At 40.7% G+C, this 106,534-nt stretch overlaps 1 protein-coding gene and 72 non-coding genes across 73 annotated transcripts; 72 read left to right on the top strand and 1 right to left on the bottom strand.

The window, feature by feature from the left end:
- Window positions 1-26,557: 26,557 nt before the first annotated feature.
- Window positions 26,558-100,574, bottom strand: LOC114136738 (solute carrier family 23 member 2). The gene is made up of 12 exons (XM_028004966.1): window positions 100,092-100,574; window positions 90,189-90,335; window positions 82,006-82,163; window positions 78,434-78,617; window positions 75,575-75,756; window positions 71,941-72,058; window positions 70,329-70,485; window positions 42,933-43,186; window positions 40,732-40,896; window positions 37,885-37,993; window positions 26,953-27,048; window positions 26,558-26,871 (listed from the first exon to the last, which is right to left on the bottom strand). Exons 1-12 carry the CDS (start codon window positions 100,143-100,145, stop codon window positions 26,696-26,698), a joined length of 1,800 nt encoding a protein of 599 aa, XP_027860767.1. The 5' UTR covers window positions 100,146-100,574; the 3' UTR covers window positions 26,558-26,695.
- On the top strand, window positions 43,568-43,650 carry trnal-cag (transfer RNA leucine (anticodon CAG)). Its single transcript has one exon. It is a non-coding gene; the product is annotated as a tRNA-Leu (tRNA).
- Window positions 43,944-44,027, top strand: trnal-aag (transfer RNA leucine (anticodon AAG)). The gene has a single exon. It is a non-coding gene; the product is annotated as a tRNA-Leu (tRNA).
- Window positions 44,202-44,285, top strand: trnal-aag (transfer RNA leucine (anticodon AAG)). The gene has a single exon. It is a non-coding gene; the product is annotated as a tRNA-Leu (tRNA).
- Window positions 44,460-44,543, top strand: trnal-aag (transfer RNA leucine (anticodon AAG)). The gene has a single exon. It is a non-coding gene; the product is annotated as a tRNA-Leu (tRNA).
- On the top strand, window positions 44,718-44,800 carry trnal-cag (transfer RNA leucine (anticodon CAG)). The gene has a single exon. It is a non-coding gene; the product is annotated as a tRNA-Leu (tRNA).
- On the top strand, window positions 45,094-45,176 carry trnal-uag (transfer RNA leucine (anticodon UAG)). Its single transcript has one exon. It is a non-coding gene; the product is annotated as a tRNA-Leu (tRNA).
- trnal-cag (transfer RNA leucine (anticodon CAG)) lies at window positions 45,351-45,433 on the top strand. Its single transcript has one exon. It is a non-coding gene; the product is annotated as a tRNA-Leu (tRNA).
- Window positions 45,608-45,690, top strand: trnal-aag (transfer RNA leucine (anticodon AAG)). Its single transcript has one exon. It is a non-coding gene; the product is annotated as a tRNA-Leu (tRNA).
- On the top strand, window positions 46,241-46,323 carry trnal-aag (transfer RNA leucine (anticodon AAG)). Its single transcript has one exon. It is a non-coding gene; the product is annotated as a tRNA-Leu (tRNA).
- Window positions 46,497-46,579, top strand: trnal-cag (transfer RNA leucine (anticodon CAG)). Its single transcript has one exon. It is a non-coding gene; the product is annotated as a tRNA-Leu (tRNA).
- trnal-aag (transfer RNA leucine (anticodon AAG)) lies at window positions 46,754-46,837 on the top strand. The gene has a single exon. It is a non-coding gene; the product is annotated as a tRNA-Leu (tRNA).
- trnal-cag (transfer RNA leucine (anticodon CAG)) lies at window positions 47,012-47,094 on the top strand. The gene has a single exon. It is a non-coding gene; the product is annotated as a tRNA-Leu (tRNA).
- On the top strand, window positions 47,388-47,470 carry trnal-uag (transfer RNA leucine (anticodon UAG)). Its single transcript has one exon. It is a non-coding gene; the product is annotated as a tRNA-Leu (tRNA).
- On the top strand, window positions 47,645-47,727 carry trnal-cag (transfer RNA leucine (anticodon CAG)). Its single transcript has one exon. It is a non-coding gene; the product is annotated as a tRNA-Leu (tRNA).
- trnal-aag (transfer RNA leucine (anticodon AAG)) lies at window positions 47,902-47,985 on the top strand. The gene has a single exon. It is a non-coding gene; the product is annotated as a tRNA-Leu (tRNA).
- Window positions 48,160-48,242, top strand: trnal-cag (transfer RNA leucine (anticodon CAG)). Its single transcript has one exon. It is a non-coding gene; the product is annotated as a tRNA-Leu (tRNA).
- trnal-cag (transfer RNA leucine (anticodon CAG)) lies at window positions 48,536-48,618 on the top strand. Its single transcript has one exon. It is a non-coding gene; the product is annotated as a tRNA-Leu (tRNA).
- Window positions 48,912-48,994, top strand: trnal-uag (transfer RNA leucine (anticodon UAG)). The gene has a single exon. It is a non-coding gene; the product is annotated as a tRNA-Leu (tRNA).
- trnal-aag (transfer RNA leucine (anticodon AAG)) lies at window positions 49,169-49,252 on the top strand. The gene has a single exon. It is a non-coding gene; the product is annotated as a tRNA-Leu (tRNA).
- On the top strand, window positions 49,427-49,509 carry trnal-cag (transfer RNA leucine (anticodon CAG)). The gene has a single exon. It is a non-coding gene; the product is annotated as a tRNA-Leu (tRNA).
- On the top strand, window positions 49,803-49,885 carry trnal-cag (transfer RNA leucine (anticodon CAG)). Its single transcript has one exon. It is a non-coding gene; the product is annotated as a tRNA-Leu (tRNA).
- On the top strand, window positions 50,179-50,261 carry trnal-uag (transfer RNA leucine (anticodon UAG)). Its single transcript has one exon. It is a non-coding gene; the product is annotated as a tRNA-Leu (tRNA).
- On the top strand, window positions 50,436-50,518 carry trnal-aag (transfer RNA leucine (anticodon AAG)). The gene has a single exon. It is a non-coding gene; the product is annotated as a tRNA-Leu (tRNA).
- On the top strand, window positions 50,693-50,775 carry trnal-cag (transfer RNA leucine (anticodon CAG)). Its single transcript has one exon. It is a non-coding gene; the product is annotated as a tRNA-Leu (tRNA).
- On the top strand, window positions 50,950-51,032 carry trnal-aag (transfer RNA leucine (anticodon AAG)). The gene has a single exon. It is a non-coding gene; the product is annotated as a tRNA-Leu (tRNA).
- trnal-cag (transfer RNA leucine (anticodon CAG)) lies at window positions 51,207-51,289 on the top strand. The gene has a single exon. It is a non-coding gene; the product is annotated as a tRNA-Leu (tRNA).
- Window positions 51,464-51,547, top strand: trnal-aag (transfer RNA leucine (anticodon AAG)). Its single transcript has one exon. It is a non-coding gene; the product is annotated as a tRNA-Leu (tRNA).
- trnal-cag (transfer RNA leucine (anticodon CAG)) lies at window positions 51,722-51,804 on the top strand. The gene has a single exon. It is a non-coding gene; the product is annotated as a tRNA-Leu (tRNA).
- trnal-cag (transfer RNA leucine (anticodon CAG)) lies at window positions 52,098-52,180 on the top strand. The gene has a single exon. It is a non-coding gene; the product is annotated as a tRNA-Leu (tRNA).
- trnal-uag (transfer RNA leucine (anticodon UAG)) lies at window positions 52,474-52,556 on the top strand. The gene has a single exon. It is a non-coding gene; the product is annotated as a tRNA-Leu (tRNA).
- trnal-cag (transfer RNA leucine (anticodon CAG)) lies at window positions 52,731-52,813 on the top strand. The gene has a single exon. It is a non-coding gene; the product is annotated as a tRNA-Leu (tRNA).
- trnal-aag (transfer RNA leucine (anticodon AAG)) lies at window positions 52,988-53,071 on the top strand. The gene has a single exon. It is a non-coding gene; the product is annotated as a tRNA-Leu (tRNA).
- On the top strand, window positions 53,246-53,328 carry trnal-cag (transfer RNA leucine (anticodon CAG)). Its single transcript has one exon. It is a non-coding gene; the product is annotated as a tRNA-Leu (tRNA).
- trnal-cag (transfer RNA leucine (anticodon CAG)) lies at window positions 53,622-53,704 on the top strand. The gene has a single exon. It is a non-coding gene; the product is annotated as a tRNA-Leu (tRNA).
- trnal-cag (transfer RNA leucine (anticodon CAG)) lies at window positions 53,998-54,080 on the top strand. Its single transcript has one exon. It is a non-coding gene; the product is annotated as a tRNA-Leu (tRNA).
- On the top strand, window positions 54,374-54,456 carry trnal-uag (transfer RNA leucine (anticodon UAG)). Its single transcript has one exon. It is a non-coding gene; the product is annotated as a tRNA-Leu (tRNA).
- trnal-cag (transfer RNA leucine (anticodon CAG)) lies at window positions 54,631-54,713 on the top strand. Its single transcript has one exon. It is a non-coding gene; the product is annotated as a tRNA-Leu (tRNA).
- Window positions 54,888-54,971, top strand: trnal-aag (transfer RNA leucine (anticodon AAG)). Its single transcript has one exon. It is a non-coding gene; the product is annotated as a tRNA-Leu (tRNA).
- Window positions 55,146-55,228, top strand: trnal-cag (transfer RNA leucine (anticodon CAG)). The gene has a single exon. It is a non-coding gene; the product is annotated as a tRNA-Leu (tRNA).
- trnal-cag (transfer RNA leucine (anticodon CAG)) lies at window positions 55,522-55,604 on the top strand. The gene has a single exon. It is a non-coding gene; the product is annotated as a tRNA-Leu (tRNA).
- Window positions 55,898-55,980, top strand: trnal-uag (transfer RNA leucine (anticodon UAG)). The gene has a single exon. It is a non-coding gene; the product is annotated as a tRNA-Leu (tRNA).
- Window positions 56,155-56,237, top strand: trnal-cag (transfer RNA leucine (anticodon CAG)). Its single transcript has one exon. It is a non-coding gene; the product is annotated as a tRNA-Leu (tRNA).
- Window positions 56,412-56,495, top strand: trnal-aag (transfer RNA leucine (anticodon AAG)). The gene has a single exon. It is a non-coding gene; the product is annotated as a tRNA-Leu (tRNA).
- trnal-aag (transfer RNA leucine (anticodon AAG)) lies at window positions 56,670-56,752 on the top strand. Its single transcript has one exon. It is a non-coding gene; the product is annotated as a tRNA-Leu (tRNA).
- On the top strand, window positions 56,927-57,009 carry trnal-cag (transfer RNA leucine (anticodon CAG)). The gene has a single exon. It is a non-coding gene; the product is annotated as a tRNA-Leu (tRNA).
- Window positions 57,184-57,267, top strand: trnal-aag (transfer RNA leucine (anticodon AAG)). Its single transcript has one exon. It is a non-coding gene; the product is annotated as a tRNA-Leu (tRNA).
- On the top strand, window positions 57,442-57,525 carry trnal-aag (transfer RNA leucine (anticodon AAG)). The gene has a single exon. It is a non-coding gene; the product is annotated as a tRNA-Leu (tRNA).
- trnal-cag (transfer RNA leucine (anticodon CAG)) lies at window positions 57,700-57,782 on the top strand. The gene has a single exon. It is a non-coding gene; the product is annotated as a tRNA-Leu (tRNA).
- On the top strand, window positions 58,076-58,158 carry trnal-cag (transfer RNA leucine (anticodon CAG)). Its single transcript has one exon. It is a non-coding gene; the product is annotated as a tRNA-Leu (tRNA).
- trnal-uag (transfer RNA leucine (anticodon UAG)) lies at window positions 58,452-58,534 on the top strand. The gene has a single exon. It is a non-coding gene; the product is annotated as a tRNA-Leu (tRNA).
- Window positions 58,709-58,791, top strand: trnal-aag (transfer RNA leucine (anticodon AAG)). Its single transcript has one exon. It is a non-coding gene; the product is annotated as a tRNA-Leu (tRNA).
- On the top strand, window positions 58,966-59,048 carry trnal-cag (transfer RNA leucine (anticodon CAG)). Its single transcript has one exon. It is a non-coding gene; the product is annotated as a tRNA-Leu (tRNA).
- Window positions 59,342-59,424, top strand: trnal-cag (transfer RNA leucine (anticodon CAG)). Its single transcript has one exon. It is a non-coding gene; the product is annotated as a tRNA-Leu (tRNA).
- trnal-aag (transfer RNA leucine (anticodon AAG)) lies at window positions 59,718-59,800 on the top strand. Its single transcript has one exon. It is a non-coding gene; the product is annotated as a tRNA-Leu (tRNA).
- trnal-aag (transfer RNA leucine (anticodon AAG)) lies at window positions 59,975-60,057 on the top strand. Its single transcript has one exon. It is a non-coding gene; the product is annotated as a tRNA-Leu (tRNA).
- On the top strand, window positions 60,232-60,314 carry trnal-cag (transfer RNA leucine (anticodon CAG)). Its single transcript has one exon. It is a non-coding gene; the product is annotated as a tRNA-Leu (tRNA).
- On the top strand, window positions 60,489-60,571 carry trnal-cag (transfer RNA leucine (anticodon CAG)). Its single transcript has one exon. It is a non-coding gene; the product is annotated as a tRNA-Leu (tRNA).
- trnal-uag (transfer RNA leucine (anticodon UAG)) lies at window positions 60,865-60,947 on the top strand. The gene has a single exon. It is a non-coding gene; the product is annotated as a tRNA-Leu (tRNA).
- On the top strand, window positions 61,122-61,204 carry trnal-aag (transfer RNA leucine (anticodon AAG)). Its single transcript has one exon. It is a non-coding gene; the product is annotated as a tRNA-Leu (tRNA).
- On the top strand, window positions 61,379-61,461 carry trnal-cag (transfer RNA leucine (anticodon CAG)). Its single transcript has one exon. It is a non-coding gene; the product is annotated as a tRNA-Leu (tRNA).
- Window positions 61,636-61,718, top strand: trnal-aag (transfer RNA leucine (anticodon AAG)). Its single transcript has one exon. It is a non-coding gene; the product is annotated as a tRNA-Leu (tRNA).
- Window positions 61,893-61,975, top strand: trnal-cag (transfer RNA leucine (anticodon CAG)). Its single transcript has one exon. It is a non-coding gene; the product is annotated as a tRNA-Leu (tRNA).
- trnal-cag (transfer RNA leucine (anticodon CAG)) lies at window positions 62,150-62,232 on the top strand. Its single transcript has one exon. It is a non-coding gene; the product is annotated as a tRNA-Leu (tRNA).
- On the top strand, window positions 62,526-62,608 carry trnal-aag (transfer RNA leucine (anticodon AAG)). Its single transcript has one exon. It is a non-coding gene; the product is annotated as a tRNA-Leu (tRNA).
- trnal-aag (transfer RNA leucine (anticodon AAG)) lies at window positions 62,783-62,865 on the top strand. The gene has a single exon. It is a non-coding gene; the product is annotated as a tRNA-Leu (tRNA).
- On the top strand, window positions 63,040-63,122 carry trnal-cag (transfer RNA leucine (anticodon CAG)). Its single transcript has one exon. It is a non-coding gene; the product is annotated as a tRNA-Leu (tRNA).
- Window positions 63,297-63,379, top strand: trnal-aag (transfer RNA leucine (anticodon AAG)). Its single transcript has one exon. It is a non-coding gene; the product is annotated as a tRNA-Leu (tRNA).
- Window positions 63,554-63,636, top strand: trnal-cag (transfer RNA leucine (anticodon CAG)). The gene has a single exon. It is a non-coding gene; the product is annotated as a tRNA-Leu (tRNA).
- Window positions 63,811-63,894, top strand: trnal-aag (transfer RNA leucine (anticodon AAG)). The gene has a single exon. It is a non-coding gene; the product is annotated as a tRNA-Leu (tRNA).
- Window positions 64,069-64,151, top strand: trnal-cag (transfer RNA leucine (anticodon CAG)). The gene has a single exon. It is a non-coding gene; the product is annotated as a tRNA-Leu (tRNA).
- trnal-cag (transfer RNA leucine (anticodon CAG)) lies at window positions 64,693-64,775 on the top strand. The gene has a single exon. It is a non-coding gene; the product is annotated as a tRNA-Leu (tRNA).
- trnal-cag (transfer RNA leucine (anticodon CAG)) lies at window positions 64,950-65,032 on the top strand. Its single transcript has one exon. It is a non-coding gene; the product is annotated as a tRNA-Leu (tRNA).
- Window positions 100,575-106,534: the final 5,960 nt, after the last annotated feature.

The following is a 106,534-nucleotide window of genomic DNA, read 5'->3' as shown; positions in this document are numbered from 1 at the left end:
CATGCTGGTAACAGTTACCTTTAAGTTCAAAGAGTTTCCCCACAAACACAAGGAACAGCTCAGTATGTGAAACCTCGTTGCTACACACGGATTTATGCACTTCAAAGTTTTTAGTTCTACAAAACCTCGAGGTATTGAGAGCGCAGCATTGACTTTCTACGTTTGGGCTGATAAAAAAAATAAAAAAATGTTATTGTCAAATTTATTTACAAAGCAATTTTAAAAACAGGTTTAAAAACTGCCCCAAAAGAGATGGTGGAAAGAGAAAAATAATAATAATACATTATATATATATATATAGTCTCCAGGATCAGTCCACCAACCAAACTGATGTTGAACTGACTTCTTCCATACCTCCAGTCACTTTTATTTTTTATTAACTTTTTTTTTGTAAATGATGTGCAACATTTTCTATTACGCCCTGCTCTTTTTGGAGTAGTGCTAGATATTTTAGAGGTTTTAATTTTTTTGTAATACTCTGAATCCCAATATTCATGCCACATATGACAAGAGTAATAATAATAATAATAATAAGTGGATAAAATAAACATAAGAACATCACAACAAAAGAGTTACGGTGTCAGGCCTCGATTAAATGCCAAAGAATAAAAAGCACAGCTGTTTAAAATAAAAATGTTTTTGAGAGCATATTTACGGCCTGAGGAAAACTGCAGACCTGAAAGTTGTCCAGGTGAGTCATTAATAACTTTTACAGGCAGATTAAGTCACAAGTGGCCATTACTAAGGAAGCTGTCTGTTTAGAAGAGCGCTGTCCCCTAAGCAAAGCATTTTATTAAAGAAGAGTTGAGAGGAAGGAAAAAATGTTGCACAGAATGGCGCAGAAGAAACAATAGCTGTGCTTCCATCATGAAACTGTGTCGACACCATTTCGCAATTATGGTGTTTATATTCAAGAATAAATGCAATTAAAGTCACACATGTATTAGTTTATTTATGCAATAAGTCATTAAAAAATATTACGTGACCATGTGAGACAACAAGCATGTTTCTGTTGCCGCTTTCTGAAATAAACCAAGTTTGATATCCTGGCGCCAAAACCTCTTAGTTTTGTCACGTCTGTACGTCACACACACACACCCACGCACGCACACACACACACACAAACACACCCACACACACACACGTTCCTGGACATGAGCTGCAACTGTCACATTCTTCACCCCTGAACCAGAGATGTCAAAAGCATCTTGAGCCGAGGAGGGCTAAGAAAAGAACTCGATGTCGTCTGCTCAGATTGGAGCAAATTTTGCGTTTCATTGGGAAAGCAAAATAGTAGAGTATAAAAGAATCGTGGAGAGGCACAGAATCCAAATTGTTTGAGGTTCAGCGTGAAGTTTCCACAGTCAGTGATGCATCAGGCTTTATCTACACAAGACTGTTCTTGTTCTAGTCTTAGTGTCTGGAAACTGGCGATACTTTTGGATGTTGATTGAGGAAAAGTCCTACATTTAGATGGCACTGTGTGATTGTTTAGATGGGATTGCCAAGATGCCTTCAACTTGCTGCAGTTGCCATGCCATGGCACTAGATGGTGCTGTGATTTATGGACATCGTCGAAACGCACATGACTACATCTGACCACTCAGGTGTCCTAGCAGCAAAGTTGCAGGCAAAGTTGAATTTTGTTTCAAGCTAGACTTACTTTCTTTTACTATGTAGCGGTTGCTAACAGATATTTGTTTAATACTGCAGTAAGTATGGCAAGTCCCAGCTTTTACTGGAACTGGCCAGTGACGACTGGTCAGTGTACACATACTCGCCTAAATCTTTGAAAAAGTGGTTCAAAAGTTCAAGATTTTCTCTTAACCAGGGTAAATTCATTGAACGTCACATTAACACTAGGAGTACTAGGTTTTCGACTTCTCCCCAGACTTATTGAAACAGAGTCAAAAGACCCTGAGTCCAAACTGACGACTCTGATGGCTCAAATTAGCATTCTTCTTCAATTGTAAATGTGGCCGTTGACCGTCAGGCCAGAAGGTAGGAGTGTGAATAGTCCATGTTGGGGGTGGGTATCTATGATACCTACAGTTTAGTTTTGAAGCATACATGAAGTGTTTTTGGAGAGATGTGACCTTTTGCAGCTGATCCATGATGTTGTGCTGCATTATCCAGGTCATTTTGCCAAATGTACATAGAGTTTGCAAAACATACAATCTGTTTCAAAAAATATGCAAAGGTTTTTCTAAAAGAAATTAGTAATGTTTCTCTTTGAAATAAAGCTAAGAGGGTATAAAATGACAGTTTAGAAATAAACTAACCAAATTAATTGTGTTGATCCACCTCAAAAAAATCATGCAAAAAGTGTAAGCAAAAGAAATCTGGGAGACTTAGCACATGCAAATTTGCATGCAGCCTTTTGTGCTGTGGAGGATAAATAGGTGACTGCTTCACCTATTTAGTTCACAAGAACTAATGGCATTTATTTCAGTCATAATCTTGCGGGGGGTGACTAAGGTTCCATCACTATGTGACAGCTGGTCAGCAAACCTGGCAAACATGATTGACATGGCAGCACTGAATGCACATGTGCTTTATCAGGCATGCATTGGGGTGCAGGAGAGACGGGTGGACTTCCTGGTTGAGCTTGCAAAAGAGTTCGGTAACTCTCATGTGAGTGAGAAGAAGGCACACAAGGAGAAACTGCTTCGGCAACAACCTTCCACACCCAGCTCAGGCAAAAGGGCGAAGTGTCAGGTCAACCATCGATGCAGGATGCGTGTCCTGAGGCCGAAACATCGTCAGTGACCCCTCACACCCCCACCATGGACTGTTCTCCCTGCTGCCCTCTGGAAAGAGGTTCCGCAGCATCCGGTGCAGGTCCACCAGGTTCCGAAACAGCTTTTTCCCACTTGCCATCAGACTGCTGAACTCTTAACTGGACTGCACTCAAAAACTGGTCTCCACTTTATACCTTGCACATGTACAGAGCTAAATAACTTCTATTTTACTGTCAGTCCTGCACTTTATATTTTATATTTAGATTTATATTCATATTTTATACTGTATTTTATTTTACTCACAACATTGGAACCTCAAACATTGTCCTGAGCCGTATGCAACGAAATTTCGTTCTGTATACACCCTGTGCATTGAAAATGACAACAAAGTCAGTCTAAGTCGAAGTTTAAGTCTAAGGAACAATTGTGCAACTGTGAGATGCGTTACCAGGGTACTGATAAGGTAATGGCCTTATTTACAGAACAAAAGCACCTGCTAGATAAAATCCTTCAGGCCAGTTGGCCCATCTCTAGACTGCATAGGTAGAAAGGCCATTCTGCTGCTACTCCGCCATTGGCCACAAGAGCGGTTACTGTAAACTTCCTGTTGACAAGAGAAAGTAGGTTACAATCTGCACAATTATAGGCATTTAATTGCGAGGCATCTGTCTGTATGTTGTTTAACCTTACTGCCAGTCATAATTTCAACAAAGACATAAGATATGTCAGCGACGGCATCTTTCCCTCATCCATTTCTGAGGATACATATTCAGATCCTTTGAACTTTGTCACTTTTCGTCACATTACAGCCGCAAAACTTAAAATTAGGAAAACTAGAGAACGGTGGTGGGGATCAGTGCAGTCGGAGAAGGACAGCCGAAGGATCCAGGGGTCAGAGGCAGTGGTGGAGAAAGTACTCAAAAAATGTACTTAAGTAAAAGTACAAATACACAGGCAAAAATGTACTCAAGTAAAAGTCAAAGTACCATATTAACATTTTACTTAAGTAAAAGTAAAAAAAGTACTGGCTTTTAAAAATACTTAAGTATTAAAAGTAAAAGTACTTGCTGAATACATAACCTAATCGCTAATATCATTAAGTGTGCCGATAGTATTTAATTTGAATACATCATAAATGTGCCATTTTAATAAACAATGTCACAGATTAAATATATTCTTATTGTGTTTATTCTCTGTAAGTGTTTAGACTTAGATATGTGATTCTATGCATCATAATTTCAGGGATGGAAACATCTTATTTCCTGTCCTAACGTAGCATGAACTTCATTAGTGACATTTATTTAGAAAGAAATCCAACTGAAAGGGGATGGAACGAAGGTGTGGGGGGGAAGACATGCAATCGAGGAGCCACGTAGCAGAGTTGTAGTCAAGACCACTGAACACGAGACCAAGACCAGCGCCCTGCGCTACATGACACAATAAAATGAAGTGCACCTATCAAAATTGGTTCTCAGATTGATCTGAAAGATCCACATTTCCATAAAAACACCTAGATATAAATACTTAGAGCTGAAATATATTTAACCAGTATCAATTACAACTCATTTCATTCTGTTTTGCTTTCATCGCTGTGCTACAATCCGCAGAGGTCGCCTGCCATCCCTATAAAAATAACGCCCTGGGCGGTTGCCCATAGTGCCCATGTCAGAAACCACAACTGTCTACACCATTAAACCATGAAACATAGCAATTAACTGTAATTGCTATGTTACAATTACAGTTGTAATTGTAACATTACAACAACACTATGAACACTGTCCAACGGCGCAACAAGCAGAAGGAGCACCATGACTGTTCTCATCCTCCCTCCCACTGCATGTTTGCCACCATGACAGGAGACAAAATCAATCAATGAGCATGCTCTGTGTTCATACGTTCAACTTTTACTTATTCGGCAATTAAATAAATGTGTGTGTGTGTGTATATATATATATAGCTATATATAGCTATATATAGCTATTGCAGTGTATACAAGAACAAAGAACGGCTCTCAGTGAGGCTTCAGTCCCATCAACCTTAGTAAAGATCCGTCCAGAAGAATCGGATCGTTCCTGAATCCACACAATAATTCAGCGCATGAGTGACAACTTTTTTTCATCGCAGATGCAACATGTGTCTCAGTACAGCTAGCTTTGCTAGCATCACGTCCACAGATCTTACCTTTCTTTAAGCTTTCCTTCCAAGTGACGCTAAAAGTTGGACAAAGTCCCACCGTCTGTGAAAGCGAAGCGCTGCTGGTTTTACATGTCGTCATATCTTATGATTTATGCAGCTATTATCGATTAGTTAGACATCTTCTCCCGCTCAGAGGAAACCACTGCGCATGTCTGGAGCTCCGCGTGCTAGTAAAGGGGGAGGCGATGGGTGACAACAGACACTAAGTCACGTTATTGCTTGGATTTTACGGCGCCACCTTAAAGTCCCTGAACTTCATATTTTAACGGACAAAAAGAGAGCAGTGCGACTTGGATGTAACGAGTAACGCGACACTTTTGTAGAAATGTAGTGAAGTAGAAAGTACAGATACTTACTGTAAAATGTAGTGGAGTAAAAGTAGAAAGTACCCATTATTAAATCTACTTAAGTAAAGTACAGATACATGAAAATTGTACTTAAGTACAGTAACGAAGTACTTGTTACTGTACTTCGTACAGTACTGTTCGTACTGTACTGTACTGTACGAAGTACAAGTACTTCGTTACTTCCCACCACTGGTCAGAGGTGACCATCTGTAGTCTTCAGCGGCATGTTGTGCAAATGTTTCCACTCCAGCACAGGTGATTTCACAGCCTCGTCTTGTCACTTCACTACATTTTATGGACTGCAATTTAAAATCCCAGGAAAAGTCATTAAAACTTGTAAATAAAACATCATAAAATGTAGGAAAAGTTCAAGGAGAACAAATCTTTCTGCTCACCCCAGTACGAATAATACAAAGTTCCTTAAAAAATGCTCAGAGTGTCCCAGCCAACTATTTCATCAGTTGTTCTTGTCTCTCTTCATTCTTTGTGTATTATACTCCTTTTGACAGCTACTCTGGCTTCATGCTGTCAGTTGCCAATAAACAATTTCCGTCACAGCAGTGACCGTTGTTGCTTCAACATGAACCTTTTTTACACCAGGCAGGCCAGATCAGGTTGAATTTGGGGAGCTGACGTTCTCCAAGAGTTCCTAGATCTCAGAAACACAGACGGCGAGTTGAACCTCCTGCCATTCTGAGCGCTGCGTGGTTTATTTTTGTTAAGTTAATCTGGCATTTCTCTAGTACTTCCAGTTGAAAGATTTCCTCAAAGAAAGTTGCAGAGGCCAGACATACTTGTAGGACCTGTACAAATCCATAACTAGATAATAATCAAAATGACAGTAATAAATTTCATTTTCATTTGCATAGTGCTTTTCAAAAAACTCTACATTAATCCGACAAAATTGTCTAAATCAGAATATTAAACAGGATTTTAAAAGTAGAACACTTACATATATGACACTTTAAAAAAACGCAGGATAAGAATAAACCAGGACATTAATCACACATTAGCTGCATTTTTGTCAGTTTTCTGTTAATGTCAAAATTGCTGTGCTTCCATTAAATAAGAAATTAAGTCAAAATCACGTGAATAAGCTTATTGAAGCGATGAGTCCTTAAAAATGATAGCAGGGATGGATGTAAACAGTTACATTCATAATTCAGCCATGGCGCTAGCGCTCATCGTCTGTCAGCCAATCAGAGGAGACGTAGGCATCTTATTCAGGCATCAGAGTAGCAAGCCCCGTCTATTTGGGAGTGGCTACGTTTTCCGTTTTGCAGAAATTGTACTTTGGTGATTTTACAGACGAGCTGTGGATTCGACACGTTGGAATGAAACGCAGCTTTTTCTGAACTCGGTCTCGCTGTGAGAGTCCTGGTGGAGCCAGCTGGTCATTGTCTAAAAAATGAAAAACCCATCATCCTCCTACCACTTCCTATCGTCTTCTGTGTGGTTTTCACCAGTAGTAAGATCCAACTGTTGATCACGTGACTCATGTTATGCGAAAAAAAAGTGTTTCTATTGCAGCTTTGAGAAATACAGTTATTTTGATACAGCTGAAAAACCACCTTGTCCCAGGATAAAAACTTATCAAAAACGTGCATCTTTTTGAAAATGGTGTGCTTCCATTAAGCAAATTTAATTTTCTAATTTCAATTTGTGCAATTTTATGGTTAGTTGAAATGACGCTATTGAAGGAAGTTGCAAGAAGGCGTGTTTTGAGATGTGATTTGAATAGGTATGTACACTCAAGGATGTATTTGGGGAGAGAGTTCCAGAAGGCGGGAGTAGGAATGGAGAAGGCTCCATACTTAGGTCCGGTGAATGGTTCTGAGTGGTGGAGACAAGAGGCTGGCATCAGATTAGTGAGGCAGAAAAAGGCCTGGTTATGGAAGGTTTTGTGGGACAGTGAGCCAATGGAGCATCTAGCGAATTGTCATGGGATTTGGTGTGGGTGAGCAGGCGAGCTTCAGAGTTTATTGAGAACTTTGGATGATGAACAATAAAGAATGTGGCTACAGTTATCAAGTTTTGTGGGGATTTAGGCAGGAAAGAACATTTTAGCGAGTGTGAAAGGGAGTGAAGTGTGGAGATAAGCAACACCTTAAAAAAAACGTTTTATTGGCTCTAGTGGCCATTACTTAAAAGTAGTTTGACAGGAAATAGGATAATGAGAGAGGGGGAAGACATGCGGCAAATGTCGCCAGGCTGGGAATCAAACCTGCAATTACTGCCACAAGGACTAAGACCTCCATAAGTGTGTTGTGCTTTGCCCCTGCACCACCACAGCACCCCAAGTAACACGTTTTAATGTGGAAGAAGGCAGTTCTTGCGATGTGGTTGCCGAGGTTTTTGAAGGAAAGGGTGCTGTCAAAGATAACTCTGAGGTTGTGGATGTGTGTTGTCAAAGGTGAGACTGAAGTCCCATGTGGTACTGGTGAGAGATTTGGGATCAATGAAAATAATGTCTGATCTGTTACAGTTGAGTTTGAAGAAGTTTGAGTTTATTGATCATTTTATAGAGTGAGTTTCAGTGGTGATGGGTTTTGGTGAAAATGTAGAGCTGGACATCATCAGCATAGCAGTGGAGGATGAAGGGTAGAGGACCAAGCACCAAACCCCGGGGGACGCCTTCAGGTTGTTTGAGGATGGGGATGACAGAAGCCAGTTTGAGAATTTAAGGGACTGAGCCAGAGCTGAAAGAGCTGGTAGCATCAATGATGAGTGGGAAAATGGCTGGGAGAGAGTACTTTACATAGTTGGATAGGATCCAGAGAACAGGTGATACCCACCCCCAACATGGACTATTCACACTTTTACTTTTTCCTTTGTGAAAAGACGAGTCTGATGACTAAAGCCAATCCTTGGCCTCCATCCCCCAGAATGCCATGCGGTTCTGGATCAAAGTTCAGTTAATCAGTGGATCGACATTCCATCAATTCGCTGATGGAATGTCGATCCACTACATATATAGTAGTGTATATAGAATATATAGCTAAGAGGTTTGTTGTGCAAACCCTAAAATGCTAATCATAAACAGTCATGCTAACGCTAAAGCACAACACCAGCATCGTGATGAAGTTCAAGCCAATTTCAAGTTAAGTTATATCCACCCTTGAAAGAATCCAACACTTGAGCACCACTTTAATTTTGAGATGATAATTTACATATTCTGCTATCACCTTAAATATGGTGTTTGTATCTTGTTCTCCATTGTCTGCGTTTCATTTAGTTCCTGAGAGAGAGAACGTGAGGAGAGGAAACAAAACTGCTTTGTAAACAATCTTCACCCTCTTCAAAATAAAAGCATGAAAGCAAATGTTTAACTACCTGATGAATTTTTAACCGTCAAAAACCAAAACTTCAACACGGATATCAAACTTTGTTCAACTAAAACTTTACAAGTGGAGTGGAAATGGTATTCACTTGATCAATGCTTTTCAGAATTGATCTAATTGATCCAGCTTACAATGGTCCAAACAATTATTAATAGTCTGTGTCCGATTTTGTATAGAAATCTGATTCAGAAGTGTATTTTCCTTCACTGGCTTTAAGCCCAAGCGTCTATCTGAGGTCAACACAGGGTGACAGTTAGGAAAAACTGGCTTAAAGGGGCAGTTTTTGGAGCTTTACATCACATTACAATGTTACTCCCTCATCAAAATCACACCTGGAGTGTTGCTTTGATTCGATCATGCATGTTTGAGAAATCTTTTAGTCTCCAGTGGTAATTGAGCTGTGAAAAAATGCCTGGGTGGACCTAGCTCCGCCTTCGAGGCGCAGCTCCTCCTCAAGACTGCAGCTTCCAAGATTCCAAGCTTTTAAATTTCCACCCTACAGAGAAGCCCTCCCTGGTTATTCCCCCACTCAGCTCCTTCAGACTAGCCAGCAGCAATTAGCAAACACCTGGTGGGACTGTATATTTGCTGAGCTCCTCATATGAGCTAGTTCTCAGTGAAATACTGGTGAAAACATTAAAAGGTTAATAGAGGAGCCATGTTGTAATGACTTACTGGATGAGGAGTTGCAGAAACAAGTTATTAACATACATAGAAAAACCTTACAAAAATCTTATATAACAGCCGAGAGTACGATGGCCACAATAAGAAAGGCTTAAAGTATTCAAACCTATTGCGACTGTACGCAATACGTTTGCGAGGTAACGAAAAAGAAAAAAAAAAGTCCTCCATGTCCCCTAGGGGGGCTTTGTAATATTTAAATTCCTTTTAATGACATGTCTGGTTTTTATAACACAGGTGTGGCGTTTGCCATCTTTTGGTGTGTGTGTGTGATTTACTGAAGCTGCCATTAGTGAAGAGGCAGACGCCGGGATTAGATCACTTTCTATTTTCCATGAGTAACGAACTCAGTGCACTAGAGCTGGGCAGGTTCCAGAAGGGGATCATCTGTTCCAAGCTGCCTATCTCAGTACTTGATCCTTGACCGGTTGGTGATCAGACGGATCACCGAGTGGGAGAAACACACATCACTGGCTATTCTCGCTGTTTATTCAGTTGTTGGGATCTTAACCATTTTAAGCCTGTCATCTTGGATTTGTCTTGTTTATAGCAATATGGTAATCTGACATATTTGCTAAATTAAATAAATAAATAAAAAGTGTAACTGAGTTCTGATGAATCAGCTGTTCGGCTGTCACATGTGAGTAAGCTGTTTTTCTTGAAGCGATAAAATTGTCTGAAGTAGGTAATCCAGGCTGGAAGCACTTTCTTCAAGTGATGCAGCCAAAGAGAACAAAGCCAGACTTTAAACACAATTGATGAATTTTATGTCTTCTGCCACTGTATGATAAATGTCCTAATAAAACACACGCAGGTGACTAGATGACTAGAATAATAATAAACACATAAATCCATAATAATAAGAACTTTCTTTTTGATCATTTAAAAAATTAAGTGCAGCTTTAACTGTTCTATTTCCACAAAACCATCTATTGGGTAGAAAGTCTTACTAACAGAGCATTTCCATGTCGTCGTGAGAGAATAACCACAGTCAGTGCATGTTAAAACACAGTAAAGTGAATTTGCGTGACAGCTAATTTTAAGTGAATTTTTTTATTTTTTTTGTACCAGGACTGTCCATGGACTAAGAAAGAAAATACTAAATATTACCATTTATTAGTGGTTGAGTCTATGGAGACCCTTCAGAAGATTTTTAACTCCAAAATGCTGGACTAATAAGTTCTGTCAAACTATGGAATTTTCCATGACCAAACAAAGGGCTACGTACTGTATGTAGATATATAAATATACACTCATTGGCCACTTTATTTGGCACACCTGTCCAACTGCTCATCAACACAAATGTCGAATCAGCCAATCGCATGGCAGCAACTCAATGCATTTAGGCATGTAGGCGTGGCCAAGACGATCTGCTGCAGTTCAAACCGAGCATCAGAACGGGAAAGAAAGGTGATTGAAGTCATTTCTGGTCTACATGCAGTATCCCGTGTGTGGCAGCAAAACAATACTGCATATCGCTCTAAACATGGTAGTGGGGACACTTTTCTTCACCAAACACAGGGAAGGTGGTGTAGACTAACCCCATAATGTTTGAAGCTGTACTTTCACTGAAACCTTTGACTCAATGGTGCTGAATACAAGTCCTGGTTGAAAGAAAGTGTGAAAAATGTTCCATGTTCTTTTTATTGTGGAAAAGACCATTTGTGTCCATTCACAGGTTGCTGTTAATCTGTAAATTTGAATGTCAACGCACTTTCAGGGACAGACAAATTGTGCAGGGATAACTAAAACAGCTTATATAATGTGTCTACACCAGTAGACCAGTGGCTTATTTTGGAGAGGACATATTGAAAGTCCATTAATCAGTATAATCTAATTCCTATTTTACAGGCCTAATAAAGTGTTCCCTGGCAGATATTTACAGCAAGTCGATTTATCCAATCACTCCTGGCTCCAGCAAACTAAAATGCCTTGAATGCCTTCGGTTTACCTGCAATTTTCCTCTGAATCACATGCTTGTGCATCGGCAGACAGGCTGCAAGATATCAGACATGGGTCCTGTTCCAGGAAAATGCTCGTAAGTAATTATTCTTGCTTTGGGTGCCTTTGCAAGTAGCCACATTATTTACTGTCTGCTTCGAGACAAGTAGTGCAAAGATGACAAAGTGACACAGATATAAGCTACTTTGGTAATTAGTGATTCTTTGTGCTTCATTTCTCTTATAAAGTACCAGAAAGTCATGCAGTGGTCTTGAAGGGTACAACCTGGATAGTTCGCGGCCAACGCAGAGACAGACATCCAGCTCACACCTTAAAGCTCACAGAGAGAGAGACTTTCAGAGGTTTTCTCCATCCACCTCAAGTGGTGTGGCATGAATTTCTGGGCCTGCATAAACGAAAATCTTAATTTGCTCACAATTTATCCCACATATTTTCTCCATGAACAGTAACTGCATTTCCGCTGCAAATGTGTGCAAATATTTTCCCGTTTTCTGACGATGTCGAGAAAAAGCACGGTTGCGATTTCTCCGACAAATAAGAAATAAAATGAAAATCACACGTGAATGAGCTCGTTCACGCAACAAGCCATTAAAAAATATCGGCAGCCATGCATGCAAACACTTAGATGGAGATGTATTCATAACTCAGCCGTGGAACGAGCTCTATCAGCCAATCAGAGGAGACGTCGGCGTCTTCGTCAGATGTTGGAGCAACAGGCCCCGCCTACATGGGAGCTACGTATGCAGCGTCCTTTGGAAATTGTCGATGATTTTACAGAAGAGCTAAGAATTCAATAAGCTAGAATGATGCAACTTTTTATGAACCGTCCGATGCTGTGAGAGCTCTGGTGGAGCCAGCTGGACATTGTCAAAAACAAAAACAAACCATCATCCTCCTATCACTACCTGTCGTGTTCTTCGTCGTTTTCACCAGTAGTAACATCCGGCTGTTGATCTTGTGTGTTGTGAAAATGTAGTCGCAAATCCGCTGCAAAAACTTTTTCGAACAATGTGTGTTTTCGAAACTGCAGTGTTTCCATTAAGCAAGTAAATTTTTGTTATTTCAATTTGCACATTTTTATAGTTGATCAAATTGCAGCCAGAGTGACAGCAGATTATGGGTTCTTTGAAACAATATCATAGCTTTTTTTTATTTTTATTTTTATCTCACATTATACCAAATACCAGAAACTAGTATTCAAATCAGTGAGCAGAAAACCAAATGCTATCAGATGACAGGTTGATGAACAGTGTCCTTTTCTTGGAAGACACACATTCAGGGTTTGTGACGGCTCACAGCAGCTGCCACATTAAAAATGTTTTTGATCCAACTTGGTGCCTATTAAATGAACCAAAGGAGGCAGTGAGCAAACGGGTGAGACGGCCTGATTGAATGTAATGAACTGTTACTGAACCGTCTCCCAAAGTTCCCTACAACATCAAAGTAAAAGATTAGCATTGAGCCATAAAAATAAGTCTTACTTTTTGATGTGTAGGAGAGAAAAGATTCATTTTTGTTTGTCAGAACAGAACTGTTTTTCACTTTCTTTTTTGTGTGTGGTTTACCAACTGAATCTGTTTTTAGCCAGTCATGTGTTCTTCTAACAGTTCTTCCATTCCTGCGCTTTATCAAACTGGCCCTATTCATAATGTGTGCAACCGATTTCTTGCTCCTTTTTATCAGACATTCAAGTAGTGATGAAGTACTTGTTAGCACTGTTGCGCACACGTTTGACACACATTTTTCAACACCATGTGGAAAATGTGACGACCGACAGACACAGATAGTCCTTCTCTGTCTTGAAATCTTAGGCAAATCTTTGTCATTGGGTGTTCATTGCAGCCATGACACCCAATCTGGTGTTTGTGGAGAAGTTATGAGAAAAGAAGTCCTAATTCTAAAGCTACGTCCTCTATGTGTTCCAGTTACGTGAAACAAGGTGGCCACGTATGCTGAACGTTTGACCTGGATTCAGTGTGTGTTGCACTGCAGATCAGGCTGAATGCATCCTAGAGCTGGGCGATAAAACAGTATCAATAGCTAAAGCTGTTGCTACTATATTCTATATATATATATATATATATATATATATATATATATATATATATTCTATATACACTACTATATATGTAGTGGATCGACATTCCATCAGCGAATTGATGGAATGTCGATCCACTGATTAACAGAACTTTGATCCAGAACCGCATGGCATTCTGGGGGATGGAGGCCAAGGATTGGCTTTAGTCATCAGACTCGTCTTTTCACAAAGGAAAAAGTATTTTGTATGTTACACTGAGCTGATGGGACAATGGTGGCAGGAGTTAACCTCACAATCAGTGGGTTACTGGTTCTGAACACACTGTGGGTGAACGACTGAATGTAGTGTGAAGCAATTCGGGGACCTATGGACTTGATCAAATGCTGTATAAGAATAAGCCATTTACCAGTAAATTTTGAGAATCAACAAGAGAGCTACCCCCCTCCAATCTGTAGCTTCGGTTCAGAAGTTAATAGATGTTTGCCGGATCCAGTGGCAAAGTTAAGAGGTAGCAAGACAAATCTGAAGCTACGAGAGGGAAAGATCATATTTGCTAAATAAATGAAGCACATTTAAGGCAACTTTATTTATGTAGCACCTTTCAGTCAGAGACAATTCAAAGTGCTTGTACAAAAAAGTTAAAACATAAGAAAAAGAAAAAACAAATTAAAAGTAGACAGATTAAATAAAATGTTTAAGATAATACATATATTTAATATTCAATAATCCAGAATTTTCAGATATTGAAAACGTCTCACCACAACTGAGTGGCAAATTCATTACCGATATGCAAAGTAGTTCTGCAGACTTACACCAACATAAATTCTTTGCCCTTTGTCACTCTGCCAAGAGGAAGAAGAAGAAAAAAAAACCAAAAGTACCTTTAGGGCTTTTTCTTTTTTTAAAACCATATCATTTTTTGGCAGTTCACACATTCTGTGACAATATCGCAAGTTCACTGAAAGGTAAAGAATGTTTCCTGTTGGGTTAAAGTAACACTCCACTCAAAAATAATTTTTTAAAAAAGTTGATCAAATGTAATCCAAGAATGAGGACCTCATTCAGTCCAAACCTGTATGGTTGTGGTCGGTTTTTGATTTTGACAGGATAAAGGTGATTTATTGCAGCACATATTTTTCATTGTCACAACCTGCGTGTCACTAGACTATCAAAAGGAGTTTACAGAGATAAGAACTTTTAGTTTTACCTTGCAGTAAAAACTGAAGTGCAGGAAATGACACGAACATGTCCAGACACAAAAGGAAAACAAGAAACTTCCCCAAGCATAACTTTTCTCCACAGCATCACAAATATGAAAAACAAAAACAAAAAAACCCAGCATCAGGCCTGGACCTTAAATCTCAACCGCTTTTCTGCAATTGGAAAGTTATTTAAAGTTCAGTTTTAAGTGACAAGATTAACAAACTATTTTATTTAAATTTATTTAACCCATGAACTGTCATGATGACACAAGAGAAAGCATTTTAGGGTGACTGTTACGGAGTTAAACATTAATAGCTGGGTTTGCATTACAAATGTACACAAAACTTTCTCAATGTTCCTTCGGTGAAATGCAACTGCATCGTTTCCATGACAAAAAAAACGCAATTAAAACCACATGTGAATACGGTTTTTCATGCTGTAAGTAAGTAAGTAAGCAGAAATCAGGCTGCGCCGTCGTCCTCCAACTACTTCCTGTCATATTCTTCATAGAGGTTTGCGCATGTGGCAGCATCCGGTTGCAAAATGAGGGTTTCCATTGCAGTTTTGCATGATAAGTCAATGCAAATACAAACAAAAAAAACCCCGTTTTACTGGCAAACAAGTGTTTTCCATCCTTTTTTCTCAAAATTGTCATGTTTCCATTGAACTAATTTATTTTCAAAATGTCAGTTTGCACAGTTTCATTTCACCCGAGAAGCAATTTCAATAAAACTACTGTGAAAGGGCCAACATACAGACAAAACAGGCAAGATCATTTTGTACTGGTACCTTTTTGAATGTTCTCCTTGAAAGTGACTGCTGAGTGGCGTTTACATTTACATCACAACTGGTTGGCTGCACAAACTGATCATCACTGCATAATTTCTTTGATCTGCAAAGTGAGCCTGGCTTTGTACAAGTCAGCTGATCCGGGGCTGGAACCACCTCGCTTGGCGAGTCAGACATAACAAACAGACTCTGCTGTCACAAAATACATGAAGATGACAAAAGGGTTTGTTTTTTTTCCAAGCACTTGAGCCTGAAAGGGAAATAGGCTGCTGAGAGGAGATGATGACAGACATGGCTGAGCATTGTTGGTATCTGTCGTGAAGTGAGGTGAAGATGGTGAGGAGAAAAGCCATGAACCCAGGGTGGAGTGAAGGCAATGATGGAAGTCTCAATCATCCAGACAGCAGAGATGAGCAGAGGCAACGACTCACACTGGTAGTAACTGGACTCGACTTGAAGACAACAGACAGAATAGACAGACTGGCACGACAAGGATCAGAGGGTAATCAGGGAACGAGACACACCTGGGAACAATCAAGAGCTACACAGGCTCAAAAAACACAGAAACCCAAAATAAACACACAGAAAAACTTAAATCAACACAGAGAAAACCAAATCCTTACAGTATCAAATATTTCATTCCGTTCATATCATTTGTTTTACTCTTTTTGTTTTAGCGTGGAAAAAAAACTGCACAATTAGAAATATTTTTTAAGAACTGTGAAACAGATATTGTTATTCCTGGTGTTGATACTGTGTTCATCTCCCTTTTCCAACAAAACAGCTTTGACTAAACCTAGAGATGGAGCTTTGACCATTTACTTTGCGAAAAGCCTCTTGTAGTTTTGAGGAATGGAGTTGTATTGTGCAGTTTCAGCTCCAGGGCTAATTCCCACGAGCACCGAAGGAGATTTTATCTATTCCAAAACCAGAGACTGTTGTGATTAATGATAAGGTGCTACTGCTAACTGAGGAGCAGGTGCTGAAAAATGAGAAGCAGAGTACTCACTTGCAGAGAGGCTGGTGTTAGCCTTGGATTGGCTAACTAGCATGCCCAGGCTAAACACCCACTAGATTACTTCGTCTGCTGTTCATTTGCACAGAAAGGCTGTTATTAACATTGGATAGGTTAACATAAGCCTTGCACAGGCTAACTAGCATACCTAAACTGGTCACAGTTTCTTTACAGAAAACACTATCAAGAAAAATAGTTGGCGTGTCTTATCTGTCGTCTCGTAGGTGTGTTTCTTGACAGACTTTACTGTAATCCATTATGACATCAAGCACAAATGTACTCTATAACCCGGAGCTGAAGTTGGCCTCCGACTCCAGCTTCCGATTTGACAAACTAAACTTACTTAAATAAAAATGCATTTTGTTAAAAGGCCTTGCTAAAGGGCAGCAACAGTTGTACTTATAAGGTTACACAACAACGGTTACATTGGAATACTTTTCTTTCACTGGATTCAGGTAGCAGTTCAATCCAGTTGTGTTGATTAGAAACTCGACATGCCATCAAGGCAGTTTGTAATCTAATCTTAAGGAAAAAGTATATTCCTCATTCCTTCACTGACAGCCCTTTAGCAGTGGCTCAGAGCGTTTGATATCACCTGGAGCCGATGCTACATAACAAACTGCATACATTTGTTCTTTGTACTGACAAAACACATTTTAACTGGAAATGCACCTCATCTAACGGAAGAATACACGAGACAAAGAAATAAAAACAGTGTCTGAGGATACCTTGTACTAAAAAAATATCATTAGGCAGCAATCCTTCCAAGTAGTGTTGTGGATTAGCCGTTGTCTTTTATTTGCAAAAGAAAAGGAAAAAAAACTCCAATTATGCAGAACAAATTGTAATTGTGTCCCTTTAAATTAAATAAATATTTACTTTTAGTGCAGCTTAACTTAAACTATAATTTAAGTTAAGCTATTATATAACTATTTGTTGTTTCTACTAGTCCGTTGCTAATCCCATCTCCAATTTTTGAGGATTAAGAGTGTTACTGTACTTTGAGGCTAATCCAGTTTCATCTGCTTCCTTTTCTTATTGGACTTAACTCAATATTTTCACAAAAATCCTCCATTTTTATGCTTTTCTTTGTTTTGTTTGACATAACAAACAAAACATAAAAACTTATGTCAAACAAAACCAAGAGCATAGCAATTTAGGCTAATAATAGATATTAGCTAGACCCCAATGATGAAGGAAAACCTTGGACTTGGTGTTCCCTCGCCCGGACGCGGGTCACCGGGGCCCCCGGTGTGTGCGTAGTGCGTGAGGTCGAGAGGTTCCGGCTAGAAATAGTCGGTCTCACCTCGACGCACGGCTCTGGTTCTGGAACCAGTCTCCTTGAGAGGGGCTGGACATACTTCCACTCTGGAGTTGCCCAAGGTGAGAGGCGTCGGGCAGGAGTGGGCATACTTGTTGCTCCCCATCTCGGCGCCTGTACGTTGGGGTTTACCCCGGTGAACGAGAGGGTAGCATCCCTCCGCCTACGGGTGGGGGGACGGGTTCTGACTGTCGTTTGTGCTTACGGGCCGAACGACAGTTCAGATTACCCACCCTTTTTGGAGTCCTTAGAGGGGGTACTGGAAAGTGCTCCTCCTGGGGACTCCCTTGTTCTGCTGGGGGACTTCAACGCTCACGTGGGCAGCGACAGTGAGACCTGGAGGGGCGTGGTTGGGAGGAACGGCCCGCCCGACCTGAACTCGAGCGGTGTTCTGTTGCTGGACTTCTGTGCTCGCCATGGATTGTCCATAACGAACACCATGTTCAAGCATAAGGGTGTCCATATGTGCACTTGGCACCAGGACACCCTAGGCCGCAGTTCGATGATCGACTTTGTCATCGTTTCATCGGATCTGCGGCCGTATGTCTTGGACACTCGGGTGAAGAGAGGTGCGGAGCTGTCCACTGACCACTACCTGGTGGTGAGTTGGCTCCGGTGGTGGGGGCGAAAGCCGGTCAGACCTGGCAGGCCCAAACGTGTTGTGAGGGTCTGCTGGGAACGTCTGGCGGAATCCCCTGTGAGACGGAGCTTTAACTCCCATCTCCGGCAAAACTTCGAACACGTCCCGGGGGAGGTGGGAGACATGGAGTCTGAGTGGACCATGTTCCGTGCCTCCATTGTCGAGGCGGCCGATCAGAGCTGTGGCCGCAAGGTTGTCGGTGCCTGTCGCGGCGGCAACCCTCGAACCCGTTGGTGGACACCTTCGGTGAGGGATGCCGTCAGGCTGAAGAAGGAGTCCTATCGGGCCTTTTTGGCCTGTGGGACTCCGGAAGCAGCTGATGGGTACCGGCGGGCGAAGCGGCATGCGGCTCGGGCGGTTGCTGAGGCAAAAACTCGGGCGTGGGAGGAGTTTGGAGAGGCCATGGAGAAGGACTTCCGTACGGCTTCGAGGCGATTCTGGTCCACCATCCGGCGTCTCAGGGGGGGAAGTGGTGCAGCACCAACACTGTTTATAGTGGGGATGGTGTGCTGCTGACCTCGACTCGGGACGTTGTGGGCCGGTGGGCAGAGTACTTCGAAGACCTCCTCAATCCCACCAACATGCCTTCCACTGAGGAAGCGGAGCCTGGGGACTCTGGGTTGGGCTCTCCAATCTCTGGGGACCAGGTCGCCGAGGTGGTTAAAAAGCTCCTCGGTGGCAAGGCCCCGGGGGTGGATGAGATCCGCCCGGAGTTCCTTAAGGCTCTGGATGTTGTAGGGTTGTGTTGGTTGACGCGACTCTGCAATATCGCATGGACATCGGGGGCAGTTCCCCTGGATTGGCAGACTGGGGTGATGGTCCCCCTGTTCAAAAAGGGGGACCGGAGGGTGTGCTCCAATTATAGAGGGGTCACACTCTTAAGCCTCCCTGGCAAGGTCTATTCAGGGGTCCTGGAGAGGAGGGTCCGTCGGATAGTCGAACCTCGGATTCAGGAAGAGCAGTGTGGTTTCCGTCCTGGTCGTGGAACACTGGACCAGCTCTACACCCTCGGCAGGGTCCTGGAGGGTGCATGGGAGTTCGCCCAACCAGTCTACATGTGTTTTGTGGACTTGGAGAAGGCGTTCGACCGTGTCCCTCGGGGAGCCCTGTGGGGGGTTCTCCGGGAGTATGGGGTACCGGGCCCTTTGATACGGGCTGTCAGGTCCCTGTATGACCGGTGTCAGAGTCTGGTCCGCATTGCCGGCAGTAAGTCGGGCTCGTTTCCGATGAGAGTTGGACTCCGCCAGGGCTGCCCTTTGTCACCGATTCTGTTCATCACTTTCATGGACAGAATTTCTAGGCGCAGCCAAGGTGTTGAGGGGATCCGATTTGGTGGTCTTAGGATCTCATCTCTGCTTTTCGCAGACGATGTGGTCCTTTTGGCTTCATCAGATCGTGATCTGCAGCTCTCGCTGGAGCGGTTCGCAGCCGAGTGTGAAGCGGCCGGGATGGGGATCAGTGCCTCCAAATCCGAGGCCATGGTCTTGAGCCGGAAAAGGGTAGAGTGCCTTCTCCGGGTCAGGGGGGGTGTCCTGCCCCAAGTGGAGGAGTTTAAGTATCTCGGGATCTTGTTCACGAATGGGGGAAGAAGGGAGCGGGAGATCGACAGGCGGATTGGCGCAGCGTCTGCTGTCAAGCGGGCGCTGTACCGGTCCGTCGTGGTGAAGAGAGAGCTGAGCCAAAAAGCGAAGCTCTCGATTTACCGGTCGATCTACGTTCCCACCCTCATCTATGGTCATGAGCTTTGGGTCATGACCGAAAGAACGAGATCGCGGATACAAGCGGCCGAAATGGGTTTTCTCCGTAGGGTGGCTGGGCTCTCCCTTAGAGATAGGGTGAGAAGCTCAGCCATCCGGGAGGGACTCAGAGTAGAGCCGCTGCTCCTTCACATTGAGAGGAGCCAGTTGAGGTGGCTCGGGCATCTGGTCAGGATGCCTCCTGGACGCCTCCCTGGTGAGGTGTTCCGGGCACGTCCCATCGGGAGGAGGCCCCGAGGAAGACCCAGGACACGCTGGAGAGACTATGTCTCTCGGCTGGCCTGGGAATGCCTCGGGATTCCCCTGGAAGAGCTAGAAGAAGTGGCCGGGGAGAGGGAAGTCTGGGCCTCCCTTCTGAAGCTGCTACCCCCGCGACCCGACCTCGGATAAGCGGAAGAAGATGGATGGATGGATGGATGGATACAGTGCTATCAGTCACTCTTTTTTCACTGAGGAGAAAAAAAACAGCTACTCAAACTTCTCATTCTGATATGATACTGTTGACTATGGTTTTTTTTTCTTCATTAACAAGTGGGAAAAAAAAAGAAACAGAGCATATGTTGCCCTATACATGGTTTAGGAGCTTTCTGCATTAATGCTGGTTCTCCAGCAGTCGGTTGTTAAGAAAAAGTCCAGCTCTTAATTTACTCGACTGTCTACATTCTGTCCGTCACCTTTGATAGTTCAATAAGATATGATCATGGTGGAAAGAACCAGATTCCAGAAACAAGCTATTAAATTTAGATTCCTTCTGTCAGAGATCATGTTTGTGGAACTTCAGGTTTTTTCCAAGGGTGGGGCTGAGTGGTGTGCTCCCACACACCTGCAAATGATCAGCCATCCACCGATAACGATAAAAGCAGCGAACAGGAACCTCAAGTTTTCTCTACGTCTCCTATGGTTTTTCCGTGTGCTTTAAAACCTTTGCTAACATTTTCCTCGTGCCTTCTCCTAGGGTTTCTCCCCCCACCTGCTCAAGTAGTTCTAGGACCGCCTTCCACAGTCTACAGTTCTAGGACTCCTAGCCGCCTTCCACCTGTCTGACCACCAGCTCCACCTAAACACCCAGATCCCGTTTGTTCCTCCAAACCAAAAGGAGAAGCGGGACTGACGACAATCTAAGAAAACGCGTGCAAATACACAAGAAGCGTAACACTAAGAAAAACGTAACACTTACTAAACGAGGAAATGAACAGCAAACCTGAATAGAGTAAATGAAAGCAATGAGGATGAACAGGAACAGTTTATAAACTCAGCACATCTTTGCCAGTCTAAACACAACATAAACTATTCAGGAATAGTTTCTGAATAGTGCAGAACAAACAACATTGTGAATTGGTGCTGTCTAAATAAACTCCTTTAAAAAAAAAAACATGGAGTTGAGCTGCTGTCTAAAAGGCCAAGTTCCTGACCTTAATACTTAATTATTTAATTAACTTAAATTAGTTACTTAATTAAGTTCATTAATTATTATTGAACTAATTACACCAGCAGCTGTTTCTTTCCAGCTAAATTCACAGCGATCCAGCAGAGTTTCAAGAAGTTTCATTTTTGGATTGCCTTTTGGATTTTTTTTTTAATTTATTTTTTGCTAAGTTTTAGTTGAATAATCTTAAAATATTTAAACGTTTTTCATATATCACAGAGGATATACAAGTAAAGTCTCATCACTGTGTTCTTAAATGAGTGGAGATTTTAAGTGACAAATTTTGAAATGTTTTTTTTGTTTGTTTTGTCTGTTTTGTGACTCCAGCATCAGAGTGACCCAAATAAAACAAATAAATGATGGATTTTAGCTCTTCGGACTCCATGGATTAGCTAATTGTGTCGTACTTTGGAGTAAAGCTGCAGAAAGTAACCAGAGGGAAACTAAACAACTTTTATTTTGTCTTTTCCTTCTGATTGTTGGGTCAATTAAATTCGGCTGCTTCTCGTGATTTGCTAAAGGAGCAGTATTATGTAGAATCAACTTTTTTGAGATTTACGTCTTGTTATAATGTTACTCTCTCATCAAAAACATACTTGGAGTTTGTCTTGACTCTAATGCAAGTTTGAAAAATCATTGAATCTCCTGTGGGAACCATTCAGCTGTGTGAAACGCCTGGCTGAGCCTAGCCCCGCCTTCAGTATGGAGCTCCTCCTCCAAACTGCAGTTTCCGGGTTTCCAAGCTTTCGCCTCACTGAGCAGACCTCTCCTTCGACTCCTTCAGACTAGCCAGCAGCAATTAGCAAACACCTGGTGGAACTGTTCATCTGCCGAGCTCATTATTCGAGCTACTCAGTGCAACACGAGTAAAAATGTTGTTAAAGGGTTAATAGAGGAGCCATGTTGTCATGACTTTCTTAAGGCAAAGTTTCAGAAAGAGCGACAGACACAGAGGCCCACTTTCAAAGTGGTAAATTATGAAGTAAAATTCATTCCTATTTGACATATATAGCATTTTCTTTAAAAATTGAAGTGAACATAGTTACTTGATTATGTTATGAAATGGCCCAATGTTTCTGTAAAGTGCATAAAACTGCCCCTTTAAGAAAAACTTTCTAATGCACTCTCCTGTTGGGGAGGCGATTTACAATAGCAGGTCATTCAAATTTTTAAAGGAAAATAAACAAAAGAAAAAAAAAAGAGTTGAAAACTTGTAATACTTTCACAGAATAACCAACAAATTTTCTGCATAATCTTTTTTTGATACTTATTTTCAAACTTTCTTTTGCTTTTTACAGACAAATCATATTATTTATACCTTTCTTTTTTTTCCTTACAAGAAAGAAAATCCAAGACTTTGAGCTCAGACTGACTGGCATCTAGAATAAGTCACGTTCCCAAGGGATGATAAAACCCTGGCAGGTAATGCTCTGACAGACTTTCTCTAATACCTCGCGCTCAGAACATTGTGACCGGGCGAGCCTCTTCTCTTAATGAACACTCGCATATGCCGATACGGCTTAATCCGCGTAAGCATTCGGTAATCCCGTTAGATTTGTGCAAAACAAGCTTTCATTTTTATTCCCTGCAAACGACCCTGTTCCTAGATCGGTCCAGACTGTCAGACTTGGCACCCCCCCCCCACCCGGGTCACCTGGCTTTTAAATATGGCACCCAAAGTGTGTGACCTCGTTTCATTCCCTGTGTCGCGGCAACTGCTGGTGTCGAACAGGCAGCAGCGGCTGTTTTCAGCGCTCTAGGTTTTGTGTTTGTTGCTGCTTCCGGTTCACAGATTGTGATAAATCTCGGGAATGCGATAAAAATAATTGTCCACGCTATCTGCACCACATGTTTGTTTGGGTTGACTTCTATCAGCCCGTAGATATATCTAGACGTTGAGTTGACAACATTATGCGTCATATTTCTCATAAATTTTAAAACGTACTGTATATATTTTCCTACTGACTAGATAAAATGCTGCTGATGTAGCACAGAGATGAATGCATCAATTTTTGATATTGTATTCAAAGATAATGTTATGTCCTTAAATAAAAACATTTAGGCTTTAAATAAGCCATCTGGAGTGAAAATGTGCAGGACTTCCTGCCGAGCGATCCTCATGGAAACAGATTCTGTCAGGAATAACTTCCTGGTGACGACACCTGTCTGCAACCATCGATCCAGCCTAGTTCACATAATTGATAAACAAACCTTGCAAGAGAGGAAGCAGCCAATCATCAGCTGGCGTCGAGCTTCAAGAAACAGAAAGTCATCAAGGTGTTTCTCGAAAACTGTGTAAAAACGTGTTAAAAACATCCACCTTCCCAGCAGATGCGACGCCCACGTTTGAACTGGAAGTTCTTCATGTTGAGCTTTGAGGTGATAAGACCCTATTCCTATTTCAATAGCAGTTTATTCTCCTTCCAATAGTATGGATGAACAAGCTTCGGCAGCCGTTTTGAAGACGTAAAGGTTGAAGTAAGGAAGGTCTCACAAAGGATGAATGCATGAAAAGGCTAACGGCTAAGCGTAGTGGAGGATCTATGATGCCGCGGTTCCTCTTCCAAACCTTGTTAAAGCGGCATCAAGGATTCTTTCAAATATCGAGTAATTTAAATACAAATATGTTCATTTAAATACAAATATGGCGGACTCCAGCAATAAACTGTCATTTTGTGTTTTAACATATTGTCAAATCAGTGCAGGCAAGGTTCTTCAGAAATCAACCTTCAGCCTTTAGATCAGTCTTCTGATCGAAATGCTACAAAAAACTTGTGAGACAAGTTAAAAAGAAGAGAGAAAAAGAGACTTCACCCACCGGATGAGCTTGAAAGAGAAGAAGAATGGTTAAATATGCCTCTCTCTGTATGCGCCAACATTTTTGAAATGTCATAGGAGAAGCGTGACGAGTGACGAGTGACAGCGGTGAGTTAAAGTCTCCTTCAACACCCAAGATGTGATGGCAACGGCAGCAACGCCACAAGAAAGTTTAACACTTTTCTGCTTTCTTGTGGCGCATCGCCGGCGTTCGTGTGCACGTCTACGTGTACGAGATTGAAAATTCACAACTTTCCCTCCTCAGCTGGAGGAGGGGAAATGATTGTTGCCTCATCGTGCAAGTTCCGTAGAAAAAGAGTAGAGAGGGAGCAACATGTGGCTGGTCCTTAAGTTCTCTCCTACTGTCACATGCTGCATCTCCTAAGTTTGGTATTTCGGCCTTTATGAGTAGAATCACAATCTGAATCTTTTTCGTCAAAAAGGAACTCTAGAGACGGTTGAAAGCTGACTATTCTTATACCACAATTTGCTGTATGAGTTTCCATAAGGATCGGTGAATGAATACGAGACAGAAATCAGAAATGTTTTTTTTAAGTTTCAAAGACTAGTTTTAAAACCTTGATACATAGTTTGTGTAAAGCTCTATTATCCGGTGACTAAACCTCACCTTTAGCTTGAGTGCCTAATCTTAGCGTTTACGTTAACCCACTTAACCTCCTCCGCAGTCCTAATCCTGACTGTAACCAATCTAATATTGTTTCAAAAATACTTCAACCTGAGGGATTCAGAGCAAAGACATCAGTGATGAGCAAAACGACGGCTTTTGGGTCATGGATCAGAAAAGCAGAAAGTGTACAGTTGGTTCGTTACCCCAGCTCAGTGAACTTTACATGCACCAGTTTTCGGTGGTTTTTGAGGTTTCAGACAGTAATTACAAGTTCCAGAGCTGTCACTATTAACATAAAAACTGTCAAGAAAATCATAAACCACCACTTTTACTTTTGCCCCCATTGGGGATAGGTAGATCTAAGCCTTGTTCTACGTACACAGAAATACTGTCTAAATCGAGGTTAGTGAGCCCCACTCTCTTAGCGAGATAACCATGATAGTTGAGTTTAACTTTAGCTATGTGAAGCTGTAAGAATACAATATACAATGTTATCTACGTCGGCATATCAGGACCATTGCATAAAAAATTTGCAAAGTCAAAAATTTGCTGGAAAAAAAAAGATTAAAATATGTCAATTTCTGGGTTGGAAAAGTGAAAGTTTGCACACAAAAAAACCTCAGAAATATAAATGTTTTTTTCTTGTTTTTTTTTTTAAAGATACATTTTTGGCTGAAATTTACTCTTTTTTCTTCCATCTACAAGTGTATAATGGTCCGTTCCAAACTCATATACTTCACATATATAAAATATTATTTCGGGGCATGCTGTGGTGGCGCACGGGGTTAGCACGCCCCACGTTTGGAGGCCTTAGTCGACGTCACGGGTTCGACTCCCGGTCCAGGTGACCTTTGCCGCATGTCTTCCCCCCTCTCTTTCCTGTCTGCGTACTGTCGAAAAAATACAAGCCACTAGCACCGCAAAAACTCTTCGGAGAAAAAAAAAATTAAAATGTATTTCAACCCTTTATTTCTTGTAATTTTGATGATTATGACCTGCAAGTTATGAAAGCCCAAAATTCAGTCTCGGAAAATTTGAGAATTGTCAAAAAGTTAAATAATGAAAACTCATGATATCGCATCCTAATCAGCAGGTTAACTCAAAACACCTGCAAAGGTTTACTGAGCAAGAAAGTTGAGTGGAAGGAAGAAGTGTAATGGAGAAATGTGCAGCAGCAACAAGGATAACCACAGCCTTGAGAGGAAAGTCGAGCAAAATTCATTCAAGAGGATCGGAGAGCTTCACAAGGAGTGTATTGATTATGGAATCAAGATTGTGCACAGATTTAAATTCATGCACAAGACATAACTGTTTTATCATACAGTATATATATGTAATGTGATGCCTTACTGAATTGTGAGCATTATTTCTCCATGGCATTCCATCTTCAAAGTTATTTATTGAATTGGAACAACTCTTTATTATCACAGTTCAGGAGTACTGGAACAGAAATGAGCAAAAGCAAATGTTGAGCTCTTAAACAATGCCAAAAGTTGTTTACTTTCACATTAATATACCGTTGTATATGAACTTAAGACACACAAATAATAATTAAAAAAATCTTTCCTATTCACTAAGTGAGTATTAATCATGAGGTAGTAATAATCATATGAGAAATTGATTTCTTTTGGGAATAACTCACACATCAACGCAAATGAACTCAAATACTTTAATTTCAACACCAAAGTCAAACCAAATATTTATTAAAAAAATAGACAAGCTTTTACTTTATTAGTTCAACCTATAGGCTTTAGGATTCTGGGATTAATATTGCCCAGGAAGTTTCCACTTCTCTATGTTGACGCTCTTTTATTTGAGGTTTTGTAAGACGGCAGAAAGGGTAGATACTGGAAACATTTAAACCTTTTTAGAAAACTGTTGCAGAACGGGATGTCGTAGTCAGAGGAGTTTAAGCCGTCCCCTTGCACTTTGTCCTGCCAGTTCTTGATCCCTCTCTCTTTGGCCGTGCCTAAAAAGAGAAGACTGGGTAAGCTGGCAGCAACAATGAATTTTGTAATAATTTGATGTTTTCTAATGTTTTATTCTTTACCTGGAATCGTATTATCAAGAAGAAACCCAAAAATTCCACCGATGAACATATGTGTGGTGAACAGCACTACGATCACCTGGTCCATCTCTTTTATTCCTTTAGGAGGGAATAAAAAAAGTTAAGCACCTTTACAAAGATTGTGCGGTATCTTGAACCATATAAATGTCAAAGGTCTTGGTTCATTAAGTTTAAGTTTCTGAAACAACAATAATTCCATGAAAAAGTAGAGATTTTTGTTAGTTTTAGTGTTAGTGTTAGTTAGTTTTTTATATATTCTATATGCAGTTTTCAATGGTAAGCTCATTAAGGGGTGAGGAGGGGCGACTCCCTTTCATATTGAATAAAGGTTGAATAATTTTACCCACTCTTCTTTGCACAATTCTTTAAAAGGGACAGTATTATGTGTATTTCAGCCACATAGAATAATTTTAAAGCACAATAAAGTAACCATGTTTCCTTCACTTGTTATAAAAACGCTGCATAAATCAAATATGACTCCAAATAAATTTGACCTCGTAATTTAACACCTTGAAACTGGACCGGAAATTAACACGGATATTGCTCTGCTCAGAGCGTCTGGGAGGAGCTTAAACAGTAGGCTATCATGCTAACGCTAGCTGGTTTCTTCTCTGTGGTCAGTAATTTGGATCAGGACATGTTCTCTTTGAAGTTCCAATTCATTGTGTGGGATAAAATATACTGGAGACGTGGCTGTCATGTTACACTAATAACTGATTTATAATGTAGCCTACTGAATCATAATCAAATCAAATTGTAAAGTGACTCAGAATTCCTGCCTCTAATAGATTCTGCCCTTGTCACTTTTCAGTGTGACTTGTAAAGTAATTTACATTGATGTAGGTAAATATATGTATTTGCTATACATATATAGCACATTATATATGTAAAATTGTACCAGCATATACAATTGCAACAATTAGCGAAATACGTTAAATTTTGTTAATTTAACAGTCAATTAGCTCAATTGTTTCAGTTAATTTACCGTTAGCTAAAACAAACAGTAGATCAAACAGTAAATTAAAATCTGTACACTTAATTATTTCTTTGAAAAATCACTATCACAATCATTCCTCCCTGGAGAAAGAATGGTTCAAAATCAAAACTGATCCAGAACTTCAATTCAAAATGACAGTCCTGCCCCGATGAATGGATGTAAACTTTTCTGTTTTCTTTATTTACCATTCAAGCTCTCATGAGCTAACCATTGAGAGCTAATGAGAAAAACTAATTTTAAGCTGATAGTAGATGAAGATTATGAAAGGGATTTAAAAAAAAAAACAGTTGGAGGACTGAATGGCTGCTTACTTTCCTGTGAGAACATTTACACGTGAGCGTCCGGGATGGGAATCTCTCCTGAGTGGGTGATTAACGCTCTCATGCATGAATTATGATCCTTTGTGTCAGAATTTTTTTTCCATTTTTAAAAATTCTTTTCTTAAGGCATAAAAAAGGTAGGACATTTTTTTGTAAAAATAATATTTTTTTTTATTATTTTTATGTGATCAATTGTAATTTTGTCCAAATACAAAGTTGTTATTTGAAAAATACATCAGTAGTATTGTTCCTTAGGGGTTATCTGATGTCACAATATTTTTTTTACTTGCAAGAGTCGTCTACAGTAGAAGGAGGGACCGGGTCGGTTCTCATGCTTTTTTGTCTGTCGGCCATATTGTATTTAACAAAAAATAATTTCTTGCATTTGCAGCTGATGGCCAGTAGTTGATGGTATATTTTATGATGCATTAATGTCCACTTCAGTGGTCTGTGTGCATTTATAACATAAAGATCCACAGGAAGCACAAGAAAATGGCTTTTAGATAGCTGTCCATTGTAGTGACCACTATGCATGAAAGGGTTAAAGCGTTAAAAAGAAAGCAAAACAAAACAAAAAAAGACATTAAAGACATCCCACAGTATTTCGCTTTATAAAACTTTGTGTCAGTTACTCGGCTGAAAAACCAAACCGATTTCTTTTTATTGGAACACCCTACTCTCAAAAGCTCCTTTATTTCCGAATCTGGAGGTGCCACAAACACAATTCCAATTAACCTTTATAGTATTTGTTCAAGCCTTAATCTTGGACAAAAAAACTAAATTCAGGCCCAGGAATAAATAAATCCATCAAAAACGGGGAGATAATGATGTTTTTTTGAAAGTTGGAACAGTCCAGTGGCCACACAGCCTTGTTAAAATTCCAGGGTTTAAAAAATTTGAGAACATGATAAGTAATTCCCAAACTTTTTCCACTGATTAATGTTGCATGTATGCTGTGGCAATTATAATGAAAAACAAATCTCTAAAATAAAAACATTTAAATGCGCATAGACCTGATTGCATACTAATACTAACTCTTTGTAGGAAAATCTTCAGGTTTAACTTCAGCATTCACTTTGATCATTATAGGTTGTTAGCACATCTCTTGTCCCCAGCTCCCTTCAGAACTTCTGCTGGATTTTGTTTTGGACTGTTAGATCATTCCCAAAGTTACAAATCGCTCATCAGCTTTTTAGCCGACACCAGTGGATTTAGTGTCGGTGAGCCACTTTGAAGGTCCAATGAGCCGAAAACCTTTGATGATAAAACGCAAAAGTGGTATCATGAAATTCAGTTTGAAGAACAAAAAACAGAGAACATGATGTTATTACCACCATGTTTACTGTGGGATTGGTGTTGTCTGGGCGATACTCGCTGGTGTTTTTGTGTCACACACATTTTACAAGTGTGGTCTAAAATTTCCAGGGAAGAGCACATTCTCCCACACAACCTTGGAATATTTCAGCAAGACTTGGTGTTTAAAAAAAGATATCTGTTTTACTTCTTGCTCTAGAAATATGTAAAATCCTGATATGGTGTGGAATAACCCTTCTTCCAGCTGCTACTTTTGTGGCACTGGCTTCATTGCACTGATGAGTAGGCATCAGCAAATTTCTGTTAGGCTTAGCTGGATTTTCATTTTGATTCACCAGGTTTACTGCATTTGGCTGGAGGGTTGACCTCGGTAAGAATGAATGCTTAAACTGAAATAAAAGCCTTAGTTTAAAGGTTTCCATACACGAATGCAAACCCTTAACAAATTAGCTTGTACCCAATTCAGGTTTCCTTGAAGGTGTACCAAGTTTGGAAATAATTTACCCAATTTTTTACCCAACACTTTTTTCTTCTGGAACTTAGGAAAATAAATGAATGCGTATGAAACCCTTAAGGCTGCGGTATTTGACTTTTATTTAAAACAAGCTCTTTCCATATTATGTTAAAACTATCACTTTATTGTGACCAGTGTTGTATAGTAACGAAGTAAAAATACTTCACTACTTTACTTAAGTATATTTTGGAGTACTTCATACTTTCCTGGAGTATGAAAATTTTTGATGACTTTCACTTTTACTTCACTATATTTCCGAACTTAATTGCGTACTTTTACTCCGATACATTTTCAATGTGTGGTTTAGTTACTCGTTACAAAAAAGCGCGAGAGAGAAACGCAAGTGTTTTGATCCCACCTACTGATTAGCAAGTAGCAAGCAGGCTACCAAACAAAGTCCGTAGCCTACTTGCCTCGGCTTGTTCATCACCTCCAATAGGATGCACCTTCTTCTTCTTCTTTTCTATTATGGCGGATCACAAGCAACTTTAAGGTGCATACCGCCACCTACTGTACATGAGTGTGTAGAAGCATTACTTCATATCTATTAAATTTTATTTTTTAATTTTGTATTCTTAAGATAAATAAACAATGCTTTCCTTAATTTGTGAATATCTGTTATGTTTCCTTCATTTCCTAATATACCTATAAGATTCCATTCATGCCCCATATTTCTAACTATTATCTTTAATTCTTCCCTTTCGAGTTCATTTGACTTACAGTTCATCAATATGTGTTCTACATTTTCTTTCTCTCCACATCTCTCACATTTATCATTATTTTTCCTCCCTATTGTATAAAGCATGTCATTTAAGTAGGTATGACCTACTCTTAATCTACTAATTATTATTTATTTTCTTCTGTTTCTTTCATTAATGCTTTGAATTTGAACTGACTTTTGTACTTCATATAATCTTCTTCCTTTCTTATCTTCATTCCACATTTTTTGCCATTTCTTGATTTCTTTACTTTTAATTAGGATACACCTGTTTCGCTTCTCCCATTAAACACAAAGCAAGTCTCGCAATCAGTAGCAGTCACATGGAAATTCTATCTTACAAAAACTCCCCGTCCAACTTGAAGAAACACATCGAGGTAACTTCTTATGAAATGGTTATAATTCTCCTGTTTCAGTAACTATAGCTTGGTCACTAGACACTACTGTATTGTGAAACGTTGACCATAAATGAACTTTGTTTGGCATTGTTTCAGTTCCACACGTGGTGTATTTAGCTTAGGTCTAATGTTGACTGTAGCAGGCTACCTAGACTCCTCTGTTCAAGGGGGACAGAAGCCATAGCGATAGCAATTTAGACTAAATTTAACGAATATAGGAAAGGCATGCAAGTTCAAAACCAGGTTTACAGATGCCAATAAGCTGCATTTCCCTCCCAATTCTTTTTTTCTTTTGCATAATGACCAGTTGTGTGCACCACCTACTGACTGTAGCATTGACTGATTCACTGATTTGTGAAGTAGAGTAATCGTAACAGCTCTTTTTCTTCATGTTGGCCGCATTTTCTGTACTATTTATTTTTCTCATTTTCAGCACTGACCTTACTTGAAGGGAAAACTTAAGGCTTACAAAAACTTTGTATTTTCTGTCCTGGAGGGTTTACTAAGAAGCTGGTTCAGTTGTAAAGCAGGTTAAGTTAACCTTGTGCTATAGGTAAAGCACCTAATTTTCTTAACTAAATGATGCCTGCAGGTATATCTATTAGCAGGTTTAATTTTGCCTGCACTTGGTTGGGTACATTATTTTAAGTGTATTTGACAAGTTTACCAAAATATAAAAAATGTCATTCAAACTGCATTTGCCTTGTTTTACTTTTTACTTGTACTTTTCATTACATTACTTGAGTACATCCATTTTTACAGTAATTTCCATACTTAAGTACAAGAAGTTTCAGATACTTTAAGACTTTAACTCAAGTAACATTTCAGTCAGTGACTTCGACTTTTACCAAAGTCATATTTTGGAGAGGTACTTGTACTTTTACTTGACTCTGAGATTTCAGTACTTTATACAACACTGATTGTGACAGTATAATATGAGACCATAGTCTCAAACTGTGAAAAAAAATCAAGCTGCTCTGCCTTCTCCTATGAACCTGCTGTCATCTAAACAAACACACTGTTCCACCAGAAACAACCATCAGAGAAAGGAGGAGGGTGTTAGAGCTGTCAGTCACCCATCACTTTCCTATCTGCTACGCTACAGCTAGTTCACCAAAATGGAGCCTGCCATGAATGCTAAGGCTAGCTAGCATAGCTGCCGATGAAGGCGGCTAAACAGTTTTTCTGTGATACTAAGTTGTTTCTCTGCCATTAACACATTGAGAAGCATGTACACGAGGTTCAGTGACAGCGCTAAGACCTTTCTCAGGGCTCTGATTGGTTGTTTTTTGACCGGGAGCGGCACATCTATCCAAAATGGCAACAGGAGCTCTGGGAGGAGGTGGAGGAGCTCCATCTTTTCACAGACTATCTGTCTCATACCATACTGTCACAACATGGTGACAATTTGAAAAGAATATGTGAGAACCATATTTTTGTCAAAGTTACATATTGAAGCTTTAAGAAGGTAAGATGGCACGACTGATTGAAGAATGTCATATTCAAGAAAAAAAAAAAACATCACCAGAAGACTGAGGTTGCATTAAACATCAAAACAGTCAAGAAAATCTTCTGGTGGTAAAAGGGAACCCTTTGTTATCACCGGACCCCTGAGTACTGATTTTCTCAGTCAGTATTAGCCCTTTATGTGGCATGTTTGACCACCAGCACAAGGGTGAACACAGAGGGCTATTGAGTGCGAATGCCAGCATGTTGGATTCTGCCCTGCTTTCATAACGTCCCTCCGGCAATAAACCTCCTAATGAAGTTGTATCGAATTGAATCAAGAACTGAAAACAGCGCTGACGTAGTTTTAATCTGAACGCACTCTTGTTTGGTTAACCCAAGACGCACACACACACATGCCAGCATGCCCAAGCAAGCTCACACACACACACACACACACACACACACCTGCACGCAATCAGGAAATTCTCCTGCCCAAAGAGGTGCCAGTCAAAAGTTCATGGTATCTGCTGAGCTTAGTGGAACTCACACAGCCGATAGTTTTAAGAACGTCTGGAACAGACTACGGTTTGTTTACAAAGAGCATCGAGAGGCCTCGATCTTGTTGTGCGGACAAATCAGCTGAGTGTTGAAGCAAGAGAAAGACTCTGGAGAAGGGTGCTTTATTTGATCCGGGCAGATTACAGCCACTGTCATGGGGGCCAGCCAAGAGGATTTGGGAGGTAAGCAGCCTAGACCTGAGAAAACCAGACAAGCCTTTGTGCCCAGTGATGACTCTGGATTAGCACTTCCCTTGGAGACACTCGCATCACATGACTTCTAGGATCAAAGTCTTATGTCTGCATAGAAGAACTGTTTAATCTTGGGGATTGCTCTTTTGATAATGCCTTCATAGAGGGTCACCACAAACGGTCTCATTAAAACCAGTCGATGTAGCATCAAGAGCAACTAACGGCCTGCGACTGACGTGGTTTTGACGTCTTCGACTTATTGCACATAGAACTCTGTCTAAGTCAACTGGAGTGATGTGTTTATCTGGCTGAGGCCATATCTATACCTCTGTATATAAATATGTATATTTATATACATATACATGTATATAAATATACAGGGGTATAGATACCATACTGTATAGTACGCGTGGGAATTTATCGTGATAAATTTCTTATTATGATAAGAATTTTGATCTATCATTGTCACAATAAATTCCTATTAATGAAGTAAAAGAAAACTGCATGAATTGTTCGGATTATTTCTTTTTTTACGATTTTTTCCACTGTTTATTCAATGAGAGTATCAATAAATATCAATAAATCTGAAAATATTGTTAAATTAAGTGACAGTGTGTAGATTATGGATATAAATCACACTTCTTTATATGACTAGTGTGCTGAAGAAGCGCATTAAAAATGGAATTTTTTTTCAAGACTAGTATTTGTGGGGCTATGAATGTTGTGTCATGCGGTCACAGTCAAACAGTTAACTAAGAACTGTCTTGTTTATTGTTATCAAAACAATACCACAAAATAGTGATAAAACCTGAAGGCCTTATCACCAACCCCAACAAGAAGTTTTGTCTTATGTGAACTGAGATTTATGTTACGTTTTTAAAAACGTAACATAAACACCACAAAGAAAGTTACACATTTTTTTGGTTGATTTATTTACAGTTCTTGAGCAGTTTCCCCCCCAGGCTTTCACTTTTTGATAATTCATCTTTGGTCATAACCTTTAAGTCTATGAGGTTGATAGGCCAATGCCCTAATCTTTAAACTCCCTTTCAATCAGATTTAACTCAATCTGGGTCACTGAAAATCATGGATATGACTTCACTCACAAGGAACTTGTAGATTGAATTAAAAGATTTCCTATTATTTCTTATTACCGTATTTTCCAACTATAAGGCGCACCACATTATAAGGCACACCTTCAATGAATGGCCTATTTTAAAACTTTTTTCATTGCATTATAAGGCGCATAGAATAGATGCTACAGTAGAGGCTGGGGTTACGTTATGCATCCATTAGATGGAACTGCGCTAAAGGGAATGTCAACAAAACAGTCAGATATTTCAGTCAAACTTTATTAATAGATTACAAACCAGAGTTCTGACAACTCCATTCATTCCCAAAATGAATAAACAGCTGTTTTATTATTTTCCCCGAGATAAAGTAAGTGACGTGGTATTTTCGTGACACAGTTTATCTTTTAACAGCATCAAGGTATAACATGTAGTGGAGGGGAACTTTTCCTCGATTCAATAAACACGTAAAAAACAGTCTGATACTGTTACGGTAAATCAAACGTTAGTGCAATCACAATATATATCCACTTCCGCTATAACCATTGATTCGTTCATGTTAAATTCTCTGGCTGCTGCTCTGTTCCCGTGTTCTACTGCATGACTGATCGCCTTGAGCTTAAACTCTGCGTCGTAAGCGTGTCTCTTAATAGGAGCCATTTTGGGGTTTTTACACAAAACCCAGCGTGCACCGCGCGCTTCTTCTTCTACGGGGGAAAATGAGGTCGGCGGCTGCTTACCGTAGTTGTGAGACCTGTTGTGGCTCAATATTGGTCCATATATAAGGCGCACTCTCGGCTTTTGAGAAAATTGAAGGTTTTTAGGTGCGCCTTATAGTGCGGAAAATACGGTATTTACACCCAATGGTACAAATAATATTGGGCTTAGCTGCACTGAACTAAAAGTACAAAAAAGACTCATTCACTAGTTCCTACACCAGTATACTTTAATTTCCTCCTGATATTTTGTTTCCTCATCTTTTTTCAGTCTGTGTCTCTCTCTTGCAAAGCAGCAAATACACTACCCACAGCCACCACCATTTGTGAACACTGGTACACACAAACAACCCAGAGGTACCAGTTAACCTGGATTTAACCCAGATTAAACCCTGGGCAACAATGCTCACCTGTCACCTTAACAGTTTAATTCTTGCCTTTGACCCGTTGCACCACTTATGTCATTCTGCTTATGCTTCCACCAGCCCACACATATATGAGTAGCACAGCAGACCAGCTTTACCAACAATGATCTAGTTAGACGGTTAAACGCATTAACAGAAAGGGTCACTAATGTTCCAGAGTACAAAACATCCCCAGTGATCCACTTTTTATTTCATCTGTCGTCTCCCTTAAGCTGGTATGTTTTTTCTTTCACAGTCTCGTCCACAGTGGACACACCTTGTGGAGGCTAATAAGGTTTGTTCAGTTCATCCGGTTGTGCCGGGAAGCTTGGAAAAAAAAAAAAAAACTTCCTCCATACCCAGACCCTCCCTAACAAGACACAAGCCAAAGAGTACCAAATCTGAGAGGAATCAACGATCAGGAGCATAGGAGACACAGTATTGCCCCCAGCAGGCTGAACTGGTTCTTACATGCCAACGGAACTCAGCTGATTGGTTTGGTCTGACCGGCTGAGCCACAAACTAAATCCATCCACTCCTTCTGTTGAGTCTGATAGGAGTAGAAAAATGATGGAAAAACAACAACATATTTAGATCTGTTCAGGTAAGACAACGGTAAACTCTGTCCTTGTCACTTGGAAATCCAGGCTGAAGGCTAATGATAAACTGTTTGCCATCTGGGGCCTCTGGGATTTGGCAACACCTTCCCTTTAGAAGCTTAGGCTGGCAGAACTGCTCCCATCTTTTCAAGTGTAATCTGAAAGTGGAAACACAATGGGAGAACACTAACATTTTCAGTCATGAGCCTGTTATTTTCCTTGGAAAAATCAAAGCTCTTTTCTTTAATTAATCAGATGGTGGTTTCTTTTTAGTCAAAGACCATGACTGCTTCAGGATGCATACCAAAGAACACTGGCACCAACAAGGGCTACTTCTCATGGGAGAGCTATACAACAATAACAAGATACAGTAAATGCCATTCAAGCATAGTAGTCTTGCTGATACTGATAAACCAGTGACGAAGATATGGTAGTTCCTAAACGATAAGCCAGTGAGTGGTTGGCACAATTTGTCAAACAGTCCCACATCCTGACAAGCTAATACAGGCCAGCAAGTTGTGAGCTTATAACTTGTCAGTTTAACACAGGTATAGAACACACATGGTTAAATGAGAGAACAATTTTTTTTTAAATAAAACGGCGTGCTGCTTGTTACCTTGTTCTGTGAAAGTTTTCTTCGCAAATTTTGTCACGTTAAAACCAATAAATTGCAATGTATTTTATTATGATTTTAAGCAATAGTGCAACAGGAAGTAGGAAAATATGTGTGGTTTACACATTTTATTGACAAACTAAACTGGCACCCCCCAAATAAAATCCAGTACAATTTGTCTCACCACCTGCAATTCCTGAATAAGCATAAAATTGTGCAAATTGAAAATACCAAATTAATTTGATAATTGAAACTCGGCAATTTCGAAAAAACATGTTTTTCGGTAAAACGTTTTTGTGCTAGGATGAGGAGATTTTTCATTTGTATCGAAATAGATGTATTTTGCAAAACTCCAATGGAAACACTTTTTTAGCGTCTCAAAAGTCACGTGATCAACAAAAGGGTGTTGAAAGTGGTAGGAGGATGATGGTTTGTTTTTGTTTTTTGTTGGACAACGTTTAGTTGGCTTCACCAGAGCTCTCACAGCATCGCACGGTTCATGAAAAGTTGCTCTGAAACACTTCATCAAGTGCAGCTTAATTCATCAACTGGAGATGAAAAAAAGCAACCCACAACAGGAAAGAAGTCAAGACAAGAAGCAAACAAAAGGCAAACATTCTTTACATTTACTACACTGACAAATGCTGCAGAACTTATTAGGATTCAGCAAAAGTTCTCCACTTGTGTTCTTATGAAATTCGTCAAATCCTGAAAGGGTTTTATTCTTGCAACATTGTGTAAAATAAGATATTAGAACATACAGGCCTTAATTCATTATTAATGAAGGAGCCAAAAAGCCCATCATAATTCTGGTGAAGGTTCTGGTGACTTTGGTCAGAGTTGTTATAAATAATTGTTGTTTGTGAAATTACAGGTGTTATGTGTCTGAAAGGCAAAAAAAAGACATAAATATTTATTTGATTTCCCAGATATCTGGCTATGTGTGGACTAGGCCTAAACATACAAATCCACTAAACTGGGGTAATCATTCATTTTTGTTGTAATGTTTTCCAACCTGAAAGGCTTTTAAAAGAGCGTCTATTGTAACTTTACCTGTGTCAATGATGCCTGGATTGGAATGAAACCAGGTAGGTAGCACAAGTCCACTGAAGGTAGAAAAACCAAGGATGAGGAGGTTGCGGGAAGAGTTGAGATCAACATGCTAAAGAGAAGGAGAGGGGGGGGAGAGGGGAGAATGACATTATGTCACACAACTTGTTTAAATTGGTTTATTGACTATTGCTTCCAGACTATTTTGTTGTTCTGTGAAAATGAGCAGCCAACTCTGTTTTGGAACAGAGTAGATAAAATGAAATTAGACATAATGTGGAAATAAAAGCCTATGAGTCAAATACTATTTTAAGATGGATTCACATTTGATCATAACAGGTTAAAAATGTTAAAGTGGGGTTAGCCCCTAGTATTTATAGACTCAGAATTTAATCAGATTGGGGAAACAAGCAAGAATCTTTATTTTCCCATGACACAAAATTGTCAGTAATCAACATGAATAGCAGCAGGTAAAGACAAATGCACATGGAAACTGGAACTTTTGACTTTATATGTGTTCCATCTCCATTGGGCCCTTGTGTGTTTTTCCATTTGCTTAAAAACTGAAATACAATACCCGAGGTTTCAGTTCAATGCTAAATCTGAACACTTTGATATTGCAACCAGGCATTGTGTAAATGGTACACACTGAACTGCAGCTCCCTCAAGCTTTTGCTACATATAACTGGGACTCGAGGGAGCTGTAGTCGTTCAATGCAAACAAAACAGTTGTTGGATGAATATAAAAAGAAGCCAAAACATATAAAGTTTCAACTGTTTTACAAAGACTGATAAAAGAAATTCTTTACAGGAAAAATACGTCATTGGGACGGGACTTCAAACACTAATGAGATGGTGAGTCGGTGCTTTGAGAGCACAAAGTGGAGATTTCTATGTTCTGGGTGTTACTTTCTTGCAAAAGCTTCCCTGGACTCCCTGCTGCTTGTTTTCTTTAACACTCGTTAAAAAGCAGCCTGAGTCCTCTGAGAACCAGTCAAACAGTTATGGTCTAAGGCAAATAAAACCAGCACAAAGCAATTAATAGTTATTATTTGTTATTTGAGCACTCCAATATTTTTCAGTTTCAACAAATGTTCTGCCAGATCTCATGTTAACTTGTCTATAGCGGAGAAGGAAAGACCAACGTCTAATTACGGTTGCTATTAAAACTAAAGACCTCAGTCAAAACGTTGAAACTTGATAGGAGCTGTTGTTGACGGAAAGTGTTTCCGAAACCTTTCCACATTTTCTTATGCAACAAATAAAAAGAAGCACACAATTAATCGTGAGGTGGAGGAAAATGCAAAGTTTTTAACATTTGGTATTCCACGTAAAAGTCTGTAAACCATGTGGAGCGTATTTATGCTAAGCCCTCCAGATTCAATACTCATGAAGCACATTTTTGCTGCCTTATACCTGTAAGTCTTTTGGTATATCAGCTTTGCACATGTAGTTGGCTGGTTTGGGTTTTATCTAATAAACAGGGACTTTTTTGTCATAAAGTAACTTCTCATTGGGACACACAGAAGTCGCATGTAGGGTACCCCAAGGTTCCGGCTAGCTCAGACTTTAACAAGTCATAACTTTAACTACCAAAGCTATGCAGATAATACACAGCTCTACATTACAATTTCACCAAACGACTCCGAACTTATCCATGTAGTGAACAGATCCTTAGAACAAATCAATGTGTGGAGGTGTCTTTGCTTTCTCCAGCTGAACAGAAACAAAACTGAAGTTATTGTCTTTGGACCAATAGAGGAATGATCAGCATGCAGCTTCAGATTTTTCAGCTAGATACTATCAATCAAGCCTGAAATCTGGGTGTTGTGATGTACTCAGACAGGACAAATAAAGATAATTACAAAGTGGGGATTCTATCACCTGAAGAACATTTCTAGGATTAAAGAATTAAAGTCCCAGCAAGATCCAGAGAAACTCATCCATGTCTTTATCTTTAGTTGCACTGAGTCAAACAGCTCCACATGATCCACAGTCCTGCTGCTGGCATTCTCACTACAACCAGGAAGATAGAGCACATCGCCCAGTTCTAAAGTTCTAACACTGGCACCTTGTAGCTCAGAGAGTAGACTTTAAAATACTTTCATTAGTTCATAAATCACTGATTGTCTTAGCACCAAAATACATTTCAGTCCTGATGTTGTCATGTCAACCTTCCAGAAAACTCAGGTCTTCTGGATCAAGTCTACTTTGTATCCCCAAAATGAAAAGCAAAGTTGGAGAAGCAGTTTCTATGCTCCACTAATCTGAAATAAACTTCCAAAAAAATACAAAACAGATGAAACACTGAGTTCCTTTAAATCAAGGCTAAAAACTCACCTGTCTAGAGTTGTCTTTGACTGGAACATTGATCAAAATGTTTGATAACAATTATTCTTGACGATGGCATTTGACAAATTTTAATGTTGCTGCTTGTTTCATAATCGGTAAAAGTATTATGTTTTTATCACGTAAAGCACTTTGAAATATGTTGTTGCTGAAATGTGATGTACAAAATCTTGATTTGACTTGTTGTCTATCCTTTGCAAAATAGTTGAAGCTCATTCTGATTGGATGGATATTTATTGTGAACATTGCTTTGAAAAGAGGTGTTCATTTATTGATCCCCAGAGACAATTCAGGCCTAAATACAAAAGAAATTTTGTCTATAAGGTGAAAGAAGTTCTTAAAACAAATAAAATTAGGTGGTGGAAAATGATGATGTTTTTTTTCTTTTAAAAATGTTAGTGTTGTATGCATAAACATTCAGCACCCCCAAGTCAATATAGTGTAGAATCAGCTTGTAAAGCATCTGTAAAACACAAACAAAAAAACACTTAATGTGTTTACCTGAAGGTTGGAAATCCCCACAGCTGCAATCATGCCAAACATAACAAGAAACATTCCTCCAATGACTGGGTCCGGGATGGTGATAAAAACCGCTCCAAACTTCCCAAAGACGCCCAGAGCAATCATCAAAACTCCTGTTGTCTGAAGGACGAGACGGCTGCCAACCTGAGATGAAGCAAAGAAAATGACGATACTTGGAAACCCTGATTATATTTAGATATTTATGGTTTAAACATTCCTCTTGGTCTGACTTTAATTGTTGAATATTTGGAAACGTGGCCAGCATGGTCTGAACGGTTTTGTTCACTTTCTCCATTGACATTGCAAACTATAATTGTGAAACAGTGCAGAAACTCAACATCACCATTAACACATTCTACTTCTGTTTGCTGATTGGCCCGGGTGAAATTCATCATGAGAAATCAAGCTCAATTGGAAAAATCCAAGACAGAGTACAGAAAAGTTCTTGACAGTCACTAGATCCCAGCTTAGTAAAACACTACCGGGTTAATTTTGCACGTATGCAACTATGGGTATGCAACATGGTATTGCATACCCATGTTGCAGTACATGGATATGCATCCACATATTATGGAGCACACAATAGGTGTTTTGGAGCAAAATACATAATGTTTTGCTCCAATCTGTTTAAGAACTATAGCTGCTTTTCTAATGACCATATAATTTTGCAATTTGACAATTTCAAAAATAAATTTGCTTAATGTAAATGCAACAATTTTGAAAAAAATAGTTTTATGATAAATAGTTGTGGCACTAAGATGAGGTGGATTTTGGTTGTATTGAAAGTGTTGTGTTTCCCAGAACTGCACTGGAAACTTCGCGAGTGAAGCAAAACTTTCCTGATATGCTACCAAATTTTTATTTTCTTTTGTACAAAAAGTAATTTATCTTGACATTACATGTCAATTTTATCAACAAATAATCACATTGGCCTCACCCTGTTTTTGGAAAACTTACAATAGCTGAGTTATACTTGACAGGAGATGGATTATCAGTAGATTTGATCGGTGCAGTAGACGCTCACAACAGACTCACCCTCTAACTACCTACTTAGACACACACTCGACCTTGTGTGTTTGTTTCCGTTCTATTTCTATTTCCTTTCCTCATATTTGTTTGGCAGGTCTGAACAGATAACAGTAATGCATTTCTCACCTGTCGCATGAGTGAACTCACTGTTTAAGTGTACTGGCTTGGTAAAGCAGGACAGTGTCACACAACATGATGTATGCGTGATGAGTGCGCTGGTTTAGGATGTGACCATGGGTATCAGGTGAAGCTCTGCTGGCTTTTTTATATTTGAATAAACCAGCGCTACTTCAAAGGCAGAAATGAAGACTCTTGTTAAAGTTTCAGTTAGCAGTTAAATTTTATGGTGCCAAATGTACTTTGTGATTCACTCGGCAAGTGTCCAAAAAGCAGGAATGTTGATATTTCTAAAGGTGATACGTTCAATGGAAAACAGACTCCTTCTTTTTCTGAAACTCAGCCTTCAGGAAGTCATCATGACATTGCTCCTCTATTAACCCTTTATCAATGTTTTTTCACCGTTTCACTGACAAGTAGCTTGTACGCTGAGCTTAACAGATGCACAGGTGTTTGCTAATTGCTGCTGGCTGGACTGAAAGGGCTGAGTGGTGGAGTCAGGAGGAGAGGGATGCTCTGTGGTAGCTTGAAGAAGCTCAAGGGAGAAGCTGCACCTCCAAATTGGTGCTAGGTCCAACCAGGTGTTTTGCACAGCAGAATGGTTGCCACGGGACATCAAAGGATTTCTCAAACATCCATGAAAGAATCGAGGCAACACCCCAGGCATGTTTTTGAACAGGGAATAACATTATAACATGATTTAAAGCTCAAAAGTTTCAGTTTTACACAATACTGCCCCTGTAACATACATTGCCTTGCAGAAGTAATCATAATAGTAGAGGTTTTTCCTATTTTGTTACTTTGTTACAATCCCCATTTTGTTACAACTTTATAACCACAAATTTATAGTCCCACACAAGGTATTACATAACTGTAAAGTGAAAGGAAAATTAAACAGGGTGTTCATTTCCTCTTTTTACAAGTCAAATGTGAAAAATATGATCCATGGTAATCACTGTTTCAAGTTTTTGAACATGCCTCCATTAGCTTTGCACAACAGTAGACTGTACTGGCACCCGACTGGAGCTGTGTACCTTGGTAATTCCAAGTGCAGCGATGTTTTGGCTGTAGGAAGTGGTTCCATTCCCAGTTCCCCACAGTGCGGCCAGGATGCAGCCCATGCCCTCAACGGCGATGCCTCGGTTGATGGCGTGAATGGGTGGTGGAGGAGCACCAGACAAACGAGCGCAAGCATAGTAGTCACCGATGGATTCCATGGTAGATGCCAAAACGCCTGCCATCATTCCCAACACCGAGGACAGGCTTACAGTGGGAATACCCCATTGACCTGTGGACAGAAAACTAGTTTATCATATTTCATTTTCCAAATGGCTGTACATAAAGTTCCTCATCATACCATCAGTTCCAGGTACAAGATACACAAAAAAACCCTTGTAAAAGCGCAGGAAGGGTCACTGTGACCCTGGCAGAACGCACACAGGGTAAAAAGCTCATGGTCTCCAATGGACAAATTCTTCAAATTTTTAGACATACTGAATTGTCATACCAAAATAGAATTAATCAAGCATAGAACGTAATTTGAACTCGACTTATGTACTTTTGGTATAAGTAAGGAATTTGAAATGGACGACCAACTGACCTCTCACGCAGCTGTTTTTAGGATACATTCAGGCCGAATGCGAAGGCATCTTGCACACATTGGACAGAGGTCAGGATGGCCGAGCGGTCTAAGGCGCTGCGTTCAGGTCGCAGTCTCTAATGGAGGCGTGGGTTCGAATCCCACTTCTGACACAATTGCCTGCAATTAAGTGGAATAAGAATGTGATCTTTTACTCGCATCTGCCAAACAGAACGTTAGTTGACGTTGAGTGGTTGTCTGGAATAAAATCTCTCGTCACACATTATGGTAACAATTTACACCAGTGGCGTGGGAGCAATGCAAACGTAGTAATGTGGTAAATAAACTGCCAACTATTGCTCCTCGTTATGAGCAAATGTTTGGCATAGACCTTATAGAATTGTCAAGTGTTCGTTGCCGTTCGAGCATACCGCATGCGAAGGCGTCTAACAACCACCTGACAGGGGTCAGGATGGCCGAGCGGTCTAAGGCGCTGCGTTAAGGTCGCAGTCTCCAATGTGAGATGTGGGTTCGAATCCCACTTCTGACAATCCGGCTATACTCATTTTCCCTGACTCCACTCTTGTACTTTGTTTTAACTCGACTTATGTACTTTTGGTATAAGTAAGGAATTTGAAATGGAGGACCAACTGAAATCTCACGCAGCTGTTTTCAGGACACATTCAGACCGCATGCGAAGGCATCTCGCACACATCTGACAGAGGTCAGGATGGCCGAGCGGTCTAAGGCGCTGCGTTAAGGTCGCAGTCTCCAATGGGAGGCGTGGGTTCGAATCCCACTTCTGACAATCCGGCTATACTCATTTTCCCTGACTCCACTCTTGTACTTTGTTTGAACTCGACTTATGTACTTTTGGTATAAGTAAGGAATTTGAAATGGAGGACCAACTGACCTCTCACGCAGCTGTTTTTAGGATACATTCAGGCCGAATGCGAAGGCATCTTGCACCCATTGGGCAGAGGTCAGGATGGCCGAGCGGTCTAAGGCCCTGCGTTAAGGTCGCAGTCTCCAATGGGAAGCGTGGGTTCGAATCCCACTTCTGACAATCCGGCCATACTCGTTTTCCATGACTCCACTGTTGTACTTTGTTTGAACTCGACTTATGTACTTTTGGTATAAGTAAGAAATTTGAAATGGAGGACCAACTGAACTCTCACACAGCTGTTTTCAGGATACATTCAGACCACATGCGAAGGCATCTCGCACACATCTGACAGAGGTCAGGATGGCCGAGCAGTCTAAGGCGCTGCGTTCAGGTCGCAGTCTCTAATGGAGGCGTGGGTTCGAATCCCACTTCTGACACAATTGCCTGCAATTAAGTGTAATAAGAATGTGATCTTTTACTCGCATCTGCCAAACAGAACGCTAGTTGACGTTCAGTGGTGGTCTGGAATAAAACCTCTCGTCACACATTATGGTAACAATTTACACCAGTGGCGTGGGAGCAATGCAAACGTAGTAATGTGGTAAATAAACTGCCAACTATTGCTCCTCGTTATGAGCAAATGTTTGGTATAGACCTTATAGAATTGTCAAGTGTTCGTTGCCGTTCGAGCATACCGCATGCGAAGGCATCTAACAGCCACCTGACAGGGGTCAGGATGGCCGAGCGGTCTAAGGCGCTGCGTTTAGGTCGCAGTCTCCAATGGAGGCGTGGGTTCGAATCCCACTTCTGACAATCCGGCTATACTCATTTTCCCTGACTCCACTGTTGTACTTTGTTTGAACTCGACTTATGTACTTTTGGTATAAGTAAGAAATTTGAAATGGAGGACCAACTGACCTCTGACGCTGCTGTTTTCAGGACACATTCAGACCGCATGCGAAGGCATCTCGCATATATCTGACAGAGGTCAGGATGGCCGAGCGGTCTAAGGCGCTGCGTTCAGGTCGCAGTCTCCAATGGAGGCGTGGGTTTGAATCCCACTTCTGACAATCCGGCTATACTCATTTTCCCTGACTCCACTCTTAGACTTTGTTTGAACTCGACTTATGTACTTTTGGTATAAGTAAGGAATTTGAAATGGAGGACCAACTGACCTCTCACGCAGCATTTTTTAGGATACATTCAGGCCGAATGCAAAGGCATCTTGCACACATTGGACAGAGGTCAGGATGGCCGAGCGGTCTAAGGCGCTGCGTTAAGGTCGCAGTCTCCAATGGAGGCGTGGGTTCGAATCCCACTTCTGACAATCTGGCTATACTCATTTTCCCTGACTCCACTCTTAGACTTTGTTTGAACTCGACTTATGTACTTTTGGTATAAGTAAGAAATTTGAAATGGAGGACCAACTGACCTCTCACGCAGCTGTTTTCAGGACACATTCAGACCGCATGCGAAGGCATCTCGCACACATCTGACAGAGGTCATGATGGCCGAGCGGTCTAAGGCGCTGCGTTCAGGTTGCAGTCTCCAATGGAGGCGTGGGTTCAAATACCACTTCTGACACAATTACCTGCAATTAAGTGTAATAAAAATGTGATCTTTTACTCGCATCTGCCAAACAGAACGTTAGTTGACGTTCAGTGGTTGTCTGGAATAAAACCTCTCGTCACACATTATGGTAACAATTTACACCAGTGGCGTGGGAGCAATGCAAACGTAGTAATGTGGTAAATAAACTGCCAACTATTGCTCCTCGTTATGAGCAAATGTTTGGCATAGACCTTATAGAATTGTCAAGTGTTTGTTGCCGTTCGAGCATACCGCATGCGAAGGCATCTAACAACCACCTGACAGGGGTCAGGATGGCCGAGCGGTCTAAGGCGCTGCGTTAAGGTCGCAGTCTCCAATGGAGGCGTGGGTTCGAATCCCACTTCTGACAATCCGCTATACTCATTTTCCCTGACTCCACTCTTAGACTTTGTTTGAACTCGACTTATGTACTTTTGGTATAAGTAAGGAATTTGAAATGGAGGACCAAATGACCTCTCACACAGCTGTTTTCAGGATACATTCAGACGGCATGCGAAGGCATCTCGCACACATTGGACAGAGGTCAGGATGGCCGAGCGGTCTAAGGCGCTGCGTTCAGGTCGCAGTCTCCAACGGAGGCGTGGGTTCGAATCCCACTTCTGACAATCCGGCTGTACTCATTTTCCCTGACTCCACTCTTAGACTTTGTTTGAACTCGACTTATGTACTTTTGGTATAAGTAAGGAATTTGAAATGGAGGACCAACTGACCTCTCACGCAGCATTTTTTAGGATACATTCAGGCCGAATGCGAAGGCATCTTGCACACATTGGACAGAGGTCAGGATGGCCGAGCGGTCTAAGGCGCTGCGTTAAGGTCGCAGTCTCCAATGGGAGGCGTGGGTTCGAATCCTACTTCTGACAGTCCGGCTATACTCATTTTCCCTGACTCCACTCTTAGACTTTGTTTGAACTCGACTTATGTACTTTTGGTATAAGTAAGAAATTTGAAATGGAGGACCAACTGACCTCTCACGCAGCTGTTTTCAGGACACATTCAGACCGCATGCGAAGGCATCTCGCACACATCTGACAGAGGTCAGGATGGCCGAGCGGTCTAAGGCGCTGCGTTCAGGTCGCAGTCTCTAATGGAGGCGTGGGTTCGAATCCCACTTCTGACACAATTGCCTGCAATTAAGTGTAATAAGAATGTGATCTTTTACTCGCATCTGCCAAACAGAACGCTAGTTGACGTTCAGTGGTGGTCTGGAATAAAACCTCTCGTCACACATTATGGTAACAATTTACACCAGTGGCGTGGGAGCAATGCAAACGTAGTAATGTGGTAAATAAACTGCCAACTATTGCTCCTCGTTATGAGCAAATGTTTGGTATAGACCTTATAGAATTGTCAAGTGTTCGTTGCCGTTCGAGCATACCGCATGCGAAGGCATCTAACAGCCACCTGACAGGGGTCAGGATGGCCGAGCGGTCTAAGGCGCTGCGTTTAGGTCGCAGTCTCCAATGGAGGCGTGGGTTCGAATCCCACTTCTGACAATCCGGCTATACTCATTTTCCCTGACTCCACTCTTAGACTTTGTTTGAACTCGACTTATGTACTTTTGGTATAAGTAAGGAATTTGAAATGGAGGACCAACTGAACTCTCACACAGCTGTTTTCAGGATACATTCAGACGGCATGCGAAGGCATCTCGCACACATTGGACAGAGGTCAGGATGGCCGAGCGGTCTAAGGCGCTGCGTTCAGGTCGCAGTCTCCAACGGAGGCGTGGGTTCGAATCCCACTTCTGACAATCCGGCTGTACTCATTTTCCCTGACTCCACTCTTAGACTTTGTTTGAACTCGACTTATGTACTTTTGGTATAAGTAAGGAATTTGAAATGGAGGACCAACTGACCTCTCACGCAGCATTTTTTAGGATACATTCAGGCCGAATGCGAAGGCATCTTGCACACATTGGACAGAGGTCAGGATGGCCGAGCGGTCTAAGGCGCTGCGTTAAGGTCGCAGTCTCCAATGGGAGGCGTGGGTTCGAATCCTACTTCTGACAGTCCGGCTATACTCATTTTCCCTGACTCCACTCTTAGACTTTGTTTGAACTCGACTTATGTACTTTTGGTATAAGTAAGAAATTTGAAATGGAGGACCAACTGACCTCTCACGCAGCTGTTTTCAGGACACATTCAGACCGCATGCGAAGGCATCTCGCACACATCTGACAGAGGTCAGGATGGCCGAGCGGTCTAAGGCGCTGCGTTCAGGTCGCAGTCTCTAATGGAGGCGTGGGTTCGAATCCCACTTCTGACACAATTGCCTGCAATTAAGTGTAATAAGAATGTGATCTTTTACTCGCATCTGCCAAACAGAACGCTAGTTGACGTTCAGGGGTGGTCTGGAATAAAACCTCTCGTCACACATTATGGTAACAATTTACACCAGTGGCGTGGGAGCAATGCAAACGTAGTAATGTGGTAAATAAACTGCCAACTATTGCTCCTCGTTATGAGCAAATGTTTGGCATAGACCATATAGAATTTTCAAGTGTTCGTTGCCGTTCGAGCATACCGCATGCGAAGGCATCTAACAACCACCTGACGGAGGTCAAGATGGCCGAGCGGTCTAAGACGCTGCGTTCAGGTCGCAGTCTCCAATGGAGGCGTGGGTTCGAATCCCACTTCTGACACAATTGCCTGCAATTAAGTGTAATAAGAATGTGATCTTTTACTCGCATCTGCCAAACAGAACGTTAGTTGACGTTCAGTGGTTGTCTGGAATAAAACCTCTCGTCACACATTATGGTAACAATTTACACCAGTGGCGTGGGAGCAATGCAAACGTAGTAATGTGGTAAATAAACTGCCAACTATTGCTCCTCGTTATGAGCAAATGTTTGGCATAGACCTTATAGAATTGTCAAGTGTTTGTTGCCGTTCGAGCATACCGCATGCGAAGGCATCTAACAACCACCTGACAGGGGTCAGGATGGCCGAGCGGTCTAAGGCGCTGCGTTTAGGTCACAGTCTCCAATGGAGGCGTGGGTTCGAATCCCACTTCTGACAATCCGGCTATACTCATTTTCCCTGACTCCACTCTTAGACTTTGTTTGAACTCGACTTATGTACTTTTGGTATAAGTAAGGAATTTGAAATGGAGCACCAACTGAACTCTCACACAGCTGTTTTCAGGATACATTCAGGCCGAATGCGAAGGCATCTTGCACACATTGGACAGAGGTCAGGATGGCCGAGCGGTCTAAGGCGCTGCGTTAAGGTCGCAGTCTCCAATGGGAGGCGTGGGTTCGAATCCCACTTCTGACAGTCCGGCTATACTCATTTTCCCTGACTCCACTCTTAGACTTTGTTTGAACTCGACTTATGTACTTTTGGTATAAGTAAGAAATTTGAAATGGAGGACCAACTGACCTCTCACGCAGCTGTTTTCAGGACACATTCAGACCGCATGCGAAGGCATCTCGCACACATCTGACAGAGGTCAGGATGGCAGAGCGGTCTAAGGCGCTGCGTTCAGGTCGCAGTCTCTAATGGAGGCGTGGGTTCGAATACCACTTCTGACACAATTGCCTGCAATTAAGTGTAATAAGAATGTGATCTTTTACTCGCATCTGCCAAACAGAACGCTAGTTGACGTTCAGTGGTGGTCTGGAATAAAACCTCTCGTCACACATTATGGTAACAATTTACACCAGTGGCGTGGGAGCAATGCAAACGTAGTAATGTGGTAAATAAACTGCCAACTATTGCTCCTCGTTATGAGCAAATGTTTGGCATAGACCATATAGAATTGTCAAGTGTTCGTTGCCGTTCGAGCATACCGCATGCGAAGGCATCTAACAACCACCTGACAGGGGTCAGGATGGCCGAGCGGTCTAAGGCGCTGCGTTCAGGTCGCAGTCTCCAATGGAGGCGTGGGTTCGAATCCCACTTCTGACACAATTGCCTGCAATTAAGTGTAATAAGAATGTGATCTTTTACTCGCATCTGCCAAACAGAACGTTAGTTGACGTTCAGTGGTTGTCTGGAATAAAACCTCTTGTCACACATTATGGTAACAATTTACACCAGTGGCGTGGGAGCAATGCAAACGTAGTAATGTGGTAGATAAACTGCCAACTATTGCTCCTCGTTATGAGCAAATGTTTGGCATAGACCTTATAGAATTGTCAAGTGTTTGTTGCCGTTCGAGCATACCGCATGCGAAGGCATCTAACAACCACCTGACAGGGGTCAGGATGGCCGAGCGGTCTAAGGCGCTGCGTTTAGGTCACAGTCTCCAATGGAGGCGTGGGTTCGAATCCCACTTCTGACAATCCGGCTATACTCATTTTCCCTGACTCCACTCTTAGACTTTGTTTGAACTCGACTTATGTACTTTTGGTATAAGTAAGGAATTTGAAATGGAGGACCAACTGACCTCTCACGCAGCATTTTTTAGGATACATTCAGGCCGAATGCGAAGGCATCTTGCACACATTGGACAGAGGTCAGGATGGCCGAGCGGTCTAAGGCGCTGCGTTAAGGTCGCAGTCTCCAATGGAGGCGTGGGTTCGAATCCCACTTCTGACAATCCGGCTATACTCATTTTCCCTGACTCCACTTTTAGACTTTGTTTGAACTCGACTTATGTACTTTTGGTATAAGTAAGGAATTTGAAATGGAGCACCAACTGAACTCTCACACAGCTGTTTTCAGGTCACATTCAGACCGCATGCGAAGGCATCTCGCACACATTGGACAGAGGTCAGGATGGCCGAGCAGTCTAAGGCGCTGCGTTCAGGTCGCAGTCTCCAACGGAGGCGTGGGTTCGAATCCCACTTCTGACAATCCGGCTGTACTCATTTTCCCTGACTCCACTCTTAGACTTTGTTTGAACTCGACTTATGTACTTTTGGTATAAGTAAGGAATTTGAAATGGAGGACCAACTGACCTCTCACGCAGCATTTTTTAGGATACATTCAGGCCGAATGCGAAGGCATCTTGCACACATCGGACAGAGGTCAGGATGGCCGAGCGGTCTAAGGCGCTGCGTTAAGGTCGCAGTCTCCAATGGAGGCGTGGGTTCGAATCCCACTTCTGACAATCCGGCTATACTCATTTTCCCTGACTCCACTCTTAGACTTTGTTTGAATTCGACTTATGTACTTTTGGTATAAGTAAGGAATTTGAAATGGAGGACCAACTGAACTCTCACACAGCTGTTTTCAGGATACATTCAGACCGCATGCAAAGGCATCTCGCACACATTGGACAGAGGTCAGGATGGCCGAGCGGTCTAAGGCGCTGCGTTCAGGTCGCAGTCTCCAACGGAGGCGTGGGTTCGAATCCCACTTCTGACAATCCGGCTGTACTCATTTTCCCTGACTCCACTCTTAGACTTTGTTTGAACTCGACTTATGTACTTTTGGTATAAGTAAGGAATTTGAAATGGAGGACCAACTGACCTCTCACGCAGCATTTTTTAGGATACATTCAGGCCGAATGCGAAGGCATCTTGCACACATTGGACAGAGGTCAGGATGGCCGAGCGGTCTAAGGCGCTGCGTTAAGGTCGCAGTCTCCAATGGGAGGCGTCGGTTCGAATCCCACTTCTGACAGTCCGGCTATACTCATTTTCCCTGACTCCACTCTTAGACTTTGTTTGAACTCGACTTATGTACTTTTGGTATAAGTAAGAAATTTGAAATGGAGGACCAACTGACCTCTCACGCAGCTGTTTTCAGGACACATTCAGACCGCATGCGAAGGCATCTCGCACACATCTGACAGAGGTCAGGATGGCCGAGCGGTCTAAGGCGCTGCGTTCAGGTCGCAGTCTCTAATGGAGGCGTGGGTTCGAATCCCACTTCTGACACAATTGCCTGCAATTAAGTGTAATAAGAATGTGATCTTTTACTCGCATCTGCCAAACAGAACGTTAGTTGACGTTCAGTGGTTGTCTGGAATAAAACCTCTCGTCACACATTATGGTAACAATTTACACCAGTGGCGTGGGAGCAATGCAAACGTAGTAATGTGGTAAATAAACTGCCAACTATTGCTCCTCGTTATGAGCAAATGTTTGGCATAGACCTTATAGAATTGTCAAGTGTTTGTTGCCGTTCGAGCATACCGCATGCGAAGGCATCTAACAACCACCTGACAGGGGTCAGGATGGCCGAGCGGTCTAAGGCGCTGCGTTCAGGTCGCACTCTCCAATGGAGGCGTGGGTTCGAATCCCACTTCTGACACAATTGCCTGCAATTAAGTGTAATAAGAATGTGATCTTTTACTCGCATCTGCCAAACAGAACGTTAGTTGACATTCAGTGGTTGTCTGGAATAAAACCTCTCGTCACACATTATGGTAACAATTTACACCAGTGGCGTGGGAGCAATGCAAACGTAGTAATGTGGTAAATAAACTGCCAACTATTGCTCCTCGTTATGAGCAAATGTTTGGCATAGACCTTATAGAATTGTCAAGTGTTTGTTGCCGTTCGAGCATACCGCATGCGAAGGCATCTAACAACCACCTGACAGGGGTCAGGATGGCCGAGCGGTCCAAGGCGCAGCGTTTAGGTCGCAGTCTCCAATGGAGGCGTGGGTTCGAATCCCACTTCTGACAATCCGGCTATACTCATTTTCCCTGACTCCACTCTTAGACTTTGTTTGAACTCTACTTATGTACTTTTGGTATAAGTAAGGAATTTGAAATGGAGGACCAACTGAACTCTCACACAGCTGTTTTCAGGATACATTCAGACCGCATGCGAAGGCATCTCGCACACATTGGACAGAGGTCAGGATGGCCGAGCGGTCTAAGGCGCTGCGTTCAGGTCGCAGTCTCCAACGGAGGCGTGGGTTCGAATCCCACTTCTGACAATCCGGCTGTACTCATTATCCCTGACTCCACTCTTAGACTTTGTTTGAACTCGACTTATGTACTTTTGGTATAAGTAAGGAATTTGAAATGGAGGACCAACTGACCTCTCACGCAGCATTTTTTAGGATACATTCAGACCGCATGCGAAGGCATCTTGCACACATTGGACAGAGGTCAGGATGGCCAAGCGGTCTAAGGCGCTGCGTTAAGGTCGCAGTCTCCAATGGGAGGCGTGGGTTCGAATCCCACTTCTGACAGTCCGGCTATACTCATTTTCCCTGACTCCACTCTTAGACTTTGTTTGAACTCGACTTATGTACTTTTGGTATAAGTAAGAAATTTGAAATGGAGGACCAACTGACCTCTCACGCAGCTGTTTTCAGGACACATTCAGACCGCATGTGAAGGCATCTCGCACACATCTGACAGAGGTCAGGATGGCCGAGCGGTCTAAGGCGCTGCGTTCAGGTCGCAGTCTCTAATGGAGGCGTGGGTTCGAATCCCACTTCTGACACAATTGCCTGCAATTAAGTGTAATAAGAATGTGATCTTTTACTCGCATCTGCCAAACAGAACGCTAGTTGACGTTCAGTGGTGGTCTGGAATAAAACCTCTCGTCACACATTATGGTAACAATTTACACCAGTGGCGTGGGAGCAATGCAAACGTAGTAATGTGGTAAATAAACTGCCAACGATTGCTCCTCGTTATGAGCAAATGTTTGGCATAGACCATATAGAATTGTCAAGTGTTCGTTGCCGTTCGAGCATACCGCATGCGAAGGCATCTAACAACCACCTGACAGAGGTCAGGATGGCCGAGCGGTCTAAGGCGCTGCGTTCAGGTCGCACTCTCCAATGGAGGCGTGGGTTCGAATCCCACTTCTGACACAATTGCCTGCAATTAAGTGTAATAAGAATGTGATCTTTTACTCGCATCTGCCAAACAGAACGTTAGTTGACGTTCAGTGGTTGTCTGGAATAAAACCTCTCGTCACACATTATGGTAACAATTTACACCAGTGGCGTGGGAGCAATGCAAACGTAGTAATGTGGTAAATAAACTGCCAACTATTGCTCCTCGTTATGAGCAAATGTTTGGCATAGACCTTATAGAATTGTCAAGTGTTTGTTGCCGTTCGAGCATACCGCATGCGAAGGCATCTAACAACCACCTGACAGGGGTCAGGATGGCCGAGCGGTCTAAGGCGCTGCGTTCAGGTCGCACTCTCCAATGGAGGCGTGGGTTCGAATCCCACTTCTGACACAATTGCCTGCAATTAAGTGTAATAAGAATGTGATCTTTTACTCGCATCTGCCAAACAGAACGTTAGTTGACGTTCAGTGGTTGTCTGGAATAAAACCTCTCGTCACACATTATGGTAACAATTTACACCAGTGGCGTGGGAGCAATGCAAACGTAGTAATGTGGTAAATAAACTGCCAACTATTGCTCCTCGTTATGAGCAAATGTTTGGCATAGACCTTATAGAATTGTCAAGTGTTTGTTGCCGTTCGAGCATACCGCATGCGAAGGCATCTAACAACCACCTGACAGGGGTCAGGATGGCCGAGCGGTCCAAGGCGCAGCGTTTAGGTCGCAGTCTCCAATGGAGGCGTGGGTTCGAATCCCACTTCTGACAATCCGGCTATACTCATTTTCCCTGACTCCACTCTTAGACTTTGTTTGAACTCTACTTATGTACTTTTGGTATAAGTAAGGAATTTGAAATGGAGGACCAACTGAACTCTCACACAGCTGTTTTCAGGATACATTCAGACCGCATGCGAAGGCATCTCGCACACATTGGACAGAGGTCAGGATGGCCGAGCGGTCTAAGGCGCTGCGTTCAGGTCGCAGTCTCCAACGGAGGCGTGGGTTCGAATCCCACTTCTGACAATCCGGCTGTACTCATTATCCCTGACTCCACTCTTAGACTTTGTTTGAACTCGACTTATGTACTTTTGGTATAAGTAAGGAATTTGAAATGGAGGACCAACTGACCTCTCACGCAGCATTTTTTAGGATACATTCAGGCCAAATGCGAAGGCATCTTGCACACATTGGACAGAGGTCAGGATGGCCAAGCGGTCTAAGGCGCTGCGTTAAGGTCGCAGTCTCCAATGGGAGGCGTGGGTTCGAATCCCACTTCTGACAGTCCGGCTATACTCATTTTCCCTGACTCCACTCTTAGACTTTGTTTGAACTCGACTTATGTACTTTTGGTATAAGTAAGAAATTTGAAATGGAGGACCAACTGACCTCTCACGCAGCTGTTTTCAGGACACATTCAGACCGCATGCGAAGGCATCTCGCACACATCTGACAGAGGTCAGGATGGCCGAGCGGTCTAAGGCGCTGCGTTCAGGTCGCAGTCTCTAATGGAGGCGTGGGTTCGAATCCCACTTCTGACACAATTGCCTGCAATTAAGTGTAATAAGAATGTGATCTTTTACTCGCATCTGCCAAACAGAACGCTAGTTGACGTTCAGTGGTGGTCTGGAATAAAACCTCTCGTCACACATTATGGTAACAATTTACACCAGTGGCGTGGGAGCAATGCAAACGTAGTAATGTGGTAAATAAACTGCCAACGATTGCTCCTCGTTATGAGCAAATGTTTGGCATAGACCATATAGAATTGTCAAGTGTTCGTTGCCGTTCGAGCATACCGCATGCGAAGGCATCTAACAACCACCTGACAGAGGTCAGGATGGCCGAGCGGTCTAAGGCGCTGCGTTCAGGTCGCACTCTCCAATGGAGGCGTGGGTTCGAATCCCACTTCTGACACAATTGCCTGCAATTAAGTGTAATAAGAATGTGATCTTTTACTCGCATCTGCCAAACAGAACGTTAGTTGACGTTCAGTGGTTGTCTGGAATAAAACCTCTCGTCACACATTATGGTAACAATTTACACCAGTGGCGTGGGAGCAATGCAAACGTAGTAATGTGGTAAATAAACTGCCAACTATTGCTCCTCGTTATGAGCAAATGTTTGGCATAGACCTTATAGAATTGTCAAGTGTTTGTTGCCGTTCGAGCATACCGCATGCGAAGGCATCTAACAACCACCTGACAGGGGTCAGGATGGCCGAGCGGTCTAAGGCGCTGCGTTTAGGTCGCAGTCTCCAATGGAGGCGTGGGTTCGAATCCCACTTCTGACAATCCGGCTATACTCATTTTCCCTGACTCCACTCTTAGACTTTGTTTGAACTCTACTTATGTACTTTTGGTATAAGTAAGGAATTTGAAATGGAGGACCAACTGAACTCTCACACAGCTGTTTTCAGGATACATTCAGACCGCATGCGAAGGCATCTCGCACACATTGGACAGAGGTCAGGATGGCCGAGCGGTCTAAGGCGCTGCGTTCAGGTCGCAGTCTCCAACGGAGGCGTGGGTTCGAATCCCACTTCTGACAATCCGGCTGTACTCATTATCCCTGACTCCACTCTTAGACTTTGTTTGAACTCGACTTATGTACTTTTGGTATAAGTAAGGAATTTGAAATGGAGGACCAACTGACCTCTCATGCAGCATTTTTTAGGATACATTCAGGCCGAATGCGAAGGCATCTTGCACACATCGGACAGAGGTCAGGATGGCCGAGCGGTCTAAGGCGCTGTGTTAAGGTCGCAGTCTCCAATGGGAGGCGTGGGTTCGAATCCCACTTCTGACAGTCCGGCTATACTCATTTTCCCTGACTCCACTCTTAGACTTTGTTTGAACTCGACTTATGTACTTTTGGTATAAGTAAGAAATTTGAAATGGAGGACCAACTGACCTCTCACGCAGCATTTTTTAGGATACATTCAGGCCGAATGCGAAGGCATCTTGCACACATCGGACAGAGGTCAGGATGGCCGAGCGGTCTAAGGCGCTGCGTTAAGGTCGCAGTCTCCAATGGAGGCGTGGGTTCGAATCCCACTTCTGACAATCCGGCTATACTCATTTTCCCTGACTCCACTCTTAGACTTTGTTTGAATTCGACTTATGTACTTTTGGTATAAGTAAGGAATTTGAAATGGAGGACCAACTGAACTCTCACACAGCTGTTTTCAGGATACATTCAGACCGCATGCAAAGGCATCTCGCACACATTGGACAGAGGTCAGGATGGCCGAGCGGTCTAAGGCGCTGCGTTCAGGTCGCAGTCTCCAACGGAGGCGTGGGTTCGAATCCCACTTCTGACAGTCCGGCTATACTCATTTTCCCTGACTCCACTCTTAGACTTTGTTTGAACTCGACTTATGTACTTTTGGTATAAGTAAGGAATTTGAAATGGAGGACCAACTGACCTCTCATGCAGCATTTTTTAGGATACATTCAGGCCGAATGCGAAGGCATCTTGCACACATCGGACAGAGGTCAGGATGGCCGAGCGGTCTAAGGCGCTGCGTTAAGGTCGCAGTCTCCAATGGGAGGCGTGGGTTCGAATCCCACTTCTGACAGTCCGGCTATACTCATTTTCCCTGACTCCACTCTTAGACTTTGTTTGAACTCGACTTATGTACTTTTGGTATAAGTAAGAAATTTGAAATGGAGGACCAACTGACCTCTCACGCAGCATTTTTTAGGATACATTCAGGCCGAATGCGAAGGCATCTTGCACACATTGGACAGAGGTCAGGATGGCCGAGCGGTCTAAGGCGCTGCGTTAAGGTCGCAGTCTCCAATGGGAGGCGTCGGTTCGAATCCCACTTCTGACAGTCCGGCTATACTCATTTTCCCTGACTCCACTCTTAGACTTTGTTTGAACTCGACTTATGTACTTTTGGTATAAGTAAGAAATTTGAAATGGAGGACCAACTGACCTCTCACGCAGCTGTTTTCAGGACACATTCAGACCGCATGCGAAGGCATCTCGCACACATCTGACAGAGGTCAGGATGGCCGAGCGGTCTAAGGCGCTGCGTTCAGGTCGCAGTCTCTAATGGAGGCGTGGGTTCGAATCCCACTTCTGACACAATTGCCTGCAATTAAGTGTAATAAGAATGTGATCTTTTACTCGCATCTGCCAAACAGAACGCTAGTTGACGTTCAGTGGTGGTCTGGAATAAAACCTCTCGTCACACATTATGGTAACAATTTACACCAGTGGCGTGGGAGCAATGCAAACGTAGTAATGTGGTAAATAAACTGCCAACGATTGCTCCTCGTTATGAGCAAATGTTTGGCATAGACCATATAGAATTGTCAAGTGTTCGTTGCCGTTCGAGCATACCGCATGCGAAGGCATCTAACAACCACCTGACAGAGGTCAGGATGGCCGAGCGGTCTAAGGCGCTGCGTTCAGGTCGCACTCTCCAATGGAGGCGTGGGTTCGAATCCCACTTCTGACACAATTGCCTGCAATTAAGTGTAATAAGAATGTGATCTTTTACTCGCATCTGCCAAACAGAACGTTAGTTGACGTTCAGTGGTTGTCTGGAATAAAACCTCTCGTCACACATTATGGTAACAATTTACACCAGTGGCGTGGGAGCAATGCAAACGTAGTAATGTGGTAAATAAACTGCCAACTATTGCTCCTCGTTATGAGCAAATGTTTGGCATAGACCTTATAGAATTGTCAAGTGTTTGTTGCCGTTCGAGCATACCGCATGCGAAGGCATCTAACAACCACCTGACAGGGGTCAGGATGGCCGAGCGGTCTAAGGCGCTGCGTTTAGGTCACAGTCTCCAATGGAGGCGTGGGTTCGAATCCCACTTCTGACAATCCGGCTATACTCATTTTCCCTGACTCCACTCTTAGACTTTGTTTGAACTCGACTTATGTACTTTTGGTATAAGTAAGGAATTTGAAATGGAGGACCAACTGACCTCTCACGCAGCATTTTTTAGGATACATTCAGGCCGAATGCGAAGGCATCTTGCACACATTGGACAGAGGTCAGGATGGCCGAGCGGTCTAAGGCGCTGCGTTAAGGTCGCAGTCTCCAATGGAGGTGTGGGTTCGAATCCCACTTCTGACAATCCGGCTATACTCATTTTCCCTGACTCCACTCTTAGACTTTGTTTGAACTCGACTTATGTACTTTTGGTATAAGTAAGGAATTTGAAATGGAGCACCAACTGAACTCTCACACAGCTGTTTTCAGGATACATTCAGACCGCATGCGAAGGCATCTCGCACACATTGGACAGAGGTCAGGATGGCCGAGCGGTCTAAGGCGCTGCGTTCAGGTCGCAGTCTCCAACGGAGGCGTGGGTTCGAATCCCACTTCTGACACAATTGCCTGCAATTAAGTGTAATAAGAATGTGATCTTTTACTCGCATCTGCCAAACAGAACGCTAGTTGACGTTCAGTGGTGGTCTGGAATAAAACCTCTCGTGACACATTATGGTAACAATTTACACCAGTGGCGTGGGAGCAATGCAAACGTAGTAATGTGGTAAATAAACTGCCAACTATTGCTCCTCGTTATGAGCAAATGTTTGGCATAGACCATATAGAAATGTCAAGTGTTCGTTGCCGTTCGAGCATACCGCATGCGAAGGCATCTAACAACCACCTGACAGAGGTCAGGATGGCCGAGCGGTCTAAGGCGCTGCGTTCAGGTCGCACTCTCCAATGGAGGCGTGGGTTCGAATCCCACTTCTGACACAATTGCCTGCAATTAAGTGTAATAAGAATGTGATCTTTTACTCGCATCTGCCAAACAGAACGTTAGTTGACGTTCAGTGGTTGTCTGGAATAAAACCTCTCGTCACACATTATGGTAACAATTTACACCAGTGGCGTGGGAGCAATGCAAACGTAGTAATGTGGTAAATAAACTGCCAACTATTGCTCCTCGTTATGAGCAAATGTTTGGCATAGACCTTATAGAATTGTCAAGTGTTCGTTGCCGTTCGAGCATACCGCATGCGAAGGCATCTAACAACCACCTGACAGGGGTCAGGATGGCCGAGCGGTCTAAGGCGCTGCGTTAAGGTTGCAGTCTCCAATGGAGGCGTGGGTTCGAATCCCACTTCTGACAATCCGGCTGTACTCATTTTCCCTGACTCCACTCTTAGACTTTGTTTGAACTCGACTTATGTACTTTTGGTATAAGTAAGGAATTTGAAATGGAGGACCAACTGACCTCTCACGCAGCATTTTTTAGGATACATTCAGGCCGAATGCGAAGGCATCTTGCACACATTGGACAGAGGTCAGGATGGCCGAGCGGTCTAAGGCGCTGCGTTAAGGTCGCAGTCTCCAATGGAGGCGTGGGTTCGAATCCCACTTCTGACAATCCGGCTATACTCATTTTCCCTGACTCCACTCTTAGACTTTGTTTGAACTCGACTTATGTACTTTTGGTATAAGTAAGGAATTTGAAATGGAGGACCAACTGACCTCTCACGCAGCATTTTTTAGGATACATTCAGGCCGAATGCGAAGGCATCTTGCACACATTGGACAGAGGTCAGGATGGCCGAGCGGTCTAAGGCGCTGCGTTCAGGTCGCAGTCTCCAACGGAGGCGTGGGTTCGAATCCCACTTCTGACAATCCGGCTGTACTCATTTTCCCTGACTCCACTCTTAGACTTTGTTTGAACTCGACTTATGTACTTTTGGTATAAGTAAGGAATTTGAAATGGAGGACCAACTGACCTCTCACGCAGCTGTTTTCAGGACACATTCAGACCGCATGCGAAGGCATCTCGCACACATCTGACAGAGGTCAGGATGGCCGAGCGGTCTAAGGCGCTGCGTTCAGGTCGCAGTCTCCAATGGAGGCGTGGGTTCGAATCCCACTTCTGACACAATTGCCTGCAATTAAGTGTAATAAGAATGTGATCTTTTACTCGCATCTGCCAAACAGAACGTTAGTTGACGTTCAGTGGTTGTCTGGAATAAAACCTCTCGTCACACATTATGGTAACAATTTACACCAGTGGCGTGGGAGCAATGCAAACGTAGTAATGTGGTAAATAAACTGCCAACTATTGCTCCTCGTTATGAGCAAATGTTTGGCATAGACCTTATAGAATTGTCAAGTGTTTGTTGCCGTTCGAGCATACCGCATGCGAAGGCATCTAACAACCACCTGACAGGGGTCAGGATGGCCGAGCGGTCTAAGGCGCTGCGTTTAGGTCACAGTCTCCAATGGAGGCGTGGGTTCGAATCCCACTTCTGACAATCCGGCTATACTCATTTTCCCTGACTCCACTCTTAGACTTTGTTTGAACTCGACTTATGTACTTTTGGTATAAGTAAGGAATTTGAAATGGAGGACCAACTGACCTCTCACGCAGCATTTTTTAGGATACATTCAGGCCGAATGCGAAGGCATCTTGCACACATTGGACAGAGGTCAGGATGGCCGAGCGGTCTAAGGCGCTGCGTTAAGGTCGCAGTCTCCAATGGAGGTGTGGGTTCGAATCCCACTTCTGACAATCCGGCTATACTCATTTTCCCTGACTCCACTCTTAGACTTTGTTTGAACTCGACTTATGTACTTTTGGTATAAGTAAGGAATTTGAAATGGAGCACCAACTGAACTCTCACACAGCTGTTTTCAGGATACATTCAGACCGCATGCAAAGGCATCTCGCACACATTGGACAGAGGTCAGGATGGCCGAGCGGTCTAAGGCGCTGCGTTCAGGTCGCAGTCTCCAACGGAGGCGTGGGTTCGAATCCCACTTCTGACAATCCGGCTGTACTCATTTTCCCTGACTCCACTCTTAGACTTTGTTTGAACTCGACTTATGTACTTTTGGTATAAGTAAGGAATTTGAAATGGAGGACCAACTGACCTCTCACGCAGCATTTTTTAGGATACATTCAGGCCGAATGCGAAGGCATCTTGCACACATCGGACAGAGGTCAGGATGGCCGAGCGGTCTAAGGCGCTGCGTTAAGGTCGCAGTCTCCAATGGAGGCGTGGGTTCGAATCCCACTTCTGACAATCCGGCTATACTCATTTTCCCTGACTCCACTCTTAGACTTTGTTTGAATTCGACTTATGTACTTTTGGTATAAGTAAGGAATTTGAAATGGAGGACCAACTGAACTCTCACACAGCTGTTTTCAGGATACATTCAGACCGCATGCGAAGGCATCTCGCACACATTGGACAGAGGTCAGGATGGCCGAGCGGTCTAAGGCGCTGCGTTCAGGTCGCAGTCTCCAACGGAGGCGTGGGTTCGAATCCCACTTCTGACAATCCGGCTGTACTCATTTTCCCTGACTCCACTCTTAGACTTTGTTTGAACTCGACTTATGTACTTTTGGTATAAGTAAGAAATTTGAAATGGAGGACCAACTGACCTCTCACGCAGCTGTTTTCAGGACACATTCAGACCGCATGCGAAGGCATCTCGCACACATCTGACAGAGGTCAGGATGGCCGAGCGGTCTAAGGCGCTGCGTTCAGGTCGCAGTCTCTAATGGAGGCGTGGGTTCGAATCCCACTTCTGACACAATTGCCTGCAATTAAGTGTAATAAGAATGTGATCTTTTACTCGCATCTGCCAAACAGAACGCTAGTTGACGTTCAGTGGTGGTCTGGAATAAAACCTCTCGTCACACATTATGGTAACAATTTACACCAGTGGCGTGGGAGCAATGCAAACGTAGTAATGTGGTAAATAAACTGCCAACTATTGCTCCTCGTTATGAGCAAATGTTTGGCATAGACCTTATAGAATTGTCAAGTGTTCGTTGCCGTTCGAGCATACCGCATGCGAAGGCATCTAACAACCACCTGACAGGGGTCAGGATGGCCGAGCGGTCTAAGGCGCTGCGTTAAGGTCGCAGTCTCCAATGGAGGCGTGGGTTCGAATCCCACTTCTGACAATCCGGCTGTACTCATTTTCCCTGACTCCACTCTTAGACTTTGTTTGAACTCGACTTATGTACTTTTGGTATAAGTAAGGAATTTGAAATGGAGGACCAACTGACCTCTCACGCAGCATTTTTTAGGATACATTCAGGCCGAATGCGAAGGCATCTTGCACACATTGGACAGAGGTCAGAATGGCCGAGCGGTCTAAGGCGCTGCGTTAAGGTCGCAGTCTCCAATGGAGGCGTGGGTTCGAATCCCACTTCTGACAATCCGGCTATACTCATTTTCCCTGACTCCACTCTTAGACTTTGTTTGAACTCGACTTATGTACTTTTGGTATAAGTAAGGAATTTGAAATGGAGCACCAACTGAACTCTCACACAGCTGTTTTCAGGATACATTCAGACCGCATGCGAAGGCATCTTGCACACATTGGACAGAGGTCAGGATGGCCGAGCGGTCTAAGGCGCTGCGTTCAGGTCGCAGTCTCCAACGGAGGCGTGGGTTCGAATCCCACTTCTGACAATCCGGCTGTACTCATTTTCCCTGACTCCACTCTTAGACTTTGTTTGAACTCGACTTATGTACTTTTGGTATAAGTAAGGAATTTGAAATGGAGGACCAACTGACCTCTCACGCAGCATTTTTTAGGATACATTCAGGCCGAATGCGAAGGCATCTTGCACACATCGGACAGAGGTCAGGATGGCCGAGTGGTCTAAGGCGCTGCGTTAAGGTCGCAGTCTCCAATGGAGGCGTGGGTTCGAATCCCACTTCTGACAATCCGGCTATACTCATTTTCCCTGACTCCACTCTTAGACTTTGTTTGAATTCGACTTATGTACTTTTGGTATAAGTAAGGAATTTGAAATGGAGGACCAACTGAACTCTCACACAGCTGTTTTCAGGATACATTCAGACCGCATGCGAAGGCATCTCGCACCCATTGGACAGAGGTCAGAATGGCCGAGCGGTCTAAGGCGCTGTGTTCAGGTCGCAGTCTCCAACGGAGGCGTGGGTTCGAATCCCACTTCTGTCAATCCGGCTGTACTCATTTTCCCTGACTCCACTCTTAGACTTTGTTTGAACTCGACTTATGTACTTTTGGTATAAGTAAGGAATTTGAAATGGAGGACCAACTGACCTCTCACGCAGCATTTTTTAGGATACATTCAGGCCGAATGCGAAGGCATCTTGCACACATTGGACAGAGGTCAGGATGGCCGAGCGGTCTAAGGCGCTGCGTTAAGGTCGCAGTCTCCAATGGGAGGCGTCGGTTCGAATCCCACTTCTGACAGTCCGGCTATACTCATTTTCCCTGACTCCACTCTTAGACTTTGTTTGAACTCGACTTATGTACTTTTGGTATAAGTAAGAAATTTGAAATGGAGGACCAACTGACCTCTCACGCAGCTGTTTTCAGGACACATTCAGACCGCATGCGAAGGCATCTCGCACACATCTGACAGAGGTCAGGATGGCCGAGCGGTCTAAGGCGCTGCGTTCAGGTCGCAGTCTCTAATGGAGGCGTGGGTTCGAATCCCACTTCTGACACAATTGCCTGCAATTAAGTGTAATAAGAATGTGATCTTTTACTCGCATCTGCCAAACAGAACGCTAGTTGACGTTCAGTGGTGGTCTGGAATAAAACCTCTCGTCACACATTATGGTAACAATTTACACCAGTGGCGTGGGAGCAATGCAAACGTAGTAATGTGGTAAATAAACTGCCAACGATTGCTCCTCGTTATGAGCAAATGTTTGGCATAGACCATATAGAATTGTCAAGTGTTCGTTGCCGTTCGAGCATACCGCATGCGAAGGCATCTAACAACCACCTGACAGAGGTCAGGATGGCCGAGCGGCTGCGTTCAGGTCACAGTCTCTAATGGAGGCGTGGGTTCGAATCCCACTTCTGACAATCCGGCTATACTCATTTTCCCTGACTCCACTGTTGTACTTTGTTTGAACTCGACTTATGTACTTTTGGTATAAGTAAGAAATTTGAAATGGAGGACCAACTGACCTCTCACGCAGCTGTTTTCAGGACACATTCAGACCGCATGTGAAGGCATCTCGCACACATCTGACAGAGGTCAGGATGGCTGAGCGGTCTACGGTGCTGCGTTCAGGTCGCAGTCTCCAATGGAGGCGTGGGTTCGAATCCCACTTCTGACAATCCGGCTATACTCATTTTCCCTGACTCCACTCTTGTACTTTGTTTGAACTCGACTTATGTACTTTTGGTATAAGTAAGGAATTTGAAATGGAGGACCAACTGACCTCTCACGCAGCTGTTTTTAGGATACATTCAGACCGCATGCGAAGGCATCTTGCACACATTGGACAGAGGTCAGGATGGCCGAGCGGTCTAAGGCGCTGCGTTCAGGTCGCAGTCTCCAATGGAGGCGTGGGTTTGAATCCCACTTCTGACAATCTGGCTTTTCTCATTTTCCCTGACTCCACTCTTAGACTTTGTTTGAACTCAACTTATGTACTTTTGTTATAAGTAAGGACACATTATGAGCAATTTGCTTGGATTGAACTCTGCCTGGATTACTTACATTCTTTTCATGTAAGTAAGTAAGACATTTGAAATTTAGGACCAAATGACTGCTGACTTTGCTGTTGGAACATCTAAGGAGTGAAATTATCCCAATAGTTCCGGTGAAAATTAAACTTTGCAGAGCCCTCTATTAACCAAGTGGTTTTCACCCATATGTGGATTCTAGGAACAAAGACAACATTGACACATCTGCATGATGGCAGAGCGGTCCAAGACGCTGTGTTAGGGTTCGATTCCCACTTCTGACACATTCTCTTTCATTTAAGTAGACTAAAAAGTGCATCATGGAGCAGAGAGAACTTTAACCCACCTGCATTACATCAGAATGACTGAGGGTCTGAGGTGCTGTGTTCAGGTCTCAGATTCCTCTGAGGTTCCAATACCACTTCTAACAGAATTGCTTGAGGACTAAGAAAGTAATTCTTTGTAATTTGGTATTATGTTTGTGCCTTTAAATTTATTCAAGGTGTGGAGGTTCCTCCATCTTTTCCCAAGTGTTAGTATTTATTTAAATGTTTTCACATAATATAGTTAGAATTTTTCACACATTATATTTATAATTTCACTTTTTTGTGGAAAACGCAACTTTATGTATCAGGATTCAGCGCCAAAAACACTCAAACATTGCACATAGAACAGAACATTCAGTTCGTTACAGTTTTGTGTTTTTAGGCTTGATGTGTATTTTATGATTATTAATGAGTGATTGCTGTGGTAGATTAGCCACCGCTGCTATCAGCCAAGCCAACACTGTGGTGGCTGATTAGCTAATTTAAACACCTGCTTTACTGATTATCTGTCAGTTTGTGTGTAGGTCACCTTTTTTATTTTCAAGCTGTACCAAAACACACCTTATTCCACAGCACATCTATATATTAGGTTTGTCAAACTCAAGCATAACTGACCTACTTCCCTCTCCCTCGCTATTTTTTTTTCTTAGTTAAAACTTATTTCTGACCTTGTTATCTAGTCATAGTGTAGACAGTTAATAGCAAAACACTGCATCCCATTTTATATGAGCTTACATTTAAGTCTAGCAGGGAAATGGGGATGGGAACTTGCATGGATGATATCATGCTGCAAGGAGTCTAGTTTAAAATAACATTGGAGCTCATTTAAGAATATTGTGATATATATCGTGTATCATGATATTGCAAAAATATATCAGGATATTAGATTTTCCTCATATCCCCAAGCCCTAGCTAGCAGCCATGCTTCTGTGATTCTGCTGCAAAAGTTACTGAATGTGTTCCTGCCACTGCTCCTGATTAAACTCATAATTAAACTAATCTGTACTGAACAGCTCTGTAATAGCAGACAGCATGTCCATGGTCCACAGCTAAACGTAAATAACGAGGCAATCAATGAATGTGGTAAACTGTCAATCAAATTGTTTCCGTACCATACCTTGTTCGGTGCTGCTAGTATTACCCCTGGAGTAGGTGCAACAATCTGAGAATAGCCAGGGTGAGCTGCACCGGATTTGCTAAAGGAAAATTAATCTGGCACCGCAGCACATTGATCAATAGCCACTTCTGAAACAAAAACACTGCCCAGATGATTAAGAAAAAAAACATCCAGTGAGTTATGTGAAACATACTATATGTTGGTATGCAGCTTATTATTAGCATTTATTGGTCTTCCATTTTACAGTGCAGGAAGTTTTTGGCTGAATGCTTTAAATTCCAGCATAAAATAAGTCAAAACATGAACTGCAGCAGAACCGAACTTTGATATGTGGATTGGTGGATAGACCATGTGCTTTATTTTTTCAAGAATGACATCAGTATCACATTCAATACCAATAGTGCATCAAATTATCGTTTTTTTTATTACTGTGTTCTACTCGTTTCACAGGGTTAGTAACTCGGACCTCCAACCTTTAAAGATGGAAATCCAACTTTGGTGGACAATCCAGTTGACCTGCAACTCCAAAATTCTGACAAATGCAACACAGACCTGAAAGTTGGGGTACCTTTTCACATGACCCTAGCAATCCTAAAGTCTGAGCTCTACTAAAAAGTTATACATTTTGTAAATGGGCATGCGTCTAAAGCCTTGCTGAACTACTCAACACTCTGCTCAGGTTGCATTGTAAGTAATGCAACTTTTCCCATAGGTATTGTGAAAGTGGTTGTCTAATGCATATGCACACGCTTACGTAGCAAATACATGCATGTAAGTGGTGAAAGAAATAAAGATTTGTGTTGGGTCTATTACCTGACATTCTTGCTGGACAAAAATGAGAACACGCAGAGACGGTTAAATTTCTTACAACTGAATGGAGAACTCTGCCCAGGGACAACTCCTTATCTCTGTCTCCGGACCAGTTCTAACGTTCTTCTTTGCAATTGCATATTTATTACATTGAGGCGTGGTTTAAGTTACAAATCATTTGCATAGAAGGTGCAGAAAACAGAAAACACAGCTGTCAACACAGAGTCTCTTCTTAAACAATGGTGTCATCCTGCATTTCCAGTTCCCGAGGTTCTCTGGGTCATAAACTTCAGTTCTCGTGTCCCTCTAGGTCAGGGGTCGGCAACCTTTTCTACTCAAAGAGCCATTTGGGACCGCCTCCCAATAAAAAGAAAGCACTTGGAGCCACAACCCATTTTGATGTCATATACTGTATATAAAACCTATATGCTATGTACAAAAATCGATACTATGTTGCGTTTATGAAATCAACGAACTGCTGCAGAGAACACAACATTTTATTTCTGCATGTAACAAAACGCATTTTACACTTTTTTGATGCTCAATTTCAAACAAAATACCCTCTGTCTATTTGGGTCTTTGTATTTAAGAAATAAAAATCGAAACTTACCCAACCCGCACTGAAGGAAAAATAGAAACAGAATGCAGTCACCTGTTCTCCTCTTATTCAGGAGATAAAAATCAAAACTTATCCAAATATTATCCACCGGCACTGAACGAACAATGCAAACCAAAAAATGCGCAGTCTGCTTCTGTGTCCCGTCGCGTGTGTGCGGTCACAAAAAGACTATTTCACTTAACAATATATAGTTACGTATTTATATTTGTAGATAATCTCCATCTGTAAATGGCTTACCATGCTTGATTATTTCCTGAGTAGCCACGGAACTGGCACATGTAGTGGAATTTGCGTCTTAATCCACTTCTTGAAGTGACTCCTGCTCGCTTCAGCCAAACGCATCAGCTCCGAAACGGCCTTTTTTCTCTCCTCTCCCTCGGGATATTTTTTAGCAAAGACAGAGTGTTTGCTCTTGAAATGTCTTTCAACATTTGACTTCTTGTTGTTTGCCAGTCTCTCGCCACATATTAAGCAGACTGGTGAACCAGTTTCATCAGCGGTGAAAGCAAAATGATCTGTCCATGTAGCATTAAATGTTCTGCCATCTTCAGAATGTTTCCTTTTCTTGGATTTATTCATGATGTATCTTCCGGCAAGGGTCAAAAAGTCAATAAATCAGCTCGCTAAAAAAATGCGGTCTGCCAGACATGTGGGGTTCGCCAGGAATGCCTGTCGCACATCGGCGGACATGACGTATATTTTGGGTGCGAAAAATGTTCAAAAGTTTTTGTTTTAATGTTACAAGTTTACCATAATCTTCAGATTAAGAAATTTATTTTAAAATGATTTTAATTTATAATTTTTTAATGATTTAATTTTTATAAAATATTCTGTTTCCCAAAGTCACTGGGAGCCACAACAGAAGGATGAAAGAGCCACACGTGGCTCCGGAGCCATTGGTTGCCGACCCCTGGTCTAGATCATAAAACTTTGACCCTTAGTCTTTGATGTTCTCTCCTGTTAGGTGTCACTCTTATCTCCAGGCCATCTGTCTCCCAATTCGGCTTGCTTCCTGCTGCTAAAGGCACACACACTCTGGGACCAGACATAGATTCTCAGTCCTTAAAGTCTCCTAATCTTTAATATTTATATTTGTATTTATCTAAAAACCTAACATTTTGCAATTCACAGGCGACTGTCGAAACAAATCCCAGTTTTCAGCTGACATGTCATTCTTTCTAAAAGTACTGAAGTTACACTAATATAAAACATATTCCAGTGGTTTAAACTTGGACATGGTTGACTAATATATACAGGATTTGAAACAGGTGTTAAATCTCTTTAATCTGACTGGACTGATTCTCACTGACGAATTTTAGGTGAATGTAATGTACAGCCCTTGAATTCTATGGCTTTCAATACAGCAATTTTTGAGGAACCATCTGATTCCTTGCTGCTTTACATGATTTAACGTTCAAACTCGCTAATTAAATGCACGTGATTCAAAGATTATCAGCAAACGTGACCACTTCTATGTAAGCAGAGACTTTGACAGTTTGAAGGTGTGCAGCATCCAGGCATGTTGACACAAAGACAAATCATCAACGATATACTTATAAGCGCAATTGTTGCTCCGTATTTATCATGGAAGAGTTAGAAAGAGATCTATCATGGCGAAGAAATAGTTGAGTCAAAAAATGAAGCTCTCAATTTACCGGTAGCTGAAATTTACAAGCACCTCAAATGAGTTTCCTCCGCAGAATGTCTGGGCTCTCACTTAGAGATAAGGGGAAAATAATGGATGGACTGATAGCCATTTACAATTAACCTGAAGTCCCCTATTCTACAATGAAAAGTTGCTAACACAACCTTGAGAAAACCATGAGACAGTATTCATTCTTCCCAGGAATTAATGTGTTAGCAACTGTTGCCGATCCTCTCAGTAGTGGACATCCCAGCAGGTTCATTCCAATGTCTGACCGTGCATTGCTCAAAGCAATTGCCCAAAAAAAAAAACAAGAACTGCAAGAAGTTATCAATGGGTCACAAACAATAAACAATAGTTGCATGTCCAAGAAGGAGTTGGTAACACACTCATGTGTGCTCTGTTCAATGTTGATTGAAATATAGAAAATATGCTTCGATCATGCATCCAGACAGCGTGATGCATTTAGACTTGTTTTTGCATACACTGCTTTCCTGATTTGCATGTCTGTACATGAGGCCCTGCTTGCTTCATAATGTCCTGATGCCTGAAATTACAGAACTACAATAGTCTGTGTTCCCTCTTAATCATAAACTAGTTGTGCATTTTGGCCAACATCGATAGCTGCATTTTGCATTTGCATGTTTAAAAATGTACTTTTTGGTATAAAGTAGGATTTCTTACCTGGATAAGGCATGCGGAACCACGGCGAGTTTGTCAGGGCGTTCAGGTTGATGTCGGTTCTTGCTGAGAAGCCATACTGATTCGACTTTGAAGGCAGGATGTCAAAGACGGTCAGTAAAAAGCAGACCAGCCAGGCACCACACATTCCAAACAAAGCCTGGAATTTAAGATCAATGTCAAGAGCATCTTGGTATTATTTTACCTAGGTTCTTTTCTGTGATTATATAAAGGTACTAAAGTACAAAAGCAGAAAGGATGATACATAAAGTACAAATTCAAGTGGTCAACATTTCCTGTCGATTCACTAATTTATAATTAGCTAATAAAGCTAATAAATCACTGTTTGCAATCATGTTGTACAATAAAGAGGGGGAAAAAATCAAGTACACGTTTCCTTGAGAAAAAAAAAAGCCTTTCATGAGCTTGAATGTTTTACACAGAGTGCACAACTGGTTTTGATTCTGAGTCGAGTCTCATATGGAAAACATCTTTACATTTAAGCCAAATGTGCATGTACTCTTTAAAATGCCAAACAATTAGCAAGTAATCCTGTTAACATTTTGGACTAGGTTGGAGCTAGAACAGCTTTTTATCATATACAAGTGCATGCTTATTGACACAACAAAACAAAAACAACCACAACAGAGCTGGAGGTTAAAAGGAAAATAAAGGATGCTCATGATATGCAACTAACTGCCACCTTTTCTTTTCTCTAAAGAGAATCCTGGAGTTGATTATTATGTCATGCATCATATCACTTAATGGAGAACATAGCTCCTCAATTTTATAAAAGTTGTTTACATTCTGAAAAACATGTGGTGTTACACCTGACTTCATTTCCTCACACCATTAAGTGCAACATCTTTTGTATTACCCTTGACATAAATATGAGTCCAAATGAATAATTCTGCAGACACGTTTAAGACTCAGCTGGGGTTTTTATCCTGCGGAATCTTGCTAATTGCTGCAGGTCTTTGCCAACTCTAAAAGTTGGCAAAGACCTGCAGCAATTAGATAAATTGGAAAACATATTGAATTCAAAACTATCAACATTGAAATGTAACTGACTCAAGACTCTTTTTTTCTGAAGACATTTCAGTCTCTAAATCTTTTTATATAAACTTCTGTTTGCAAATTCAGAATTTGTTTTTTAATTTCTATTCTATTTCTGATCAAACGTGTGTATGTATTATTAACTAGGATTCTTAAATCCTAATTTTGTTTGAATTTCTTATGGATTTTCTTTAATCCTTACACACTTCTCTTAGAATGCTCTGAGATTTAGAATATATTTTTACTTGACAATGCCAGGGCCCACTGCAACAACTCAGCAATCAGGACTGAATGCAGCTTACAGCCAACATTAAACTTATTTGTTCAGCATCACCTAGAGCTAATACATGGGGTATATTTATTTTAGCCTAATACAATGTTTGCCTTGTGGTAATTAAAAAAATTGCACAATAAATTCCAACTTGTGCACAGCTCTTAAAATTAATTTCATCCTCTCTTACCTTAAACCTGACATTTTTCCAACATATAAAAAAAACACAAGAAAAAAAACTTTGCCGTGGGAAAAGACAAATACAGAAAATAATCTGAGGCGACTCACAGAAAAGAGCTTGAACAGTGGATATTGGAAAACCTTCCACTTCTTATCCTTGTATGCAATCATTGGAACATGAACTTTGCTGAGGTACTGGGAGAACAGGAGGATCAGACAGACTGTGCTGCAGAACAGAAGACAGAACAAATGTTCATGTAGACACTGCTCATATATTAATACTCGCGATCACATGTCAGAACCCTGAAATTTTACTTCCATATGGTAAGCTGATCTTCATATATGAAATAGAAAATTAAGGTGACATCATAGAGAAGTAATATACCCGGTCATGACGCAGCAGAACCCTCTTAGTTCCCCTTCATAGACATGCCTCACTAAAACCAGGAAGTTAGAGAACCTCACCCCAGTTCTAAAGTCCTTCCACAGGCTCCCTGTAGCTCAGAGAATAGACTTTAAAATACTTGAGGTAGTTCATAAATCACTCTATGACTTAGCACCAAAACACATTAACAACTGGATGTTGTTGTATCCACTCATTTCTGGAGGGCCTACATCCACGGAACCAGAACCAAACATGGAGAAGTAGCACTGTATGATGGGGGATTTGTTATGTTTTTATGACGTAAAACACTTTGAACTGCCTTGTTGCTGAAATGTGCTATACAAAGAAACTTTTGACTGCTTGATGTCAAGACTAAGAGTTTTTAAAACTCTCCTTTGTTTTCTCTACACAGTACAGAGTGTGATATTAGCTTTAGTACCAGTTAAAGCTAACTGGTACTAAACTGGTGCTCATCCTTGGAGCAGTTAAGCTCCAAAGATGAGCTGCATGCATTTGGTGAGAGCAAGCAGTTAGGCACCCCAGAACGGTTGCCATAGGAGATTCAAGGATTTCTCGAACAAGTATGAAAGAATCAAATCAACACTCCTGGTACGTTTTTGTTGAAGAAATAACATCATAATGTGATGTAAAGCTAAAAAAAAGATAATTTTACATAATATTGCCCCTTTAAGAACAACCTAAGTAAGTTACTGGTTCTCACACATTCAAATTCTTTATGCAATATTCCAAGAAGCACATTTAAGTGATTCCCAAACATGTGAAAATGCTCTGCAGGAAGGTCTATTTGTCATTCTGATTGTTTTACTGCAGTTTCTTGAGTCCATTGAAGTCAAAACTGTAACTTTTGTCAACAAAAAATGTTAATGAAGCTGTGATGAAACTGAATAGATAAATCTACAATCCTCCAGGACTGGGAACAATTGGGAAGCCACGCATCAAAGATGCATGCATTTGTTGGCATCAATGCAAAGAGAAAGTGTAGTTTTATTAATATACATTGGTGGGGGGTTTTTTGCATATTTTGTTGTCCATATCCATGTGAATAAATAGGCTGGGGAAAAAAATTTGCACTTTGTTACACAATAGTGTGTTGATTATGTGCAGAGAAAATGCATTTGTGGCCATTTTTTTTTGTCTTTTTAAATGATCCATGTTTAAAGATAAGACGAGGTTATTGTATTTAATGTTTCTCACTAACCCTAAGCTAAAGAAAATTATTAAATGCACATTAAAGTAAGTTAAGAGTCTTTAATATTTTCTTTCTGTTGTTGTTCCTATAGTGAAATGCTTTAAGTAATGCGCTTCAAAACGACACCTTTTTGACTCTGTAAAACATTGTTTCTGGCTTGTTTCAACTTTTACAACTATTGTCAATTTGTGCACCTTTTATTCCGTGGTCTGTTTTTCTGTGTTTGATTTTAGTATACAGCCTTTTGGTCAGCCTTGTGGTTTTTGTGTATTTTTTTATGCTGTGGTATGGCACCCTGCGAGTTTTCATTTAGCCAGCATCGCAATATCTTTGATGTTTTTAAAATGAAAAATATTTAAGAGTTTAGAATCTTGCCTATGCAGAAGGAAAAAAAAGCAAATAAAAAGCAATGTGGGTCTACTTCTCCAGGGGCGCTGTGTTAATGAGAGGTTTTAGATCAGCATAATTCTCCTGGTATTGTCTTTTGTGTCTGTTGTCAATAAAACAACAGATGCTTATTTATTAGGATCATTATTTCTTTCTTTTTGTGACAAATATTATAAAACACGCTCCACTCAGAATGGATGGAAGCAATCCATTACCTTTGTCAGAGAAATTCAATATGGCTGTTGTTGTTCATGTATGACACTAGACAGGAAATGTATCTAACTGGACATTCATCTGGATTCATATTTCCTGCCATAAAACTGATAACTGCCAATACACATATCAGATTTATTCCACACTATCAGAAATGAAATGAAATGTATTTGGTGGCTGGTTTGTACATGTGCAGGTAAAGTCACTGAAACATGACCCAGAACAGCTTAACTTTTTAATCCATAGAAAGAGCTTATTTTGATGTGCTATCATCTAACAAAGGGAAAATTATGAATATATTTGCACAACAAGCAAAACCCAACCATATCAAATACTGACTGTATCTTAAATCACATCCTAATCCTCAAACTGTGTTTCTTTTTACCCCAACTTAACCATTTTATGTATTAATTATGATGTTTTGTGTCATGATGTTTTTCCACATTTTTTATTTTTATTTTCTTAAGGCATAAAAAAAGGTAGGGAAAAAAAATTGTAAAAAAAAAAAAAATATATATATATATATATATATATAAATATATATATATATTTTTAGGTGATCAATTGTAATTTTCTTCAAACACAAAGTTGTTATTTGAAAAATATATCATTAGTATTTTTCTATAGGGGTTATCTGATGTCACAATTTTTTTTTTTTTACCTGCAAGAGTCGTCTACAGTAGAAGGAGGGACCGGGTCGGTTCTCATGCTTTTTTGTCTGTTGGCCATATTGGACTTAAAAATAATTTCTTGCATTTTCAGCTGATGGCCAGTAGTTTATAGGGTATTTTGTGATGCGTTAGTGTCCACTTCAGTGGTCTGTGTGCATAAGAATTTACAAGCACAAGCAAATGGCTTTTAGATACGTAGCTGTTCACTGTAGTGACCACTGTGCATGAAAGGGTTAATTATTTGCAGGCCACAGAAAAGGCAAACGGGGGATGAATCTTGGTAGAAATTGGTAAGGATAGCAAAAACAACAACACAGCAACACATCTATGTTGTGTTTCATTTAGGGGTGGACGATATGGACTTCAGGGTTTGTCCGGATATTTCGTGGTATTACTTTGATAACAGCAAACATGACCCTAAGAAATATGTATTACTTTAATGACAGTGGCTGTATGTCCATCAACTAAAAAATGGTGCAAACTGATACTTGCTTAACAGAAACAACAATTTTGAAAAACCTCAAATTTTTCGATAAGGTTTTGCGCCGGGATGAGGTGATTTTTCAGCCGTATCAAAATAGATTATTTAGCAATCTGCAATGGAAGAACCTTTTTTCGCATCAAACAAGTCGGCTGTTACTACTGGCAAAAACGACAAATAAGATAACACAAAAAGGTAGGAGGATGATGGTTCGTTTTTGTTTCTTTCAGATCATGTGCAGCTGGCTCCACCAGAGTTCTCAGCATCAACACAGTTCATACGAATATGTGTTTTTTCCACATAAGCAGAATTAGCAGATGAGAAACTTAAAATCTCTACAGTAAGAAGGCAAGGCTCTGAAAAATGTTGATTGAGTGCATTAATGAAACACTCACAGAGCAGCAATTCCCCAGTGACTGCCACATTTCTTCCCAGCCTCAATGAACAGCGACAGGCCGATGAGGGTGATCGTAGGAGCGATAGCCAAAGGACCGATGTATTTAAGCACGAGGCCGACCAGTCCAGACAAGCCCAGGACAATCTGAACCAGAGAGGCAACCAGGATGGCCCCCTGAATCTGTAGAAAGAAACCAAACAGAAAAAGTTTTAAACTCACATTCCAGAGAAAGAGATTATTACGCACAGTTAACCACCACTTACAGACATCCTTTGCATACAAAGTGTTCCACTTTTATCCTTTTGAACATACTGATAGACATATTTTATACAGTTGAAACTGTCTTGGATACATAAAAAAGCCAGACCTTTTATCACACTGTCTGAAGTTAAATCAGACCAAATTTCTCTCGTTTTAGGTCACTTTGAGTTACCAAATTTCTGCTTGCTAAATGCCACAAAAATGAGGCAGGATATGTCAGAGATTGGTGGATTTTTCACTCTTAAAATCAGAAGTTTAGGGTGCTGTGGTGGCGCAGGGGCAAAGCATGACCCACGTTGAGGCCTTAGTCCTTGTAGCGGTGGTTGTAGGTTCGATTCCCGGCCTGGCGACGTTTGCCGCATGTCTTCCCCCTCTCTGATTACCCTGTTTCCTGTCAAACTACTTTCAAATAAAGGCCACTAGAGCCAACAAAACCTTTTAAAAAAAATCAGAAGTTTACATTCAGAATGCCTGGTTTCCCCCCGGTGTTCTATAAATGTGGGGGGCTACCAGGCTAAGCATTACTTGTTTATTTTGTATAGGTTTTTTTAATACACCAGTAACAGCAATAGTGAAGACATATAAAAATAATGTTTTCGAAAACCTGTTTAAATTAGGTTTATTTATTTATTTATTTATTTGTTTATGCATGTATAGTCACTCTAGGATGCACTCTATGGCGACTAGAAAATGATATCAAACCCAATGGTGTTCAATTCTAAGTTCAAAACCCAAACAAACGTACCAGGTAAGATTTTTGACACTGCAGAGCATAAATGGAACTAGCAAATGTAAAATTCATAGACTAAACACCAAATAAAGGAGAAACACTGCGATGACAATCTCTGAATGAAATTAGAAGTATCAAATAATAACTCTGATGGAAGATAATACAAAACTGAAACACAAATACTCACAGATCGTGACCAATCCCTCAACATTTCCTAATGAATGAATGAAGCTCAGTGACTTGGTTTACTGTTTTAATAATAAAAACTAATGTTTTGTTTTTTTTGCATTTTGTGCTTTCACACACTGCAGCAGCTCACTACATGTGTGTGTACAGTAATGTGTTTGAAAGGTTTCATGAGATACACACAGAAGTGGAAATAGACAATTGTTTTTACCGTGTGTTTTGTTAAGTTTATAATGTGAGAGAGCAATTTTCTATCTTCCAGTTGTTTTTATGACATAATACAAACTGAAGTCAGTCCTATTACATCCAGTGCATTGACATGAAAGTCCTAAAAAATTGCTTTGCTCTTTCAGTTATGTTGGGCAACATAACTGAAAACATAATGAAGTTAGCGGTGGGTTTGAATTTGGGAAACATGAATACTTTTGAGTAATTTTTGTGAAATGCACGTAACAAAATATTACGTAGCAAATATGTATTGAAAATAACTCTCGACTAAAACAAATTTATATATGAATGCACCAAATCCCAATTACTTATGTGCTGTTAAAATATTTTCAATAAGTGCAGCTACAGTAGTCTGAGACCCCATCACATGGATTTTTTTTTCTTTTTTGTAATTTCCAGCTGAGTAAATAAAGACATCAAGAGCTGAAAAGTATGCAAGTCAAGCTCTCAGCTAAGTCAATATGGAAAAGAATTTCAAATGTGAACAAAGTATCTTAACTTGGCAGGTTCCTTAATAAATTTAATCCAACAGATAGATTTATGATTATGACCCTGCAGCTTTAAGTATCTTAAACATCACTGCCTTCAAACACAATGCAGTTATAAATCCTGCCAAGCATATTTTTATTTGACATGTATTATGCAGAAAATTTGGGAATTACAGTCCCATGCAGAGGGAAGCAGAACTGTGGCAAAGATGAATTCACAGGTAAAAACTTTTTCTTTGGGAACTCTGTGACTGACAGTATAAAGTACATTGACAGTGTCATAAACTGTGAGGTGGTGAGGCAGACGCCGTAGTAGATGAAATGAAGGTTTAATGAAGAATATCCAGAATAAACACAGTCCAATACAATCCAGAGTACCGGGCAGCACGGCCGAGCGGACACCAGGGCTCGACGCCGGTAGCAACCGGTTAAACGGAGGAAGAGACGGACTGGGCACACAGACGACAGCGACAAGACGCCAACTGAGACAAGGACCCGACAAAGACACAGAGACAACAGGTGACATTAAATACACAAGAGGTAATCAGGGAACGAGACACACCTGGGAACAATCAAAGAGAAGACAGGACAGCACAGCTACTCAGAGGACACAGAAAACTCAAAATAAACACACAGAAAACTCAAAAATACAGAGAAAAACCCAAATCCTTACAGACAGAGAGGAAAAAAATTATTGAAGAATAGCATAACAGCTCTTACCAAGCTGTAATTTTCAGAAACTTGTGTAAAAGCGGAGTTCATCCAAAATGATGTAGACTCCTGACCAACACCAAGAAAGATTACAAATTATGGAGCTCAACGTGAATTTTCTCAGGGCATTTTGTCTCGTGCTTAGCTGATTTGGAATCTGTAAAAACCTAGTGGAGGTTCTTATTTCAGACACAGTGTCGCTAATCCATCTTACTGGGAATTATTGCCTTCTTGCAGTGAATAGTTTACTAACCTCACGTATTCGTGGCATCCAGATTTCATCGGAGTTTTCCCGTGGCAGTGGACTGGTGCCATTCAGCAGCTGCATGGACAGGGTCACAGATGCATTTGGGTCTGGACACTGCCATTTCGGCAGGGCAAGAATGGCCAAAGTAGGGGTGATGAAACTGAAAGTCCCTCCCTGAAGGATTGGTAACCTGTAAATCGGTAAAGTCGAGAGTTTACAAGTCAGCAGAGCAGGGCGACCTTAATGGGTGGGATGGGAGCCACGCAAAGTTAGAGATGGAAGAAGACAGACGGTACAGCAGTATCTGGCTAAAGTATGCATGCTCCTGTATCTTTCTGTAACCTTTAGTGGGTAGACAAACTTAAAGAATATCTATCTATGGGTGGATACAGCATCATATTTGTTGTTAACCATATGTCAGGAAGGAGAAGTTAATCTTTTTCTGGTTGCTTTAACTATTAAAAGCCAGCTTTTAATAGAAGGACTAGGGAAGTTATGTAAGACTTTCCTAGGGAAGTTTTACATAACAACTTTTACCAAGCTGTAATTTACCTAAATACTTTGCATTTAGGTGAAAATGTTTGGCTTGTGGACTCATCTGACTAAAGGAACTGCTTGCACAGTTGTGCTCTTCTACACCAGTGTTTTTCACAGTGGGCCACCAGGAGGCAATGTGGGGGCCTCAGAAAGTTGGAAGGAAGATGATGAAAAAAATGTAAAAAAATAAAAATAAATAAATCAATCAAAATAAATAAATAAATAAATCAGATCATTTTTCTTAAATTTCTCACCATAATTTTTTGGTTTTTTCGTTATGCCATGTTTTATGTAAAATATAAGTTAAAACAATGAATTTAAATAGTCCAGACTCTCAATAGTCAAATTCATCCAGCATCTGTGCTCCTCAAGCTATTACAGCTGGCAAGAAATGGAACCTTTTTTGACAAGAAAAAAACCCAAAAGAACCATATCATAAGAACTGTGGAAATAAAATAAATGTTGATCTGATTAATATAAAAATAATGAATAATAATATAAAATAATAGTACATATATATCAAAAGAACAGACTGTAATGAAACATTATGTTATCTGGAAATAGAATCATAACATATAAATAACAAAGGCTTCCACCAAAAGTCTTATGGCCACCTAAAATCAGGAAGTATAAGCAAAATTTATGCTAAACAAATGTATTATTGAATGGTGAATAAAAAGTCTAAAAGTTGATGTTTCTTTATATATTTTGTAGCATTTTTTGTGGGTTTGCAAAGGAGGTCCTCAGCCAGAGGTTAATGCTCTTTCAGGGGACCTGTCATAGAAAGGTTTACAAACCCCTGACCTACATCACTTCCCAACGAAGGACTAAACGGTGCTCTGTGACATGATCAGACAGTAGACAGCCCCGGCTCCAGAGGAGTTAAGTAAGGTAGGGGGGTCATTGGCTTATGTTTGGGGGAGGAGGAGAGGGGATCTAAGTGAGCTTTTACTTTAATATAAATACATAAACAAACCTCGATGAAATATTTCAAATACCATGTTTATTAATACAAAATAAACAAGTGATTATGCTCAAATCTGCAAACATTAGCTCATATTGCAGAAATCTAAGGTTTCCAATTTCTTTAAATGAAAAATCAATCCATTCAGGTAAAAGTAGCAATAATAATATTACTCAAGTAAAAGAAAAAAAGTACAGTGCAGTAAAACTACTCTCATGAGTACCCCTTTTTCAAAAAAAAACTCACTCACGTAAATGTAACCAATACTACCCACTTTTGAACATAGATAACAACAATACTAATAGCATATTCTTGTTAACAAGCCTAATATTGACATCACCTGTGTTACCCAACCTACTCGGTTAGTTTCAGGGTGGGGTGGATGGGGACTGTGCAAAGGTAATTGCTTTTTTTTCACCGGCGTGTCGCTTTGCTCTCCGTCGCTGCCGCGCGACCATCGTGGCGTTTATGTTGCGTTTAAAGGCGGCTCGGAAAAACACGTTACGACATGTTAGCAATGGTTTAAGCAATTGTCTGCGAGAGACAGAGGGCACAGATACGGGAGGTGCGGGTGCCCTTATTGTATATACTACTGTGAGACAGGAGTAATAGAAAGTTGGTCGCTCTGAGGTAAAAATAAAAGAAACAGCTTCCAGTCTAGGGCGGCCGGCTGGCTCTGTGGACGGTTAAGGCCCATGCCGCCGACACACAAAATTGAGCAAATTGGAATTATAAAACTAAATGTGCTTAATGGAAATACGCCAATTTTGGAAAAAAAAAAAAACAACAACAAACAGCAAGATGTTTATTTGTAGGCACTGGCCTCCTTGGACAATGTGCAGCTGGCCCACCAGAGGTCTCAAGCATCGCACAGAACATCCCAAGTTGTGTTTGTCCACTGCAAATTCGTAAAACGCTGCATAAATACGCAGCTCCTCCCCAGGAGCTTGCCGCTCCATTGAAGATTAAACGCGTGTGATTTTCCTATTGAATGGACACACAACAATTTCGACATTGTGTTTCGGGTTGTTGTTTTTTTTTACATTAGCAGAATATCATAAACGTTTTGTACACATTTGCAATGGAAACACGGCTACTCTTAACATTTTTTTTGTAAAAAGCTTTGAAAAAGGTGCATCGTTTTCTTCCCATTTCATAATTCCTAAGTACTTTTTGTTGGTCTATTACATGAAATCCCAATAAAACACATCAACGTTTATGGCTGAAGCATGGCAAAACGTTAATAAGTTCAAGATGTGCAAATGCTTTTGCAAGGCACTGAAGAGACACGTTTCAGTTGTTAGAGAGCTATTTGAACATATGCAAAGAAAATAAAGATTAACTGACCTATTACTCAATGTCAACCTGTTTGCTTGGATCACTTGTGACCTTTACAGCATTTGCCAACAAATGTAGGTAGAGGACTTGAACAAAAGCTTTAGTTATTTCCACATGCTAACTGATGCACAGATGTATATGTGCACTTTCTAACACTGTGTCCCTACATGGAGGCAGAATGGCAAATATGTAGTAACTATGAAGTTCAATAAACTCTAGTCACAGAAACTATTGGCAATTAAATAGAAAGCTTCAAACATCACCACGTAAAGCCGAGCAAAGTAAAGGGAGTGCAGGGATTAGACTTGAAAGAGAAAGTCTTCCTCTGAGCATTTGTGTGGCAATCTGACTCACACCAAATCAATGCAAAGCAAAACATGGAGGTGGACAGAGATTTACTTTCAGGTAATCCCCAAAAACGCTCAAATGTAAATGAGTCCTCTATCATTGCAGGAAACACTCAGGGCAAGGGTTAAACGTTCAAATATACCTGAGCACAGAGGAGGCATTGTTAGGTAAGATATTTCTTCACTTTACACATGCTTCAAACAAAAAAATGGGAAAAAAACAACCCCAGGGCAAACAGGAACCCACCCACACATACAGCACAGTAATAAATATCCTTTTACACTGAAGTAAGTACCTTCTTAAGAGGTTTACACACATTTGAAAGTGCCAGTTTATGTATCTGAGCTTTGCGTAAGCCAGGTGGCTTACTGGTTCACTGGGGCTTTGTTACCTGGTTCCAACGGTCGTCTGCAGCACTGTGCACAATCCGGACACGAAGAATATGGTGGAGATGAGCTGGCTTTTGGCCACGTTGTTGTCTGCGATGCAGAGAGGCTCGGCGAGGATCAGTGGGACGGCGATGATTCCGCCGAAGGCAAGGACATAGTGCTGTGGATCGTGAACGAGAAGATGGAGAGAGGACATGTTGAAGGATTAGCACTGATCACGAGACCTCAAGCTTCAGTTACAGAACAAGTGCTGCTGGTTGCTACAGTACTATGTGATACGGTCAAGTTCAGCTACAGCTGTGTTCACAGATGTGGGCGTATCCTCAAAAATTAATTTCACTGTAACAAGTGTCTTTTTACTGTAAGTTAAAAAAAAATGTCTGGCAACAACTGGCAACAGGTTAAGAGCAATGTTCAATTTATCCATCATCTATGCCCACTTATTTGCACCAGTGCATCACGGGGCAGCAGAGAGGACGGAAATCTAGAGTAACCAGATAAACTAAGAAAAATGTGAGGGGAGGACTGTATAAACTCAAACCAGAAATTCTTGCACATCTTGCACTCTTTCAGCTCACACTTCAGGCTTAACCTCTGTGTGTGCTGAGGGGAGTTAGGACGTTGCTGCTGGTGAAGATCACCACTGTTTAAAAAGAATTTGTGTAAAAGGAAATACAAACCAAAGACAGATGGTAATAAACTGGAGCAGATTAATGAAGGCACTTTTTAAACTCCCACGAAGAAAGCCAGCATATTTTAGATGGCTGTTTGGAGGATTACTTCAGATTGATAGCAGATCATGATAGATTGACGTCTGGGATTAATTTCTAAGATTGGCACATATTCGATTTCACATTTGTAAAACATGATAATGACACACTGGAAGTGCCTTGTTGGGATAATGAAAGCGCAAAGTCTCTTTCACACTGTTTTAACTATGTACTGCACATATAATTAAAGAAATACCAAGAGGAACAAAGTAGTGAGCGCTGCTTGCCAGCAACACAGGAATGTACTGATTGGACAAACCAATGTGCTTATAATTATTTCAACAAGAGGAAGAATACGTCCCCTTTTGTCTCCATCCATCCATCTTCTTCCATTTATCCAGGGTAGGGTTGCAGACAGAATTTATAGTCAAGATGTTAAGATGATCTGTTTTGATGGCTTTCGGATCTCTGCTTTTTGTAGATGATGTGGTCCTACTGTGATCTACGGCTTTCGCTGTAGTGGTTCACAGCTGAGTGTGATGAGGACCAGTGCCTCCAAATCCGAGGCCTTCGTCTTGAGTCGGAAAAGGGAAGACATCATGTCACAAGTGGAGGAGTTTAAGTATCTTGGGATATTGTTCAAGAAAGAGGGAAAAACGGAGCAGGAGATGATAGGCAGATTGGCACAGCATCTTCAGAGAAGCAGGTGCTGTACCAGTCTGTAATGGCGAAGAGAGAGCTGAGTCAAAAGGCGAATCTCTCAATTTACCAGTTGGTCTATGTTCCTAGTACCTCTTCTATGGTCATGAGCTTTGGGTCATGATTGAAAGAACGAGGTCACGAATACAAGTGTCCGAAATGGGTTTTCTCCATAGGGTGTCTGGGCTCTCCCTTAGAGATAGGGTGAGAAGCTCAGTCATCTGGGCGGGACTCAGAGTAGAGCCGCTGCTCCTTCATGTCGAAAGGAGCCAGTTTAAGGTGGCTCGGGCATCTGGTTAGGATGCCTCCTGAACGCCTCCCCGGTGAGGTGTTCGGGCCACGTCCCACCAGGAGGGGGCCCAAGGGAATAACCAGGACACGCAGAGGGACAATGTTTCTCGGCTGGACTGGGAACGCTTTGGGATTCCCCCGAAGGAGCTGGAAGAAGTGGCTCACTATAGGAGCTACTTCTCAGTGCATCGCTGGTTAAAAACATTGTTAAAGGATTATTAGTAGAGCAAAGTTGTAATGATTTCCTGAAGCTAGAGTTTCAGAAAGAGCAGGAGTTTAAAAAGAGACAGAGGCCCAATTTCAAGGTATTAAATTATAAAATCAAATTTTTAAGTCATATGATATATACAGAATCTTTATAAGAGCTGAAGGTAACATGGTTACCTTCAGTCAGGTAAAATGGCACTATGCATCTGGAAAATACATACTGCCAAAGTCTCCAGGGGGCCCTAAGCAAAAGTTGGTTTTGAGGCCCTCTATTTCTGCTGACAATGTGGATTTCTGAAATCAACAGTTAGACAATTAGATCATTCGCACACCTGCTATAAACTTATTGCATCTCTGATGGTGTTGTTTGCATTATACCCTATGCATGTATAATATAGGATACATTTATCAGCCAGTCGATTTCTGGGATAATTTTGGGGGATGGTGATCGGCCGATACGTACATGTGAAGCCCATCTTGTCCCCTGATCTTATTTTCGTCAGCAAAGGTTTAAAATCAGTCTCTGTCCTCTTCTGCTCTGCAGTGAGAGGTTTGACTGACAGACCGGCCCACCAGGTCAGGTCTGAACATTTACAGTTAACAATATTCATCCCATTGTTGCCAACTCAGTGATTTTCTTCCTTTATTTAGCGACATTTCAGACAAAAGAATTGGTATCAGCCAAAATCAAAATCGGCAGGTCAGGCTCTTTAAAGATCTGTAACCAGGGATCGGCCAGAAAACTGCCATCGGTGCAGCCATACACACATATTCATGACATTCTTTGATTAAATTAATTTCTAAGAGTTACTCCAATAGTTAAAAGTTTCATTTACACCAGGTGAGTTTTTCTCCCCTGAGAATTAGGACCGGTACCGGGTTGATTCTGAGCCTTGAAATGATTTTAACAGAAGTTTCACATAACTTAGAAGTTGATGTAAAAATATTGTTTGTTTTAGCCACATAAATGATCAGCAGCAAACAACATGTCACAACTTAGAGCAGCTCATTGTTATACAGCGTCACCCTTGTAGCCTGATGGAAAACATTTAGATAGACAATGTCAAACATTGAGAAGTTTTAATTATTGTTGTCAAACATTATCAAACACGCCATTTTGAATCAACTCATTTCAAGTTAAAACTCAGCTTCACACAAAGATGCAGCATAAATGTTTGGCTGTTGAACTGAACCGTCGCTATAATGCTAATTTTCTATTAGCAGCTTTACAAATCCTTTTTATAAACATTACATTGCAAAGACATATTAAGACAAACCTTTATCTTGGCTTTTTTTCTATTCTTCCTCTTTTCTTTCTTCCTGAAGTATAAAGTCGTTTTTTCAGACATTGTTTTGCTAACTTATCCTCTACCGGAGCTTTGGATGTTAGGATGCTCTCTGCAGGGCAGCTCATGTTCCCGCGAAGCGTGCGGTACCTTCCGCGGCCACCAGGGGCCCCCAAGAATAATGATTTCTACATACATTATCAAATATATTATTGTAGAAACAAATCACTTCATGATGAAATTGTGTGTTTTTGTCATAATGACATAGAAATTGTTACTAAAAAAAAAAGTCAGCTCTTCTGGAGGGGGGGGCCCTTGGTGGCCCTGGGGCCCTAAGCGGCTGCTTAGTTTGCTTATGCCTCGGGCCGGCCCTGCATACTGCCCTTTTAATTTCAACAATTTTCAGCATTAGCAGAATATCAAAAGAACCTATGCAAGTTTGCAAAGAAAATGCAGTTTGCTCGTGAGATGTTTACTGGTACTACAACACAGAAAACTTCCTGTTGTGTTTCCATTATCAAATAAAATCCTAATAAAATGCAACAAAGCTAATTGTAACAACACTAAAAGCTCAATAGGTGGGAATATTTTTGCAAGGTGCTGCACCCCTTAATGCAGAGGCTTCTAACAGGAATGCAGAGGAAGTGCGAGGCAGAGCTCATCCGATTCGATTCAGGGAAAAAAACAACCTGTTGACAACACTGACGATGAGGTGACTGGAGAACTGTGAGGTTTGAATATCCTTTGGATTTATAGCAGTCTATTTCAAGCTGTGCTTTAGTGTGGTAAAACGTGTGTTAAGCCCTGGTCTTCAGGCGTGTTCTGTAGGTCTGAGGGTATCCAGATAACATGAAGACATAGTCTTTTATCTTTGCTTGAGTCAGCCACCTGGGAATTTACAGCTCCTCTTATTTTCCTTTTCAGGTGAGAAAAGAAATATGACTCTCCCACACCGCATGTAGATAGGCACCATCCTGTGATAAGAGAGAGGTACTGCTGACATCTTTATAGTTTTCGCTATGAGGTATCTGGCACTTGTACTCTGTCCAAATTAAACACAGACCCTTTCACAAATGAAAAAGACACGCACACTAATATGCCTGTAAACAACCTGATTATTTAATAAGACGAAAACAGCATACCAATAATCATAATAACTGCTATTGGCTTTAAAAATTTAAATGTGCGGCGAGGTAATAATTCACTGCGAAGAAGTGTTTTCTCAGCTGCAAATGTTAAAACTGGCCAAAAAACGTCAGAAAATAATGTCCTCAGATGAACAAAAGCATGTTTTTACTTTCAAGCTGAGCAGGTTTCCATTACCTTTCATCACGACTCAGATGAGGATCTTTGGTGAGCCTCCAGTTGTGTGATCGACAGCAGAACCTTTAATAGAAGGCACCACCTTTTGCTTGCAATGCTTAAAAATAAAACTGATATTTAGTTTTATTACTAAAGGTTTGCTGGATTTGAATATCATTATGAAGTAGCATGATTTCATACGCGAGTTACATATTAAAGGGAAAGTATTATGTAAAATCTACTTTTTTTGAGCTTTACATAAGGGTATAATGTTATTCTCTCAACAAAACCAAACCGGGAGTATAGATGTGATTCTTTAGTGCATTTTTGAGAAATCCTTTAGTCTCCCACATTACAGAGTAGCCCTCTCCCACAACTCCACCACTCAGCTCCTTCAGACTAGCCAGGAGCAATTGGCAAACATCTGGTGGAACTGCACATCTGCTGAGCTCATTATAGGAGCAACTTCTCAGTGAAACGCTGGTAAAAACGTTGCTAAAGGGTCGATAGAGGAGCCATGTTGTGATGACTTCCTGAAGGCTGAGTTTCAGAAAGACTAGGAGTTTTTAAACTAAGGCTCAAGGCATTAAATTAATTATTTGACATACATAGCATTATGGATGGATGGATGGATGGACCTAGCATTATTTAATAACTGAAGATAGTTACTTGATAGTGCCTTTAAAATACATAATACTGGCCCTTTAAAGGTTTATTGGTGGTTAAAGGTTTACAAACACTGATGTCAACAGCATTTTGCAATATTTAGCTATATTTGACACACTGTAATGATTAAAAAAAAAGATGGTTGTTCAGAAATGTATATTTTTACTCAATTTCAAGATTGAACAGCCTTTTTCATACCTTAAATGCCCAGGAGACCTAATAAGCATCACATCTATATTTACACAAATAGGTGCAATATTCAAATTCATAATCACTATGTAATTCACCATCTGACTGACATCAGAAACAGAAACAATAATATATTTTGAAAAATTGGATATAAATTTTACAATTTATATCCATTACAATTTATATTCCCTTATGACTAAATTCCTTATTAGTCATATGGAAATAGTTATGTTCTCCTAATATGTAAAATTCATATCACGTAAAATTGTACTTATTTTGTAGTTGTAACATGACAAAATAAGGAAAAGCTAAGAGCTAAGAGGATATGAGAATTGTTTCTATCACTAGTACATCCTCATCTGTGGTTCATCTGGGGGCCTTGCGGAGGGCCAAAGCTGAAATGATTAAGCTCTAAAAATATCTAATCGCTGATTCATGACCAATGTTTATCCATTTGGCTGTGCCTCCTTTAACTAGTTTTACGGCATGATTCAAATGTCATGGTTGTTTACCTCTAAAACAAACTCATGACCCGCTGGTCCTTTGATTTCCTTGTGTAAGCACAAGCACGTCACAATACCTTAGTCGTATCCTTCTGACATAACAAATTAACCTTTAACATCATTTGACCTTTACTCCGATTTTTTTTTTCACCCCTCCAGGGGTCTTTTGTGGGCTCTAGTGTCCCTTATATGACAGTAGGCTGACAGAAAACTGGAAAGGAGAGGGGGGAAGACATGCGGCAAATATCGCCGGGTCCGGGAGTCGAACCCGCGATGGCCGCGTCGAGGACTGAAGGCCTCCAAATATGGGTCGCGCTAACCGCTACGCCACCACGGCACGCCCTTACTCCGATTTTTTGTGTATGTTTTGATATATGGAAATACTTTGAAACAAATCTTCGTCACCAATCCTAGATTTGGCAGACTTTTGATAAAGTTAATACATACAGAAAAAAAAAATAATGCACTGAATACTACATGTCTGGAATGTGTTTTAAGAATTCAAAAAAATGAAAAACCAAAACAGCATTGTCACAGTAGCTGTCTTGTGCTTGCATTAAACCCATCAGGGTTTCACATGAGAACTTTATCTAATGTGGTAAACACACAGACATGCTGGAGTCGGTTCAGTGAGACTGCTCAGAAAAAAAGAAAGTGTTTGCTGATTGATTTTAAACAGCACAACAGAAAGAATGCTGTGGGTGTACAACACCACAGGAATGCATATCTAATTCTATTCAGAAGAATAAAAACCTGCAGAATTATTAGTTTGCAAGAAGAGCCAGAAGAAAAACTAGATAATCTACTGCTTCTATGTAATGTCGGACTTTTCTCATCGTCTATCCACGATGAGAAAAGTCATGACTGTCTTTTTCATGAGCCATCGTGGATGACTGGTGATATAAATCATCAGTACATCATTAGTTGAGTAGATCTACTGATGACTTATTTTATATGCACTCTGTTATGTCTGTCTATGGAACCTGAACTGATTTTGAGCAAAACAATGGAGAAAACCCATAAAGATAAACCCACATAAGTAAATGCAAATATATATATATAATGCAAAATAGAATATATATATGCATTCTAAATTATTAGAACACAATTTAGAATTATGTTCTAATAATTTAGAATGCATATATATATACAGCACAGGCCAAAAGTTTGGACACACCTTCTCATTGAATTCAATGAGAAGGTGTGTCCAAACATTTGGTCTGTATTGAGTACAGACCAAAAGTTTGGACACACAGTTGTGTCCAAACGTTTGGTCTGTACTGTATATATACTGTATATATGCATTCTAAATTATTAGAACATAATTCTAAATTATGTTCTAATAATTTAGAATGCATATATATATTCTTTCTATTAACAAAAATTATTAATAGAAGAAAAAATAAATCAAAGAACACATTTATATAGAAATTCTACTGTGATCAAAAGGGCCGTCTGTCTGGATTGTAGCAGCTTTTGAGTGTAGTAATGGATTTAAAGACACATCAACATTATTTCAAATCAGACAATTGAATGACATCCATAACAACTATCAAAGTTATGAATGTCTGGCCTTCTAACCAAGCTTACCGATCCTAAAATGTCAACACACGACACGGACTATCGCTACTGTAAGAATGGAAGAGAATTCACAAGTTTAAAGGAGGAAATCTCTGCTTTCTAGAAAAAAGTAAAATAAAATTCAGACGGAGATCTGCCGCAAAAATGTAGACGATGAAATTATTATAAACTAAATTCCAAGAAAACAAAAATCTCTTACAAATCAAGAAGTATAAAATTTTGCTGCAGCAGAACTTGCAGATATAGATAATATAATCCACCATTACGACGTGTTTCTGAGGGTATTTGAGAAAAATATGAGACGTATGTATATGAAAAGAAAAAAGCAAATAACTGAAGCAAAACTAATCTTTGCAACATGACACTGATCCAAAACATACCAACAGACAGAGACTGGCTAAGAACTATGAAATGACTTGGGCCAACTCAAAGCTCAGGTATTGATTTCATTAAGATGTAGTTGGGTGATTTTAATGAGGCCATACATGCAAGGAACAACATGTCACAACTGAAAGGAAAAAATGTTGGACATTGGTGCTTGGCAGCCTCACCTCAGACAGACTGACCCAATGAAGCTGTGCCACAATCCGAACGGCTGAATGCAGCGCGAAGCGCTTTGGGGTTCTCTGAACTTGATAAAGCGCAATACAGGATATCTTACCCTTTACCAAATGAATACAACCCACTATGGGAACTCATGTTAATTTTATATGTTGTTTCATCTTAAACTGATAAGCTGGTATTCATTTACCTGAAAGCCAAGGAGAATGCAAAGGTACCAGGGTGGCCTGTCGTTCAGAGCGTAAACCAAGTCGACACCTTCGTCTACCGTCGGTCCGAGAGGCTCATCGGTGTGTGGCTCCACGGTGTCGGTTAGCTGTGGCTGTTCGTCGCTGCCCTTGAAACACAGCCGGAACAAAAAGGTAAACAGGCGATCAAATCCAGTCTAAGCCTTTTTCCAAAGCAAGAAAATAACCGTGACTGTCTTGAATCCTGCTTTAGTCTCAACTGGTTTAGTCTCAACAGTAAAAACAGAGGAGGAGAAATGGGCAAGTAGATGCAGTTATCACATTCCAATATTCACTAAGCGGTTTTCTTTTTATAGTTTTTGTTCTTAATGTTAATTATTCATTTTATTATCAACAACAAAAATTTGCTTGATGTTCGCTTGACATTTTAAATGCTCAACTGAATGACAATAAAGTTTGTCTTTTTGTTTGCTTTCGCTGAATCATTTTCCATTCATTAAATGCTTGTACGCAGATATGCAGATTATTCCTGGAAAGTGAAAGTACTGATTGGCAAAAAGCATTTGTTCTATAAATATTTTTTGGAACTTACGTTTTCTATCTGCATGTGGAAACGGGATATTATTTTCAGCCAAGTCAAGTAAAAAATAAAATAAAATAAAAAAGTAAATAAACGGGGTTAAAAACTCCCTGAACACACAGGAGGTTGTTGTGGGCTTGATCTAACCCAAAAGAACGAAGGTTAGATGAACCCAGCTTTTGCTCAAAGAAGCTGGGATGATGTTTTTGCTGTTTTGAGGTTTTATTTTACAGGTTTTGCAGCAAAACTAGTTGTTCTACTTGGCTAATAACATTGTTCTTTAAGGCTTTTGAAAGGCTTTTTTCAGCTCTACCAGACTGTGTGTTGTGACAGTTGATGCCAAACGTTCGGAGGCCGACAGAAACCGTGTTTCTCACAAACTTTACTGCCTCACATCTTAACCACAAATGAGGAGGATGAATTCAGCTCCCCTTACATGTTTCCTGTTTTCTTGTTTGTTGTGTTTTGTTTTGTTTTTGCTGATTTTACTCCTATGTAGTTGTTTCAAGTTATTAAACAAATTGTAATATCTTACATAGACTGATTATTTCCAGACTGGCAGATTTAAGAAATCACTTAGAAAGACAAGGGCTGAAATACATGAGTAAGGATGCTCAATGCTCCTCCACTGTATCGAAATCAAAGAGCCCACCATTCTGAAAAGAGCAAACAGTCCAGGCTGACAGTCCTCCCCTCTGTACTGGAGGTTTGGACTTTTCAGAGTTTCGTGCCTCTGATCAGACACAGACCCAACAGTGATGGGAAAACTGTGAGTTTTTCTTTTGTTGAAACATGAGAAAATGGAGAGAAGGTCGGATTGCTCTTCTAAAATCAGAAAAAGACAGATTTTCTCAAACTTCTTAGAAAATCATTTCAGAAACACTTTGGATTGCGTGAGCTTTCAGTGAAGCAGTCAAGAGTAATGGGAAAAAACTTCTTCACCTCTTCCTGCTTCTCCTGCATATCATTATCTCACATCTTCAACCCAACCAAGCTGCCAATGGTAACCAACCCCATATGCAATTTCTGTTAGCATTCCTGGAGTAAACCGTCTGGAGAGCCATTGGAATCAGATGCAGCTTGTAAGAAATATCAGACAAAACCTGCTCTCAATTTGAACATACATTTTCATATTACATCCAATTATTTTTTGTTTTGTTTTAAAGGGGGAATATTTTACATATTCCAGACAAATAGTGCCATTTTATAGTGCAATCGAGTAACTATGTTAACTTCAGTTTTTCCTTCCTAATTTAACGCTTTGAAATCGGGCCTCTGTCTCTCCTGCTCTTTCTGAAACTTTGCCTTGAGGAAGTCATCACAACATGGCTCCTCTGTTAACCCTTTAATGTCGTTTTTACAAGCATGGTTGTTCCCATGAGACGGAGCTGAGAGGGAGCTCGTATAATGAGATCGGCAGATGTGCAGTCCCACCACCTCTAATTGCTGCCGGCTAGTCTGAAGGAGCTGAGTTGGAAGTCGCAGAGGAGACTTCCAACTCAATCTCCCCTGCGAATGAATGGGAGTCGCAGGGGAGGCTCTCCCTGTGGCTCCCCCTGCGACTCCCCCGCCATGTGAGGCAGAGGCTCGGAAGCAGCAGGTCCTGCAGGCTGAGTCTCAAAGGCGGCGCTCAACTTTGCACAGCTGAATGGTTGCCATAGGATATGAAAAGAGTTCTAAAATATGCATGGAAGAATCACTGCAACACTCCAGGTGCGTTTTTGATGAGGGAATAACCTAATTACATGATGTAAAACGAAAAAAGTTGATTTTACATAATAGTGCACATTTAAAGTCCAGTGCTGCTTAAAAACATCCCAGGCTCAATCATTTCCCAGAGAACAAAACAGCAACGTGAATAAAAATCATTTTTACAGGCGTCTACCAGAAATGAATGGATGGATGGACATTCAAGTTAAAATTGGTAGACAGCAGCCAATCAGAGTGGCAAGAAATATTCTTCTTCTGTGTCATTTTCTGATGTTAGTTGTTAAATATTGCACAAAGTGACCAGATAAAAGATGTACAACGATGCCAGTTTAACCTTTGAACTATTTGCAAAACTGTGCTCTGCAGCATTAAAACATGGCTATAACTGCAACTATATGAATCATAACTCTTCTTCTCTTCAGTGTTTCTCTCAGCTATGTGCTGCCTTTAAGAGAATGAATATATATATATATATATATATATATATATATATGACCCTGGACAGTTTATGAACCGTGAATGATCAGAGCCGTGAAATACACACACACACATACATATAGATGTGTATACATGCATATAGATGGATCTTTATATAGATGTATATATATATACACACACATTCTCATTTTTGCCACACACCCCCTGCCCCCCTCAAGATAGCCCTGGCCCCCCTTGACCCCCACAACTTTAAAAATCTAGCTCCGCCACTGTTGTTGTGCATTTAAGGTGTAAAGTTTACCTTCGAGCAAACGCCCCCCAAAGAAATTCCAGCGACCCCCTTTAGTAAAAATTTCCATCAGCGCCCCCTGTCATCCTCTGAACGCCCCTCAGGCATTTTTTTATCCTAGAGTAAGCTCACCAGGGCAGAATGCAGAATGGCCAAATTTAAGTGCTTATGGTCTTTGTAAGGCATATAGCTAACTGTATGGAGGACAACAAAGAGGTAAGTCTGACAATTCTTAAAGAATTGAGGGCTTTTGTAAAAGAAAACGTGACATCATGGGTAAAATAGCAAAAACAAACTAATTGTTAGCTGAAGCAGAGACAGAGAGTACAATTGCTGTACTGTAGACCATCATAACAGGAAATATTCCAAAACATTTATTACAAAACACAGCGGGATGGCATTGAAGTGGTCCCGGCATACAAAAAACAAAGATGAGTGACATGACTGGATGAGAACCAGGACACAGGGAAAACAAAAAGGAGATTTACCAGGAATCAGGGATTTACAGGGTCCAAGAATCCAGCTTCTGCGGGGCTGGGGGATCTGTGAAAGACTGGCCTTCAGGGCCTCAGAGATGTTCACTGAGAGCAGAGATAATTACGTCCAATAGCCAATCATTCACGGTTCATAAACTGTCCAGGGTCATGCACAGGAGGGTCTCCGGCAAGGGAGGAAAAATATCCAGAATAGAAAAGGCTTGAAACGAGGTCAAAGTCAGGCAAGGTTCAGCAATGGAAGCTCAAAACCTCTACTGTTACACCAGTAAGGTCAAAGCAAAAAGCAATGGTGTGAGTCAAGCAGGGCCAGTAAAGTGTCGGCTCATGAACCAGGGCTTGAAGGCATCATACAATCTCACACTGAGCAGGTGAAGAGAAGGTGTTTAAATATGGAGCACAATGAGCAAATCAGCAGAAGATCAGCAAAAAGAATCAAGGTGGAACTGAAATCATGACAACTTTATCTGCATTTCCTTTAACCAAAAAATTGCGCAAACTGAAAGTAAGAAAAATACATTCGCTCAATGGTATGACAATTAAAGAAAAAAACAATTTTTTGTTGATAAAACGTTCTTGCGATGGGATAAGGTGGATTTTTTTTTGTGGTATCAGAATAGATGTTTTACACAAAACTGCAATAGAAACACTTTTTTAAGCATCGCACTAGTCACGTGATCAATAGCCGGATGTTCCTACTGATGAAAACCACAAAGAAGACGACAGAAAGTGGCAGGAGGATGATGGATTGTTTTTGTTATTTTCCACCAGAGCTCTCACAGCATCACACAGTTCATGAAAAGTTGTGTGCCATTAAAACGTGTTGAGTCCGCAGCTCTTCAGTAAAACCACAGATTATAATTTCCCCTTAAATCACAGCATATGCAGCGGCTCCCATGTTGCTCCAACCGCCGAAAAAATTAAAATGATACTCATAATTCATGGTTGAAGTATGAATATACAGTATAGCTCATGTTACATCAGTTGCTGTCATGATTTTTAGTGACTTATTGCATGAAGAATCTTATCGATGTGTTATTTTAATTTCGTTTTTGTTATTTAATGGAAACAACAGAATTGCAAAGATGTGTTTGTTTTTTTACACGAGCAGAATATAGACAAAGATTTGTGCACATTTGTAATGAAAACACAGCTACTTTGCATGGGGCAGAGGACGTGATAGCATTAGCTTTTAATTAGAATTGATAGGCTAAAATTTTATTTTCTATTTCAGGTAATTATAAGGTAATTTTTATTTTAAAAAAAACAACATTTTCCATCTTCAGAAAATAGTCATTTTTAAGCTAACTTGCGTTGCTGTGACTGTCTGTGTGGAAGATGTTCATTGAAAAGTTCTTCTGCTTTGTGTCTGACTCCTGACAAACCACCAAACATACGTTTTGGCATGGAAATAAGCATAAAAACAAGGTTTTTATGCAAACCCTTCGATGAATTTTGAATTGGCCTCCTAAAGGCTGTGAAACTCCGTTGCGGCTGTTTTATAGGGACAGGAAACAGGAAAATGGCGGAGAGAGAAAAGCGTTGATGACAGGAAGCCTTTCTTTTATCATTATTTGTTACGTTTCAAGGTTTGCTGTAAATGCATTAGGACATTCTGTGCTGAAAATCAACTCACTAAAGAATTCACCGATCATTTCTCTGTGGAAAAAGCTTTTTGATTTGGTAATAAATAAGAGGGGCGTGTCAGATTAAAGCATCCGTGTGGCTGAATGTTTCATAGCTCACCGTTACTCGAGTCACACGCGTGATTTAAACCAGTGAGACGAGCAGAAATGCAACGTGTTCTGCATTTTCTCTCTGTTTTTACTTTAAAACAGTTTCTCAGCAGGTATTTAACTAAAGACAAGATGGCTCTGGAGGTCGCATGTGAAAGCGTTTGCTTCCATCTACTGGCCACCTGACGGCACTGACGCAGCTACGCACGTATTTGTTGCGTTATTGGCGAGAGTTAAAGCAAGCCATTGCTTTTCAAATGGTCATTTAATTTACTCATAAACAAAGAAGGTTAGGAGAGAAAAGGTGGCTGTGATTTTAGATGAAGGATCAGAACCAGCACTGTAAGCATCATTTTTCATTATTTTATTTAGTTGTAGTGTTATAGCTGTTGTGAATTATCAATACTTTAGGCTCGTTGTGAATGAATCAGTCGTGGTAGAGATCCTTATGTAACATCTGTGTGTGCCGAGCTGAACACACAACCACTTCCGCTGCCTAATAAAGCTGACCTATGAACCCAGCAGAGGGGTTGGGATGAAGTAGCTGCTCATTAAATAAGTTATCAAATGTCCGCTCTGTCCATTTTTACAATTGACAGTTTTTAGTGTCTTGAACAGTAATTATTACTACTTGTACTTGTAGCTCTGCTTGTCATGAACTCTGCAGACTAATTTTTAGAGCGTTTTAGCAGCAGCACACTAATGCCAAATCTTTCTACAAAAATAAAACGCATCCTCGAGATTCGCTTGATACCTTGAGAGACCATTTTCCTCTACTGCTAAAATGGTAAGTCACCAGTGATGGCATAGTTACTTTGAAAAAGTAACTTTTATCGGATTACTGATTACTCCTTGAAAAAAGTAACTTAGTTTGATTACTGATTACTGGATTTGGAAAGTAACTAACTTGCATTAAAAGTAACTTTTTTAGTTACTGTCAGCAGTTGCTGACAACAACCCTCTGCCATCTTATATTGATCTTTGCCAATACTTAATTGCAAGTTACAGTATTTCATAATAGTAACATCAACAATATGTCTCCACTTATCAAATCAAATGTTATTTGTGTAGCACATTTCAGCAGCAAGGCATTTCAAAGTGCTTTCCATCATATCAAACACAGAAACACAAAGCAACATAGAATCAACAATCAAAACACGACATTAAGTCAGGTTCCATCAAAAGATTTGTAATTGATTAAGTTTCAAATACAATCCTAAACAGGTGGGTTTTTGGTCGAGATTTAAAGGAAGTCAGTGTTTCAGCTGTTTTACAGTTTTCTGGAAGTTTGTTCCAAATTTGTGGTGCATAGATGCTGAAAGCTGCTTCTATTTATAAGGTAGAGCTGTATGGGAGATTGTTTAATGGTTATGATAGACAAAAAAAAACTTTAGTAATTTTTGCATGTTCTTGTGTGTTCCACTATTGTCTGGAAAACTATAAATATGAATTTAGAATATGCCTCCCCAGGTTTTGCTTTATGCCCCTGTTTACTGTCAGAGCGCAGCGCACAGCGCTCCTCCTGCGGCTCCACAACTCAGATGTCCCGCTGCACAGATTTGTGACACCTATCTTAATGTTAATAATTATAATTATTTATTAATAATTAACTATTTAGTAGCGAAGGAACGGCGGTCATAAAATTAAATTCCAAAAGGAAACAGTAACACATAGTGATTTGGATAAGTAGCTTTAATCTCATTACTGGATTTGAAATAGTAACGCTTTAGATTACTCGTTACTGAAAAAAAGTGATCCGACGTCAGTGGCGCGTCAGTATCACTGTTTGTCACGGTAGAAATATCTGGACGAGTATTTCAACGATCGCGATGCGTTGACTATTGAACTAATCGTCAAGTAATTTAGTATTCAATTACCGTAATTGTTAATTCGAGCGTACAGACTGAAACAAGACAATTTACTGACAGACAAATGCCATCAGATCAGTAATTAAGCCAAAACTGTACTAAGAATATGTACATTTAGAATTTACTATTATACCTCTTTGTCTCTAAATACAGCAGCTGGAAAAGTATTCCTACCCCCTGGACTTTTCCATATTTTGTCATATTACAATCACAAATATATTTCATTGAAACTGTAAACGGTTGTGATCCAGACGGAAGATGATGATGCAAAAGCTTTTGTGCAAATAAAAACCTCAAAAGTGCGGTGCGCAAAAGTATTCAGCCACCTTTGTACTGAGACTGGGTTACAACACAGGTGGGATTTATTCAGTGATTCAGTCATCAGGCAACTTCTGAAGGCAACTGGTTGCCCTCAGAAAAGGGGGTCAAATGTTTTTGCGTTTTTCAGCTTTTTATTTGTTAAAAATGTTTCGAATCGCGTGCAATTTTCTTTCTAGATCACATCAGTATACCACTTTGTGTTGGTCTATCATCTAAAAATCCAGCAAAACATATGGATGTTTGTGGCTGCAGTTTGACAAAATATGGAAAAGTTCCAAGGGGTATGAATACTTTTGCAAGCCGTTGTATATTCTACTGAAAACTCCTCAAGAGGCAGTTTTAGCTTCACCTGGTTCAGATTCACTAAAGGAATGCTGCTGCTGCTGTGATTTAGGCAATGCAAAGGATATTTTTGTTTCTAAAAAAGAAATAGAATAGTTTATTTGCATCTTTTATCATATTTCTAATATTGTATAAAACAGGCTTAAATGAAAAATCTTGAAAAGAATCTTAAATGAAAAATTGATCAATTAATTATCAGGATAATTCATTGAATAACTGATGACTAAATTAATCAGGAGTCCTGCAACCTTCAGATGTGTCTCTGCTTCAGTCAGGACTCTGGAGAACTTGACTTGACTTTTTTTAATTGATTCACTTAAGTTTTTTTCATAGTGCTAATATTACTGTTCTCAAGATTTGCTAAAGCTTTGAAGAAAGCTCCACCACTTTTATAAATTATTATAATTTTACCAATGACAAAGGGAAAGAGAAGACATCATTTTTACACAATGATGTAAAAAATTGATGATGTAAAATTGCTCCTTTTAGAAAAGAGCAATTTTCCTCTTCATCTCTTGATCTAAATGGAAAATATTTTTGAATGATCAAAGCCAAAAGAGCTGGTTCACCACTAAAAAACCTTTTTTGTGTTTCTGAAAAATAAGATTTTTTTTGTCACAATTTCTCCTTTTTGGCAATCAAAACGATGGATCTCAGGTCTTGAAAATCAGCCTTCAATTTTAAATTATTCTGACACTGTGTGTCTGGCTATTATTTACAATTGTCATTATAACTACTACCATTACAGGTCAGTCAGTCTTCTTGTCCTGTAATGAGAGTCAATTTGTGTTAATTTTGTTTTATGTACATAAATTAGCACAGTAAATTGAACAGGTTATACAAGTTTATGCTTGTTATACAAGTTATACAAGTACCATAATTTGTTTTTAAGTACAAATTTCTGGTAAGCAATATATTTCATTAAATTGAGATAAGGGATGAGATTAAATAAGTGTTCACTTCTTTCTACTTCTTTTCAAACAGAAAAGTGGTGGTACGCTAATTATTTTTGCTCTCAGTTAAGTATCCATATGTTTTCTCTTGTCTTACTGGTTAGCTGTTTTCTTTGTTTTTAAAAACCTGTTTGAAATAAATGAATAAATAAATGAAATCTTGCCTTGTGAACCAGGCATCAGATTAGAGACTTTTAATTCTCAGTGAAAAATTAGTAACATTTTGTTCGGTTCCAACCAACCCGGTATTTTTGCATTGGCTCATTTTGTCTTGTCTAACCACTAACTCGGCATTTGGAAGCCTAACGTTCTGCTTTACAATGACTGTCAGTTGGTATGGATACGAGGATGCAGATAATAAGACCTCGTGCTGCTGTGTGTGCACACGTTGACCGCCTGCCATGTCCACACATCTGCGTGCTAGCATTTATGTTCCCTGTGATCTGAAGTACTTAAAAAGTTTTTTGAGGGAAGGAAAAAAAAAAAGGAAAAATATCAAGCTCTGACTCAGCTGTGAACACTTGTGCACCCTATGCAGTCTGTTTTGCTCCATTCCCACACTCACAGTGGGGTTCATGTCGCCATGGAGGCCATGAAACTGACTGAAAATGATTTTATTCAAAGTTCCTTTCTGCTTATTCATAATAACTGTTCCATATTCTGACCTACATCCAACCCTGCGGCATAACCCTAACAATTGTTAGTCCTCATAAGGAGGAAAAGTTTCCATAATGTGAGTGTAAACAGATTTAGGTCACTGTGACAAAAATAATGTTCACTCTTTTCTGTACGTCCAGCTGTATTTATTACTGTCTAGTTTGGGGGTTCATGTTTTAGCTCTTTAATACTTTAAATCTGGCATCTAGGTTGAAAAAAAAAACTGTCTACCCATTTGTTTTGAAGGCATTAAAATCAATTCCACTAAAATATTCTCGTGCTTGGTGAAACTCATTTATGCTTTAGTCACTGCATTCCACTGTGGCTTACTTTTAGCCTTTACTCCGCTCTGTACTTATTTTACCCCTCTGTCCATTGTATTAAAGAAATAACTAAAATTAAATGTAAAAGAAAGAAATCCTGATTAGCAATGTTATGATGTCATTCGAACTTAAAGTTTCTAGTTGCAAAGCACCGGTAAAACTTTTAAAGAGAATCCAGACGACATTTTACTTACCCCAAACGCAGGATCGAATCCCATCTCAATATTCTCTTCTTTAGTCGGATGCATTCTGGTAACAGAGGTAAGACAGAGTGTCGTTTCTTCTGTTGGCCCTCAGTGACAATACCGGACGGGATTAAAGCTCTCAACTGACTGCAGAAGGGAAGAAGGATCCCGTGAACACCAGCCACACGTCACCAGAGGATCATAGTGCCACATTCAAAACGAGTGTGGCTCTGGTATTTTGTAACTTACTCTCCCGCTCTCTGAAATGTTCCTCGCTGTGCTCGTGAGCAAATGAAAGCTTCGGCTACTTTGACGCGCAGTCATGTGTCTGCTGATGTGTGACGATGGATCTAACAAGGGTATAAGACGATTTGTCGCATGAATTTGTGAGACTTATCCACTTCTATGCAGGTCTTGAGTGAGAATATTTATGCCATAAGTGTAATTTGGAGAATCCCAGAGTTTCTCTTTACAAGTGGACACTACATAGTGGTTTATCTTCTCATGGCACCCAATCTTTCAGTTGGGTGCCATGACAACTGAATGATTGTCATGGCACCCATGACAGCATAAGACATATGTTATGTCTTATGCTGTAACTGACATATAGTCATATATGTTGCATTTAATTCCTTACAAAACTGAGTTAATCTGTATAAAGCCAGAGTTTTTTTATATAAATTGTTGCATTAAATTTAGAATAACATTGTTCAATGAAACAAGAAAATATTGGATCTTCTATTTTGTCCTTTTACAAACTATGTTTGCTCTATCGAGATTAATTGTCATGACAAAAAAATCATGCTTTGTAAGTATTGTTAGCATTGGTTTAGGAAACTGTTTGAAGTTGGTCTTTAGTGTGAATCTATGGAAAGGAATATATAAAATACCACAAAAATAAACAAAAGAGCGGTTTAGATATCGACAAATGACTTTTCCATTCAACAGCATAAACTTTTGAACGTAAGTCAAGTTGGTTTAGTTGGAGGCAACAAATATAGGCAAGACTACTGTCAGTAAAAATAAGTTTGAACAGTTTATTGATACAAGAGAATGAGCTCAAACAATTCTGAAATAAACTTCCAGAAAACTGCAAAACAGTCGAAACACTGAATTCCTTTAAGTCAGGGTTAAAAACTCGCCTGTTTAGGACTTCCTTTGATTAATAACAGCTGGAACACTGATCAACATAATTGATGTGTATTTAATTGATGATTATGATGATGGCATTTGACAAAATGTAATATTTATTGCTTGTTTCATAATCAATGACTGTATGATGTTTTTATGATGTTAAGCACTTTGAGCTGCCTTGGTGCTGAACTGTACTAATAAACTTGACTTGTTCTTTCGGGTTTACTGAAGAAACCCAGGATGGGACTAAGGAGGTCGAGATATGATGAAAATGATGGAGGAGACGGCCGCCTTACTGTTGGAGAGATGGTGGTGCATGGACAGTTCAGTTCAGTTCAGTTCAGTTCAGTTCAAACATACTTTATTCAAATCAAGTGGAAGTAATATTACAATTTTTTAAGCTATACAAGTTTTTTTGTTGTTGTTTTAAGGCCTCATGGTTATTCCACCAAATGTTGACTTCTTATCTCTTCCTGAGTTAAAACAGTTGTTATTGTTTCTAAATGAATATGAACTTGTTTTCTTTGCATTATTTGAGATCTGACAGCACTGTCTTTTTTGTTATTTTCACCATTTCTCTATTTCTGCAAAAGAATACAAAATCTTTGCTTGTAATTTTGGAGACATGTTGTCAGTAGTTCGTGGAATAAAACAACAATGTTCATTTTACTCAAACATATACCTCTAAAAAGTAAAGTAAGAGAAACGGATCATTTTAAGTGGTTTCCTAATTTTTTCCCAAGCTGTAAATGTTTTCTTTTAAAGTTCAGTTTTATTGGAATGATACCTTAAGCTTGATTTGATTTATGTAAAAGTTCCAATCGGTATTCTGAAGTTAAAGCAGAGCAGGGATTGGTTTATCTACTTGCTAATAATTTGCCATGACTACCGCAGTGTGACTCTATGCTAATTCTATGCGTCAGCACAGGGAAAAGTAGTAGAATCACAAATTATCACTGAATTATCAATGCCCACATGAGGAAACTCATGGCCATGATTCATATTTCTGCCCAGTTCTTCCTGTGACATCACTATCAAATTGATTGGTTGTACCTCAAATACCTTCACACAGGACACACAGTGGTGTTGTGACCAATATACAAGACAAATCAAATGCAACTGTGCTATTTCAATTTGAAGAATAATTACTCTAAATGTAGCAAAGTGCTGGGGTCTCGTTAGGTTTGGCTATACGTGCGACTGAAGATCAAAGTTTATGCTTCCTTAAGGTTGAGGTTGCCTTAATCCTTGTGATACCTCAGAGAAATAGCTTTCACGCAGAAACTTGTGATCCAGATGTGCACAAGTGACCAGCATGTGCTTCTGTAACGTAAATTAGCCGTAATGTGGGAGTAGTACAGTAGGTGGTTCAGTAGTGCTTTTTACAGGGAACTTAGCGACCTCATCATGTTGTAATACTCTGTCTTGTATTTTCAGTTAGAATTAAAGCTGCAGTACGTAACTTTTACACATATTTTTTTACATAGTTGTTGAAACTGTCACTATGTCGTGACATATGAGACAGATAAAATGTGAATTAAAAAAAATCCTGTGCCTTGTCCCAGTGCTAACTGGAAAAAACCAACCAGAGTCTGGAGGCAGGTCTTAGTGTTGTTAATCATCCTCTGTGTGTGCTGCTCATCCCGCCTCCCCATCCCTACTTCCCTGTGCTAGACTACAGCTTCTTCTTGATAGCAGGGTCTGTAGTGCATGCTAAGGCTAATTAGTATGACAGTGGATGAACAGTTTTCTGTAATGGTAAGTTGTTTCTCTGCCATCAGCACATTCAACAGCATTGATTGGCAGCGTTAAGACCCTCCTCCTGGCTCTGATTGTTTTTGGTCGAGAGCCATGCATTTCATCAGACGGTAATAGAAGCTCAGGGTGGCAGTGGAGGAGCTGGATCATTTCACAGATTACATGAAATGGAAACATTTTAACAAATGTGTAAAAAAAACATATATTTTTTTATAAAAGTTACATTCTGCAGCTTTAAGTGCCCTACTTGCTTCTAAAAGGCTCAAAGGCTAAAAAGTCTGTAATTATATTTTGCACACAGTCTGTGTTGCATTTAAGAAGAAATTATCCAGAAAATTGCATTGTCTTTCATATATATATAATCCTCATGCCAAAACATTTCATTGAACTTTTTATTTTTTTTTTCAAAATTGGCATGTTTCCATTGAGCAAATTTATTTTCAAAATGTCCAACTGCGTAATTATATGGTCAACTGAAATGCAGCTTGTAATGCAAACCATGTTGTTCCAAGTTGCCTGGTGAGACTCATTGGGCCGTTTGGCATCATCCACTGCTGAAGTCACAGTGAACCCAGTAGAGACAACTGAAAAGCATCTTGAGTCTATAAATTCAGCTTGACATAAAAACGAATATCTGAGATACCTTTGTGAGCAATGAATGTGTTCCTTGGCTGTGCACTTCATTTGTATCTTTAGTTACTTATATCTTCAGCACAAAGAACAAGCTTAGCCGAGGTCTTTATTGAGGATTTGACACTAGAGCCTCTTTTACTCTAGCTGTATTTGGGTCTATGGAGCACAACTGTGGGAGCTGACTTCAAAGTGGAACTTTACAATTTCAACAAAGTGTCTGTTTATAGCCCATACAAAGGTGTGAGAAGAGATTTTAAACAGGATTGCATGGACTGAAAGGATTCTTTGTACCGTCAGCGTGGAGGAGTGCAATAAAGTAGAGCAGAACTGTCTCCATTCTGGAAGTGCATCTGTCCTTAGTGTCATTGTGTTCGTATTAAGTCAAAATGTACTTTTTGCCATTATATTTTAAGGCAGCGCAATAAGTCACTGCAAATTTCCAACGTTAGACCGTTCTCATGGACAGTAGCTACTGAGATATGTGGAATCAAATGAACCTTAGCGTAATCTACAGGCTTGAAGCATGAATTCTTGTGATGCCTGAGACAAAAGCAGTTCCGTCAGTAACCCATGACATGCATGCAAAACAAGTGACCAGCATGTGCTACTGTAACAGCTTCCAACAGCCTGCATTATTGTGAATGCAAGTAACCTGGTGTTGGCGTCAAGTCACAAGAAGAAAGTTACGGTATCATTCGCATGAAAAGCGTGCTTCTAAATGATACGCAACCGGAGAAAGGAATTGCTCTTTTTCCAAAGTTCACGAGAAGTTAGTGCTGGTTCAAGTGACCCGGAGTCACCCTGTAGGATTGCAAAAAGTGGCTATGCAGTGTATGCAACACATAGGGGCGCTGCACTAGAGGGGGCGCAAAAAACGATGTGGGGATTTTCTTTTCTAGTCAACATTTTATGTACTTAACATCTGTTTGTGTATGAAATGATCAATAACAGAGGAACAGCACTGATTAGGCGCCACTCTCCCTCCCATACAGGTAGCTTGGACAGCGGCCCTTCAACAACGCGCTGAGGCGCTTTTTTTTTTTTTTTTCTTTTACATTTGAATTGTAGTAATGCCTCGACAACAGGGAGCAAAAAATGGGGCTGCAGAAAAAAACTCCAGGGCACAAAACAGAAAAAGGGGAAGGATAAAGATGTTGGAGAGACGAAGGAAAGCTTTTCAAAGTGGTTGAAAGACAGAAGGTAAGTAAGTAATGACTTACTCTCTCAACAAGAGAGTTGTAAATATTCAGGTTAGCTTAAGCTAGCCTAAAATGACAGGCGGTTGTTTTTGTCTCCGCTCCGTATTGAACCAATACGGGACGCGATTTATTCCGTATTGCTATAAATGTCTGATAGACACACCTATCACACATCTCAACAATAAGTGTAATAATAATGACCAAAACAAAACACGGGAAATATTAAGGTCAGCTAAATTGTCTTTGCTGGACCTAAATAGGAGCCAAAGAACTGACACTGTTGTCACGGTTGCCTAGAGACGGTTGCTACGCAGCCACGGTGAGCTGCTACCAACCCGCGTCTTTTTAAAATGTCCACCCGACACTAAACCGTCCTTAGAAGGAAAACCTCTGGCAAAAATACAGACGTGAGGAGGAAGACACACATTCCAGGCTAAACAATCACAGTGAAGTTAAATAAGGACATTAAAAAAATATGTAGTGGGTTGTTTGATATCAGACATAATGGGTCAGGAGAGGAACCGCAGACCCATCAGAACCTAAAGAACCAGACATCAGTCTCTTCATCCCTCAATCATTTCCTGGGACTGAAAAATAATATAGATGGTAATTTAAAGAACAAATCATACAAATAGATTAATAGTAAATAAATAAATATTCTGAAGAGAACATTAAAAACGTTTGTTAGGATTGTGTAGGGAAAACGTTGATATCTTTTATAAATACAGTGTTTTGTGGTCAATATTATTTCACCATTTTATTAATGTGGGTTGCCAGTTTGGATCAGGCTTCCTATCAAGCTATAAGAATGATAGAAAACATGCTAACAAAATGCCTCAGGGGGTGACGACATGTTCGCATAAACCTCAGAAAGTATGCAGTTGTGCTCCTGCATATAAACCACTGGTTTGTAACCTCTTTTACCAAGGGCCTTTCTTTGCATTGGCATAAATTCAAATTGCACTGCAGCACTTGAATACAAACACACACCAAAAAGATAATTTGGCTAATAAATATATTTTTCATTGGTAAAAAAAATAAATAAATCCTTTATTTTGTTAAACAACCTTTTTCTTTCATACGTCTATTCAGAAACAAGAGTTCAAGATTTATTGAGGAGCATACAACCTTTAAGACCTGTGTCCAGGGGTATGTTCTTTGCCCGTTTCTCTCCCCGCTTCACCTCAAATGACTCGTGATCAGTGATGTCAGTAACGCGTTACTTAGTAACATAAACCCCAGAATGTGTCTGACCTTCTATTAGTTTTAGTCAGGCTCTCCCTGTCCATCATTTCCCGGTTGATCCGTCCCGCTGTGTCTTTGTTAATGTCAAGTTAATATATTACCTGTCAATTACGTCGAGCTATCCAGAACATTGGAAACATCAAGGCTAATATGAACAGCGCAATAAATGTCAAAACAGCCACGAATGAACGAGTCCGTAAAGTTGTGCAACTAAACGCCATTCTAATTATTAATATTAAGATAAGTGTCACAAATCTGTACAGCAGCCATCTGAATTGTGGACACCAAACGCAGGGCCGTAACACACAACCTGGAGGTTGGGGGGGGGTTGAAATCTTTCTCAGTTTTCCAAACAATAGTGAAACACACAAAAACACACACGAATTACTAACGTTATTTATTTTGTACTGTAACCATTAAAAAAATCTCCCCTTCAGTTCAACCTTACAAGTGGAGACACATCGTTGATGTTACCATTATAAA

Source organism: Xiphophorus couchianus, chromosome 2, assembly GCF_001444195.1.
Source record: "Xiphophorus couchianus chromosome 2, X_couchianus-1.0, whole genome shotgun sequence".
NCBI classification, from domain to species: domain Eukaryota; kingdom Metazoa; phylum Chordata; class Actinopteri; order Cyprinodontiformes; family Poeciliidae; genus Xiphophorus; species Xiphophorus couchianus.
This window is presented reverse-complemented; position numbering and strand designations above follow the sequence as displayed.

Excerpts from the sequence above, each read along its gene's own strand:
- LOC114136738 (XM_028004966.1), bottom strand. The coding sequence starts at position 100,145 with ATGCATCCGACTAAAGAAGAGAATATTGAGATGGGATTCGATCCTGCG. Across the intron at positions 90,336-100,091 it reads GATTCGATCCTGCGTTTGGG|GGCAGCGACGAACAGCCACA; the intron begins GTAAGTAAAATG and ends CTGTGTTTCAAG. Across the intron at positions 26,872-26,952 it reads TCTTGATAATACGATTCCAG|GCACGGCCAAAGAGAGAGGG; the intron begins GTAAAGAATAAA and ends TTCTCTTTTTAG.